At 40.9% G+C, this 144,179-nt stretch overlaps 3 protein-coding genes across 4 annotated transcripts in view; 1 reads left to right on the forward strand and 2 right to left on the reverse strand.

The window, feature by feature from the left end:
- Positions 1-1,152: 1,152 nt before the first annotated feature.
- Positions 1,153-16,818, reverse strand: map3k19 (mitogen-activated protein kinase kinase kinase 19; the record flags this gene model as incomplete). Its single annotated transcript, XM_084544542.1, has 16 exons — positions 1,153-1,294; positions 1,722-1,930; positions 2,042-2,294; positions 2,417-2,655; positions 2,869-2,973; positions 3,421-5,667; positions 5,902-6,067; positions 6,866-6,988; positions 7,603-7,691; positions 8,916-9,059; positions 10,038-10,219; positions 11,937-12,052; positions 12,168-12,322; positions 12,880-13,074; positions 13,803-14,026; positions 16,641-16,818. 16 exons carry the CDS (start codon positions 16,816-16,818, stop codon positions 1,165-1,167), a joined length of 4,755 nt encoding a protein of 1,584 aa, XP_084400668.1. The 3' UTR covers positions 1,153-1,164.
- A 1,785-nt stretch (positions 16,819-18,603) lies between these two features.
- ramp1 (receptor activity modifying protein 1) lies at positions 18,604-77,338 on the forward strand (the record flags this gene model as incomplete). Of its 2 annotated transcripts, XM_084544499.1 has the most annotated exons (3): positions 18,604-18,661; positions 55,914-56,049; positions 77,083-77,338. In XM_084544499.1, the coding sequence occupies 3 exons, from the start codon at positions 18,604-18,606 to the stop codon at positions 77,336-77,338; spliced, it is 450 nt and encodes a 149-aa protein (XP_084400625.1). The 2 variants fall into 2 exon arrangements, with proteins under 2 accessions (XP_084400625.1, XP_084400624.1); XM_084544498.1 differs by lacking the exon at positions 18,604-18,661 and having other exon boundaries at positions 55,566-56,049.
- Positions 77,339-96,714: 19,376 nt separating this feature from the next.
- The window catches only part of ube2f (ubiquitin-conjugating enzyme E2F (putative)), a 49,937-nt gene continuing 2,472 nt past the window's right edge, over positions 96,715-144,179 (reverse strand). The window contains exons 2-10 of the mRNA XM_084544363.1: positions 143,670-143,857; positions 138,961-138,990; positions 136,256-136,321; positions 128,533-128,600; positions 124,251-124,321; positions 123,911-123,968; positions 114,598-114,630; positions 113,081-113,143; positions 96,715-99,940 (exon numbers count right to left, since the gene is read on the reverse strand). Of these exons, the coding sequence (XP_084400489.1) occupies positions 99,890-99,940; positions 113,081-113,143; positions 114,598-114,630; positions 123,911-123,968; positions 124,251-124,321; positions 128,533-128,600; positions 136,256-136,321; positions 138,961-138,990; positions 143,670-143,784 (555 nt within the window). The 5' untranslated portion in view covers positions 143,785-143,857 and the 3' untranslated portion in view covers positions 96,715-99,889. The remainder of the gene's footprint in view (positions 99,941-113,080; positions 113,144-114,597; positions 114,631-123,910; positions 123,969-124,250; positions 124,322-128,532; positions 128,601-136,255; positions 136,322-138,960; positions 138,991-143,669; positions 143,858-144,179) is intronic.

The following is a 144,179-nucleotide window of genomic DNA, read 5'->3' on the forward strand; positions in this document are numbered from 1 at the left end:
AAGGTCCTTTGTTGGTTTGGGAACTTAGTACAACAAAGTACATTTATCTTGAGATGATGAGTCTCCCCCCCCTGAGCAGTATGATGGCTGCATGATATACTCTTAAATAGTATTGTACAGATACATATGCCACCTCCAAGCTTGTTGGTAATTTCCCCCAAGGATGAACCAGACTTGTGGAGGTCCAGATCTTTTATTCTGAGGTCTTGGCTGATTTCTTTTGATTTTTCTTTGATGTCAAACAAAGAGGCGTAGAGTCTTGAGGTATCCTTACCAACAGGTACAGTTTCAGTTGATTCAAACTATGTCAGTTAGCGTATCAGAAGCTCCTAAGGCCATGACATTATTTCGGGAATTGTTCAAACTGTTAAAGGCACAGTCAGTTGAGTGTATGCAAACCTCCGACGTGCTGGAGTTTTCATTTTTTTAGTGAAATTACCCTGAAAAAATTCAGATGTTTCAACTCACTTGCCAAAACTATAGTTTTTTAAAATGAAATATGTGGAGTGGTTTAAAATCAGTTTTAATGGCGTAACTCTTAAGTTTATGTAAACTAAGGTCTTGACTCCCAGAGTTAAGGTACTTTGTCCAGTACTGATTTGTAGAGTTGCATAAGAGGATACATGGCTGCAGTAGCCAGTATTTATCACAGGCCGCTTGTGCTTAAAAGTGCTGTTTTAAATGATGATTCCTTGTGAATCCGGTAAAATGCTATGAAGAAGGTAGTATCTCGCATTCACTGAAAAATTTCTGTTATGGAAATTGGCATGTAATATTCTGCAGAATCGATGACATTCAAAATAGGCCACACAGCAAAGAAACCTTGTGTTACACTGGTAAATTTAAAATGAACATATTAAGAAAATTGGCACATTCATAAGATTGGTATAAGACAACTCTGTTATAAAAATCTTGTCTATTCACATTTTATAGGTGCTATTATTGTACCAAGAGATATGTATGAAAGTGCATCCCAAGTATTTTCATTAAGCCTTAAGAGCTTAAAAATGCTTAGCTGCTTTATCCTTCATAAAGACCAGAATACATGCCCAGTCCCCCATCCTTACAAACATTGACACTGCTGCTGCATGTAAGTGGGTGGAAAACATGGAACCTTAGATAAACACTTGGTGTGTTGAGTCCTCAATATATATCTTAAGCCCCCTAACCACACGGTCCCTCAGGGTGACCACAGCAATGCTTTCTCTGTTTTTCCCAAGAGCTGTCGGTTTCATTTTTAGGGATGAAGGAATGCTTCAGCAGCTGGTCAGCCGATGGCCGTAGTCTCTGGTCACTGGAGTTGAGAGGAAATGAATAAACATTAAGTAACATGCCTATAAACAGAATATAACAGAATTGTATTGATAGCTTAGTAATGGTTTCGCATTAATCATTTACTAATCAAGTTTCCGGAATGACTGTCCTCGTGCCCTCCAGAATCCGTGCTTCAGAACTGAAGTTGTCAAGTCTGAACTTCTAAGTTTGCGTATATGATACTGATAAATGCCGTGATTATCCCTGCTCGGAGCATGCCATGATACACTGCCATGTTTCTACAGTAGTCCAATCAAACCAGTCACTGATCCTTGATACTTGACATAGTAAAATCAGTGGATAACCCACAGAATTAGATAATGAATAAAGGTGTATGTGAACGGCATTTGTCATACACTGCAAAGGAGAAGATGTTTTCACTAGCAATTGATCACTACAGGTCTCACCTTGTCAAGCAGATTTTTACAAACTCCTTGGCATTATCCGAGAACCCTTCCGGTAAAGAGGGCATCAACCCTCTCTGAGCTCCAATGTAGAATAAGGCTGCCATCTTGTCCATGTGTGCCAGTGGTGGTTTCCCTGTGGCCATTTCAAACACTGTGCAACCCACGCTCCATATATCTGACTTTCTGCCATATCCTGTCTCATTGATTACCTTAACAATGAGAAAGGTGGACAATCAGTTGAGAAAGACAGAAAAGACAATTTAAGGTCAGTGAAATAGTTAACAAATACAAACTTAAAAAAAAATAAGAGACAGTCTAACCTCTGGTGCCATCCAGTAAGGAGTGCCATGGACTGATTTGAGGATGTCTCCACTGTTGGAAGCTGTGTGGTTAAAGCAACTGAGGCGCCGTGCACAGCCAAAGTCTATGAGCTTGATAACACCAGTTGGCATCAGCATGACATTATTTCCTTTCAAGTCCCGATGGATCACCCTGTTCAGGTGAAGATAGGCCACCCCTTCAAGGATCTGATGAGTATATAAAGATAGGACTCGTTCTGGCAGTGGTCCAAATCTGAGGGGAGAGCAAATTGTATTAAAGGCACCTGTAAATAAACTTCTGGTCATAAATAAGGCAAGCACTGTTTCAACAGAAAAGTCAAGGTCAGCAGTCAGATGATTTTGAATCAACCTTACCTGTGAAGGATGCTAGCAATGGATCCTCCTGGGATATATTCCATGAAGATGGAAACCACATTCTGACAAAGCAAGGTCCCCAGAAAGCCTACAATGTTAACGTGTCTCAGGGTTTTGAGCAACTCCACCTCCCCTTGCAGACGAGTGTATTCTTTCTTTGCAGTGTCGGGGTCAGAGGAATCTAGGTTCACCTGCTTCACGGCTATCAGCTGGCCCTGACTAGTCAGGCCACAGTATACCTGGTAGGAAGGCAGTACTAGTTAAGGTTGGTCGACATCTAGACCTGCTGTTGTGAATATTTAGGTATTTGTGAAAGGTTGATTTGCAATGCATGACTGTATGAGAAACTTTTCATGGTATGATAAAGGTAAGTGACAAGATCTTCAAAGTCTAATATCTGCTTTAGTGCATTTACAGTGCTTTACTTTGCTCTAAAAAAACTGCATGCTTACTGTGCCATAGGCGCCCCTGCCAAGTACTTCACCCTTGGTCCATGTGATGGTGTCATCTACAATCAATCCACATCCAAGCAGAGCACCATTGTCTATTGAAGCAAACTGCAATAAAATATATTAAGTAAGAGATAGGAGAGTAACTGAGACCAATTAGAGTCGCCATGCATAGGGAACTGAATTATCAGCTGAAAATCCATCAGGAATTTATGTCATATGAGTATTTTAAACACATTTGGATACAGCAATCTTTTGATTGAAAAAGTGATTTGATGCCATTCATAAACGCTTCAAAAGGCTTTATACAATCTTTTCCCACATGCAATAAGACCTGGAAACAGTTTGATGAGTATAATTAGTTGAGTCCCCCTTAAATAAAGCCCAGATACAGAGATGGTAGGTGTCTTTGTATATGGGGCTAAAATAAAATACATATTTAAGATGAGAAAAAGGAAGCCTTAAAAGGCAGACTCTCTGTAATAGTAGTAGTTAGTGTTAATACATGACAGTATTTTATGATAATGACATTGTTTTTTTTCTCACTAAACTTACCTTAGGAAATGTATTTTGTCCAGATACAGGTTGACCATCTTGCCTGTTGGACTCGTTATCGCTCTGTTCATGGTTTTCTGGCAGTGGGCCTATGGATACATCCCTCTCATCCAACGTGATTAGCTCCTCTGCCAGACATTGGAGCAAGTCATCCGTAAGTGGCCCATCCCCCGCCTCATCCAGAAACTTCTGGTAAACTGGTGACATAGTGGTGTGGCTATTGCTGCTAGAAGATGCCCATGTGTTGACATTCGACTGTTGCAACGCAGCATCTAGAATTGGCCCCTTAGAGTTTTCCGTAGATGAATTTACTGTTGTTTCCTGCATATTCATTTGCATGTGGCTACAATCTCCAGCATGACTGGACGTTGTTGGTGTAGTCAGAGTTTTGTCATCCGATTTCAACGTCTCAGACTCATATCTAGAGAGAGCCTCGTCTATGGTAGATAACATATGACCTTCACCCTTTTCTTCTATACTATCATGACAAATGTTAGCATCCTTAGCAGGAACTACATCAGCCTCTTGTTTTGCAATATTCTCAGTTTTGTAGATGCTCTTCTTTGACATTGGTGTGAGGTGTGACTTCATCCTGGGCTGAACAGATTTTGCTTTGCTTTTAGCGGAAACTACCACACTGTCCCCAGGGCTTCTCCTCAACTTGCTTGGTGTTGGTTTCAATGGCCGCTGCTTGACTTTGTGGTTTTGTTGTGTCTTCCTAGATGGTGCACACTGCACTTGTCTCTCTGTAAGTTTCTCGCAAGAGCTGGACACCCGGAGGTTTTCATAGACAGGACCAGCAAACATCTCATAGATGGCAGGTCCTTGATCCCCACTCTCTATCTGCTGAAACATGTCTTTGTAGCTAATGAGGTCCACAGCAGATTTAGACCTTGGGGTTTTCCCCAGTCCACATGGTTTCTTCAACTGTTGGGCACTTTTCAGCTCCCTCCCTGATGTGTGCTGTTGAGTTCTGTTGTCAGGATTGTCTTTTTTGCTCTGTGCATAATCAGTAACTTTCTTTCTTGGCGATGGGGTGCTGGTGTTACGGTGAGTGCTTTTAACAGACTTAATCTTAGATTTTACTTTAGATGCTGTGCCCTCTCTACTGACCTTTAGCTCAGGGCCTTTCCTGGTTTTATCTTTAACTTGTGTGCAAAGTGAGGAGTACTTCAGATTGCTTTTGGACTTATTTCTTTGATCTTTTTGTGCTAGCATGTAGAAGGATTGATTAGTTTGATAATTTGCTGTCAGTCCACATTTGGTCTTTTTCTCTTTGTTCTGGGCAGGCTTTATGGCTTTAAACATCTGCTCGCCTCTCTTGGGATCCACATCGACCAGATTAAGGTGCACATCTGCTGTAACAGACTGAGTTTTCTCCAAAGCAGTGCTGGTGTCTAACTTTGCATCTGCTGCACTAGTAACAGCTGGTATGTCAACCTTGGATTCTTCATCACATTCCTTTATTGTTAGTTTCATGTTTGTGTAAATCCAGTCAGAGCGTGTGGTAGCATCACCTTGGTCATTCACAATGAATGTAATTCCACAACTAATCTCAGTCTGTGGTTGTGTAGTGCAGCCCACATCATTCTGTTCCTCCGTAGACTCTGATGTGATAGGTACATTCTTCACAGTGTCTCCTTTTTGTGCATAGTTACATACTACTGAGAGCCCGTTGTCAGCAGACTGTTTAGTATATTTTATATTGGTTACTTTATGTTGGAAGTTCGTAGAGTTTTCTGTGCTGTGATGATCATTTGTATGCCTGAGAATTACTTCTTCCAGGTTATGTGCTGATCTGTGGATCAGTGCAACATGACTGATCCTCGACTGGACTTTTAAATCCAGCCCTGTCGCAGTAACCAGATCAGCCTCAGCAGAGCTCACAACCTCTGAATGCTGCAACAGCCTGTCCCTGAACAACTTCAGATTACTGTCCTCATAAACTCTCTCATGTATGTCTCTGTCATCCTCATCCTCAAGCTCCAGGTCAATGGAGCTGTGGCTGCTGCTGCTGTTTGACCCACTCTCCTCACTGCCAGCCTTAGTGGTAGGAGGGCCATTGCGTGGGCTGCCCCAGAATGGGCTGTCTCGCCTCAGCTGTGTCCTGGAGCAAAGAGGGCTCCTGCTGATGGGTTTCAGGGGAACACGTTGCCTTAGTCCTGGCAGAGCTGTGCTGTCCCTGGGTCGGCATTCCAAGGGTGCCAAGAGCTTGGGTGTTCGGGTATGCAGAGATGGCAAGAGACCCTGTGTAAACCAGAGAGGTCAGTGGTTATGACCACCCAACAGCGAAGTAGATACTATTAGGGGCAGAACAAAAAGTGAATGTACATAAATATAAGCCAAATAAGTGAAACTTACATTTTGTTCATTCACAGAATTTTGAGATCCCAGTCCTTCAAGCAAGGAGAAATTTTACAGTTAACATGTATCATCAGCAACATTACAATATTTAATTATTTTGTCACTGTAAGGGTATTACAGATACATACGGGTTTGGATGTGTGCCCTGGCCTGCATCATAGTGTTTGAGCCCAGTTGTGGTTCCATGATGCTCGGTGCTGATTGGCTGAGCTGGCTGACCTCTGCAATAGACAGCAGGCTGTGGGCCGGAGAAGATGCAACAACCACACTTCTTGTTCTCGGTCTGCTGGGGACACATCAGATCAGAGATTTTTACTTCACCATAGCAAAAACAAATTGCAAACAAATTGCATATAATGTAGCAATTATTTTAAATTATTGGGTTTGGATTAATATAATTATTTTTCACATTTAACAGGAGTGGGGCTAGGAGCAATTTAGAAAAGGGTCTTGTATCATGTTGTTATGTATTATTTGTATTTTAATCTTGTCTGAGGTCCACATTCACTCAGAAATCTGTATTTTCATTTTATCTGTTTTCATTTTATCTGTTTTCATGAGGCCAATCACAGTCTTCCGGAGGGGGTGGGTGTGCTAGAGCCTATCCCAGCTCTCATTCGGTGAGAGGCGAGGTATACCCTGGACAGGTCTCCAGCCTATTGCAGGGCAGAGAGACAGACTACGGCCAATTTAGAATCACCAATTAACCTAAAGAGCATGTCTTTGGACAGTGGGAGGAAGCCGGAGTCCCCGGAGGGAACCCACACAGACACAGGGAGAACAACAGCCCCAACTTTCTGATGTATTCAAACCCAGGACCTCTTGCTGTGAGGCACAGTGCCACTCCTCCTTGCTAATTATCCAAAACATTTATCACGGCCTTAGTAAGTTTTGCATTTATGTCTTTATGTCTTTGCATATTATTATATAATGTGGGTGTGGACCTGAGGGGGTCCCATGCTTGGCACCAAAGATGAATTCAATAGTGACAGCTCCTATAGACATACAACTATACTAACAGAATTTGGGGTTACAATATTATTGTAAAACACTTATGTAATGAGTCAAGCGGTGTAAATACCTGTCTGAGGGGGGTGCTGGCTGGCAGGGGGTCCTGGTACTCAGCAGGCCAGATGATGATGCAGGATCAACGTGGTTCCAGTGTCTGCCCTTGTTGCTCAAACTGGGCAGAGACAAACCTCTGCTGAGGATAAGAGGGGAAAACACAGAAAGAGTCTGACTGGTTAATCTTGACTGTGGAGGCAGAAGAGAGTACATGTATGGAGTTAGTTGGGAATCAACTGAGCCCACACGGAAAGAACCTATATAAACATATAGGTTTTAATGTAGGTTTTGAATATATGTGACATACATAAAATTGGCCGTTTTCATATATACGCATATATGCTATATATATGCCGCATATATGTTATCATATATGCGGCATATATGCACAGATAAACTGCATATATATAGCATATATGCGTATATATGAAAACAGCCAATTTTATGTATGTCACATACATTCAAAACCTATATTAAAACCTATATGTTTATATAGGTTCTTTCCGTGTGGGAAGAAATTCTCATTAAGAATACAAATCAACAAAAGTACAAATGTCTTTGAGTTTATTTCTTTGTGCTAAGCCTCACATCTCTTCCTATTTCTGGAAGCTGGTGCTATGAAATTAGAGACTAGCTGAAAGACCTTTATTCTCCTTGGAGAGCTTGGACTTGATTCAGCGGTGAGAGCTGCTCATAACAGACAATGGCCTGATTCACAGGGGCCCCCTCTCCCCCCGTCTCTGTGTTTCTAACCTGTTTGTGTAGAACAGGTTGTCCTCTGGACATGGTGACAGGTGCCTGCGTACAGGTCTGTCCATGTAACCGGATAGGACACTGTTCCTCTGTTGTGTAAAAGTAAGAGGCGTTTGTTGACCAGCACAGGAGGAGTGTATTGCGTATACAAGAGGCGGTGTGTTGGTGGGGGGGTTGGAGTGTTAACTGTATGCACATAAGATGTTTGTGTGTAAGCATCTGCTTGTAGTTACGTATGAACAGATGTGTCCACAGGAGTCAGCCCTGTCAGTACTATCAGCTCAGTACCATCGCCTTGTAAATTACTTTCTTTTCTATACAGCTCACACACGTAAAAAAAAAAAAAGGCCGCATTTGAGAAATTTTGAGTTTTGTGTGTGTGTGTAAATAGATTGTGGGATTTCACCATACACACCTGCTTCCCCTCCCTGCGTCCTGGTAGGCTTGCCTGATGTCTCTCAGTGTTTCCATGGCGTTTTGGAAACAGGGGGAGATCCCCTTATCTGCTCCAGACACACACAAGCACACACAGTTACACCCACCATTCCTGTAGGTCCACTGTATTCTCGCAGTCTTCATCAGAAACTCAGTTACATACTACATTTCAAAAGGGTTAAAGACCAGCCTTAAAGGGGTCTCTGATTATAGCACCGTTTCTGTTTCAAAGCCACATCATAACACTACAATAAGTTTTTTGGTCAGTAAAACTACAATTTTTTAGACCACACCTACCTTTTTCCCACATAAACAACGACATTTGTACACGTCAATACTCATTATGAAGAAAACATCCGTCATTACCTGTTTCTAAGCCTGTTGGTCCCCTCGGCTCCCGTGCTGAGACCACTTCACAGGGTTCATAATCTCTCCACTCATCATTAAAACCCTAATAATCACACTTTTATTCTAATTTTGCCCTCAGTATTTTCTACCTATTATTCTACCTCATCGTTCTCTCTCGTTCTCTGCATCCCTGTCTGTAAACCAAGCTGCTGTGGCTGAGGTAAAAGACGTTTCAGGCAGGTTTCTCAGCTGAGAGGTTGTATTGTGTGTGAGACCCCTCCCATGCAGTCACGCCTCCTTCAACCCACCCCCCCTCTCCCACTTTGAAGGTGATTTGATCTCATGGCCTATTTGGGATGCTGACCATTATGCTCCTTTGTTAATGTAAGGCTTTGCACTGTTTGGAGAAGGTAGCTGGCACCTAAGGCACATTTAGCATCACCACACAGGGAGGCACTTTATTGCTGATTAATGTTTGTTGAGTTTTAACTCTTTTAAAACAAGGACACAACATTTTGTTTTATTCCTACCTTAGAAGTACTACATTTTATTTTCTCAGAGCCCACCAGGTCCACACCACTAAAACCCCTGAAGCCACACAAAGAGCCCTTACCTCGGCTGAGATCTTTATGACGGTCAGATAGAGGAGAACGCCCCTGAGACTCTGGCACTTCCTGGACAGAACAAAGAGGTGAGCAATTCATTGATTACATCTTTCTAAGGGATGCTGGCAGAAGCTCTGCAAGATGGAAGCACCACAAATAATATATATATATGTTTACATTTTCAACTGGGAATATAGAATGCTCCTAATCTTTATATATATATATATTTAATTTCTTGTGATTCTTCTCATTTATTCTGTATGCAAAGCAAGCAGAGTTTATAAGACAACCAAAACATGCTAACAAACCACAACTGTCTTTGGTAATGTCAACTGCGACTGTGGTGTTTTTAAATGTTGCTTTTAAATAGCTGTCCTGGTGGTATCAAAAATCAAACTACAGCATGTAGAGGTGAGCTGGTGTAATACTAAAATGCTTGCACTGCTGTTTGGGCTGTTAGGAAAGACCCCAAATAATTTCTGATCAACTTCAGATTGACATTTTACAAAAGTGTCCTGGTGGTATTATGACTGGGCTCGGCTCTAGTTTTTAGTTCTTGTAAATGTACAGCAGACAGACTCACATCACAACGGAGTGCGTCAGGGGAACTCTAGGATACATACACTACAGGTTTTCCTCATAAACCACCTGCTCTTCAGCTCCAGCTAACCAGCTGCCTGCTTGTCTGCTCCCTCTAAGAGGACGTCCACAGCACTGTAGTATGGCGGCTCAGGGTCAGCTACACAAAGCAGCCAACCTCCGCACACACTCCAAGCACACAGGCGCACACAGAGAGCCTATTACTGGTCCACATATTTGTCTTCTGGTTGACCACTCCTTGCCAGTTGGCCCGTGTGTTTGTTAAATGTGGCTACTTGAGACCAACAGGCTGCACTCACACACATATGCTTAAATGCAACATTGCCAGTTACATGGTGGATATTTACAGTGTAGATTATGGGTGAAATTACTGAATACTTAGATAAATCAATTAGTTACTGTGTTTATTCTTTAAATGCCAAACCAGAGATACTATTTTTCACTTACCCCAGTGTGGCTGTAGAGTAGAAAGTGGTGTTGATCGGTCGGTGTCTGCGTCGGGGAGGCTGCTGTTGAATTATTAGAATAAAGGCTCTCGATGTCCAACTCTGTGTCTGAATCTCCAAAGTCTGAGTCCAAATCCTTGCATGAGTGTTTCTCCAGGGCCAGGGGTGACACAGGGACAGCAACTACACAGAATCAGAGGACAATTTAAGCCTTTCTGGCTGCTGCTGATACCTAAAGGAGCAAAAACAAAACAGTTTTCTGCCAGCAGAACAACAACGAATACACGTTCGGGTCCGCACCCCTTCTCCCAGTGCTGTTTACACAAGGTGGGGGATTAGAAGCAGTAAAAAAAAAAAAAAAGAGTCAGAAAATAACTTCCTGTGTTTTTTCTTCTCTATTTAGCCATCCCCTCTGTGCCACCTTGTTTCTGAATCGCCATCCTTAACACTGACTCTGACCCAGAGACATATGAAGGTTCTTAGCAGAGTGGTCCCTCACACATACACAAACAAGCCTTTCTTATAGCTCCCCACGTAAGGGCGGGCTTTGAGTACAACTCCAGCGGTTTTACACTGAAAAACAGGATTATGAAAGAACTTGGTATGCCATTTGTGTGTGTGTTTGTGAGAAAGACAAAGAAATAAAGCATTTGTGCTCACACACCACCATGAATAGGAGGATCTATTTACATTTTGTACATATATGTACGCGTATATGCTGCGAGGGCATTGTTCACAATCACAGTTGTTCATTTATTTGTGCAGCATTATACACAATAATAAATTAACAGTACAATTAAAAAAATGCCAAGGTTGTTACTTAGGGTTTTTTCAGGCCATGAGTTGTTTGTGACTGTATGGAAGAAATGGGAAGAGAAAAGATAGTAGCCAACCATTTTATAGAGCATAGCTTGTCGCCAGAATCCCTTTCATCTCACAAAAACTGTAAATAACTGAATAAAGTAATCAGATTATGATTATTGTGAAAGAAACATAACTCGATAATCCTACTTTCACAAAGCAAATCACATGAACTGCTGCATTTAGGGAATTTTCTCACAGCTTTAAAGCGGCATTAAAAGATAAATCTTTGGTCACTTTGGGGCAGCTAAAAAAAAGCTCTTAACACAACACTGACATTTTATCACCTTATTAGACAGACGCCTTCTCACACAGACTTTCCTTTCAACACCTCTGGTTTCAACTGTTACTGGTTTCCGCAGACCCTTGAGGGAAATAGCAGCTGAATTTTCCACTGTGTTCAAAAGGCTAGAGCTTTGTCTGCCATTTGGAAAAGAGAAAATTTATATTTAATTAATTTGAGCATTACTGATGAAACGCTTGCTGCTTCTAAAACTGAAACAGCTGAGAGGGGTCAGATTGAACTGTAGTCAAGGGATAAAGATGACTAGTAGCCTAATGTCTACAGAAAAACGTACAAGTCTCTGGGTCTGTTATCTATTTCCAATGGGAGTTATCAACAGGAGCATAGCAAAATGCCTGCGGATGCAATTGGATGGGCCCACAACGAATCTCAGCAATCAAACAATTTGATGTAGTGCTGCTAAGCAGCTGGTGTAGTATTAAAATGCTTGCACTGCTGCTTACGCTGTTAGGAAAGACCCAAACCATCTCTGATCAACTTCAGATTGACATTTTACAAAAGTGTCTCCAAGGTCCTCCTCTTTACAGTCATATCAAACCTGCTCCTCATTAGATAAGGTCAGTATTAAGGTTACTATTGTCCCTACACTGGCCAGGAGTTAATCTGTTTGAACGAGAGGCCAATACACACCTAAATTGCCTAAACCACATAAACCAAACAATTGTATGTCTACCAAGTCATGCTCATTGACACAATTGTCTTCTCTCCATATGAGGTTTGCATGTGTGTGTATACCTGTATGACTTAAAGCCTCAATCAGCATGTGAATGATCTCCTCCATCAGAGAGCTGTTGAGATTAGCAGCGTAGTGGAGAGCAGAACAGCCATTGGCATCTCGTGTCCGCAGATCACTGATTGAGATCAAATTTTAGACATTAAAAAAGGTTTTCACATTGCACATAAATCAAACTTTTTAAGAACCCTAAGTTCCTTTGTGTCTAAGCTGAATTTCAAGTGCTTTCTTACGCAGAGGATTCCAGCAGCTCCTTGATCACCTCCACAGGTCTGTGTTCCCATGGCAGTCGTGCCGCCATCCCCTCGAACAGGTCGATGTCCCTGACAGCTAGCATCAAAGCCGTCTCTCCGTTGGTGTTTGGGACATTCACATCCACCCCGTCTATCTGAGATTGGATGTTGCTAATTACACCAATCAGGCATAACATTATGACCACCTTCCTCATATTGTGTAGGTCTCCCTTGTGCCTCCAAAACAGTTGTGACTCATCAGAGAATGGACATGGGCCTTCATGGGCCATTTTTGCTATTCAGAGTCCACTCCTCATCCCATCCAGATCTCCAGCATTCTCTTCTTCTCATCAGATCTCACACCCTCTAGAGCCGGTGGGGTTTCCTATACTAGACGTTGCCTTCACCTACCCCCATCAAATATCATGATGCCATGATTGGTTTTATAAAACTGTCTTCTTGTGTTTTTTCAAATCCATTTTTGCTTCAGCTATGTAACATCATCCTGCTTCTAGCATCATCTGGAGGCATTAGAGAAAGTACATTGCTAATAAATTATGATAATGATTAATATCAACACTCATCACTCATAAACACAACGCCTCACGTGTTTTGTAATGGGAAAACTTTGTTGTTGCTCTTATTGTGCTGCCTGTTCCCATCTGGGATATCCTCTAACACTCAGGTGGGAGTGTGTATGAGGGAAACTTACCAGCAAGTGCTGCAAGGAGTGCATGTCTCCCTGCCAGGCAGCCTGCAGCAGCCGCGTCTGGGGGGGCAGATGAGGCCGTGACATCCACCTCACCATTTTTCCCTGGAGCTCAGGTGAGCTTACATGGAGGGCTGTCTGCTTTCTGCAGTTACACAAGGTCAGATCAGCCTCGGTCCTCAGCAGCTGCTGCACCACCTGGAGAGAACACCAGTCAATAAACCATAAAGGAAGTTAAGCAGACATTAACAAGGGAGTGAAGTGTGATTTGAGAAGTGAAACTAATTATCTTTATCAATAAACTGAAGCTGTCTGGATGCGGAAATGACTGTTACTGCTCACTTTATGTTTTTAGACATTTTCTTGAACTTGTTTTTGTGTCAGTGCATTTTTGAAAACACACACAAAAAAAAAAAAACGGTTCCAATTTTAACTCATCTCCTTTCAAAGGGGGAGTGTCTCTCCCGTGATATTGCGAAGTTGTGTTTGTTTTGAACATGGCTCCCCGGGAGGATGCAGAAGAGTTAACTAAAGAGCAAGATCTAGGTCACATGGACCTCCCATGCACGTAAACACATGTCATTGTTATTGAGTGGAAAAATACACGCAAATGTTTTGATCCTCCAGTCCTCATTTCAGACTGTTGGGTAAGGGTAACCCTGACCACCCTAGCCACCATACAACAGACAGACAACGGAGCACCTTTTTTCCAGAAGGCTCAGACATCTTTGTTGTCTCAAAGAACGCTACAGGAAATCTTTCCTGCTTCGAGCCATCAGTCTGTACAACTCCTCATCTGTGTGTGTCTATCTCATGGCAAACACCTAACAATGTACTGATGCTGGTTCAGCTTTGGAAATGGAGCAGGATTACAACAGACTATCCACATAGCAAATTCTGTATCTCACACACACACAGTAACTTGCCTCAGTCGCGCCTTTACGACAGGCGCTGATTAAGGGAGTGCATCCTCCTTCCTCCTCATCCTCAGTGTTGGAGACTTCCACCTCCTCATGTCTCTCCACCTCTGGTCTGAAGCTCATTACCAAAGCCATCTCTTCATTTTCTTCCTCCATCTCTCTTTTCTGCTTCTCATTGTTGTCCTGTCTCCTCTTGATCCCTTCCATATCTCCCAGCCTCCCGGTCCGACCTGTGTGAACAGAAGCCGATAAGCAGTGTAGGGTCCGAGCTGTGAGTTTGAGTCTGACCAGGTCGGTGCCAAAATGAATGAGAAAGGAAAAAGAATTCAAACACAGCTTCAGTTACTCGGTAAGTGTTTTGTGCCCTGTGTCATCGGCAGTCTGTGTGTTTGTGTGATTATTCCTGTGATGCTAGCCCTGTGATGTAAGTCTCAAGTGACATACCTGCTCCCTGCAGAAACAAGCTCAGAGGAATGGATGATAGGAAATATTGCCTCACATTATTAGTGCTGCATTGTCAACATGATATAGGAGTACGTCAGTATGCATTAAATGAGCCCACCAGTGATGGCGCACATATGCAGGAACTCATTATGAGCCCCCATGTAAGCCCTTAATAGAATATGAACATTTAATTAATAGTTTATTACACACTATAATGTGACTTTATGCAGCTTTTAGGACAAGTTTAGGTGTTGGCTAATGTGCAGTAGTTATCAACATTACAAATGTATGTATATGTGAGGCCTGTAAGCTCAAATTATTCTTTAAAGTCTGATTTAATGTTTGACAAAATATCAAGAAATGGCTGAATTTCTATTATATATACATGTTAAAAGCAATATAAATTAAAAATGCATTACAAAGGTGACATAAGGATGATGTACGTAAATTTATATCAGCTATCAGGAGCCCTATAAAAGTCCAGCAATCACAAATGACAACAAAACCATGATATAAACTGTTCTTTACTTACTCTTGTCTCATTAGTTTCGACTCGTTCTAACTAATCCGGCCGTGTGTCTTGTCCAGCCTTTCTGTGGACGTCTGACAAGCAAACCTTTGATCCTTTTCAGCAGACTCTCTACTCTAGTGTTTCCTCTCTGCTTTTTTTGTCCTTCATGCCTCCAGCCGTACGTTTACATTTGGTTGCCTTGGAGACGGTCAGAGAGACAGGCAGGAAAGCTGTGGTTTTAAAATGCCAGCAGGCCGTTTGTTGCCTGACGCAACCAAACAAAGTGAGACCCGGTCTATCAGCGCTTTTTAATGCCATGAGGTCTAATGTGGAGTGATCCTGTTGCAGCTTGTATTGAGAAGTGCTGCCCACTTTGTTTTTATGGTGGGAGGTGTCACAGCCGGGTGTAGCGCTACTGCTGGTTTACTGGAAATATGTGTATGAGCACCATACTGTACAAGCAGTCACTGAATTTATTAATGAAATGCAATTGAACCTTCAGGGGGGCTGGAACATCAGACCAACCTCAGAGCTTTGTTTAATACTAATGCAGTATATTTCAGTAATATTCATACTACATTCCAGACAACCTCTTTTTGGACAGGTTTAAACTGCACACTAGGTCGTTCAATAAAAACCCTGTTGAACTTGGCAACACTGATCAAAGCTCAGCAGTCGGGTGTGATCTGTTTTGTTGACAATCACACCCAACTGTGAGGTGATCTAACACTACACCGCTGCTCCACAGCTGTGTGAATGTGTCTAAATTGAACAGTTATTCAAGAGTTAGGTGGTGGACGTAGAATAGTTTCTGCAGAAAGTTGGTGGAGCCTTTTTAAACACATGGATTCTCTGCTTAAGAAATGACCTTGTTTCATTCTCCTGCTCTGTCTATATTTTTATTTTCTTCAGTCTGATAACATGCACGTGTACAAAGCAGTCTAGAAACCGTGTTTCTCCTATTTATGGCAAAGCAATCAGTGTTCTTTAAGGTCTATTTCTCCATGGTACCTAAATGTTCTGATAGAGACTAGGAAGCATCCAGTCACCTTCTCTCAGGTTGTAATTCTGAAACCAAATAGATGGTTGGATAGGAATGGTGATGTGAATAGTGAAAGTTAGCCTATTTTGACAGTGAAGTACAAGTAAATTATGAAAATGCTTACACTTAATGAACTATGCTTTTAGATAAGATTTTATGAACAACTTGAAATTTCTTAGGAAGAAAAGGTGCAATTTCAGCACATTGCTGCCATCTACTGTTTATTTCTGGGCCTCAGTGTTGCGTTATGTCTGCAACTTTTACTAAAACAGTGCGACCCCTAGTGGCAAAGTTAAGAATAGCAGATAGTTTTATTTGAATAACTGCAGTTCACGCCTTCAATGTGATTTTTGTGCTTTGAAAAATCATTCCGCAGGCTAGACTGAGCCCTCCAACCAGCTGGTTTTGGACCGCTAGCCGTATGTTTGACACCCCTGATCTAGAATAGCTTGCATTCGCTGAATAGAATTTGATTCTGTCACATCTGTGAGCCCTTGTGTGATGACTTTATTTGATCACATTGTTTTTGCTTTTTTAGTCCTAGTTCGCTGCATTGAATTGATGATTGAATATGTAGAAGAGATCTTTTTGAACCCCCCTTTTTCAAACATCCTCAACACTAACACTATGATCAGTCCATTTCTGTGACATCTGCCTCTGTTTCATTTTGCATTGCGTTTTGTGCTGTGGTGTCTTTATTTCTGGGTCTTTTGAAATGTTTTAGTTGCACAAACCAATCTCACTTTTGTTTTTCTTCTCTCCTTTTTTTTAATTGACGTATTTTACCTTAATCATTCCATTCTGTTGCCTCCTTTGTGAAGCCTTATTTGAGGAACTCTCTTCTTACCGCTGAAGGACCTGATTTGTGAGGCCTGTTGCGAAGTGAGAGGGTTGCTCTTTTTCCTCAGGTCCTGACCCTCCGTCAGTGGGAGAATGATGTGACAGGCCGGTTTTCCGTTCCACCGTCTCACTTTCTGGGCTTTTGCCATCTGTAGGCGTCTCCTGCACTTCTGATACTGTGCCATTATAAAGCCACTCAATGGTGTCTGCCAGAGAATGAAACACCTTTGTGGACGAGTCACCTTTAGACATTTTGAATGTGCATTTGACACTGGGCTCAAAGTAAAACTGCAAAGAGAGACGCTGTTTATACACTGCAAAGGACATAAAACGTTGTACATTTTCAGATTCATTAGGGCAAAAAGACTTTAAAGTATTTTAAAAGGGCACAACGCAGAGTATGTTTTTTTTATCACAGTGGGAAAACAATATCAGACATTAAATTGCGTGCTTGCTCTTACTGGTGTTTCACCATTTTTTAATCATAACTTGAATTTTGGTGCCTTGTACATTCATGAGACATGGGCAGTGCAGATCCAAATATAAGATGCTGGTTTGCTGCAGTGTAATGTAGTGAAAAAATACTTCTGATGTGTTACCTTGTCATGACAACCACAGTGCTCTGTGAATAGCAATGTGCTGCACAGGAGGTACTTTGTTTGTTGGTTACTTCTGCTACAGCTAAACCCAGCTTGCATCATGACACACTGTCAGTTGTACATTACACTTCTGTGTGTTTTCTTTTGCATCAGCACTGTGTATGGTTGCAGCTGTGAGGGAAATGCAGTTCTAATGTGCACTGTTAGTGTGTATGTTGAATGTCCAAAAGTTTAAGTCTAATTCAAAACATATTTACAGAGAAATGTGCGCCATGGTTAAAAAAATACAAAATCAGATTTTATCTCATCAGTAAACAACACAAAACATTTTTTTACTAGCCTTTTGGGCTGTTAAGTGCTCATATAAACAGCTGATTCGTGTAGAGTTTCCCTGTAACGCCCCAGATGACTTCTAGATGGCGATGTCGGACAACTGTGAGCCTTTGAGTCTGAACCAGCGCACAATTCCACCCACTGTATCCCCACTGCACCTGTCCTCAGCCGCGCTTCTCCTTCTCTATCCATCACGTATGGTCCATATATAGGTGTATGTGCTTCACCCTCAGTGTCATGTAGAATGAGTTTCTCAAAGGTTCTCTGTGATGCTACATTAAAGTATGTCGTCGAATGTCTCTTTAACGGAGACTTTATTGGTTTGTATTCTAATTTGTGTGGTCCTCCAAAAGTTTTGTTTGGACTATACATGATAACTTTTCTTAACTTGTTTGTGTGTAATTGCCTGGCTATTTAAAGTTTCTGTTTGCCATGCTTTGGACGCGCCAGTGCACTCAATCAGCCAATGGAAGCGTACCGTGCACAGTCCAGCGCCTCCCCCCTCTCTCAGATCACCCTCGCAACCCCTCCCTGCGCTGTCATATGTTTGGGTCAGTCCTCTGTCCCCGTCCCTAAGAATCAGTCGTGTCCCCGGGAGAAGCAGTGAACCCTCACACAGTCTCTCTCCATCCGTCCCAGCTGGTGCGTCCCGTTGCGCACAGCGCAGTTTCCAACACCGATTGCCAACAACCCTATTGCGCCTTCTGGATTTCTCCAAACCTCAAAACTGGTTCTTGGGAAGATAGCTCCAACTTTAGAACTCAGTATGTTTCGCGTCTGGAAGACATACGATCGGTGACAGGAATACACGGGGGAGTTGAAGTGTAGCAGGAACAAGGACGAGGCTTGGCTCTCCTCCGAGCAGTTTGCGCAAGGTGATACAGTGGAGGCTGTTTGCACGCACGGCCGCATTACATGGATTTCTTCACCAGCAGTCGCGTATGATGTTACCTCTTACTCTTTGAGTTCTTATTAGTTTACATTTCCTTCACTTCCCTGCTGAAACTTCAGTCAGTGGATCCTTTTGAGAGCGACAGGATGGGCTCGCAGACCGGCTCAGCTCTGCAGAAACAGACGCTCCTGTGGTTCATTCTAGGTGAGTTTCACACGCTGTGGCTGCGGTCATGTGTGTAAAAGGGGCTATGAGGCTATGCTATGACTTCAGTGTGGAACATATTGGAGAAAAAAAGTTTAAAAGGTTGACGAAATAGATGCTTCTTGGAAATCAGAGTGAAAGAAATGTTGTTGTTTTTTTCTGTTTGTATGAGCGTTATGGCTCTCTCTGCCTCAGAACCAAAGAGAAGAAGAATCCTTTATTACTCCTGTTTTTTTATTTTATTATTATATTTTATCCGAAGTGTGCGATTTTTTATTTTTTTTTGCAGCTGTGAAGTTTAATGAGAAGTTTGCTGTTCAAACAAAACCATTTCCTAGAATTCCTGTATCGCTTTAGTAAATACCCGCCATGTGGGTTTATTATGCTGTGATAGTTATTAAGGGACTAGTAAAGTTACCTACCACCCTGTGTGCTGTGTAAACACGATCATCTTTGTTTAAAGAACAGCAAAGCACCTCAGTTAGGATGTGTGTGTGTGTGTTTTTTTTCGGGGCTGGATGTGCAGCCCGTTGTGAAAGGACATTTTGGCACATTTTCACTTTCTTTTATTAAATATCTCTGAATGTATTCAGTGATATCCATATATCCATATATTTCCTTATCTGATATTTGGTTTGCTTTTAATACTCCTGTTTTGGAATGTAAAGATAAACCACTTTGTTAATTGATGAACAGTTCTGAACTGATGGTTCTCATAAAAGCATAAAAAGCAACCCTACACCTAGTTTATTCAAATGATCTTTGGTTTGCATGCTACCTCATGCTGACCTGGCAAAAAAGAAAATGAGCTCAGACAGGAGCTGAGTCTCTCCTCTTTGCTTGTGCAGTAGACTTTTAAGGCTATGCTGAAAATGTACAGAGCCAAAAGAAATATAAAATGCAAAGATTATAATCTTTTTTTGGGGGGGAAAGGACAGAAGTGAACCTTATAATGCTTTTTTGTCCCCCCAGGGGAAAAAAATAATTAAATAAAATGTTGATTTTACTGATCTGACATTCAGCTCCAAGTTAACCAGGTCCTGCTGTATTTCCTTGTATATGTCATTTGGATACTAGTCTCCTGTAGGTTCTCACAATGGTGAGCCTGTGATTTCTGAAAATTTTTACATATACATTATTAGTAGAAAAAATGACAAAGGAAAATACAGAATAACTGTCCTTCAATGCTTCTGCTGCATTCCACCCATCCATTCTTACAGAGACCAGAGAGCACACGTTGGGCACCAGGCAGCTATATGTGCCATGGCTGAGGAGGTACTTTACTAAAGGTAACTCAGCCAGAGATAGAGTTGGATTTAAACCACAAACATCACTGTCTCAGATTGGTCTTCCTAACAACTAGCTCATCCAAAACCTTCAACCACAAAGGGACTCGAACCCTCAGTCTTCTGATTAGGCCACGTGGTCACATTTAAGTGTAGTACCCAGCAGTTAACTCACAACGACGGTTCCTAATTGCAGGGTAAAATGCTTTTTTAAAACAATTCTGTATTGTAGATTCATCGGTGCATATATCAGTGGTCTATTTAAAAGCATATATTAGATATATCTGAACTATATAGCTGACCCCATCTGCCAACCCCACACTATGCTGTTAGAATCGTGAAGACTCAAAAATGTCCTCAATCTCAACCACTGTCCTCTGCTTTACTTGTTTTATAGTTATTGCAAACTTTCCAATATTATAATAAAAAAAAAAGAAAGATAAAGAACATCTACGTAGCTGAAGTATGTGCCAGTCATACGTCATACACACTGCGGTATACACACACAACCAAGGTAAGCTTCCTCTGCTCTTTGCCCTTTGTTTCTCGCTACAAAAGCTCCATGTAGGTGTTCTGCATTTGCAAAGAAAGAAATTTATGACTCATCACAGTAGCACCGGGTTGCCTCATTACTGTTTCACCACATTCCCATCTAAAGCAGAAGTTTCTCCGAAAAGTCACTTCTTCAAAAGATTTTTACTTTCTAATTATACCTATTCAGGGTGCTCATTCGTCTGTCCAGAATAGTTTTTCTCCCCTCTTAGTCTTACAGGCATTTTAAAAGATTGATAGCATAATAACTGACACAAATGAAAATAATCCCTGCCAATAAAATGATCAGAATCATTTGTCCAGTGATGACAGAAGCAATTTTCCACTCTGTGTTTTCTTTGTCCAAAGAATATAGAGTGTTAAAGAGAAAAGGAGTCACTCCTAATAGAAATGAAGTGAGTGGCACAGAGAGAGGCTTTAGTCTTCTTTCTCCAACGTGGTCATCTTTCATCTGATGTCTCAGTATTCAGTTTGAATTCATTTGAAATATTGCACTCAAGAAACAAGTCGGTCGATGGTACTAAAAAGGGAAATAGTTTGTAGCATGACACAGGGGAAAACGTCTGGTAACGACCAGAATGATTGAATATTCTGTAAGCAATCTAAACGCTTGACACAGTTTAGGCCAACAGACGTATGAGGCTCAGATTGGACCAAGGGTGGATGTTTGTTTGGTCCCTACAAAGAAAGAGCAGGTGGGCTGATTTAATAGGTCTGGGTCCTGGGTAATCAATTCCTCTTCCATAATGAAAACAAGTATTATAGAAGAAAAGCCTACTTTAATTAATTTTTGGTCAGGTAGCTTTAATGAGAATCAACCAAGCTCTCAGAAACCCAGCTGAATAAAGGACACTTTTAAGTCTTAGTACTCACATGCCTCGTGTGCATCTATAATTACTGGACACTACAATCATGTCAAATACCGGCCATGAAATGATCCCTGGCCGAAGCTAATTAGAGACATCAGCCAAATCAGTGTTATTCCAGGCAGTCATTTGTAAGTGTACTGGTGTTATCACGACCAGGCAGCGAACCTATGTTAATGAGAAAGGTTGTCTAGCTAAACTCTAATTTTATTTTATTATTTTTTTTGTGCTAAAACGTTAGTAATTTTTAAAAACACATGCTTACTTTGACTAACTCAAACTGCCATAAATGGACATGGGCCTTCTGAGGGTGTTCTGTGGTGTCTGGCCACAGTGGGGGCCTTTGGGTCCTATGGTTTGAGAGCAGGGGCCTCTGTGGATCATCCCACAGATACTTGATCAGTTTGGGATCTAGTGGAGGTTTTGACCTTCAGAACCTTGTGCTGTTCTTCATGTTGTTTTAGTTATTCCTAAACCGTCAAGGCGGTCTAGGTGGGTGCTACATGTCTAAGTAACATTCACATGAATGCCAGGTCCAAAAGTTTCCCAGCAGAACATTGAACTGTCACAAGACGGTCAAAGTTATTTACTTCTCCTGTCAGGGGGTTTAATGTTGTGGCTGATCAGTGTATTTCACCACCTGGTTTCTAACTTTGTCTACCTGATCTTCAATCCTTGGTTTTCACTACAAAGACTGATTGAAGTGTTAAGACAGGACCACAAGTTAAAAGACACCAAGAAGCTCTGTGGTTAAGAGATAGTTCATATCTAACATGCCTTGAGTGTTGTATTCAGATGGACTAGAAAAAAAATCTAAATCTGTCCTTTTACTTGTGCGCATTTCCAATTATTATTTCATCATTGCAAAGACACAGCAGGCAAGATATAGACTTCCTGCTGATGAATTGTTACATGTTTTTGGTCCCCACTAGCTATTGAGGGATTTATCTGTCTCCTTAGTTGCTAAATGATTGACATTATTTCACCAGCTAGTGTTTAACTTTGTTTGTAGGTACAGAGTTTTTTTTGTTTTTTTTCCCTCTAAAAGGCCTTTATGAACTGTTTGGTAATGAAAGTGGTGAGACTGGACCAAAACGAAAAGGTGCAGGCCAGAAAACCAAAATAATGAAAAGACACCAAAAAGCTCTGCCAGGCTGAGAGCAACAGTAGGATAAAGTGACAATTCACTTTTCATTTACCTATGAACTTACATGACTAATGTCATGTCATCAGTTGTTAAAATAAAATAACCAATCAGCGCACCTTAAAAAATAATTTTGCCCTCCATCGTTTTTGAGAAAGGATTCAGAAAGGATAGGAGTATAGTGACAAAAAATATCTTCAACATACCTACACTATGAAAGGTGCGTATATTAAATGGTCTAGAAAAATAATCAAAATCTGTCTTTTTACTTTTGTGTATTTCCCATGTTTTTTTTTTCAGCACTGGCAAGAGGCAGCAGATGAGATACAGACTTCCTGGTGATGAATTGCTACATATTTCTTGTGCAGATAAGCACCTGGAAAAGTTTGATTGTTACTTTTCCAGTGAGATGTTGTAGTTGGTTGGCTGACAACCTGCAGCAGGAGGCATGGATCTTCTTTGAGGCAACAATGTGAGCACAACATTGCTGCGGATCCATTTTTTTTTTTTTTTATCAGGAGTCTGTGATGTTTGCCACCAGAGATGATAATTTAAAGTTCACAGCTAAGCTCGGCTATCTGGGGAACGCGGAAGCATAAAGCACGGGGCTCCTGCTGTCTCCGTTCTGCTTGGACAGAGTATGTATTTCTGGTGTGAAGGGCTCTTTGGGACGTTTTTAAGAAGCTTCATAAATCAGTAGGGAGAAAGAGAGGCGGGAGACAACCAGAGCTGGAGTTGCCCTAACAAGACAGAAAGAGATAAATGAGGTAGGTGGGGCTGGATAGGGGAAGTTTTAATAGTGCTGATATATAACTGTGTTTTGTATGTGCTACGTGTGTTTGTGTGTATCCTGTGCAACGGACCTGCCCTCTGGACTTTCGGCTAATTTGGTAGATGGTGAACGAGGCATAAAAGGGAAAAAGCTAACAGACGAAGCAATGCCCCTGTTTGCTGGAGCTGTTATTCATACTCTTATCTAATATTAACATGTAACATTAGATCATTTTCCCTGTACTCTTCCTGTCCTGAGTGATCCTCTTCACCTTCTCTTCCTCCTCTCCTTCTGAGCCTTCCCAGAGTAACAACACTGTTTTATACTGGAGGTGAGATTTTTCCACATAAGCAAAGCCCACTAAAGGAAATTCAAACAATGTCCCAAGGTCCTGTTTATGCACTGCACTGAGTGTTTTCAGCATTCAGCATTTCTGCCTGTGGTACAGTTAGCCGCAGCAAAAGCCGTTTACTGCACTACAATCAATATGTGCTAACCAGTGGAAGAATCCTTTCAAACTTTGCTTTAAAGAGCCCATTTCATACTCATTAGACAGCATTAGTGAGCTCAAAGGTCCAGCTATAATTGGTGAACAGTAGTAAGAGGGGAGAGGGGACTCTAAGGAGTGCTGCGTATCTGACATCACCCTACTAGCACAGACTATGATCGGCTCTTCCTAATTAGTTGTAGATCACTGGTTCTCCTGGAGGCCAGAACCTCTCTTGTCACAAGTGCTTTCTTAATGAACAAACACCCATTTTGTGCATGTGCTCATATTCCACTCAGCTCAATTACTGTAGCCCTCCTCTCAAACAAAGTGAGTGGATGGTGAAGGATAACCCCGGAGACATTCAGTGATGACAGTGCCAACACTTCTCTCAGTGGCTATATTTGCAGGGACAGGATTTCTTCAGTCCAACTGAGGTCCTTCTGATTAGACATTCCAACTTAACTGTTCACATGTACACTAAATAAAACTATCTGACAAAATATACCCCAATCAGGCATAACATTATGACCAACTTCCTAATATTGCGTAGGCCTCCCTTGTGCCTCATCAGAGAATGGACATGGGCCTTCTGAGGGTGTCCTGTGGTGTCTGGCAACAGAATGTTGTTAGTGGGGGCCTTTGGGTCCTATGGGTTGAGGGGAGGGGCCTCTGTGGATCATCCCACAGGTACTTAATCAGTTTGGGATCTAGTGAATTTGGAGGCCAGGTCAACACCTTGTGCTGTTTTTCAGGCTAATCAGTCAGATTAGAACTTTAGTCATTAGTGGATTAGAAGAAGTCTTGCCAACGCCAAATTCACATAGAGAAGATGATGGCCCAGACGGATGGAGACAGACACATGATTTCAGCACTGCTGCTCTGCATCAAGTCAGACATTGTTCATTGTACTCCCATGATTCTGTCCATTTTGGACACATGGCCTGCTGTTTACACCATGCGGGCCAATCAAAACAATATATTTATTCCCACCAGAGAGAACAATTGGATCAACCTTTTACATGATTATTCAGCGCTAATAATTATCTGTTTAAGGGACACCACACTTCTCAGTCTGATTGAATTTTCCTTCCGATCACGTTACTCTGTCCCAGTTGAGGTGGTTTTGTGGGCTATTATTCAGATTTGAACGACAATCATGCTTGCAAACATTGCCAATGAGTATTCCCCTAAATTATTAAAACAGGGCAAAGATTGTTTTAAAGTAAAGTTTATATGAAGCAACTAAAAAACACATAGTTAAGAAAAGATTACTACCATGATTCAAGGGGCACCTGATTAAGTGGCTATAGCTAGCTTATTAGCAAATATTGACCTATTTAAACATCTAGCAGACATGGAGCTATGTTAGCATTCAATTAATGTCAAATGTCACTCTAGGATTACACTCTAATTCCCATTTTACTCACTCTACATAACAGTTTATTGTTTAAACTTTTGAAAACACCTGACACAAGTTAAGTTTCAAGTTTAATTACAAGTTCAATTGTTTATTAAATTATATGTGCTCTCGTACAAATGGCAGGAAAGCAGAGATGGAAAATGAGTCTCTCTGACCACACGACCACATGTGGTCGGATACCTCAACAACAACACAGCTACACTAGCTCACCAACCAAAACCCACTCCACCGAGACAGAAAGGCATATCCTTTAACCAGGTGTACACCGAAGCACAGATTATGAGGAATTATGTTCCTATAGGCCACCACACTAGAACCTTACTTGGTCAAACTTTGATATAAAGACAGAAAATGTTTGTGTTCCACATAATACTGCAAATAAAATGTGAATGCGTGCGTTTTATTAGGATTTTCTTTTTGGTTACAGAGAGAAAACAGCACAGTACATAGCACATAAATGAATTATGTTAAGCTCATATGGAATTTCCGTATTTTTCTAAAAATAATAACGTAAGGACAAAGGTGTGTGTTTCTTATTGTTAAAAGATGAGGAAGCTTTTAACCCAAATTTAAATCAATTTTTTTGTTGCTACTGATGAACTGTTTCAGCAGTGATATACATTTATTCCTGGGACTGACTATCTGCTAATAGCGTCATGCCTTGTGTCTCTGGGTGTTTCTAAATGCTGGATTTGCATATGTTTTTTTTCTCCAAGGAAAATTATTATAAGCTTGTTTCATGGTTACTGGAGTGTGAGTGTGTTAGAAGTAGAGGACAGGTACACATGTATGTGTGTGTGTCTGTGTGTGTGTCGCCATTTTTTACTCCAGTATATTTAGACCACGAACATAACTCATCTTCCTCCTCAAAATCCAAGACATCAGTCGTCCCGCTGAGGAACAGGGAGCTGATTTTACAGCCCATTTATCTGGGCCGCTGCTCTCATATATTACATTTAACCTTACATAACAGCGACATAGTGAGCCTGTCACAGTTGTTCACTCAACCAGTGCATCAGGCTGGAATCTTCTTTTATAGGTTTTCTTTCTTCTTGTGGCATTTCTACTTCATGTGATAGCATGTCACATTGGTCCAAGCCTGCAACATCAGGAGCTTGAGACAGGCAGCCATGTAAAGCTACCAATAAGCCTGAAAGGGGTTTCTGCTACATGGTAGCATGTTGCTAGTGGTGACCTGAGGATGGAGTGGCTCAGCCATGGGGACATACTGTACATGTAGTCAGGAGCTGTCTCCTACAGGCACAGTCTTGTGCTTGTGACCGCTAAGCTGATCAGCTTCTGGGCTACAGCACAGTTCATGAGAGTCTATACTCAAATCTTACTCTGGACCTAACACACAGGTCATACAGCCATGGTAGTGTGATCGCTGAAGGAATGGAAGTATCAGCCCGTTGGTCGATCCACAATTACTGAATGCATTGCGCTGAAGATATTCTTGATCACATGAGGATGAATCTGACTGATGTCTTCTTCTGTAGGGTCCCAATGAGATTCACATTCTTGATTTATTGTGAAATGTACCAGCAGAACTTGGAAATGGAATTTGACATTCAAGATGAAACAGAATAACTTTGTTGATCCCTTTCATTTCCACTGGTAGAGCTTATTTTTTTTAAAATATACCTATAAAAATAAGTCTTAGCTTCACGTTGTCTTCAGTGCTAATAAGCAAGTGATAGGATGCTTAATTAAGGTGGTGAGGATGACGAACTGTTTCAGCATGTCAGCATTGTCATTACGATCGTGTTTGTGCACTGATGTTGGTGGAGCTGCAAACGTGGGTTCAGAATCTTAGTCATATCAACGTACGCCACATTTATTTTAAAACTAATGTCAGTTGGAAGCGGTTGGAACCGGTGTTGTCATCCTTTTTACAGAGACTGAAAATAAAAGAATTCCTACATTTTTTGATTTCAAATCAAACATTTGAATACAGATGTGCATTAAAGTAATCTAAAATTCCACACTTATTAGTCATTAGTGGATTAATTTATTGTTTTGTGAAATAAATATACTATACCTACAGCAGTATACTGTTTGTTGGATACACTGTATATGGTATTAAGAGTATGCATTTTCTTCTAAAGGTTTGATCGCACATGATTGCTGAAAAGGGCATGTCCAGCCGACCTCGTCCAGGCAAAGGACATAGGACAACATATGTTCTTCCCACAGATCGTTTGAGGTCAGGGATATGAACTAGTGACCTTTAATTCTTCTGTTCCTGTTTGCAACTGCAGCATCAGATCTCCCTGACTCAGTATGTGCTTCAGAGAAGACTATGGATTAGATTTCGAAGTCCTATGTATCCATGGAGCTCCTCTTTCATAAGTCACGTTCTAAAATGCTGGAAATAGGATTTTCTGAAAAGATTTCAAATTAAAAAGCTCTACTATTACACTCCGTCATTCCATTGTTTGTGATGTGCCAATTTACTGGAGGGGATTTAGTCTCAAATTGAGCAAGGTGGTGCAGAAAATCCCAATTTAGACAAAATAAAAGGAGCTGTTTTTGCAGAATGACATATGAACCAGGATAGTAATTGCAGCTAATCTGGTAGCCAGGCCATGAAAACGAAAACACAAACATCTATCAAGAAGTAAAAATATTCTTATTCCACTATCTGGGTGCCACTGTGGATCATTCGGTTCTGACGTACTTTGTATCATATAACCGAGAACACCAATAAACTAGTGGAATAAGAAGTCAAATCTGGTGGGTTTAAATTTCCCAGTGTCAGTTTTCAAGTCAAGACAGATCTGAGCACTAGGTTTAATAGCACACCTTCTGGTAACGTGAAAGGAGTTTAATCTCCACTCTGTAGCTGCTGGTAAATCTAGACAAATAGCCCGCCGCTCCTCAGCGACCACCTGATTTAACGGCTCATGACCGCCCTGCTTCATGCATCATTTTGGGTTCCGGTAACCTTCAGAGGCTACACATCATTTTAAGTGTTGTCCTCATATATGGAAATTAAGGGATTAATAAAAGCACTCGTGCTCCCTTTCCACCTCTCCCTGTCAACTTGCTCTAACTAAATCATTGCCACTTCCACATCCCCCCAATCCACCCATCCACCCCCAGCAAGTTCTATTACTTTCTTTCCTGCTCTTTCTCATATTCCTAAATATTAATACAAACACGAATACATTCTTTGTGTAGTCTTGGTTCATGCCACATGTGTGATTCATTTACACTTATACTGATTTCATACAGTATATCCACCTTGTCCAGATTAGTGCAAAATTCTCACCTTTAAATGTAAGTAATGTAATAAAAAGCAAAAAATAACTAAACTAAGCTAAATAACTAACTTTCATCAATCATGGCACAGTCACTCAAAGCACCAACACCCTTGAAAAAACATAACGTTAAGCTTTAATACAACATGAGTTATGAAAATGTCAGTCTCTGTACACACTGTAAGCATTGTCATTTCTGATGAAAAAGTGAGCGCTTCAGCATGGAGCTCTATAGAGACAGTCTCAAGTGACCATTCGAGGAACTGCAGTTTTTGGCACACCTGCTTTGGCTCTCAGCCTCAAAGGTAGCTGCTTGGAAACAGATGAATAAAGCCTTTCATGTTTGGAGACAATACACACCATCAGCATTTTCATTAGGATTTGATAACTTGATCAAAGACATGCACAATGATATGGAGTAGATCCGCATAATTTAATTATCGCTTAATGTAATTTTGTACTTCTGGGGAAAACGATCTTAAGTATATTAGGGGCGACTGCGTTGGAATCAATCACGAGGAAGTGATTGCACAAACACACCAACGACTGTCAAAATGTATGTGCGACTCCAACAAGTGGGGAAAAAAATAACAAATACGAAGCTGTGTGCACTGTGTGAAACAATGGATGAAAGGGCCTCCACATTTGTCTGTTTTATAGCTTGTCGTGACTGGTGCGTGCGCCTATGTATCGCAGTGTGTGTGTGTGTTTGTTTATGCTTCTGTGGTTCATACGAGTGTGCGCTTGTGAAGCAGTAACCCAGTTTTCACTGTTACGCCTCAGCAGCTAATGAGCAGCGTTCAGGCATTGCCAGTTAATGAAGTGTGTGTGCATGTGTACCGCTGAGTGTATGCACATGTAAACGGTGCGTGTGTTTGTTTGTGTGTGTGCGCCCTGTCCGTGGTGCGATAGACATTAGCAATTAAACAGGCGCCATGGACATTTTTCCGCACCTTTATAGTGTAAGCTGCACGCTATCCATCTCGCTACACACACTGTCGAGGACACAGACACACACGTGTTTGATGGCCGCTTGCAGGCAAGGCTGACACACACAAAAAAAGCATGCCTGTAGAAGTTAAATTTGGGAGTCATATAAAAACGATCCCCCGTACAGTTGTCATGAATTAGCTGAAGAGATCAAAAGTTGTTGTAGCAGGCTGTAAACGTGTTTATTTCAGCTACAATTTCGAGCATTTTAACATGGAAGTCTGTGGGGATTTACTTGCTTTAAGAGGCAGCCTCGAGTGGCCATTTGTGGAACTGCATTTTTTTGGCACCTACGCATTGGCTGCAGTTTTCAGCGTGAGATGTTTCTGCTGCCTGCACACATCCCCAGATGCTGTATTTAAGAATTGTGTGTCATAAATTAATTATATAGATGCAGTATAGTGCATAACTACATAGAAATTCAATGGCGTTTTACAAATAGGTGAGCTACACTATCAGCTTCCACTTCCAGGCTTCTAATGAAAACAAGAAAACAATATTAAAAAAAAAAAAAAAAACGAGTCTCCTCTTTGTTTACCATTCGTCAGTTGGCCACTATTTGAAACCTCTTAAAAACAGGAAATGCTTATGTTATGATGCATTTCCCAGTACATCCCACATTGTATGCTGACTGAAACTATATTACCATATGCCAAGGGGTGGACACTTTAAATCAAGTGCATTACTGTGCAATATAAGTTCATGAATCATTAAGCATGTGGAATCCCACTTGGACCTGCCAGTATTACTGGATCTCTCCTCTCATTAAACTATAAACATTTGGACCCACAGGAAACCTGTGTAAGTTGTTCCTATAAAAGTTTAACCAGATCATAAAGTATCCTAAACTACTGCATTTTTCAAATGCATCCAGTGCCAGCATTTGTGAGCCAACATCCTGATACACTCATAAACTGTTACATGGAGCCACATAAATATATTCATAAACGTGCAACTGAAGGGCTAAGTGGAAACACACATTGCATGGTAAATGTCTCATCAAACGAGCAGCTTTACGGTATATGGCACAGTTAGGAGTCTTTCCCAGCTGTCTTTGGGTGAGAGGCGGGGTACACCCTGGACGGGTCTCCAGTCTATCGCAGGGCTAACACAGAGAGACAGACAACCATTCACACTCACATGCACACCTACGGCCAATTGCTGTAAGGCGTCAGTGTTAAACACCACGCCACTCAGACTACCAAACCCTCACAGTAGTGGCAAACATTCAAATATATTTTTGGGAGCACGTTAGAAAAGGATCTTTAATGGTGATTGAAGTAAAACAAATCAGTTTCAATATACAGTGCAAGGGCATCTGACAGCTGTTCGATGACAGACTTGAAAAATGTTGAATGCATCCTCAACTCAAAGCCAGGGATGTAGGGAGTAAACTTTTTTTGCTTCTTGTTCATTTCTGTTTTGTAGTGAATGCATGAAAGATGACATTTTTCCTTATTTTAAATAAATATTACTACAGAGTATCACAGATTCTTCTTCAAGCAGGTATTTTCCTCGCTGTCTGAATGAAGTTGACGCTTTAATTCTATGGATATTTATTCCTCCTTTCACTGTTTGTTTTATGATCGCAGCAGCTCGGGTTATAAAAATATTTATTTCCTACTTCTTTTGTTTTGGCAGCACTATCATAATCAGCATGTGAAGAATAAGGTAATGACTGTTTTCAACCTGATGAACAACTGTATCCTGAGATAAGAACAACCTAGCAATTACAGCTGATAGTGTTATGGATGTCCTTTCATTCTTTAGTATCTGGCATTTAAAAAAAAATATAAAAAATGACATTCATGTTTTCAAGTATTGCTTACGCAATTATAGGCACAAAAACATCCTCCATCACCTCCCACATTGAGTCATGTTTCCTGTCAATCGGAAAAGCCCTTCCACCGCGGCCAAACGGGATCATCCATATTTATACCTTGCTCTGTTCAAGTATACCTTGCTCCTAAAAACATAATCAACCGTTTTGCAAGCTTGTAATCGGAAGCCTGTCATCCCCTTACGAACAAATTACAGGTGCAATCCGAACATCTGATGGAAATTTTCAAGTCGACCTTTGCAGGTGGGTGGGAAAAGTTGATAGGAAGGAAATATTGATGGGAAGGAAGAGAAATATTAAGATGCTGAATCCCTGAGTGTCGGGTGGAGAAACAAAGACAGACTAAGAATAGGAAAACATCAGCTTTAGAGTTTCACACTGAGAGAGACATGTGGGAGCAGAACAGAGTTACTATAAGTTATACAGTACAGTATACATGGCAGCACCTTACTTCAGCTATCATGCATTATGCAGATGAGCCTCTACTAGCATACAGCATCATGTTTGTAGTGTAATTACCCTTGTGTTACTTCTTTTTTCATGCTCTATGCTAACAGAAATGTCCATTCAAATTACATCTGAATAACTGAATAATCTGTATTCTCTCTGTTTCCGTGTCATATTGTATACGTAGAAGCATATAGCTTCTGAAGCACATCAGTGTCTTATCCGAGCACAAATTAGACATTCCTTTTGCCAGGCAGACTGCTCTATAGTACTTTTTTTTTTTTGGCTTAAAGTCTAGTCATACATAATAAGGAAAAGAATGATATTTCAGCTGCTGTTGACAATGACTGCCCTTCAGCGGCTCAGAAGTGCTTCTGGCAGAATAGCTGGAGTGGCTTAGTGTCTCCTCTCTGATGAGATTACAGAAACGAGAGAGGAAAAACGAGAACTTGGCTGTGACTTTTCTTTTACTTTACATATTGTGCTTTCACTCGGGAGTTCACAGATTTGACTAAGACCCAATATCTTCACGGTATTAAAAGATAACTCCGTAGACGTGACTTTGATTTCAGCCGTGTGACGCAACCGTTGGCCAAATTGAGATGCGTCCAAATGGATGGAAGGTGTCGTGTGGTGGAAACGTGTGCTCAAAGTAAAAGTTGTTGCCCGAAATCAATTAAAGTAAAATTACTGACATAAAAAGGTACTCATGTAATCATATGATAGATAGTACACACCGCGTGAACACACCAGTACCTTAATGTGTGTTCAAGAGAACAATAGACGTGGTTCAATAGACAAACACTTTGCAGCCTATTCATTATTATTAGAATTAACCAGAAAGAAAAAAAACACAATGACAAATGTTCCTGAGTTTATATGCAAAACTAACTGCTTACAACTGCATTCATTCTTAATGCATAATAACATGTATAATCACCTCAGAATAGAGGGATTATACGATTATACACGTTTAGAGAATAGAGGGATTACAGACTCTACAGAATAGAGGGAGCATGTCCTTGTCCATGGAGTCCACCATAATCCACTACCATGTTTCTACAGTAGCCCACATTGGACTAACCAAACTTTGGTTCTAAAAACATCTTTTCCTTTTACCTGGTAGCCACTGTAGAATCGCTTGGAAAGAGGTACTTCAGTCTGTACACATTGGACCTTGTCTAATGTAAAGTATAACCAGCCTCTCTACGCAGACTTCTAAATCTCGTCACAAACACCGAAGGAGGTGCAGTTTCCTCACCTTCTCCCCCACCTCCCGCCCATGACAGCGAGAGGGTCCACAGAGAGCAGGCCCTCATGTACCTGGGGTATGTTTGATTTGGGTCTTTTAATGTGAATATCGGGTGGTGCATTAAACCAGCATTTAATGAAGGTGGGCCATTCACTCAGCAAACATCCGTAAGGTATACATTTAGAACATCACGTCTTTTGCTAAACGTGAGCTGAAAGCTTATGAGGGTATTTTCTTTCGGTCTCGAAGCACTTCCCTGCAGCAGCCACTGGCACACTAGCAGTAGGTCTATCATCATGTGTCATGTCATCTATTACATGTTTAGTGTACTACTGGAAGGCAGGAAAGTAGAATACTTCAGTTAAAGTTCAGAATTTAACAGCTCTGTCACTGTAATAAGCGCGATTTCACATTCAGTGATGTTTGAATGCGAATTTAAGGTCAAATATGTAGCTTAATTAAAGGTTACATAACAAACAGAGAGGGACAGAGAAAAACAGAGACTGAAACTGAGGCCCCTCAGCAGGAGTGTGACCCTACATAATGCCTTCCCTCTCCTTTGTCTCTCCGGTGTTGAACCAGATACTTGGACTAAACAACAAAAGGCAGAGGATTTATGCCTCCATTTGGTTTGAGGGCAGAACAGGAGGACAGAAAATTCCAAGGAGAGTCCTTTTGTTCCCCTCACGCTTCAGCATAATCTACAACTGGACATTTTACAGCCTCTGTCACGACTGGGCAGTTACACAGCCGTAAACTCAACGGTCTGTTATTGAATCTGGATAAAAAGGTAATTTTGAAAACATAAACTAAAAGGAAAGACAAATTTGTGTACAGTTTCACTGATTTCTGATGCTGATTGAACTACAGTGACTAATATTTCACCCTTCTTTTTTTTTTAATTATTTGAGAAAATAATTCAAGTATTAGTCACAGAGAAACCGAGGGAAAAAAGGACTCACACACAGAGGAGGCACTATGATTTCACTCATACTTTTGGCCACTTAATAAGTGCTCCACTGCAGCACTGAAGTGGATGAGTGGTTCGGTTTTGGCAGCTGCAGGCGATGCTGACATCGGGCGACACAGCCATCAGTGCCCCAAACCCGCTCCCACCCAAAAAAATTCTAATCATTCCATGAACTGGCAGTTTTCCATCAGCAGGTTGAGTCCCCTAATCCCAAAACTACTGCTCTGCACTTAAGAGTGTACCCAAAAGCATTCTGCATTACCCCAGTGGATGAAAACAGACAGGAATATGCTCCATGTCTTTGGGCTTGTTTAGGACTTATTTCTCCTGTGGTTGTGGCCGGTTTTGTACTTTGAATTAAAACTCCTCTCCTGGCTTTGGTTAAACCCATTTTTCCAGACTTTGATAGATTACACAATAGAAAATTATAATACTGGAGTAACTCATATGTGTTTGTTGTCCATGTTCAGAAAGCAGAAACAGATAATCCTTGTTCCCAAGTGCCAGTTCCAACAAATTAGTTTTGTAACCATTAAAAGGAAAGTTTTAGAAGATGAGAGAAAGAATTACTGGCTACAAATGGGGTCGTGTTGATTGTGTTCACAAGTGAGAAGAGTCAATATGAACAGTGCCCTCTTGTGCTATTCACAACCTCATAAAAGGACATTTTTGAAGAGGTCAGTGTTCACAAGTTATGACATGTTTGCTGATGTTTGAAGTAATAGCAGAGGTTGATGGTAAATTAATATATTGCATTTCAGTTGTGTTTAGTTTCTTCTGAGGAAAATGTTGATCCTTTCATTTCTTTGTATTTTCTACATTGAGTTCTTTACTGGCTTGGTAGGTTAATACAGCATTCAGACCTTGCATTAACATCTGTCCTAGGCAATCTGATCACAAGTGACTGGCTTTAAGTACCTGTGTTCACACCTGGCATTAAAATGTTTCTCCACATGTGTCCCCAGCCAGCACTTGAGACCCAATGTCAGTTTCGTGCTCTGTGTGGATACAAACACAGACATCATTTGTGCCCCATATAATATTGTTTACAGCTGATGTCTCTCATGAATGGCTATCACTGTATCACCAAATGACTGTTTGTTGTGTGTGTGTGTGCCATCACTGGGGAAATATTTTGGAGTTGTGAAGAAGTGTCGAAGAAAAATGTGAGGTACCGCGTGGGGCCAGTTGTTGCCTGTACCTCTTTACTTCAACGCGTAATCTAGGTTTTTGGAGTCTACTGGTATCTAGAATATCTTCAGAGTCAAAAAGAATCACTGGAGAAGTCAAAGTTTGATGCAGGCAGAGTTTATTCTAAAAAAAATACAAACTTGAGTCTGATTCTGGGTGCCATGCGAGTTCAGACGGTGTCACGCGTTTGTTTTTATAGTGTGTGGTGCTTCATTAACATGTGGGACTGGACACAGCCCTTTACCAAAAAACAAGGTACTTTTGCTCTGTAAATAACCTGTACCAGGTTCGCTCTTTCTGCTGACAACAACTGTGTCTAGACATAGACCCTAATCCCATCAACAGTACACTGTCATCCATCACTTGTCACAATTATCTTTGCTCATGATCTCATGTACATTTTTAAAAAAGATTAACAATTCTGATTGGCTCTGTGTGCTGCTCTTTTATATCAATTAGATGCCAGATGGCTGTGTCCAGTTCCCTATGACGTGATTGTATGTTCATTCATTCATTCATCTTCTGTAACCGCTTGTCCTGTGAAGGGTCGCGGGGGTGTTGGAGCCTATCCCAGCAGTCATGGGGCAAGACCCGGGGTACACCCCGGACAGGTCGCCAGCCTATCACAGGGCTAACGCAGAGAGACACACTGACATGCACACCTATGGCCAATTTAGAATCACCAATGAACCTAATGAGCATATCTTTGGACAGTGGGAGGAAGCCACACAGGCACAGGTAGACATGCAAACTCCACACAGAAAGGCTGCACTTGAATTAGATCACTTTCACTTACTCGTGCTATACTGGCAGCTGGATTCAAACCCGGAACCTTCTTGCTGTGAGGCATCAGTGCTAAGCACCACAACACTGTGCCGCCCGATTGTATGTTCAAACCATAATAATAAGATAATAAGTGCCTCTTGTCGTCGGTCGGCCACATCTCCCACAATGCTTAGCGCGTGTGACATATGCTGCACTCGAATTAGATAACTTTCACTTACTCCTGCTATACTGTCAGCTGTTTTTATCTTGGTCTAATTCGTCAACTTAGCATAACCTTCTGTTGACAACAGAACTGTATGTCTCGTATGAGTTTGACAATAACCTGTAACTTGGCAGCCTCACACTGCTTTATCTAGCATATTCATCTGTTGACTGAAGCATCACCACGGACAATTTAGAATCCCAATTACCCTAACGTGCATGTCTTTTGACCGTGGGAGAAAGCCGGAGCACCCAATCAGGCACTGGGAGAACATCCAGACTCTACACAGAAAAGCCCAACTGGCTAGCAGATTTTAATCAGTGTTGGGCACGTTACTTTTAAAAAGTTATTAGTTATAGTTATTAGTTACTTCTCCCGAAAAGTAACTGAGTTAGTAACTGAATTACTCCACTATAAAAGTAACTAGGTACCAGGGAAAGTAAAAATATATGTTTAAATATGTCTAAGAATTAGAATTTTTTTCTGAGCGTAAGGTACGCTTCACGTCACTTCTTGCCTTTTACCTCAATGAGGTTAAGGTAGTGCCTATATATAGACACTGATATATAGATATATAGACGCTACTTTAACCTGTAATGTCAATGGAATTAATGAGCTGGGCAGTTTATACAGAAATTTACGGTAAATTCCCACATAGCAGTGACGTTTGGCCCAGATTTGGCTTGAAGCTGGCACAGGTGGCATTCAGTCAGCACTGGCGTAACCGAACATGGCCCAGACGTGGCAAAGATGGCACTGTCTTGACTCTGGCAGACAAGATGTGGGCCACTTGTTGAGTGTAGTATTCGGCCCATAGCAAATTAGAACTCTGGGCCACACAATGTGAGGCTGGACTCATTCCACCCTTAAAGTTAAGTTTTCGATATTTTGGAGTGAGTTGATGTTTAACATCACAGATTTGATAAAATAAATAATATATATCTATCTATATCTATATATCTATATATATCTATATATGTATAGTCAGATGTCAATCAAAATCATCTATCACTCCCTATGATAGCGTTCTTGTCGAAACAGTTGTGCAATGTTGATGTGTTATGTGTTATGTTTTATGCTGCTTAATTGAAATCAAGGGCAACAAGCACGTTTCACTAACTCTGGAAACTCCTAAAAAACTTGGATCTCATGATCCCATAGTGTCACGCATTCCGCTGAGGTCATGACCTCATAATGCTGTGCCCAGTTCAGATAACTTTGGCTGGTTTAAAATGAACCTCTAAAATCAAAAATGTAGTGTTGTCACAGATCACATATATATACATTTATCCACTGACTAATGCAAACATACATGTGACATCTGGACGTTGGTGTTGCCATTGGCCACTCGTGATGATGTCATCACGACATCATCACATTACCAGTAGGAGTTTTTAAATAGGAGTCATTTCTAACACTCACTAATAGTTTGGAGGTTGGCCTGGAAGGTCCAACCTCCTCCGCTGACTCTGGCCTGTCAAACCCAACAGCCAGATGATCAGCCCACTGCAGCTGCAGGTGGAGGTCTCAGCCTCCTCAAGCCACCAAGCTAATGCTAATGGTGTAGCCCTCAGCCAATCCAGTGGAAGGCCATTAGTGGCCCTTATAGTATTGTTATACTATAATAATAGGCAGGTTCTTGTGCCTGCCTGGGTTTTCTCTGGGTGCTTGGGTGGATTTTGGTCTCTTAATGTTAGTCCTGTGATAGACGTCGTGGGAAACATGACCTCCATAATATCACCTCCTCCTGAGGCCTATATGGCATTGTTATACTATAATAATAAGCAGGTTCTTGTGCCTGCCTGGGTTTTCTCTGGGCGCTCTGGCACCCTCCCACTGTCCAAAAACATGCACATCAGGTTCATTGGTGGTAGGTGTGCATATGTGAATGGATTATGGTCTCTTAATGTTAGTCCTGTGATAGACCTGTCAAGGGAAACCTCATGATGTCACATTCTGCTGAGGTCATGGCTCTGATTAGTCGTTCAACCAATCAGAGCCATTTTATTGTAAACAAATACTACTCCATGGCACACCAATGAGTTGCTCTTACACTGTCTATCACCACATAAACAAACAATTTGATTGGCTCAGCAGATCTTTGCCCGAGCATAATCACTTCCCAATGGAGAGACTGCAGACCAAATTTCCCATAAGTTGGTCTAACTTCCAGACTAGAATGTCATACTATAAATTTCCCAAATAACAAGATAACTGACTCTAATGTGAATAATTATTCAAACTTTTTGTGTTCAGACATATATAAAACCCCTGACCAGATTATAAACATTTTATTTAAAGCACCATGAACATCTACAAACTATGAGTGTTTACAGTAAGCTCGACAAAATTATAAAACTAGTCCATTACATCACTGCAGATTCGGTGTTGCCCAAGCACTCGTCATGTTGCCATTTAAAAATGAACTGCAGAACCAAACATATACCCAGCTCCTACTACTCCCATGATGTACTGCACCCAGTTTGTACTATATGCTTCCATTGTACTATATAATTAATTAATTAATTAATAATAAATACATTAATTAATTTATTCCCAGGCCATCTCCTGCTCTTTGACCAATGAGCTGACAGCGGGAATCCTGCTCATCTCATTGGTCGACAAGAAGAATGTTCTGCTTTCTATTGTTTTATATTTATTTATACAGTTTTAAGTTAAGCAGGACAGGTTTCTATTTAAGAAAGATACTTATTTTATTTTATTTTGAAAATGTTCCATGTTTTCCATGTGTTCATATCACTCACAATATGCATCTAATTCAATTGAGTTTCAAGTCAAACAATTAAAAAATCGTTTCACACACACAAATAAGGGTTAAAAAAATTCACCATGCCGTGAAGGTTGAAGGCAGCCGGGTCGGCCGGCCCTGCCAATGAGGTGTCCCGTAAGGGGAGTATTTTTCAGGGAGTTGGCAACCCTACTGACTGACAGCGCAACACTTCATAACGCACCACATTTAATTGTCGGTAACGGCGTTGTAAGGATGGAAATATTAAATAGTTAGATTACTCGTACTGAAAAAAAATATTAGTTAGTAACACCATTTATTTTAACGCCGTCATTCCCATCACTGGTTTTAGTAGAGTCTATGGTTTTAACCCCAAAACCTTTGTGTTATGGGGTCACAGATTTTGTCAATCAGAATGTCAAGTTTTATTACTCAAGGATTAACTGCAGTGCCTGTAGGTCCTTAGGTTAATGTATGAAGCCCTGGCTGCTTGTGAGATTGTCATTAGATTACTGCAGTGTCAAGGTAAATGCTCAGCCATGGAGCTGACTATTAATTTCACTTATAATATGTCTAGTCTATTAAAAGTACGTAACAAGTCAGTATGGTGATTTTTACTGGAGGCCCACAAACACAGATTTAGCACATCACCAGGTGTAATCATGCATGCTATGTGTCATGCAGGTTTTTATCAGTATGGAAAAGTCAACTAAAGCAGATGTCAGCAAGCCCACATCTTTCCACGGCATGATCGTTGTTATGTAACCACGGTTAGGAGTGCAATGGTCCAAAGAGAAATTTAGAACACAAGTATTGGTATTTATGGGGTTCTCACATGTACATCAAAATCGGGGTTGTTAGTTTTTATTCAAAATCTGAACCACCATTTAAACACGAAACAAAAGCGTAGGATTCTAAAAGGCTATCCCTTGTTCTCTAGTAGAGAACAGCAGCAGACTAATGTAACTCTGAATAGGTTCATCAGTCTTCGTCGTCAGTCCAAGTTGGCAACAAATTTCAGTGACATAGTGTATAGATATAGTGTAGCGTGTACACGTGTGCCGAGCAAGAAGCTCATTTCTTTTCCCCGCTTCTCTCTCTAAATTATCTTGACAGAGCTATAGGCTTTCTCTCCACCTCAGTGGCTTCACAAGCCCTCCGCTCACCTCTAATCAAACCTGCTCTGACACTCACTCCATGTGGGGACGAGTGTTTCACTGCCTGTGTGCATGCACCTGCTCATCACAGATTAGTGTGTGTGTGTGGGAGGGTGTGTGCGTGTGTGTATTGGTGTGTAATCATGCAGTACATGCTCTTTCACCTCTCGCTCAAGTCGTCTTAATGTGTTTTGTAATTGCCCTCATCCACCACAGATCCTCGGCCCTTTGTGGCTGTTTGTCTCTTTGTGTTTCCTTTTGCTTCTTTTTCTCTAAGAGCTTCTCTCAATCACTCCATTATACATCCACACACAAGCCCGCACACGCCCTATAAATTCACATGGGCACCTAACCCATAAGCTGTTCTTCAGTCTATAACTCAAGATGTTTTTCAAGCACATCTCAGGAAGCGTTACTGCTCACTCAAATCGAGTGGCACACGATTCCTCTTGAGGCTCAGCGCGCTGATCGACATTCGTGATTCTGATTCTCGCTCTCAGGCCTTGTTCATTGTGTATAAATCTGTCCTTGCGAATCTATTTACATCTCATCAAAGTGTAACTCATTCACTGAAAAAACTGCAACCCGTATTTTTGCGCATAAACAACAATTGCTGGACTGCATAAGCATTTAAATAAATAGAAACAGAGATAGTACTATTAAATCCGGTAGTCACACGCTTCATAAAGTGAGTGAGTCCTATTTATACTGAATTTGACTCACAGAACTAATATTCTTTATTTGTGGAATGAAGAAAGCACAGTTCTTACCCTGTGTTGAGCTTTTTTTTTTTTTTTTGGACACTGTAAAACTGATCATTACTGGACTGTTAATGTAACTGTTAATTAGTTTCACTGTTAGAACCTTTAGACATTATCAAAGTCATTATTATTATTATTATTATTATTATTAACACTATATGCTTTTTTCCATGATACTTCCCAGCATGCATTGCATTCAGGTTTAATTTACAAGGCAATCCTTACTTTTTTCTCATGAGGTCAGGTTTCTGCATGCTTTCTTTTCCAATTAATTATTTTTTTTGTAACTCTATAAAACTGTTTGGATTGTTGAATATAGATTTTTTTTTAAGTTATACATTTACAATTATTCATTTATTTTGCAGCGCTACTGTGTACAACTGCATAATTTCAGCTGTCTGAGCTAAATGCACTGCGTAAACGGGTTAAAATGCTTAGATTCAACCTAGCAAATGGTGCAAAGGGAGAAGAGTATGCCTTTACTCATTTGAGAGTTATCTGCCGTCTGCTCTTTGCAGATAACACGCTACAGTAGTGTTGCTATTCTTCCTTTTGTTTTGGGTCTTTTTATCTACATTAATTGTATGCTGTGAACAAAGAGACCCAAGCCAAGCAGACCTTTATCTATGCTGAACGCCCTGCTCGCTGTAATAATTAGTCGATGATTGATAGAAACTACAGCTTGACAGAGACAAACGTGGCAGGCACACAACTAAATATTCAGACACATGACACGTTGAAATGCAGCACCGTGGGCACAATTTGACAAAGGTGTGTCTGTTTGCACTGTATAATAAAGGTGAGTTTTGGCAGAGAGAAGACAATTAAGGAGAATGATGGACGGGATCTCAGAGCCGAGTGTGAGTGTTTCAGTCTGCTTGACGTTTTCAAAGGGAGGGAGTGGACATTGAGCCCCAGCAGTGTGCTTATAATGACCCTGTATATAAAAAAAAAGGTCAGGAAACGGGCTTTTTGAAGTGGAGAGGCAGTGTTAAGAAATTCTGTCTAAAGGGAGAGGAAGCAGCTTTCTGGCTATTTTCACACACCTCATGAGATTTGTGACAGCCATGCACACATCCTCCACTCAAAACTAATAACAAACCATTTTAAGAGTGCAGGGGAGGCTGGAGTTAGACTTAAGGCAAATCGTGGACTATGGTCCCAGAGCACAACACTGGCAGATTCAGAATCTCTCTAGACCCCATTTACATATGGACGGAGTTTATACCTCTGCGGGACATACACAGCATAACCTATACATGTAGCCTATGCCCATTTGTACTTGTGCGCTCGTCAGTCTGGCTTGTTGTGTAAAAACACCCAAATAGTTGTCTGTGCTGTGACTTTTCACCGAGTCATACAATACAAACAATTCGAAAATTGCAGAGATGGAGAAGCAGCTGGAAATACTAATGCGCAAACACGCTACTACCTAGCGGACCAATCACAGCTCTTGTGGTCTGCATCACCACAACGTGTATTTACATTTCTGAGGAGGTGGTCGTCAGGCTACAGTGTTAGTGTCTGCGTAAGGTCTGGGCTGACGCTATGGCGCTATGGTGTCAAATTGATGCAGAAGCATAAAGCGCCTTACTCCTCCCAGGTATAATTACATCACTAAGCATTCTTTGGAAGCTGCATTTACAAGGGTTGTCTTGATATTTATAAATTGTTATTAACCAGCTAGATATACCATTCTAATCTAAGGCAACTAATCTAAAATCAGTTTACAATGATTTTCATTGTAAAATGCCAAATTGAAAAATGGGAAAGTTATAAATTTGAGAGAGCAATGTAAGGCTGTGATTAGTATAGGAAACTCCGTCCCTGGGCGGTGATGAGAGGAGGATAAGGCTGGTGCTTAGGTTGAGATGAGGAGTAGATTTGGAGGATCGTTGCAGCAGTTTCGAGCTAAAATGACCTCTGACAGCAGCTGAGGAGAAGCATATTTAAATTTTACAGTGGAGACATTATTGCTTGTGTGAGATCGTGGCAAAATCTGAAAGGTTAAACTGGAAACCCACAGTCAGCGGATTAGAGAAGAGTCAGCGAGAGAGAGATGTGAATGAGTAAGGAATAGTGTTCCTGATTTATCTTAAACTGAGCTTCATTTCCTCTGTCATTACTGTCATTTACCTTACAGCTTCCAGTGCAGTGCCACTGCTCTTGAGACTGAAGTAGTGGCCAGCCAGACTTGCATGTAGCCCAGGGAAACTTGGACAGATGCATTCAGATTTGCATTCTCATTGATTTATGAGACATGTTGGTATAAATATAAAAAATGTTTATTAGATCAAATCTTTTATCCTGCTATGAGAAACAACTGGAAGTAAAGCTAGGGCCAGTCATCTGCTTCATCCGCATCTACTGCAAGGGCAACAAAAAAAGGATTAATATGTTCAGCTCTTCAATCGTTTGTAGTTCAGACGAGCAGAATCCAAAACAAAAAAGCAAGTTGAAACAAAGGCAGTTTCTTGAAGACGATCAACCAAGTAGTTTCTTCAGTACCAGAAGACTTGGGGATTTGAGGTTTTTAAAGGAACATCTGTGAAACTCACACGACTGGGGTCTGTTGATGACCAGATGCCTTCCCCAATGAATGGCACCCATTATCAGCCAGAGAGTCCATTCTTAAGGTGAGTACAGAGGGTTTTCCATAGATAGTTTCCTTTTCTCCTCTTTCAAACCATCTGTCTTCTCCAGCTAAAGTGTGAACATTGTTGTCCTAAAAGGGGTGTCCCTTGTCCTTCAAGTGTAGGTGCACTGCTTAAACCTGAGCTGACAAGCTGACGAGCTGGCTCTCCTGCGTTGAGCCTTATATTGGTTGTCTTGTGTCCTAAATGTACAAGTCTGCACTGAATTCCTCACTGCACTGAACTGTGAAAACTGCGTTGCTCTGCTTGTGCCTGGGTGTAAGGAGGAAAAACAACCTGTCCTCACCAACCTACACTCTACTTGAAGTGATTTTTGTAGCCAGTGTGTCTAATTTTAGCCTGCTTGGAAGAAAGCCCCCCATCATATTTTTTAGACATGTCCCCCTCACAGGCCACTTCTTCCTATCTGCACAATATGTTACAATATGATGTGATAATGAACCATCTCTGTGATGTATATGGTTTCACTGGAGGGCAGCTGCGTTAAAGTGCATGAAAAGTTGGGCCAGTTTCAGCCATCCCCGGTAGAGCTCTCTTTGTCATACCGTTGAAGTATAGGGACGTCCCACTCTATAGAGAGATAAATCAGTTACACTGCAGCAGTCTTTCTATCTCTTGCTTTCTCCGTGGTTCCAGTCTTTAATAAATACCAAATCAATTACAAATTCAATTAAAGTGGTTTTACATGGGGTAGCTAACAATCCATAGAGCCTAATCCCTGTGACAAAAATCTAATTTACTTCCACAGATCATGTTGTTATGAGAGAAGCCATGCAGTCATTTGTCATTAATTATACCATGTTGTCTGGCCTAATGCTGGGCATTTCATGTGGTTAGATAAATCTCTGGGCCTATTATTTCTGGTGAGGACGAATAATAAATAAAAATAAATCTGGTTTCTTCAGCCCATTTTAAAACAGTGATGCAGAGCTCTCAGCCCACAGACTGAAAGCACTTCATTGTTTTAGTGCCTCTCATACCATCAACTAATCTCTCTCTCTCTCTCTAACCCCCCCCCCCCCACACACACAGATAGATAGATAGATAGATAGATAGATAGATAGATAGATAGATAGATAGATTTTCTTCAGGCATGGGTGATGATAATCATGCCATTTTTGTGCTTATTTTTGTCCATTCCTTTGCACTGGTTTTCCTCTGTGCGTGTCACTATCTTATCTTTTAAGAACACTTGCAAACATGGACAACATTAAATGATTCTGGCAGCGCATCATCATAGTAGCACTGTTTTGCATCCCACCAGGAAATTAAGTCCAGAGACTTGTCAGCTTTCAGCAAAAACTGTTTATGCGTAATGATGTGATGTGTGATACTGACAAAAAGCAACAGACCAAACTTCAGCTGCAGTATTAGTGGTCTGTCTCAACACATTAAAGTAAAAATTCCATTCCTATTTGATTAATTGTGGAGACGTACAGCTAGCTCAGCTGGAAAGACAACGAAATATGCCTACATACTCCTCTGAAGCTCACTTGTGAAAACATTAATGTTTGCTTTTTATGTACACACTGAAGTGTGAAAGCTAACATACCCTAACATTCAATTATTACCAGGGATGTACATATTGGCTTTTGTTCAGATTAAACTAAGCTGACTAGGTTCTCCACATTTACCATGCAAACTTTCCTCATATAAATTAAATTTATACCTCTCTATTTATACTGCAGAGTAGCGACTGTTATTGGTCCAAATTGCATTTCCTAGTCCACTTCTCCAAGAAGCTGAACCGGCACCAAAACCCTCCTCCTGACTCATTCCGTTCCATTTTCATATTTTCTTACACAACATAATTTGCAACATCTACTCTCTTTCCTGCGTTGCAGTAAATTCAGTAAGAATCTATTAGATCCAACTGCAAGCAATGCATTCGCCGTTGTTTGAAGTAATGAAGCAGCTCAGCACAGTGCCGTTGAAATCCCACTGCCGACCAGTGTTTTGGCAGCGCAAAACAGAACAACGTGGACACATCAGTGCACATGCAGAGACGTTTACAGCACATTTCCACAAGCTGCAGCGTATGGTCTGCGTAGATTTGACACTTTCTGCATGTAAGCGTAAAATATTAAGCACTTAAAATGTTTTAGTGTTCCTTAAGTATGAATTTTTAATTCCATGAGAATCCATAGACACCGGTGCAAAAAACAGAACCGCTGAAACAATCCATGTGCACCTCCTTTACATGTAGTTTAAAAAAAGGTTTTCCAGTTAGCTTACATTTAATACCACGGTTTATCTCAGCCTGTCTTTTAATACAGTAATCTGTTTAGAATCTGTATCTGTAGAAACTGGTGATTCCTCGGTAGTCCTGTCTCATTTCTTCCGTTTAATGCGCGCCTTGACACCGTAGCTTGAGATAGAACGAGGACCATATTCCAAGAGACAGTTTGTTTGACAGTAGCTGTTGGCTGCATAGTTTAGACAAGATAATAAAAATGTTTGTATTTTCTACCACCACCTCTGTGAGGAGTTGAGTTTTAGGGGAAGCAGGCTGGGGGAATTTGAGAATGATATATTCTACCAAGGAGCTCAACTGTTTCTTTGAATTTGTTCCCTCTCTCTTCAGAACTGTTGGCAACAGTCTGCCGGAGCGCATTCACTAGTTTTAAATACGTATCAGCAGTACACTTTGTGACTTTAAAAAAAAAAAAAAAAAACTTCTTTTGACTAGGTTTTATTTTAGCATTTTGCAGCACATCTTTATAGGCAGTTATGGTGTCTTTGGGATTTCCTCATTTTGCCCTTTTTACTCTGATAAAACTGATCTGAAAACAGCTAACGGGAAGCTGGTGTCAGACTGAGTGAATAGAGAATAGAGATGAAAAAACATTTCAGCCTCATTAAACCTTTATTAAAAACCCCAATTTAAAAGCTCTCTACGAAAAGCTGTTATTGTCTGATGTGACTATCGAAAACACTTTTAACCGCACCCAGGTGAGACACACATTTTTTTTTTAAAAGCTTTATTCTCGATGTTTGTGCTCACGTACATGTGCTCTGATGTTGAGCCCAACCAGATAACCCCAGGCTGTATTCAAATTCAATGGCTTATTTTGTGCTGCTGCTTTCAAGAGGCATACTTCAGGCTTTAATAATAACACTAAGAGTACCTGGAGAGGAGAGAGGGGCTTGTTAAGCTTCATGGTCCCCTCAAGTCACTGTCATGGATGGACGACCAAGGTGTGTGCGTTCGTGTGTGCGTGTGTGTTCTTTTAAAGCTATCCTTCTGAGGACCAGTTTGAATTTGACACAGAGTGAGGACACTTGTGCAAAATGAGGACATTTTGGCCAGTCCTCACTTCTTTACAAGTCTGTTTTAGGGTAAAGGTTCCAATTAGGTTATGGTTAGGATTAGGCACGTAGTTGAGATTGTTAGGGGTAAGGGGCTAGGGTATGCATTATGTCAATTAACGTCCTGACAAAGATAGCCATACAAAGATAGCATGTGTGTGTGTGTGTGTGTGTTGTGAGGACATAAACTGCACATGTTCAGATATCTTTAAAGGAACTCATTCTTCTGTCATTCTCCATTTCTCTTTAATTATATGAAACATTGCCTAGGGAAATTCACCCCCTGGGTTTGCAGCTGTCTGATTAGGAGTACAGACGGCAGAGGTGTAGGAAAGCATTGATTTGCGTGCATGTGAGTGTGAGTGGCAGGGCTAGATGGGAAACTGTTATTCGAGGTAATGATGGCAGCTGATGCACTGCCAGTGGCGTTCCCCTCTGCTAATTCAGTGTGCGCACTGCCTTCTACTGCGAGAGTGACTCACTTTCATGCAAGCCATTTGTATCCAACTGTGATAAACAGCCAGGTTTCATACATATCAGCAGTTCACCTGGTTTGTTCTCATTCGCTTGGTCTCAGATAGCACTTGGTAATCAAAATGAAGTGGCAGGTAAAATTACTGACCTCGGAGCGTGTAAACAACAGCTTTCCGGGGGTTGGTATTTTGAATTGGACAGCAGAGGGAAAAATGATTTTACATTTCAGTTAGGGTTAGGGTTAGATGAGGGTTACTTTCAGTGCCCTACAATTTATGTAAGAGGGGAAAGGTACAGCACGTTATCAGGAAACTGGTTAATTAATGAAAATCATTTAAATGCTTGCAATATGCTGTTCTTGTGCAGTTAACTGAGCAGCTTTGTTTTGTCCTGTTTTAGATTTCAGCCATGGAAAGAGCAACTTCAGCTGGACTCTAAGCATAGATCATGATAATGCTTAGAGGATTTTCATGATCATTATTCAAAGTTAAAAGAAACAAGCAAAGTGTTAGACTTGAGCATTATCATTCTTCTCATCTGATTTTTCTAAATGTCCAATAATTACTTACATGTTATGCTCTGGTATTCAAATGTCTGAGACTACTATTAAAGATGCTTAGCAAATTTAATACAAGTGCTTTCATTAATAATGATAATGTCAGCTCAACAGTCTCTTTATTCTCTGAACATGTAAAGTACATGGATTTCAGAATATCTGAGGGTGTACTCACACAAAAGGCGAGCCATACTGCCAGTACTCTGAAGTCAAGCCTAGTGTTTGGTCTTCTGTCCTTGCTATTCCTGCTGTCGTAGTACATGACAGCGTGTACTAGCCTCACTTCAGTGGTGTTGAGGTGACTGTGAAGGAAAGTCCATCACAATCAACTCTCCTTGTTTTTATTGGACTTCAACCAGTTCTTCAAAACTTGGAGGTGTGTTAGGGCTCATTATTATACTGTGGTATAAAACCAGAGGCTTCAAAAGCAAGGGCTACAAATGCTCATCTTTGGCCCGACTTTGATAAACTGCCAAACGCCGGCTTGGTGTGTCACGACCTTCATATACTGAACACCTTTATGTTCTCAATCTTGGATTCAGTAGATAAAACTTATTTTTCCATTATCCGCTGTAAAATGCTGGTGTGTCTCCCTTACTCAAAGATTGTCCTTCAGTTTTGTCTCCTGTTGAGTGCTTTGAAGACGTTACCCATCCTCCGAGACTCTACCAACGCCCCTTCTTTTGTACTTTTGCTAATTGAAGTCTTGTTTACTACATTTCCTGTATGTGATGAAGCAGCTTTTCTGTCTCTCACTGAACAATGTATTGATCTTTTGACAGCCGAGCCACTACTGGTCTGCCCAGTCGTGCTTTGGAGACAACTGATTCACTTTGTCTCCAAAGAGTGTCATGCACTGGTCCCTCAGGAACCTTCGGTATAGTCATGATGTGACACTGACAAAGTCCTTCTTTACTTATAGATACTTAGTTCTGATGCCATGTTTTCCAGTATCACTATGCTTCCAAGCAGTCGTCAGAAGAAAACTTGCTGCAAGTGGACTTACATAAACAAGCTTCTGATGAGTTGTTCAAACCCATCCAAGTGTTATGAATAGTGACTCAAAAACATACAAGTGAATCAAATCTGACATCTAGGAATCAACAAAGTTGCAATGTGTAGTGGATAAACAGCAGTCCAACTACACATTTTGAATGAATGAATGATGAAATGTTTGTTCAGGGTCACCCATGGTTGACTTTTCTGCACTATGTTCTCAGTACCTTGAGGCAACAGTCAAAAACCTTGGCACTCTCATCAAGCATGTTGTCAAATGTTTCTCTGTATGTCCATGTCCATGTTCTCTTCAGTTAGCTTCCACAGCAGGAAGTGTGCAGGTCATTTACCAACAAGTGGAAAAGAAAAACATTATCTGTGCAGAAATGCACAATCATTCTGGGGGAACCTGCCACAAGTGAGGAATACACATTTTCCACATACTGTACTTCCAAAGGAACATTACATTCTGCTGATGTGTTCAGCTCTAGTTATGATAAGGGTGATAATGGGCAACTGAGAAATAAGCCAGAGACAAGACAGAGTATATCTTAAAGAACAAACAAACGAAGAACTAAAGAACAAAACTAGATGAGTGATCTAATTTCCTTTGTCTCTTATATGGAAAGTTTGCTTGTCTCTCTTTTACAACAGCAACTGTATTAGTTATGCTCTCATTGAAATCAGCCAAGGCTGAGAGAATGGCCAGTGCAGTCAGACGTTTTCTGTCGTGTCTCAGACATGTCTTGATCATTAGCTAACTGGATGCCCTAGTGATCTAGTAAAAACAGGTGGCATATGATGAAAGCACATTAGTGTAGGCCTTCAGAGAGCCGTTTGAACAGAACTGTCTCAATATGGGAATCTATGAAGACCTTCAGGACAGTTTGTAACTGAACTAAAATCGCCCAAAGAGGATGGGCCAAGAGTAATACGTAGAACATGGCTTGATGCTGATTGGACAATATCCATAGGCATGAAAACAAAATATCTACAACCGTGACAGCCACTGTCAACTAACACTGTGATTGAATGTGGTAAAAACTTTCGCGTTTTAACAGTGCATTTCCCGCCCGCCACATGGAAGACACTGCCCATGCCTGGCTGGTTGCCATGGACATACATAGTGTGGGAGCCTACCAACATTTAGCATCAGGCCACAATCTTTGTCTAACTTAGCAATGGAACTGACAAATAACTCATTTGCATTTTTCCTAGAAGGCATGAGGAATAGGTTATACACTATTAGCAAACACTGACATGACAGACCTTAAATGTGATGTGAATGTTCAAGAGATGGTAGAGTAAATTTAGTTTTTTTTTAATGCAGATATATATATTTTTCTTTCTTCATATTGCTACTGTTTGTCACAGTAATTAGGATTCAAATTCTAGTAACATTTAATTTCAGGCAAGCAGCACTGTTCAGCTTGTCAATTCTGATTTGCTGTGGTTTAAAGTTATTTTATTTTTCGTCTCACTGCTGAAGCTGCCAGTGGTTGACCACGTTTGATGGTGATGTTTTTCAAATCATAAAAAAAAGGATAAAAAAGGGGAACATGCTCTGATTTTCTGGTGGACCAAGTGGAAAGACGAAGTAGCGGAGTTAAATCATCCGTAGTGCCTGGAACACTCTCTGAGCGTGAACATCAAATAGATGAAGTTTTGAACAGGAAGGGCTGAAATGTGTGGGTTTTTAAAATATGCATAAAACCTGTGTAACTTTACAGAATCTAAATTGAGCTGTCAGATTGGTGGGAAGAGAAACAGATCCCGCTTTTTCTCTGCTCCACTGCTGCCCTGTGAACTGAGATGATTCATGACTAAAATGTGTTTAAAAGTCAAGGAAGTGGGTGTTTTGATGTTAGACTGGGTGATAGGGTAGCAGTAGTCAAATATAATCCTGATCAAAGGCTAAAGATGAAGGTTCCCCTCTCTGTGATTCATCAGTGAAAAAAAGGACAACAGTGAAGAGAGACAGTAGAGTAGTATGCCGGTTCGTTTGTGAGCATTAGATCTGGGTGCCTAATTAGTCTTAGCCGTTGACGGGATACATCTTTCGGCTCTCTTTCCTGTGTGTCACTTTCTTTCTGGAGGGGATTTTTTGGGCATCATTTCAGGAGATGTTTCGTCCATGACTCAGCTGTCTGCACTAAGTGGATCTTTCTCACAGCTGCTCTACCTGCTGTACGGTGAGATCATTATCAATGAGACAGTTTAGTCCGACACCAAAACATGTGCTGCTGTAGTTTAGTTTATTATGAGTAATTATATCTTGTTTTTGTAGCTATGGCCATAATTTCTATCTATCAGTCTTGATAACTGTTTAGATGAGGTCGTAAACAGTTAAGACAGATAATTCAAAGGTAAAACAACAATTCTGAGAAACTGAGCTGCACAAGAAAAACTCACAGCTTGGTCAAAGTTGAACTACTATAGATCTGACTGAAAAGTAAGTGCAACATAAGATGCACGTTGTTAAAATGGGATTCCAGGAAGTTTTCCACAATTGAAGGTGCATGGTGTACACCAGGTACCCGTATTGGGCACCCCTGGTGTACACAAACTGTAAGAAAGTGACTGGCCTGGGTGGCTGATAACTCAGCTTATAGCTCACATGAGGCATCTATTGGCAAATCTAATTCAGGGTGTCTTATTTAAAGCTTCTTCAACCTACAGATGGAATCTTTCTGTTTCCTCTGGAGGCCGCTTAGCAAACCACATCACCTTGGCTTCTCTTTTATTCTGTGTCTTAATCAATTCTTGATGAAAGATGGAAGATGCTGTAAGCTGAAATTTTCCAGACACAATGCATATATGGCAAGTCTTGCAACAACTCCATCTAAATTTGTTCATGTAATGACATGCATCCTGAACTGATGTACAAGCTATAGCATGTGAATCTATTTGACTTTCATTTAGGTCGTCGACTGTTGGAATGGGAGAATAAGTTTAGCAGGTTTGTCAACTACACAATTCACAGGATTGAGAGGAGATTGGAAATATTGCAGGACTGATCAAGAGAATCAGGAGGAGGAGAAAATGTTCCAACTTTGTAACTCTCTAGTCTCAGTGTACTTTCTTCTAGCCATAAGGGAACAAACTGTCTGCTGCAGAGGCCACAGCTGATATTTTTCAGAATGCCCCCAATCTGCCTGATCAAGGCATCAAGCAGTATACTAAAATTTGCATTTTTTTTTTCTCTGGAGCTTGCTTCCTGAGCTCGCGCCTCCTGCTGTGTGTATTCATCTGGTATTCTGCCAAGGCAACATGTTATAAATTTATGAGAAAAACAACTTCTGACTAAGCAAAATGCCACAATAGAGGTAAACAGTTTTGTTTATGCATTTTCCACTGCTGTTGGGTTCTGCTCTTTGTGGCTTCTGTTCAGGTTGGTTATTAAATTAACTGTAAATATGTACATACGACAGTGGAAGTTAAGTCATATTCACACTACACTGTGTTTCAGGAAGGTCACACTTGTTAACACACTGTTCTGGAAGTTACAGCATCACATCTACCTGAAAAAACAAACAAACAAACTTCTACTTTATTAAATTCTTTTTCATCATTAGCATTTAGTGATTGAGAGTTGGGGCTGAATAAGAAAAAGAGAAAAAAAAACCACATTGAGTTGAAACATGCTGTGAAGTGTATGCATGATCTATATATAAAATCATTCCCTTTGGTGTGGAATCCATCATGTACTCATTTTTCTGCCAGTATTTGCTTGTACAATATACATAGTGTGTAGTACTACAACAAATTAGTTTAGATTTCCCATCTAAACTAATTTGCTTTAATTCTATATTTAGCTAAGCAAAAATTAAGCATTTCAATTAGCTGAATCCCAATTCCGATTTTAGTAATGCTATCCAGTCCTGCACTCATGTACTCATACTTGTGCAACAACCCAGATACAGCCATTATGTACTGTGCTTATACTCATAGAATCTGGGGTTACAATATGTAACCAATACAAGGTACGCTGCAGCAGTAGGTGGGAGTTATGCACCTTCAAGATGGTTAGCAAGCCATCAACAAATTCTAAATAAAAAGGCAGTCAACACAGCTGGCTGTTAATGTTGCTGTTGCTGTTGCAGTAGCAGCCAGACATGCCGTAGTTTAGTTTAATACTTCGTTAAAACATTTCAAATTCAGCCAAATCCTGGCTGAAATATGTTCAGCTGCAGCTTGAACAGCATACAAAAAGACTTCTGGATGCCCGTAGCATGTAGAAGGTTCCTGCCATCTCTCACCAAGCAGAAGCAGTCTCAGTGAATATTTTGGTCTGAATATGAGCTACTTACCGAAAACCCCTTGACACTTCTGAAAAAGGCATCTGTTCTGGCTCCGTTTGAGTAGTTAGCAGGAAAAGTGAGCTCCCGTGACCAAACAATGAAGAACACCTTAGCTGCAGCTGTGAAAAGATGCTTCACTGACACTGTAAAACAACGAGACATCCCTAATCCCTAATTGATATGCTTTTTGAATATGCAAATAAAACCTTTAAGAAAAGCTACATACACACTAATAACAATCTGCCCATACTGCTCCCCTGAAATACCTGGAAATAGTCACACCTTGCCACCTTGCACATTCTTTTTAAGCAGAAGTCACATGATAAAGTGTAGAAATTAAACTGCAGCTGCATGTATACAACAAGGTCAATGACACCTGCAATGTGGTGTCTCTTTGAATTAGCCAGTGGTGGTTAAGGCTAATGTTTTTGTTTTCTTGTGCAAAAGGGTAATGGGATAAGGATGTGACAAATAAAGAAAAACCAAATCAGGAGCCGAACATGGGTTTTCGTGTCATTGTTTTCAAAGGTTTGGTGTTTTGCCTGTCCAAGCATGAGTTTGCAAAACCAAAACAGGGCAGCACGTGCACACGTGACACTTAAGCAAAACAAGTAGAAGCATATGTATTTATTTGCTATATTCGGTCTCATACACATTTTATTACACAGTTAGGAAAAACACAATCACTCATGGAGTATAAAGAGCCCATCATGAAGCAAGCTGCTGGGTGGGATAGAGAGCAGTGCATTCTGGGAGATTCCACCTAGAGATAGCAGGAACGTCAATGTACGAATGAAAAGTACGTTCTCATAGAGAGATGGTATTTAAATGGACAATCTGACACAGATCACATTTTTGAATTTACAACAGCTTCCTTACCTGCTGATGAAATCTCTCAACTCAACAGGGACCCCCCCCCCCAAAAAAAAGGGCTCTTGGACAGTTCAGAAGCAGAGATCACCCCCGTCTAACAGGAAATTACAACAGTGTGTAGAAACGCATAACACAGCAGTGAAGAGTGAGTTTCCTTCATAAAAACATTTCTGAATTCTGAAAATCATGTTCAGCTATTGGACATGTTTAATGACTCCAACACATAAAGCGGTGCAAGTCTACTTCCAGTCTCTACTTCTACCATGAGGAGGGAGGAGAGGGCCGTGAAGCGCAACACATACAACATATCCACACTGAGTCATTTACAGTTAAAAGGTGGCATTATTTTTAGCTGCGGCTCCAAATCAATATATGATTGCAGGAGGAAATGGGAAAATGGTCCGTCAATCTAAGCCCTTCCTCCAGATATATCTGCGTCACTGTGAGTGTCTGGAACATAGAATTGATTTGATATATACGTGTTTAAGCAACAAGACAAAAATAAACTTTTCATCACAGGCTGTTTGGGATATTTCACTCTGACCTTTTATCGTGTTACAGGAAGAATGGGATAGGTAATGTGTATGTTCATGCGACCAACAGATAAATGTGCAGTTTCCACACAGACAGAAACCACAGATAGCGTGTGTTTTAGTTTGAAGACAGCCTAATGGAAACCTTTTGGTCATGATGCTGCTGCCCTCCCAGATCTTGCCCTGGCAGCAAGGCCTTTAACTAAATAACTGATAAGGTAACTGTTACATTGAAACTACACTGTTTAAGAACAGGCAACACTGCTTCTCATCTAGTTTGACATTTGGTTTATCCGTAAGAAGCATATCAAATATGGCCATTTTCCAATATGTGATCTGTGAATTTGTTGTCGCGGGTGAGCAATTTTCCATCAAACCAAACTTGTTTAAAGTCTGTGATACAGTGTTACTGTGTTCCACTATTATTTTGTTCTGTGCACAATATCTTGATCGTAGTACACCGACTGCCATCAACATTGTGTAATACATTTCGGCCTTCAGGCTTTGTGGCAAATCAACGTGCGTACAACCGAGCCATCATTAGCAGGGTTCAGCTAGCCCACTCATGTGGAATGGATTTCTTATGTGAATATAAAGAGTTGGACTCAGGGCACTGCAGACACTAGGGATATCTCAGTCTGGATTTAAACAGAGAAAGTGAAAATGTTGTAGAAAGTGATTTTGTTTCTCTCTCTCTTGTGTATAGGTGGCATCAGAGAAAATGGATTTGAAGAGTGGTAGCTATCCCTGGGTTAGCCACAGAAACCCTTAGAATATGAACACTGTTACAGTACAGTATATACAGAAGAATGAAAACATAAACACACATATTCTTTCTGGACTAAAAAGCATAAATTCAACACAGTCGATCTGATACAGCCAATGTTTTTACCACACACCAAACATTTGACTTCCACTTCTGGTTAGCTGTCAACCTAGCTGTTCTTCTCTTTATGTTAAGCTTATGGGCTACTTCTTCAAACGTCATGCTTTGCTCATACATATGAAAATAGTTTCTCTTCAACAGTTGGAAAGCAGCATATTCTCTGAAATGTCAGATTGTTACATTGGTTTTAATGCATTACACGCGTATGTCCAGCAAGAATTTTCTGGAAATGTTCCTGTTCAGTGTCAGGCCTGACACTGTGTCAGCAGATGGTTTTCCGTGTCATGTTCAACAGATGGGGAGATGGCTCAATTTGCAGTGATCCATAAGAAGATGGTCAACATTTATGGTCACATTTATTCCAAAGTGCTTTCCTTTGCTGTGACCCTGCCATGGCCACGAGCCACTGCTTTATATTTTTTTTACACAGAAAAAGTTTTTAGACTTGCTCTGAGTTATGCATTATGCTGTGATCTGACTATGCATCCTCTCCTTTCTCTTTCCTTTTCTTTGCTCCTTCCTCTATCGGCAGCTTCACAGTATGTGTCGGCGCTGAGGTGCGGACCCGACTACGAATACGCAATCGAGGAGTTCTGCCTTGCAAAATTCAGACTGGACATGCAAGAGCTGGATCAGAGACTCTGGTGTAGCTGGGAGGACACAGTCGAGTGAGTGGGATAAACACACACACGCGTAAAGACAAAAAGAGATACAGATTAAAACAGATTTGCATTCACAAAAATACAAACAACACATAATGAGCCTCAGATATGAAATTTGCATAAGGCGCTGAAAAGCACTTTCATCCTCTCTGTTAGTTTTATTGCCGTAAGATCATTAAACTGGAATCCTAAAAGCTTATTGTTCAAAGACCTCCACACACAACAAATATTGTTTTTATTTATTACCCCATTTTTCTGTTTGACTCTGTCAAGGCAGCAATAAGAGGTCTTTGTAATTGTCCAAGTTTTGAGTCCCCTTCCAACTGCTGATTAGATGCTGACTGAGAGACAACAGAGAAAGCGAGTGAGTGGAGAAAATGGAGGCGGGGGGATATAAAGGTTATATACACAGTCAGTCAGAACAAAAGCTGTAAGCCTTAGGCATAAACAGAGATCTTTTGTACATGTAGAAATATTATCTTTGCACTCACTGTTAAAGAAGTCCAGTTTTCCAAAATTACTCTTACAATTACATTCATTTACTGGAATCAGTTACAGTTAAATAACCATGTAGATATGAACCCCAATTTGACTGGAACTTTAAAAGCCTTTGTATTTTTTTTTTTTTTTTTTTGCATTTCATTTCATTGAATATATTTTTTCCTTTGTATTTGGCCACTGAAAGCTTGACCTGAATGTCCTAGTTTTACGAGCAGAATCGTCTTTGCTCTTACGAAAAGTGCCAGCTGTCGCTTTTGGACCTCTTTTGTAGCTTTGGCACTGAGCCAACTTTGAGCTGCAAGGTTAATTTAGGTGAAGGAGCAGTGTTTCTCACACAAGGCCTTCAACTAGTATGTTACTGTTTAAAACTAACAAAACTAAAAATGAACAATCTCTTATAATCTAAAGTGGGTACAAACATACTGAACAGACTTTGCCTATTGTGATTTTATAAATAATGAATTATAGGAGTACCACACAGCTCAGTTTTAGAGCCTCTGTTCATTGTGTATGTCCTTCATTTCCACTACATATGAAGTTGGATCCTCTTACATAAAGCCTATAATAGTGCCACTGCCCCACCATGTTTCTACAGTAGCCCAAACAGAGGGTCTTTGACTCGCCTTTTACATTTTTAGCAGCCACCATAGGTTCTCCTAAAAAGGGAGAGGGAGGAGGTTTTCAGTTTGTTGCAATCTGTATCCGCACTGCCACCTGATAATACTCAATGTTGTTTTTATACTTTCCTTATTTCAGAATGCTAATAGAAAGCTGAAGTCCCGCCCCTCTACTTCCGGGTCATTGGACCTATCTTTCGAAAAAAATATGAACGGCAGTCTATGGAGAGATCATAATTATTTTTTGGTCCCGTTCGAATTGTGGCATGAATTTCACATATGATGTGTGTGAATTTAAAAGATAATTTTTCACGTCAAGAGATAAATTATTTGACGTAAATAAGCTGAACAACATTAGGTTTTGTATGAGATCGCTTAGTGAACTACATCTCTCGTCTCAAACAATGTACGTAACTAGAGAACTATGGCTGTCTCCTTGTTGAGCTTTACCGTCTTCTTCCAGGACGAAGGCAGAAGCATCAAACGAGGTGAAAATCATTATAAATCGGGTCATGTCGAGAGCTGTAGTTACACGAAGGGAGTTTTGGTCGGTTCTGTACGCGCCAGCATGCGGGACTTGTAGTTCGTTTAATTACGTATTTTCCATAGCGTTTTACTTAACTATCTTGCGACAAACTGTGACATTCTTGACATGTAAAATCATTTTTTATTCTGAAAAACAACATATGTATAATCCAAGGCACAAGTCGATCGGGACCAGAAAATAATTTATCTTTTGCCATAGACTGCCGTTCATATTTTTTCGAAAGATAGGTCCCATGGCCCGGAAGTATAAAGGCAGGGACTTCGGCTCTCTATACAGAGTAATTGCTGAGATCTGACATCTTGGAAATTTTTTTTTTAATTATTTTGTAAGATCTCTGCCATTATGTTGAAATCAATATAACAGCATTTGTTACGAATTACAAATAATTGTATTTTAATTTTCAGATACATGTACAAGACACATGACATTTGAAGTAGATTTTATGCTCTTCAGTTTTATTTGTGATTTAAGAGTCACTGCACTTCATAGTGTTGACCAGTAGTTAAACTGATGTGAAGTGTTTCCTCTTATTGGTATTTTATGTTTCTTAGCACAGAAATTAAAAGTTACTTCCGCAGGTGTTGCTTTAATCACAGACTTTGGTTTCTGGTTTCTGGACAGCAATTATATCTGCAAACTGTGTAACATAGAGGCATGATTATCTGACTGATGCCAAAGTGGCGCAAAGGTTAGCATTGTTACCTCACAGCAAAAAGTACCGCGTGGCTTCCTCCGGGTGCTTTGGCTTCCTCCCACAGTCCAAAGAAATGCATGTTATGTTGTTATGTACTGGTGGTTCTAAGTTAGATGTAGATGGAGTGTATATATGTGTTTTTCCCCTGCACCTCGCCCAGTGCTACCTTGGATAGGCTCCAGCACCCCATGACCCTCTTCGGGATGAATACTTGTAGATAATGGATGGATGGATTATCTGTTTATTTCCAGAGGCTTTCCTCAAACTGCCTCAAAGGAAACAGAAAAAACAAGACAACAGCAGAAAAGAGACTAGCAAATGAAGAATTGAAATGTCAAAACTGCTTCAGCAGAGTGAAAAAGGTCAAGTATCAGGACAGTTGCTCTCCCTTCGAGGGTGTGCCGTATTTTGGCCTAGACGCCTCCGGAGATTTCTAATTCAGTTCAAATGACATTTGGTGTGTGTGTGTGTGTGTGTGTGGTGTGTGTGTGTGTACGTACACAGCACCATCCTACCTCTTAGTGTCTCTTAGCTGTCAAAGGGAGGGCAGCTTCCTCAACTCTCCTGTCTCTCCTCTGTCCTCAGCTGTCACTTCTCACTATCAGCCTGAGTTTAGAACACTTAACATTGTCTCTTACAGTCGCTTCAGTATGCATTATTAAATACTTGTCGGTATTTTCCTCAGAATATACCTACTTCTATTATACTTCCTTCCACAAGCTTTCACACAGAAAAAAGTGCCAAACTGGCTTTTTGCCTTATTTCTACATTAAAGCATGAATTGAATTCATGAACTGAATTAAATACATTTCATATCTCGGATTTTCTTTTCTTTTCTTTCACTCACTTTTGTTCTACTTTTTCATTCCCTGGTCCACAATCCTTTCTGCTGCATATTTCAGTGGTATTTAATTATACTTTTAGTCATCTCCTTGTGCCCCATGCTGTTACATGGTGCTGCTATGACATCCCCTAGTGTCTCATTGATGCTAATGCTAAGATATTGCATGCTCCCTTTCAGTTAAGTGACATCTCTATTGCTTTTTTTCTCCCCTAGTCCCTTGGGCAGTTATTGTTATTACGTGTCACGGCACTATTTGTACTCCTGTCAACAGGTTGCAGTGTACCCATCAAATCCCAGGATGGAATGAGAAAATGGCGAGGAGATGATTTGTACAGGTCACCATTACTTATCAATTCAGGGCTGTGTCAGGCTGTAAACTGGAGAAGATTTAAAGCCGATGAGGGAATCAGGAACACTCTAAATGACCCAATGAATGAATGAATCGGTCTAGCATACAGGTAACACTGCTAAGTGCAGAGATATCTGTTATTAGGTATTATTAGTTATCTGTAAGCCATGACAGTGCAGCATTAAGTCGGCAGGAAGCAGAAAAACCAGAAAATGTTTTACCAGCCTTCACAAGAATGGACTAGATATTTGAAGTATGTGAAACCTGTCAGTGATGTGACCTTTTCTTTACAGCAGAAATGATTGAAGTGTTCGGATAAAGCTTCTGTCCTTCAGCTGATTACACGCCGTTTATAACCTTCTACGTCCGTTCCATTACCTGCGTCCTCGTACTTGACATCTTGAAAAGTCTTACAAATTTTATCTGCGAACTTAAGTATCATGCAAATGCTGAATGAATGTTTAATGTCATGGGTTTTTTTTTCTCTCTACCACCCATCTGTCTTTGGTTAGTTGGCTAATCGTGCCACATCATTACGTTAATGTGCTCAGCGTGGTGGTAGCTCAGCGAAGCTCCAAACACACAACTTCTCTTTTTCCTCCAACTGTGCAAGCACTCATTTGGGAACAATTAACAGACTTTTGTAAACTAGCTCGAGTTGTCTAATCCCTCACAGTGAACATCAGAGTGTGTGTTCATTTTTGTCCGTGTTGCATTAACGTTCACGTGGTACTGCAGTTTGAATGCTGATTGATTTGCAAAGTCTACTCTGGATTTGCACACACACACTTGCGCTGACAAAATGAATTGTACGGGCAAGAGTTAAGAGTCTGCTCATGTCTTTTTTTATCCAAGGTAATGTATGGAAGCCAGAGGAAAACTGTATTCACACATGTGAGACATGAAAGGAAGCATGATTTGCAATTTGCATGATTTGATTTGCTGAAAGGATGCATGAACGTAACTGATGATGTGATTAGTAAACATGTTGATTAGCTTGGAATATGCTGATGGTCTTGATGTTCATGCTCATCGCCAGTTATGCCAGTTTTCGTTGTCATTCCTGCTGTAACAAGCCTTTATTTCAAAGTAAGTTCTTTTAATTGAGACTTCATAAAATGAGCGCAGTTTAAACATGAAATGGCTTACCGCAGCAGCACAACTGCTACGCAGGAGCATCTTGAGAAAATATCCTGGGGCTTTTCAACCTCAAAACAGCAGCGTAAACATTTGGACTAAGTTTTGTCTGATTGTTGGTTGGTGGGCAGTGTGTGGGAGTTTGTTGTTTTTCAGACAAGAACTCAACAAAGGCTCTCTAGAGGAGATGCTAATGGCTAGTGTAGCAGCGCTTTTGGAAGCAGTTTGTTTTTGTGTACATTGACCTATAATTCTAAATGATGTTGATTTCTATTAATGTTGCAGTCTAAGTGGGTGTAAGCAACTTTTTTTTGCAGATAAATAATACAGCTGCGTTCCCAGTTACATTTGGCATGATTAGTGGTTTGAAAGTGTTTCTTCATTTATATATTTTCCTGTTAAAATATGTCGTTTGTGAAATTAATGGTTGAAATATTAATGGTGGAAGCTATGTTTATCGCAGTATTTAGTGGTAAGTTAACCAATCACATTATGAGTACTGAAAGTAGAATTACATATAACCCTTGTTAGCTCTCATGTGAAGTAGTAAAATCTGAAAAGTGCTCCTTAAAGGTGTGGAAAAATACAATCTGTATTTCACTCCACCTTTGGGGAGATCACAGCGCGGCTTACCATAACAAACAACTGCACATGCAATATGCACCACTGACATTCACGAGGTCAAATGTCAGCATACGCGCAATGCATGCTAATTGATGTTTAAATGTTAACTGCAGGATGTTTAGCTCAGTGAGTCAATATAGCATGCACTGTCACGCGCCCACTTACTCACAGCAACACTGCATAGGGAGGTGACACTGCAGCAGAAACGGCAGTCACCACACCATGACTGAAAAGGTTTTAGAAAACCTGTGAAGCCACTTAGGCAACAAAAGCCACAAAAGTGAACACTGGAAAAAAGAAAAGCAGGCAACCTTCGTTCCTAATGGAGAAAAGAATGAACTGTAACAAGCAGAAACTCAGATTAGGAAAAGCATTAATACATTTTTAATGTTCTCACAACTGTTCCTTCTCAAGTGGCTGGGACGCGGTCAGTCCGTTGACACAGTGATCTTTTATTGAGACTAATGACATTGTTCGGATCCGTTCCACTGTGAAAAACTTGGGGTTCACTAATAAACCTGCTGCTTTGAGAATTTTGTAAATTAATCATTTCGGTCTACTAGCACTCAGGTATGTACAGGACACTTAGCAGATGGAAAATATGACAAGTCAAATACAGATGGGAGACAGATGGAAGGACGTAGACGCCCAGCTGGAGACAGAAATGATAACATGTCACCATCTCAGCTCAATCTGAACATTTTCCAACATGTTGCTGGCTCTCATTTGAAATTTTAAGCTCCCAGGGTCTGCATTTTAAACAGCTGCCTGACATTTTGTTGTGTTGCTCATGTAAACATAAGGGCGCATACAATGTGATAAATGTTTCATTATGAATACAAATGTACTATTTGGCAATCCGGCCCCAGTTCTTCACTGTCATGTTCATGCTAATACCACATGATCAATGTCCCACAGCACAAACCATTTATATCAGATTAGTCAAAATGAGCCATTACGCAAAACAAACTGAGGTGGGATAAGGAAGCAGCTATAAATCTACACGGACTGTTTGCCCTGATGCCCGACAACAGCCCTGACACAAATGTCCAACAGTATGGGCAACCTCTTCTTTGCAGTCTTTGCCATAAATCTTTATTTCCTTCCCTTTATTTCAGCCGTCCATCTCTCACTTTAATTTTTTATTTTTTTTTGCTTTTGACATTCAGCGGTGAAAGCGCCTACTAAAGATTTCATAGCTCTTGGTGCCCTGAAGCCCACATGAGGTCACAGACTCCTTAATAATACACATGACACTGAGGTTACTGCCTACGCGGGGACGATTTGCAGGTATTCAGTCTGCACCTGGAAAGATGATGGACTGTAATCGAGAGAGAATAGAACCATGGTGTGGATATGTCACAATAAAGGAGCCATTAGTGCTATATGGGCTATCATAAGTAGAATTTATTGATGTGCTTAGAGTAATTGAATGATGTTAAATTGATGTTAAAGTAAAGATAGATGTCATTTACAGTACTTATATCTATGAACGAAGTGCTCTCCTCTACAGCCATCCCAACACAAAAGACTGACTGCCAAACAAAGACTGTATTTTAATCCAATGACCGCGGTGGTGATTATAAAATAGAATAATTTAAGCGCATCCGTTAATCCTCATAAGCAGAACATCAAATGAATGTAAACACCGAGCCGAACGGATTAGCTGTTCCTTTTTTACAGTCCAGAAATCACATCAGAGTACGGTGGAGCAACTATTTTGGAGGTGAACTGTAAATGCTCCCTTATCCTAAAAGCCTCTGAATGGACAGGCGGGTAAACATGTCTGATTGACAGCTAAAGCAGGAGGGGTTAATGAGACACAACCCAAGGACAGAAAGCATTTATTTGTTTACTTGCTAAATCATATACTTTTGTTCATTTTGTGTAATTTATTTTATCTGTACAGAGACAGGACCATGTTGGTAATCCTGCAGCCTGTGGCTTAGAAATGAAATATTCATTATTTCTTAATCTGCCATCAGCGGGTTGTTCTATGTCGGCTGGACCAACTTTGTGCACGCTAACATGTGGAAGACAGTCTTTGATATCAGCCTTGTTTTTTGCTCTTTTAATCCATCTGCAATAATGATATAATTTCTGTGCGCTGTCATGTCCTCCAGCTAACATTAGCGAATGCCTCTCTAGCCCTAGGCTGTGTTAAGTGAAGTGTGACGAAGGTAATGTTTGACTTTTAGGGAGCCCAGAGCACTCTTGTACTTCACTGCTAACAACGCAGACCACAATTATCTATCTTTAACTTCAGTGCTGTTGCTGTATGTCTTCAACCTAAACAGACGCTTGCTATCATGGTAATGCTTGCTTTAAGCTTTAAAGCCCTTTGACATCAGTATCAGTGTTTAAGCGTATTTGTATGATAGGTCTTGCACATTGTTGTCAGCAACTGACACAAAAATGTCAGAAAGTTGTTTTGTGGGTATTTGTACTGGTATTTTAAAGCTTGCCATTTCCGGGAAATGGTATTTATGGCTCATGGTGCAATTGGGGGCGTATACTAATGTGTCCAATGAAAAGCTTTCTCAGATTTGTTGTGCCTCTCCCTGCCTGCTTTGGCTAAGTTATCAGCCATATATGAGTGGTGCCTGCTCAAAGCCATTGGAGTCAACCAATCTGAGCAGACTGAGCTTTTCTGGAGAGGTGTGTCCCTCCCTCTTTATTAAACAGGAAGTGACTATACAGAATCAAATACCTCTCCCATATCTGGTTCATGGGAAATTAAAACTTATCATAGCGCATTAAAACAAAACCATGTGGGAACTTATAAAAGAAATACACATTTGGCCCCACGTAAACAATAAAATTTACCACTCATAATATTCAGGACTTTTGCTGTTGGAAGCTTATATTAGCACGTATTGGATAGATATTGCAGTGTATTATTTTTTTTGTAAGATTTTTCTTCTTTTTTTGGGATGTTTTGTTTTGTTTTCTTCATTAAAACACTGTGTCCCTCAAACTACATGCAAGGAGAAAGAAAAAGCCACAAGAGCGAAAATTCCTTTTTATATTCTGAAAATAGTGAAGAAAATCACTTTTGTGCAATAAGATATAACTAGCAACACTTGCAAGGCTGTAACTGTGCATTAAAAAACATAAAGTGAAACATTTTTAATTAAGAACGCTGTCTATGGGCCACTACTAGAAAGAAACCATGATGCTCATAGTAAATGTATTAAAGTCCCGCTAACTTAACTATCTCAGGAAAACAAATCCTTTAAATGATTAAGCTGAGACATTTTGAGATGTAAGAAGTTAAATGTTAAAAAGCGGAGCAACATTAATATGAAATTAATAATAATAAAAAAAACTGCCCATATTTTCCCAAAACTTCAACATCAACAACTTGAGGTAATCTGCAGCTTATCAATATGTATGGGGCCTATTAAACACTGTTTTGTTTTAGTCTATCCATCTGCCCACCTCAGCAGCTCAGGAGCCTCTAGGCTGTATCTGTTCAACCATCCGCTCTGCCTGTTGGCTTAGTATGCTAATTGTGGCACATTATTATATTACTATGCTCAGCGTGGCACCTCAGCACTTATACAGCTTCTCCAGCATTAAGCATAGTTCACAAACACTCAAGCTTTCTTTAATGTTTTCGTTTGCTGTGAAAACACAACAGTCAGTGTCAAAATCTACACGGAGAGAACATTTAAAGGAGTTCCAAAATAGCCATTGTAGGTGCTTCAGTGTTAATCCCTGTAGGTACATGCCTCTGAAAGTCTTTATTACAAGACATTTTTACAGTATGACACAATGTCATATGCTTGTTTAGTATACTGTGTAAAACGGTAAAATATTTGTACACACTGACTCATTCAAGATTTTCTTTAAAACTCTACTGTGTAGAACAATAGCAAAGACAGAAATGTCAGAAACTATTAAATTAGATTTATGGAGTTACGTGGTATGTTGAAAAAAGTGTAACGAAGGAAAAATCATGCTTTAAATCTGTGATTCTTTAGAATCTTGATGACAGTGGTGTTCTCTAAACAGTTTCGAAACAGTTCTTTTGGCTGCTTTTCCTTCAGTCTCCAGTCCAACTCAGTCCAGACCATCTCATTTGGGTTTAGTTCAAGTGACTGTGGAGGTCTCTTGGTCAAAAAGCCCATATGGTCTGATTTTCCTGTGTGAAAACAAATGATGGTTTCACCAAGCTCGTACAGATGGAACAGTGTGTTGTTGTTGTGGTAGCCGTATTGCTTAATTCATGCCTTGAACTGTAACTAAATTTCCAATACTGTCATATCCAAAACACCCCCAATGCTCATTCATCTTCATGTTTTACATTGGGAAACATTCATGAGTTGATCTCCTTTCTTTCCTTCTCTCTCTTCTTCTAACAAAGATGCAGAAACGTCTCCTTGTCAGAAGAAATTACAGATCTTGTTTCACAGTCAAAGCAGTTCAAATTCTTATTACTCTCTTTCTCTTTCTCTCCCTGTAGTGGCTTCTTTGCACGAAGGCCTGAATCACAGTCCAAACAGTTAATGATGACATGTATCTGCTGCTCGGATTCTCGGAAACATTGATGTGAACTCTGATCTGAGGATCTTACTTGTCAATGTCGGATGTGGGAACTCTAACAAACTTCTCCTCTGATTCTTGGTCCTGTTTCCCTGATTTGGGACTCGTGGGAGGCTGCTTCATCACAGCGAGTAGTCTGACTAAAGTTTGCGTCTTAAAGTAATGATAGACTGTCATTTCTCTGGAAAAAGTTGTTTCCAATAGTCTGTAAAACTGTTATCAAAGCAAGCAATGAAGAATCTAGCTTGTGGAACATTTTTTTGGTTGTAGGCTTGTTTGTTTTCTATACTTTGGTATTTCATATTTTTTCAGCTTTGTTCTTCAGTGTACAAAATAATAATAATAAAAAAATACAAGAGTGTTTCCAACTTGCAGCGGAATGAAGAATACAGAAAACAGTAGAATAGCTTGCTCAGTGAATCCAAATACCGTTTGGGTTGAATGTTTTTCATTAACACAAATGTTCTCCCTTTGCCCTTGTTTCAGTTTTGTTTAAAAATACCTCAGTTTCTTGGTTTTACAAGAGCTCTTGTGCCTGTGCGATTGTTAGAGGGTAGTTTTGGCGGTCAGTCATGCATGCCTGTCATGCCTGTATGTAATAATTTAAAAACCCTTTTGTGGGTGAGCTAACATCAGGTTACATGGAAACTCAGGCCAGATAAATCCTGTGAGCTCAGCAGTGTGGAAAGCTCGCTGAAATTCCCTCTCTGTGGATCTTTGTGTGATTTAACGGCTGATTACTTGGTGATTAGAAGTGGATCGGCGTATGTTTTTACAACTCTAACGGCTGGATAACATCCAGAATTGCCTAGACTGCTGCGCTGCTGCAGCCGTTATGCAATGCATCTTAAATAGCATTAGGACAAGACTTTGAATACTTGCCTCAGTTTGAGGGGTTTTTCATTTGTAAGTTTGTAGCTGCTCAGAAAACTTCAATTATAATGTGTCTGGATTTAAATCACTTACTATATATACATTCATTATTTCTTTTTCCCCTTTTCTTTTCTCTGATGTCTTCATAATCTTCCTCTCTTACTCTAAGCTAATATACTGGCATTTGTGCACAGCACAGTCTTTGAGAATCCTTCAAATTTAATTTCGATCTTCATATATATACTGGATCCCTGAGAGGAACAAACAACAAACGGTGTTGCTCTGCTTTAATTGAGCCATCTCCTTGTACGGTGCCTTCACATCAATACTGCAAACATTCACTTTGACGACAACTCGCTGGTCCCACTGGGTTTCAGCCGAAGTGGGAAAAGACTTCAGGATGAGTCTGAGCAGGAATATTTTTCTGCATTTATTATGCTGCACTGTTGGCTCTCATCTTTCTCTGCGCCGTTGTATTAGCATTAGCCAATCGTGTGTCTTTCAGCCACAAACAGCAATATACAAACACAAATTCTTTGCAGTGTAAATATATCTACATACATTTCCTATGAAAATGTACCAAGTTTGTCATATACGTTATAATAAGGACTACAAGGATTTCAGCTATGAATTTTTGTTACATTCATTGTAGTCACCTGTTTTTATTACTTTTGTGAGTTTAGCTTCACTGAAACAACCATCACATTGCAATGGCATGTTTGGGACGTTTTACCACTCATAATGTACTATAATGTACACATTTATGTAACAATATTCCACTAAAAAGATTCAACAACAACACAATTTCAATGGGAGAACCATACACAGCTCAATTAAATAGACTCTTGTTTCTTGATTTTGACGTTTACTGCGTAGAAAGACGTAGGGATTCTTGTCTAAGCAGCCTGTTATGAACCATAGTTACTAACCTTCGTTGTGCCTATGGTCACAGTAGTTACGACAGGCGTGGAGAGGTGAGGTGACGTAGTTAAAGAGCTACGACGTCCTCATAGGGAGGTGGTGGGGGTAGATGGATGGACTGACAAACCAGAGGCAAAAACTATCTGCACAGTTTTACATGCCTACATATTGTATCGTTTACATATTCAGCAGCTAGGGACAAGCAACTTGTGTGGTCTTTCAAGCTGGAAGTATTGTCAGTAAGAGTTTAAATGTTGAGAAGTTAAACGTGTAAAAAAAATTGATGTTTTAAACTAATTTCCTTTGTTTTAAAAGTCAATCATTTTTTTTTCCCAAACAAAATTATTTTTTTTAGACATTATTGTTACTCATAGCAACACAATATTTTTACACATGAATAATTAACTATTTCTTGTTTATTATAAATGGGGGACTTTTAAACACGATTAATTGCTTAGGGTCGATTTTCTAAATATTTCTAAAAGCTCCAACTTTCTCTTAATTTCCAGATTTAAATGGAAATATTTTGTGGTTCTGCCTGGTATACTCACATTATCTTTCAGACAAATGTTTTAGCCAGAGCAAAGATGGACTGTTTTGCAGTGTTAAACTGGAAATCACCCACTGACTTCATATGCACGCATGCATCACTGTTTCCGACAAGTTTCATATTTGCGGCTTGGCATTTGTCAAGTTTCCGTCTGTTTTGAACAGCGGCAACAGCAGGTCAGCATTTGTAAATGCTTGACTTAATAGAGTGAAATTGCCCTGCTGTAGCATCTGCGTTAGTTTATGAGTGCAAGTCTCGCAGTGATATGTCAGTGTGGAGAGAACAAACATTTACACGCCCATACAAACATCTCAACTCTTCTGCTCGCACACAGACGCATAAACAGTCACATAGGCAAATTTATACATGCACAGCACACTCAAACACAAATGCAATCACTCACACAGACAAGCGCACACTCCAGAAACAAACACCGAGGCCCATACTCCATCTGTTCACGATACTGACTGATCTGAAACTGATACAGTGGGTGAGAAAAAAGAATCACGTGACTGACTGCGTGTGTGAATGTGTATATGCATCCTTGCGTATGTATGCTTGTATTTGACGTGCCAAAACCAACACCAACACAATTTCAGCAAAAACAAACAAACCCACAGACCCACAATAAAAGAACCACGTTTCAAACTAAATGCACTGTTTTAGTACTTTTTCCTCTCATGTGGGAAGGAAAATAGCCTGGCTCTGGCTTGTGTGAATTTTTTTAAACCATTTACAATCATCTCGAATGGAGCTACAGTGTGCCTGCAAAATAGCTTTGAGGCTGGTAACTTGTTTCAGTGGAGCTTTGCACATGTTGGGCCAGCAGTCATTAAAATAAAACTCCACAAAAACAATATAAATGCGATTTAATACAAGTTTTACTGATGACAAAAAAGGGCTTGATGCCCAAGAGGTGAAGCCAGTCTGTACATTAAGCCTGAATTTGTAAGATGGACATGGCTCCTGCAGAAATGTATTAAACTGATATCACTGGGTCATGTGAGATGGAACAAATTGGTACCTAAGTTATTGTTGCTTAATATCAATCAATACCAGAAACACAAACAACTGTGCTGCGGCTGTGAAGAAGAAAAACCTTAATATAAAATAATGATTAGGGCATTAGGGCATCAGTCCCATACCAGAGTCACACCAAGCCGAAGGTCTGCAGTTTTCCAGTGTACGGCCATTGATCAGCATCTAGTTTTTCTGGCGTGTCCCATACTGTTGGCTCTAGTCATGCCCCTGTCCCCAGCTTTTCAGAACATGTTCAATTGGCGGCAGAACGAGTTTGTAGCTCTTACTAGCTTCCTAGCTAATAGACGCTCTTCCAGGTTCCCAGGAGAGTTATTTCCTTTCAAGTAGGCCCAGAACATACAGTTTAGACCAGCGGGCTGTTGGCCATAGTCTGTGGTGTGTTTAAGTGCAAATTTTTTGCCCAGATGCACGTGATGTGAGTCAGCCTTAGTTGTAGATATTTGATCTCAGTTTAGTGTTTAGTAAAGTGGTAAATAAACTCTTGGCATTTTAGTAGAATCAGTATAGAGCAAGCATTATTTCATTTGTCTGACACATTGGTGACTGTTTAGTAAAGATTTATTTTTTTTGTCAAGAGATGAATATAATGAGCATTTCATTCGAAATCAGTGATGTTTCATTCAAACACCAACTGGAATACATGGTTTTCATCACATTCTAGTAGAACCGGTGTAAAATGAGTGTTGTTTCATTAGTTTGACACACTGGTGACTGTTTCATCATGAGAAGCACATTATGAGCTTCAGCGATGATGGTCATGAAAGAATGTCCCAGAACGTTGCAGATCTTTGCAAGCATTCGCCAAAATAGCAAAGCCTTGTTGCACAACCCAAACCTGCCATTTCCAGCATGTAGGTTTCTAGCACAGAGGTCCTCCTTGGTGGAATTTTGAAAAGAATGCCACATAAAGTCCGCACCCAGTGGCAAGTTTTATCCCAATTGTGTACGTCCGGTGAGTCACGCTGGAAAGAAAATGACACACATGCAGAGGGAAAGGGATGCAGGCGGTTAGCAGCATAACGAAGTAGAGAGGAAAATGGAGCATGTTGTCTGATGTGCTCGGTGGTGACAGTTTGCCCCGTTTTTTTGGATTTCTTTGATTCCACAGAGAGGAATCTCTCCTTTACTCTCTGAGGTGATCTCTGCAAGCAGCCACTGCAGAGACCTTCTTTCTGGGTGACAGCCCCAAATACTTTCAAGAGTTTTCCGCAGTTTATATAATAAAAAATATAATATTAGTTCATTATATGACGGAGGAGAATAATAGTGACACCAGGTCAGGTGTAGAAAATGAGAACTGGAAAATCAGTACAGATATGAATCTGGGTGTGAAATTATAATAATCTTTAATCTCCCTTAGCCTCTATTTTCAGCTGCAGTTCTTTAATGCCTCCTGACCCAGTTATTCCCCAAGGGCTCTCTCTTGTCTTATCTCGTTTCCCTTGGTCCTAATGAATAAAAGTGTAATGGCTGTATCACTGCTGATCAGAAGTGTTCACAGAATTGCCACAGAATGCTGCTTTTGTTAGATCTCCAAGAAACACAATGGGAGTTTCAGTGTCTTTGCTGGCTATCCCTGTGCTGTAATAGATGATAGACAGTGACTGAACACGGACAATTAAAAACTTTGTGCTGACCCGAAATCTGGATTTCATGTTTGTTTTTGCATCCTGTTTAGAAGTTGCTCACTCCACTGATCAAGGATGGCACGGATCTTTTTTTTTTGGCTCTGACAAGATGCTGAAACTCAATTTCCCTCGGGGGAGAAGGATGGAACCTGACATAGATATCATGGGAGAAAAGGGGGAAGCTGGGCCTTATCTGGATTATATTTGGCGAGGTCAGAGCTTGGCATGTTGTTCATAATATTATTTCTAGTTAGTTTTCACATGACAGGGAATGTATTTTTGTCTTCAAATGCTATTGGTAGATAATTATTATTATTATATCACAGAACTCACTATGCAATGTTTTAATACTGAGACTGAATTCCACAGTGAATAAGTATGTTGCTGCTGCTCTTCTGTCCACTACATAAATCCCGTCCAAACAGTTTGATTGACCAGATAGATCTTTGCCAGAGCATAATCAGTACCCAACGGAGCGACTCCAGATAAACCTTGAATAAATACTGTAGGTCAGAACTTGGATGTTAATTTATCCATTGAAGTTGTGACCTTAGCAGTCACTGTGACATTGTCCTAGAGACATTGTCCTTGTGCTTCCAAAACAGTTGTGACTCATCAGAGAATGGACATGGGCCCTCTGAGGCTGTCCTGTGGTGCCTGGGAACAGAATGTTGTAACATTATGACCACTGACAGGAGAAGATATAACATTGACCATCTTGTGACAATACAATGTTCTGCTGGGAAACGTTTGGACCTGGCATTCATGTGGATGTTACTTAGACATGTAGCACCCACCTAGACCAGACCAAGCACCCCCACCCCATAGCAATGACACTCCTTGATGGCAGCAGCCATCCCCAGCTGATCAAGTATCTGTGGGATGATCCACAGACGCCCCTCCCCTCAACCCATAGGACCCAAGGGCCCCCACTAACAACATTCTATTGCACCACCACAGGACACCCTCAGAAGGCCCATGTCCATTCTCTGAGTCATAACTGTAATGGAGGCACAAGAGAGACCTACACAATATCCGGAAGGTGGTCATAATGTTATGCCTGATCGGTGTAATATGACTCAGAGGTCTTGAGGAGGGCTGTGCTAATGCAAAACAACACGGACTACTTTTTTTCCCCTGCTTTTTCAGACAGAAAATATCCAACAGGGAATAGACGTGTCACACTGCATGTGAAAGGTCTTTGTAGAAAGCATCACTGCTTCACTTTATTTCGAGGTTGTGTGGGGCTGAGAGGAGGCTTGGTCAATAATGGAGCAAATGTACAAGAACGTCTGCATCTGTCAATGAATTTCCAGATGACAACATGACTTCCATGGTAGAGGTAATGATGTTTGCTGTTCTAGTTGCTGTGGATAACTCAGCAGTATGCCGCATATAATATTCCATCTGTATGTCACGCTTCATTATATTTTTGTTTGTGCCCCATCCATCAGTTTTCATACCTGTCCACTTTACCTGCCTGGCTCTGTGAGTGTCAGTCAGCAGAATAAAGGAACAGCCATGAGTCAGTTCTTGTGTCACTGGAACTTTTTTCCCCAGCTTTAGTTTTATTTATTCATTATCCAGGTCTTATTTATTCACACCGTGCTCTTCAGTCAACAGATCAAATCACTTAAAAACCTTGTGTTTCATCCTTCTGAATCACTGGGCTCTTGCCCTTTAAATGTGGGATGTTTTTTTTAACACAGCAAGCTGCAAATTCTACATGATGACAAACCTTTTATATGCTTGCATGTGCCATACAGTAAGTGCAAGCCGTGAAACTATTTCACTTTCAATCTTTTATGAGAAAATCATCTCGTACAACCTCTCTGGGACTTCAACTTGATCTAATAATTCACAGGACACTTGACATGAGAGCTGACACAAAGTCACACACAGCCGTGACCATGCTTAAGTTTGATCTCAAGCTAAACAACTCCCCAACACCTGATTAAACTGGAATATATTCAACCACATTGAGATTCATTAGTGTTCCTCTTAAACTGATGTGATGTCCGTACCTGGCCGTACTTGAATCACTTTTTCCTGTTACGACACCCAAGATCCAGCAAAGTTATGTGACTATTATGCTGAGACACTGGCATCTATCTGGCCTGCTTCATGCCGTTGCCTGCTGTTAGCATTGCTGAGAAAACAGAGACCTATACTGGAACGCAATGAAGCACTAGCATTAGCCCAGGTGTAGCACATGGTAACATATATATATATTTTTTTTTAAAACAGCTCCTTTGAAGGATTCTGTTTGTGGCAGGCTATGGTGCATGTGGTCAAAAGATCGCAAAGAACTTTAGCTTCTTTATAAACTGAATGAGCTGCTTTCACTTCCAAATTTAGTTTCTTATTCTGCCCTTTTACTATGGCGTAGGCATATTTACATCTTATGTTATTATTTGGTCCGTGAACAAAACCAAATATGACCAATTTTCTTTTGGATCCACCTCTCCACTTTTGATGTGGAGAATGCTTTAACCTTTAAACAGACAGAAGAGCAGAATATGATTACCATGGAATTTAAAGGGGATTTTAAATAGGAGCCCGAGCCTGAAACTCCGCCGCTGTTTATAATAGCAAGTACTGCACGAAGCTGTCCGAAATCTTGTCTAAATAAGACAGTCCATCTCCGTAAACCTTTTCCCCTCTAAGCCCGGGGGTCTAAATTTAAATGGCAAAATGCATTTGAAGAAGCAGACCGGTTGCGGGTGTTTGGCTTCCTGCTGTAAACTTAATACTTTGTTAAGCCCAGTGCTGTAATCAAAAGGCACCGGTGTCAAAGATGTTGCTAAAACAGGAGTCAAGGGCTGTCTCTGCCCTCCGCACTGAACATGAAGTGTATCTAAACGGCTGTACCTCCATAAAGGGTCACTTGAATCGACATTGTTACCACTCCTCGATTGCTTTTTTAATGATTTCCAATAGGAGGCCATTGGTCTCCATCAGTGTGCCGGATGAAACCTGATTCATTCCAACTTTGGAGAAACAGCAGACAAACGAAAATCATCAACAGGCCCAGTGTTCATGGCTTATAGCTATCACTTCATATCTGAAAGCATAATTCTCCAACCTGCATATGATACCAGTTACATTCAGTCATTGTAGCTAATTCACCAGTAATAGAACGATTGTAGTCACTGACAATTTTAGGCATCTGTGCTCTAATTTATTCCTATAACAGTAACTTTATGAACTCTATTTATCCACCAAACCTCCCTACAATGAATATTTTGAATCACCAATCATTCTTTTTTATTCATTATCAATCTCTCTTGTAACAAGCACCAGCTGTATCTTGTACTTTTGTTTGCATCATGTTTAAATGCTACATTTATGCATACATTTAGGATCTCCACCTCCTGGCCGGCCTTAGTGCTTGCTCTGAGGGTATTCAGGCTTGTGTATTGTTATTGACGCTGTATAAATTCAATTCAATTCAATTAAGAAGGGTAATGTTACTGCTCATGGCAGTCAAAGCTAAGGTGGAGATCACCTCTGGAGAGGGGGAAATGCTAAGAAGAAAAGGAATAAAATGGATGGAGGGAGGGAAAAAATAAAAAAGTAGAGCTACAATCTTAATACATTAGACAAGCTGGTTTCCCTGTCTTATCACCACTGGCCAGTTCTGCCTTTCCTCTCATATTAATTGGAAAACACATTACAGGTAATCAATGCATGCCACAAAAAAACACATGCCTTCTGCCTCCTATCACTTGCCTTATTGTGTAGGGCTGAATATTACAGGTTACAGCTGCTGTATACAGTGTAATAGTTCGTATAGCAGCTAAGTGGCCTTCACAGTCTGATTCACTCAATAGTGAAATAGAAATGATATAAAGAAATACATTAAGCTGTTCAGTAAATTCAGTAAATTCAGTAAAACACGAACACACACAAGAAGGTCCACAGAGCTGGGTTTCATTTAATCCTAACCTCAGCTACATGAGGTAAACTGGTGACCAGCCGCATCTCTTAGCGTACGCTGGACTCTGCTGTGCCTTCTTTGAGTCGGTGACTCATAAACATTGCCTAAAACCTCAGTGCTCATTAGACTGGCAGCGGGATCATTTTTTTTTTACTTTTTTTTTTTTTTTTTCTTTTTTCTTTTTTATCTGCCAGGACTGATTTGTAAAACTTCAAGGAAACGGCAGAGGAAAGAGGGACACACCCAGACGGAGTGAAGATGCCACCTGAAGCAGCACACAGTGCTCCGTAGCGCTGGTGGCATGCCAAGTAGCCCTGAGCTGTTTACAGCTAGAAAAACCCTCCACAAAGAAAGACCGTATGGTTCATCCTCAAACTGTGTTAGATATTAAACATACGAAACCTGAGCTGTACAGATTAGAGAGCGCCAGCAGAAAAGATTTAGACACAACCAAAACAATGCAATGAATGCAGTGAGAATGACCCAGCCGGCTCAGCAGTTCTCCCCGGGTTTATGGAGCATGTTAGCGTCTTTTTTTTTTTTCTTTCATCTTTCACGGTCTGCAGGTTTATTCTTTCAGTCTTTCAGTGTGAGGTCTCATTAACCAAATTTCCAGCAGCAGCAGACAGCTGTTTGCAGCAAAATCATTAGATAAGTTTTCTGCGCACTACGCAGCAAGTCACAGTAAGCAGCCTGCTGATGAACCCAGTGGAAGCAATGTAGCTCCTAAACATATTTTCTTCAGGATCTGGCCTGAAACATTGCATCAGATGTGGTTTTATTAGGCGTTAATGCGTGGTTCACAGTGGTGTCTGCCAGTTTGTTTTGGAGTTTTGCTTGCCTCTAGTGGCCATAGATTTTCAGTGCCACTTTAAGAGAGATTTGCAGAGCTCATTTAAATACATATTTCTATTTGGTCGATTACCATCTACGCACAGTTTTTGAAGCGATCGCTACAGGATGAAAGATAATAAGAAAAATAAGTCAGCCTATTAGTCAATTCGCAAGCAACTCATGGTGCTACTGTCAAGTGCATTTGCGAACTTGATACCAATAAAATCTGCCAGCGTCACTTGTCATTCAGCCAGTAAAACTAACAGCTAGATGGCTGGAAACCAGGGTCCTACTTTTGTCTATCCGTCTGAAGCCCAGATTTAAATGGAACACATGAGCTTGTGATTAATACATGGCAAGTTATGTACACAAAATACTTGGCGTTCAAGTTGTAACATCGGCTGGAAGTTGTAAAAATACTGCTGACAGGTCACTGTTGGCATCTAGAAGCCATAAGGCTAACAGGTTGGCAAGCTAACAAGCAGGTGAGGTAATATGAGAAAAAAAAAAACGTAATAAAACATGAAGCTATTGGTAATATCAGCATTTTCCTCAGACATACTAAGTTGCCATATGTCCACCGATGGCCTTTGTCAAGCTGAAATCACGTCACAACTCCTGAAATCTAAGCTGTGACAAAATTTCCATTATCTATTATCTAAATACTACAAAAGAGGATGTTCCTATGGATTCGTCACACACACATGGAAATGACAACTCCATTTAAATGCATTCTGATTTCGGGTGGTCAATCTGGTACTGCTGTTATGGTTGTCAGCTGTATTTGTGGCATGTAACAATGTGTGACAACAGTTACTGAGGACTTATGTGCGGTTTATACATCCGTGTAAATTCGACGCTGTAGCGACAGCCCAGACCCAACGCAGAGCCTATGTAGACCCTAATGCTGTAGCCTGACGTGAACCTCCCCACAAATGTACCAACGAGTAAGAGCTGTGATTGGTCCGCTTGGTAGTAGCGTGTTTCTGTTTTAGTATTTCCGGCTGCTTCTCCATCTCTGCAATATTCCAATCGATTGTTTTGGATTAATAAAGATGGACCACATCGAGAAAAGGTTAACTGAGGAGGTTCGGAGAGACAAACATTTGTATGACTTGACTTTGGCGAAATTTTGGCGAAGATTTCAGTCGCCATTGTTGACAGTGAAGCAGGAAGTAGAAACAAAAATTAACCCGACTGGCAAAAAAGACACAGTGGTTTTTTTGACAGAGCGAGCCAGACTGACGAGAGCACAAATATAAATGGCTCGCACTGGCGTAGACTTACGTAGACTTGCGTAGGTTACGCCGTCTATGTCCCGCAGAGGCATAAACCGTGCTTAAGACTGTATTTTTATTTACTATATGACACTTTTCTTTTGTGTCACTCAGACTCTACAGCGAGCTGACAAACTGCACATGCCTGCTGGCGCAGAAGATGGACTGCTTCTGGCCCAACCGGCTTGTGGACGAGTTTTTCATCCGAGTCCACAGGCACTACTTCCACGACTGCTCGCTGACTGGAAGGCTCCTCAAGGACCCTCCGAACCGCATCCTGGGTCCCTTCATCGCCGTGCCCATCCTGGTCACCCTCCTCATGACAGCGCTGGTGGTGTGGAGGAGCAAGCGCAGCGAGGGGATTGTGTAGTAAAACGTAAAAAGACTCGAGACTTTTTGTCCCTAAGGCTACATCATTCTCCCCCTCAGCGAACCAAAGGATATCTTTTTCTGTGTGTTAATATTTGGGGAAAGAGTTTCAATAAGAACATAATCAGTACATGATGGACTAGGATGAGGAGATGAATGGGACTTAAAAACCAGACCCTTCTGCAGTGATACTTCAGTGCTTCTATTCATACATGGACTGAAAGCATCTCTTTGGTTTACAGAGCACAGAAATTATGAAACGCTTACATGAACCTGATCTGTACCAGAAAAGTGACTGGTTAAAAATACACTGTAAATATAAAAATATACTTCATTGGGAGAAACGGCTCGCAAAGAAATGTTGGTGTGATGATAATGTTATCATACGTACAATAATTAATCCGCCGTTTTTGGAGAATGGAAAAATAATGTTACCCTCTACAGCAGACAGCTTGACAGGACTGCACTGCAGTGTTTAAAGGACAAAGACAGGACAGATACTCAGACCTCTGTTAGGTAACCCAGGGATATGAATTTTATGTGTGCATACATACAGTTAACTGTAAATATACAAAGTATGTACAACACTGTAATGTCTTTGTGACACACTCAAGACAACCAATCATGGTATGCTAAATTAATTTTTGAAAGATCTGTTTTATAATTGACTTATACATCACGCAGTCATGCACACATCAAGCTACGGAATACTACAACATCTTGACCTGTATGTCAGACTTGTACCTCCCTCTCTCTCCTGAATGGGAAATGAAAATGTACATTCATCCAGCTGTAAAAATATGCAGGACATGACGTGCAGGGCTGAAGATTGGCAGGCAGTTCAGTGCAGGCGAGGGACAGCACAACAAAACAAAGGACGGTCGCTTTGCATGGTTTGAGGCCCCAATTTGGTGAAGCTGTGCGTGATCTTGTGTTCTGCACATTCCCTCCTGTATCACAGAGGAAATTCAAGTACTGAGGAAAATTCACAGTGGAAAAAAAATCACAGTTCAGACAGAGAGAACATAAAGCAATCGGTTAAGTTAACCAACGCGCATCCCTGCCAAAAGTTGCCATAGCCCTAATGCGCAGTTTGTGTATCATGAACTGTAGGTTTCAATTGATTTATGGTGTCCCAGTGTGGTAGAGTGCGCCACGTGAACCACTTCCTCACTGACATTTTTGAATGCACTTTTTCCTCCATAGATTCATTGACCTGTTACCCGCCTGTCAGCAGAACACGCTTTAAAACACACCCACACTAGCCCTACACCGTCTTACTTTGTACCTTGTGCCAAAAGCTGTTAGAAAACAGAGGGGCGATGTTTGAAATGAAACGTCGAATTTTCTGTTGGAATGACTTCTAATGATTGATATTTTAAATCAATGATCATGGAGAAACGTTTAATAAAATGTGTGTTTGGTGTGTCTGTTAGATTCTGAAATTGGCATTTATGCTTCTCATGAAACGGTAATGGTGCAAACGGCTTTTGGATGTGTTGGACATTAATTGTGATTAATATATGCACGGCTCAGTGCTGAGTCATAACGAGTGTGCTTGGTTTAAGACCCTGCACCATTTACTGAGGGAAAAAAATGTAATAGAGGATCAACTGTATATTCTAAAGTGTAAACAAAACAAAGATGTTTATATGGGACAAATTAACATTTATCATTGCTATGAACATGTGGAAGTGGAATGACCTCACATAATTCCCATCGTAACGCCACCCACCTTCAACCGGAGCAGAGGTCCGATCAGAGCGAATGATTGAAAACACTTGTGTAGGTGTGCGGCTCACCTGCTGTTTGCGGCTGGTAATTGATTTGACATTTATTCTAATGTGATACTCGTCATTCATTCTGCAGCTCATCTGTTTGCTGTTGCCAAGAACCGAGAACAAAAGCCCTTATCTGCCATATTAACTGGCATCTGCACCATCATTTTTCACTAAGTACCCTAATGCTGTGCAACTTGGCGATCAGCCAAATTCTCTTCTCTGTAGCGGCATCCTTCCATTTAGTGTTAAAATGAGTCAAAGGTGTGGGTTTCTAGATTTGGTGCTAACGTGATAATTGCTAAACCAACGGTGCCCACTTACATTAACCCAGTACTGCAAGGACAGTATATCTGCAAAAAAAATGCCGTTGAGCCATCAGGATATGTTATTATTTGCCAAAGTCCTCTGTGGTGTTATTTATTTATAGGCTACTTGTGCACAAATTGTACAGAACTCGCCAGATTCTGCCTGTGCCGCACCTCCCCCCACCACAAGGGGTGCTCACAGGCCAGGGCCTTTGACCTGCAACAGAGGTTTCATTCAGAGAAAAAGTCATTCCTGGCTGAAAACTTGACAAACTGACAGGTAAGCACATTGACAAACTGTCTGCATTCAGGGTGAGCCTGAACCTGGACCATCTTTACCGACTACGGCCATTGCTGACCACTTAAGACTGGAGTGTCAGGGCAATACTTTCATTAGGGAAGAAACTCAGGATCAAAACAGAATCCTCCAATCACAGGTAGGTAGCTGGTCATCAACGGACCCTAGTCATGTGATTTTCAGGTGAGCAACACCCACATGTTACTATTTAAATCCCAACCAATGCCCCACCTGTCTTTTAGGACTAAAGACGCTACTTGGATGAGGGTGAAAGGTCAAGTCCAGTTGCTCTTGTTTCAGCTTTGCTTTTTGGATATACCATGACCGGAGAGCACTCACAGATGTATGAAAAGAAATGCATCTGTCTTCCATTTGTGAATGTCCTGGTGAACTGTCAAGGTCGGTGAGTGAGGAAGCTCAACTCCTCAAGTTTGCAAATTAAAGTGAGCTAAAGTTATATTATTATCTGCAGGCATACATGTTCAAATTCAACGACAGTCAGGAAAAATATTGGTAAGGTAACACTGGTTGGGGGCATTTAACGGACATGGTGGGCATCTTATTACTTATACTGTCATGCTTGTCAGCCTTATGCACCGCTTGGTTTCATTGATTTTTAGTGACTGGGCTGCGACCAACTACCAGTGCACAACGGTACTAGCCACCTAACAACGAGATCGGACACAAAAGCTGACGCTGGAGTCAGAGGTGTGCCGTTATCAGTTCATTTCTCTTCTCTTATCTGCACTAAATCACAGAATCCCAACCTCTGTCTAAGACCTGCTGACCGTTCCTAACCTCATGAGGCTACATTTATACATTATGGTGTAGCAAACTGAATAACATAAATGCCACATATGCACTAGCACTACAACTGCACCCATGCTAAACAAGAAACACTGCTTGGCTTGTCCCATTTAACACATAATGTTTTGCATCATGTTTTTGAGGTGGACTAAAGTGGACTTCTTATTAGTTATATTTAGCTATAACTCCTCCTAAGGTTACCTACAGATGTAAATGTAAGTAAGATCGGTCCTCAAGACAGATCGGTGATATGTCCAAGGTGTTCACACCATGTCTACCTGGCAGAGGCACCATCCTCTCAGCAATCCTATACACAGGAATATGTGGTAATGTATCTCCAAACTAACATAAATTATATTCTCACCAGTCGATGTAGTTTTTTTTTAGCCAATAAAGGCCGAAATCTCAGTTTTCTTGTTTTAACAAATAACATAATGTATTGTGAGAAAAGCGTTAATTTGCATTGATGGGATATGTCGATTTTCTGAAAAAATACTGAATATTATGTATATGTATTATAAAGAATATGATATGTATATTGCAGACACAAGAAAGGTTCCCTTGACTGTCAGAACATGAGAAATACCTTTTTATAGCATGAAAAGAAAAAAAAAATAAACCAAATATTTATTCTACCACAGCAGTAGTAATATGCTTCTGTATTTACCATCCTTATAATTTATTTCTTAGTCAATCTCTACATCACTTCCTGGCTTTGAGGGCACAAACAGGATTCAGTCGACATTTCTGGATTATCACACCTTCTCATTAGCATTAATGACAATGGTGAGTGACATACAAAAGATTTAATGCTAAAAACAATAAAACACAAATGCATTTCAGACCGTCAAGGACGTGCTGCCAGACATAACCCTCACTGCCCACTCTAGCTGACCTTATTAAAGAGTAAATCTCCTCGGTGAATAATTCATGGCGGAGAAACACAACCTGAGGAGATTCAGGTGCAGAATCCACATGTGACTGCAGCTACTGTGTCAGTAACAAAGATGCACTATGCTGTTAATTATTATAGAATAACCAAGGACTAGGCGTGGGTTGAGGTCAGACTCAGACTGGCAAAAATGTCCTCGCTAGACGTAATCAACAGAGCTGGACGCACTGCTCTCACAGCTAAGCTAACTAATGTTAACCTTCAATGTGATGCTAGTGGAAGTCAGTTTATCCAGATGTCTCTCCCTTTCACTTATCACTGTGTTGATTGCTTTTTACTCTGACCTTTGAATTGAGCGCCACTGTCGCACTTAACAACTTTGAAGAGGCACAACACAACCTGTAACAGGATTTGAGCCGTACCAGGTGGGGGCCCCTTGGAGAGGTCTTCTACTGTCATTGAAAACTTAGCACATTGTCACTGCTAGAGTTTAAAGCCCTGACCACCTGCCTTGGCTATTGACAAGCTGGGCCTCTGAGCATTGCCATACAGGATGAGTTCACTAGTTTGTTATGAGTGTTTGTCTTTTAAGCTCCAGAAATCCCATTATTAGTAAAAAAAAATAATGTTTGTGCACACTAAATTAAACTAGAATTTGCATCGTGTCAGTTCTATGACTTGATTAACCTGTAATTTTAGTTAGCATGGATATAATCACTATATTGACATTTTGGCAGGAGTACAGGACTGGTACCAACTTTGACACAAAATGAAGCAACAATCATCTGAAGTCAGAAAAGTCAGTGAGCTTTGTTTTCTTGCGTCACAGAGACTGTGATGTTTGGCCACCAAAGAGCCATTTTTAAGGAAGACCCCTCCGGGAGCCTTTTCTGCTATACTATGCTCTTAAGAACGGGACGGATGGATGGATGCACTTAATTCGGGAGCCCAAAAGACGTCCCCAAAATCCTAATGCCTCCATCTCGGCTGTTGCCAGAGCAGAAGCACATAAACTATAAATCCACTTTAAAATGGCATAAATGACACACTTCAGTGGAAACAGTATGCAAGTAAATGAGAAAAGTTTAGAAAACTGAGCTTAAATGAGAGATTTCATTGATTCATTTTATACCACAATATTAAACTTTTCGAAGCGACTTCATCAATTCTTTCGCATTTCTTATCATCTGAAAAGGAGAATGATAATTGATGAAGTATGGTAATTCTGCACACTGCTAAATATGAATTCTCGTCAGTCACTTCCTTGTGTGCTGCAGAGGGACCGGAGGGAGCTTTCAGTCGGAATAGAAATCACTTCTCTTCACTATAAAGTATTCATTTGCATTCAAAGAACAAGAGAAGTGTGACTATGTTTGTGTTACCATTCTTTAAAATGCACAAAAAGTCGACCCACTTTACCACACAAAGTTAGTCGCTCTGACACTTAACTGCTAATCCTGATTGTGCCATTATTCCCTGTATTCCCATAATGCCGTCAGATTTCTAGGGTGAGAACTAAGAATGAAGTCTTAATGAAGACCACTACACTCAAGTGAAGATTTACAGATTTTTTACAACTTGAGCTTCCGCCTCAAAACCTCACAAACCACCTCTCAGCACAACCTAAAACGACAAAAACAGACTGGGTGTAAATGACAAAATGCACAGAGAATAACATCTCATTATAGTTACATTAGTGTTTCTACTTTATGCTAAATCTTATGATTTAATGTTTCAAGCTTTGTTCCCCTGAGCTTGAAGCTGACTTTGAAAGAAACTGTGTGAAGATTAGATGGAACAAACTGTAAGGAGCGAAGACACCCACCCACATGTTTGCGTGGTACAGAAGGTTCTCTCCCAAGCAATTTCTCTACAGACGAACACTCAGACCTAGCCAAGCGACAGATAACATCCTGAAAACACCCACCTGTAGTATGTGGTTGTAATTGTTTTGTACTATCGATCTGTAACCTCCTCCAATGCATGAAAGCAGGATTGTTTATATCAAGACGGAGAAAGTAAGCAGAGGCTCTACGTCGAAGAGGCAGACGGCTTTCAAGACATGAAAGTAGTCCGAAGAGTGGGAAGAATAACTTTTACTTTCTCCTTTTATAGTTAAAAAGAAGAAAGTTCATTGGGACGTCATTGTCCCAAAGTTCAGCAGGTGGATATTAAATAGTTGTACGTGTAACAGGCATGACACAGCCATAGTAGTTGATGTAGGCAGCTTTTCAGCTGAGTCAAAGCGTTGAGTCAGCGGCGGAGTGCTTTGGTGAGACGGGTCACTCTGCTTGACACAACAACGACAAAATTTTAAGTTTGATCTGATTATTCAAATACAAAAATATTTTCTAAATGACATGATCACCTAGAATGAATACACTACAGAAATGATTAATCAGCAGGATTTATGAATACAAACTTTTGCCACCTGCTGATATGAAGAGTTATTTCCTTTCATGCAAGTACAGAACATGTATGTGCCAGCTGGCAGTTTGCTGTAGTCTTTGTGGTGTGTTCAAGTACAGCTGTTTGGTCTATATTAGGGGTGTCAAACATATGGCCCCTGGGTCAAAGTGGCCCACCAGAGAGTCCACTCTGGCCCGCGGCATGAATTTGCAAAGAGTGAAAAGACATCGACTTCAATTTTTTAATAAAATTGGCACCTATTCCTAATTTGTCCACTAGAGGTCGCTTTTTAAGTAAGAGTTGTGGACATAACACATAACGAAACATTCATTCATTCATCTTCTGTAACCGCTTATTCTTGTTAAGGGTCGCGGGGTCTGCTGGAGCCTATCCCAGCTGTCATCGGGCGAGAGGCGGGGTACACCCTGGACAGGTCGCCAGTCCATCGCAGGGCTAACACAGAGATACAGACAACCATTCACACTCACAAGCACACTTACGTCCATTTTAGAATCACCAATGAACCTAATGAGACGGTGGGAGGGAAGCCGGAGTACCCGGAGAGAACCCATGCAGACACAGGAAGAACATGCAAACTCCACACAGAATTCGAACCCGGGACCTTCTCGCTGTGAGGCATCAGTGATAACCACCTTGCCACTGTGCCGCCCCATAACGAAACAGCAGATGGAAAAACGTATTTATTTTTTTCTTAAGAAATTGTGTACATTCATAAAATGTTCCGTAAAAGGATAGTTTATCAAATGTAATCTTTTTCATTATGTGCTTCTTTTGCACTAAAACAAAAGGAAGATCTGGAGCTGTCATTATTTACAGGTTATGCAATTATGTTTTACTTGTACGGCCCCTTTGAGATCAAATTGGGCCCCCGAACTAAAATGAATTTGACACCCTTGGTCTAGATACAGACATTGTGAGGCGACGTTGCTGTTTGCCTTCGTTACCAGTAGGCCTTTGATGCCTGCTTGGTGTGGGCCTTTGGGGCCTATGGGCAAGGTAGGAACAGCAGACTGTTCAATGAATGTCTTATGTGGCAAGGCGGTTAAATTCGTACGTGTTTCGTGAGATCGCAAGATCATGGATCAACCCATCATGTCACAAGGCAAAGCTAAAAGGACCCAGAAGCAGAACATGGATACAGAGGTTAATTGATATTTATTTAAGTCTTGGCAGGTAATGATGATGAGGTGGACTGTTGGCAGTTCTTGGTTGTGGCAGGCAGGCTAAGGTGTAGGCAGGTAGGTAGCAGGCTGAATTGGCTGGCCATGATTGACTGGCCATGATTGACTGGCCATAACTGACTGGCCATGATTGACTGGCCATGATTGACTGGCCATAATTGTCTGGCCATGACCTGGTGGAGTGGTACTAAGCTGGGCTGGAGATCTGGCAATAGAGCCAGGGAGTAACAGCAGCAGAACACTGAAGTTACCACAGGTAACAAAACAATCAAGTGTGAATTTCAAGGACAAAAATTGGATTCTTTGTCAGCTGGGGTCAGTGAGATACCATACAGGTAGACACATGGTATGATAGGAGGATAGACTCCAGGTATGCAGGCCGAGGGCAGAGGAGGAGATGACTGAATCGCCTCGGCCATGACTCACACTCAGTGGCAAAACATGGCCGTGAGACATGAGGGTGGGAAAAGGAACATCAAGCACAAGTGCATTGCATGAAGCCTAGCACGTGGCTGATTTGTTTTCAGCCCCTAACCGACAGATGGGTTATGGATCAACCGACTTTTTGAAAGTAGCTGTGCTTTTCCAGATTTCTCTGTCACAGTTGGTTCTGTGTCACAGATCATCTGGCATGTCAGGTTAGTGAACACTGGACATAAACTGCTCATCTAGTCAACAATAGAATTTATTAGTAATCTACAATTTAACTGACTCAGTAGTCCATTAAAAACATAATTTCAACTGAAGATGCTGATACAAGGAACATGAGTACAGCAGGAGGATGTTGGTAGGAGACAGCTGGGACTACTGGGACTTTAGAACTGTTAGGTGGGGAATACCATTTCATTTGAATGTCCCCTCATGTTGACAACCGACAACGTAATCTCATTCACAGATGTCTGCTGCTGAAGCTAAAGCGTGCCATTTTCAATGCTAACAATTCAGCTTTTCCTGTTCCCATGTGACTCTGGTGTATTTCTGTCTTGTTCGCGATCTCCCAGTGGAACCTGAAGCAACATTTCAATCTGTCACCAGGCAGCCTGGGAGATGGGAGTCGAACAGGCGCTGCTCGAAAATAGTAAAATAACTGAGTGTTCTTGTGACTCAATTAAAAACATCACTACGGTTTCAAATCTATTGGTGACTGAGCTTGACAATCATGTGGAAAAAATAAACTAGCAGATGCATGTACTGTGAATCATGCAGTGGCAATATGTCCTGCCATTACATTAAGCGGTCTCATCAGACCAGTGTCCAGTTCCGGACTCCGAAGTCCTTCATTAGGCTGACCCTGGAGACAGAAAGGGGATGTAGAGGAGAGAGGTGGAGGAACGGAAACGAAGGAGGAGGGTCAGATGTATTTCGAGCAGGAGAAACTACACGGACAAAAAAAGCGTAACCACTTATTTAATGCATTTACTGCACAGTTTGCAGAGCAGGAGAAATGAAAAGTGTGAAGCGATTCAATTCCGCCGTGACATCCACTCACCTGGCACTTTATCAGGAACACCTGCGCACCTAGTTATTCATGCAGTTATCCAGTCATTGCATAAAATCATGCAGATACAGGTCAGGGGCTTCAGTTAATGTTCACATCAAACATTGGAATTGGAGAAATGGGGATCTCTGTGACATTAACCGTGGCATCACAGGCGGGTGTGTTCGAGCACTTCCGAACCTACCGCTCTCCTGGGATTTTGACGCACGGCAGTCCCTGGAGTTTACTGGGAATGATGGGAATAATAATAATGATAAACCAACATTCAATGAGCAGCAGGTTTGCAGAGGGGAATGGTTTACAGATACTCAACAATGCCAGACACAGCAGATTGATTCCACTCCTACCTAATAAGGGCATCAATACATATATGGACACAGAACATGGACAGCTGAGGAAAAAAAAAAAAGATGTACCCCATGTTGATTTCTGCATGAAGAGTCAGTCATCACAGATCAACGGACCGCCTCGTATAAACAGTCCAGACTGGTGGTGGTGTAATGGTGTGAGGAGCGTTTTCTTGGTACACTGTGGGCTTCTTAATACCAATCAGTCATGGTGTAAAACCCACAGCCTCTTTTAGAATTGTTGCTGAATGTAATTTAATATCTTCTATTGGGGTGCTTGTACTTCCAGCAGGATAACGCCCCGTGTCACAAAGGAAAACAAATGTGAAACACTGAGGGGCCGTCCACACGGAAACGCTTTTTGGTCTAAACGCAGATGTTTTTGCATTGTTTTGGCCGATCGTCCACACGAATCCTGTAAACGCATAGCCCTAAAACGCACTTTTCTGAAACCGGGTCACAGGGTGGAAAAATTCGCAAACGCACCTCTTGCGTTTTTGTGTGGACGGCGAAAACGGAGAAGTGCGTTTCGATGACGTCATCGCCACACCCCTCGAGCAGCCTTCCACCTCTTATATCCCGCGAGACGTCTCATAACAACATCAACAACAATGGCGGACTACATGCTCGTGTTCCTGCTGGAGAAGATATTGAGCCTATTAGGGTTACTAGGGCAAAATATCATTTCTCCTTGAGTTTGGTTTCTTCTAAAGCCGATTTGTAAACAGCGCTCAAGCTTTATGCGCATGCTCCACCTCTTCCTCTCCGTTTTTGGTGAATTTCTGAAACTGAAACTGCGCCACCTATAGGCCTGGAATATGAAGTAGCGTTTTCAGTCGTGTTGAAACGGATCTGTGTGGACGCAGATATTCTTGAAACGATGCCAGGGAAAACAGAGAGGGAAAAGATCGTTTTCATACGTGTGGACGAGGCCTGAGTTGAAAGTAGTATGGTGGCATGGGCATCCCCAAACAGAAACAAAAATAATCCAGTATATATCTGCAGAGAATTTGTGTTGCAGTCACATCAACATCTATCAGAATCTAAAAATCATGAGTCCTGTGGAGGTGTCCACATCATGCAGAGAGAGGCTGTTACATTGAGCCGAGTCGACGTCGACTAGTCGATGACGTCACACATAAAAAAACACATGAACAAACGCGCTCTACAGTCACAGCAATAATGTCAACTAATAGAACAAATCAGAACTACACAAGCTTATCAATACAGTGCGCTGCGTATATGTTTAACCTTTATAAATCGGCACCGTCAATAGCGTTTAATAGTACTTCACAGCATGTTGTAAGATAATATAATGTAGCCGGGATAAAAAATAAATAAAAATAAATGCAGTATATCTCCGAAGCCTTTTCCGTGTATAGCAGCTAAAAGTCTAATAACTTTAGACAATGAAATTCTCCATCAAATTGTTGGAGTGCAGCCTCCTTACCGCAGCAGATGTTGTTGATTGACTGCCGTTGAGAGGATTTGGACTGTTCCTCTGCTAGCGTTAACTGATGCCTTTTCATATGAGTGTGCATTGCAGTAGTACTGTACATTCGTAGCTTGCTGCAATGACCCACTGGCCTCCTCACCTGTCTTCTCGGAAGCGCCCGTGTTATTGTCACGCGATCGGCGACTCGGCGACTTCCTGCTTAAAGCGTCATGGCACAGCAGTAAAGTCCACTAGTCGACTATTCGGTACAATCTCTACTATTAGCACAATGCAAATACAAATTAGTTTGTACACCACCTTCATTTTCTTAGCCGGGATGGTAATGTGTCCACTTATTTCCGCAGCTCTACATGAACAGCCGCATTTGCAGGAACCTACTGAGACTACTTTGCCTTTTGAAACTAATTAGCAAATTGTGCTTGAACACTGCTTATGACTGCAAGGTCACTGGAGTGGGATGGAGCTGAGAGCAAAATCTTTGTAGAAATATTTGTGTCTCTCTTAGATTTTGCATAACTGTGAAGTGGTGAGACATGTTTCCCTGTCAGAAATCTGAGTTCATCCATGAAACACTGAAACAGAGAAGCAAAAGAAAGAAAAAGGTCCACAAGGAGAGACATTGTTTTACAGTTTATGCATAAAGTAAATACACTGTTGTTAGGGCATGTTCTCTTATATAGATAGATAGATAGATAGATAGATAGATTTTTATTTGTCACATGCAAAGTTATACATAGTACAATGTACAGTGAAATGTGTTGTTGTACCTGCAGCCTGTAGTAAAAAAAATAAAAAATAAAAAGAAAGAAATATAGTACTACAGTAAACAGTAGTATGCACACAAGGTAAGCAATATAAGTGTAATGTACACCAATAGAGAATTAAATATAAGAATAAAAAATAAAAAAAATAAAAAATAAAAATAAAATAATAATATAGACTGAATAAAAATAAAAATATAAACTGGTAAACTTGGGGGGGGGGGTTGTATATGTACATCAATTTACAGTGTTAGCAGCTTCATGAATAAAGTGCAGTGATATTTAAGTCCAGTTAAGGCTCAGAGTTGAGCAGGCGGATGGCATGGGGATAGAAACTCTTCTTCAGCCTCTCAGTCTTTGTCCTCAGGCATCGGAAACGCCGGCCTGATGGCAGTAGAGAGAAGAGAGAGTGTCCGGGGTGACTGGGCTGTTTCAGGATCTTTGTGGCCCTTAACCTGCAACGCTTGGTGTAAATGTCCTGCAGGTTGGGGAGGGGAGTTCTGATGGTCCGCTCCGCTGAACGGACCACCCTCTTGAGGGCCAGGAAGTCCTGCCTGGTACAGTTTCCCATCCAGGTGGTGATGCTCCCACACAAGATGCTCTCGATGGTGCAGGTGTAAAAGTTTCTGAGCACCTTGAGAGGGAGCTTGAAGTCTCTGAGGCGTCTGAGGAGGTAGAGACGCTGTCTGGCCTTCCTCACGATGGTGTTCAGATGGTGGGTCCATGACAGGTCCTGTGAGATGGTCACTCCCAGGTATCTGAAAGTGTCCACTCTTTCCACCTCAGAGCCACAGATAGTGAGTGGATGGAAGTCCCTCTGCTGTTTCCTGCTGAAGTCCACTATCAGTTCCTTTGTTTTGCTGACGTTCAGCAGGAGGTGGTTCTCCCGGCACCAGTCCTCCAGGTGGGACACCTCCCTCCTGTAGGCTGTCTCGTCGTTGTGGGAGATTAGTCCTACAACAGCGGTGTCGTCAGCAAACTTAATGATGATGTTGGAATCTGAAGTGGCCTCGCAGTCGTGTGTGTACAGCGAGTACAGCAAAGGGCTGAGCACACAGCCCTGGGGGGATCCAGTGTTGAGAGTCAGGGGGGCTGAAGTGTGGTGATATCAAACCTGGCTGAGCCCAGTACTGTTGAAATGTAAAATCCTGACCTTTATCTAATAGAAATGTTGTGGAAGGACCTGAAGCAAGCAATTCATGTGAGGAAACCCACCAACATCTTAGAACTGAAGTGGTTCTGCACTGAGGAATGGGCTTATGATTCTCCAAACCACTGTAGATGACAGAGCAGCAGTTACCGGAAATGTTTAGCTGCTGTTAGTGCTGCACAAGAGGATCACATGAGCTACTGAAAAAAAAGGGTTCACATACTTTTGCAACTCACAGATATGATATTTCTCGAATTTTTTTTTTTTTTACAAGTATATTATATAGGTATATTATTGTGTTTTTCAAGCATTTACATTCCTTACATTCACTTTTCCTGATATGAATTAATAGAGGTGTAAAAACACTGACTTGTATTTACTTTGTTAGAAGAAAATGAAATGCTTAAAAAGTCACACTGTGACTGTGTGTGTATGAGCATTTATCACACTATGTGAGATATGTAAAATGCTGCACAGGGTTCATAGAAGAGTATGTTAGAAAGCTGAAAAAGAAATGACTTCTTATGAGTGCTTTTGCATTTCCTACACATTCACATGTATTTAACTTTACGATATAATCATTTGACTGCACTTTGCGTTAGTGTGGAATGTTCCCTGCGTCTGAACTTGAGCTAGATCAGTTTTGTGATTTCCTAGCGTGATTCATCCGTGTCAGTTATCAGGACTCCGACCGTAAAGCCACAGTTAATAATGTGCTAAGTGCATGTTCATCTGATAGTAACGTTGCTCCGATTCACCAAGGCAGCAGAGACTGAGCTTAATTTAATTATGGGAATGTATTCATTTTTTCTTCCTCTGTTTAAGTTGGCATGACTAAAAGTATTACTGTTTGCAGTCTGCCAAGCTAATCTCACGGCACAATGAAATGCCTCCCACAGCTGGAACAAGTGTGTGGGCAGCTTTTGAAATGGAACAAAGGAAATAGAGAGGCACTTACTCTTAGACACAAACACTGCGAAGCTTAGGAACATGGAGACGTGTGAGCCTACTGTATATGCATCTGCACACTCAATGAACTCACCCGGACATGGACATAGTACATTTCTATTAGAGCAGCTGCACAACAGTATAGGCCACCCTGTGCTGTTAATAGTTTCAGAAACTGATAGCATGCAGTAATGCACAGCAAAAGGTTCACTCAAACACAAGAAGTAATATGGATAGAATTCATTTAAGCTTAATGCAGCTGAGATACACTGCTATGGGATTGGGGTGCCTGGTCTGGTCTAGGTGGGTGCTACATGTCTAAGTAACATCCACACAAATGCCGGGTCCAAAACTTTCCCAGCAGAACATTGCATTGTCACAAGATGGTCAGTAGTTTTAATGTTGTGTATGTGTATACACTGATTCTGATTCATCATGCATGTATACCAAAGCCACACATGAATCACTTTCAGCATTTGACATTATTGGACCCTTCTAAAACCAAGGCCTATCCTTAACCAGAAATATGTGACCAGAAATGTGTGCATGCTCGTTTATCTGACAAAGAAATCTGAGGGAGAGAAATACTGGAAAATAAAAACATGACGGTGCAGCTGTTCTAAATATCATTTGACCATGTGACTGATATTCAGGCCGGGATTGTAATTTTCCACACAGTCCAGCCAAGTCCCCCCCCCCACACACACACTCCAATTAACCTCCAGGACCTCAATCCCAAACACATCCTGAAGCTTCCGTCAGCCGCTTCAGCATATAACTCCAGTAGAGGGAAGCTGGCCTAAACCTTTGGCGTTTTTTGACCCGGCCTCGGTCGGCTGTGGGTGTGTAAACAGCGGAAGAAATGAGATGCGGCTTGGAAGCGGCTAGGATCATCCAGCGTGGCCGATGAGATGAAGTTTGCACAGAGCTGAGCGACGGCGGAGGAGACGGAGAAGGAGAAGGAGGGGGAGGAATAAGCAGCTGGCACAGAACGCCCACCAGGTCACTGCCACAAACGCACACGCAGACACACAAACTGACTGAGAGAAACGAGCACACACATACAACACGCACACATATTAATCAAGGAAGAAAGATGAGCCTTTGACATCTGATCTGTCTATCTTCAGGGCTGACAGACACCACTAATGATCGCTGATTTCCCATCCTTTCTGCCACTGATTTGCAGACAACACCTTATACATGCTGCAGATGGATAAGAGATAAACTACCAACTACCATTAAAATGAAAGACTGTGTTCTGTAGACGCCGCAGTGACAAGATATTAACGTGCTCTCTGTGTCGGCAGAAAGTGAGAGGGTGAGCTCAGGTAGATAATGATGCTCAGACTGTTCTTCAATTTGCGATGCACTTAATAGAAAGCTGTTTCTCTGAGGTAACCCCTCGCCCTATCCCACCCTCCAGCACGCACACACTCGCGCTGTCTGACTGCTACACTTGATTCCACCGCACATCTGCTTGTGGAATCACTGCATCTGTCGTCGTGCCGAAGAAAATGTGAAAAATGTGACACAGGAAGTTAATGGGTGTGTGTGTCGGAGGATATCGAAGTTTGACATTATCTCCTGTTTAGATGTACATAAGGACAGTTTCTACTTTTTATGCAGGATGTGAACCATTTAAATGATTCTCTGACACAACCCAGGATTTATGAGTTCCTCAGAGCTGGAATCAACAACTGCACTGTCACATTTAAAAGCAAATAGTAGAAGATATCTTAAAAAAACATGATGAGTGGTGCTACAGACTAATGGAACCACTGGTCATTTTATTCTGGCAGTATTTGCCATGCTTTACTTTTGATTTTCTAATGTTTTATTCAGCTTTATCTGAATAAGCAACTTTCTTTGTTAACTTTAATACTAAACCTATGTTGCAAAATTAATAACCGGTTATGTTGCTTCTTTTTTTTTTTATGTCCAAATCTCTTAATCTAAACCTCCCTCCAGACTGCAGGAGTTTTCGGTCAGTTTATCCCCTGATCCACCCCCACAATCCAAGGAGAAATCCAGTCCCGACCTTGCTGGGTGCCACCGTGCAGGCCAGATTATCTCATAATATGAGGGTTTAATATGTCAAACACACTTGTTATTTAGGATTTGAAGTTCTGGAGGATTACGTCAGCGTTTTCACAACAGAAATTGAGAGAAATTAGTTGACAGTGCTCTGAAGTAACAGCGCATCTTCTAGTCTTTGAGACTAATGCCAGCTAGCATGCTACTGCAGACAGATATTAGGAGTGACAGGTAAAATCTCACCTTCAGTTCTCCCTGAAGAACAGACACCTCCTATTGACTGAGTCGCCTCACCCGTTTTCTCACCAACACTCATTTAACCTTCTGTTATATGTTTTTTAAAGGTGTCACAAAATGACTCACCTTCAATTCTTCCCGATCTGGTACGATAATCTAAACAGTATACTGCTGTGTGTGCAAGGGATTAAAGAGAAAGGTGACTGTGAAGAGATGCAGTCTGATTTTAAAGTCAGGCAGGATTTTAAAAGTCCTGTGCTCCTGGGCACAGTTTAACAATGAAGATCTCCTACAGACATGTTCAAAGACATAGAAAATACTCTGCTTTGAGTAGTAATTTGCCTTATATGTTTTTTTTTTTTTCTCATACAAAATCGATCAGTTACTTGGTTATTTTGTGATGACATACACACTCACATTGCATGCATTTATATGCACAGCCCTTTCAAACTGATGTCCACCAAACACCCAAAAAATGGGAAAAAAAGAAAAAAATAGAAAAGCACCAGTAACTAAAATAACCAGAAGAGCATTTGTGAACTCGCCAAGTGTCTCTCCTGTCAGATAAGAACAGGAAACTGCAGACACAGTTGACAAGGGCTCACCAAGATTAGACAACAGAGGTTTGGAAAAATGTTGCCTGGTCCCGTGAGTCTTGATTTCTGCTGCGACATTCGGATGGCAGGGTCAAACTTTGGTGTAAACAACATTAAAGTATGGATCCATCCTGTCTTGTATCAACTGTTCAGGCTGCTGGTGGTGTTGTGATGGTGTAGGGGATATTTTCCTAGCACACTTTAGACACCTTAGTACCAACTGAGTATGGTTTAAATGCCACAGCGTACCTGAGTACTGTTGCTGACCATGTCCATCTCTTTATGACCTCAGTGTATCAATCTTCTGGTGGCCACTTCACTTTACTCAGATGTCCTCCACAGTCACCAGATCTCAGTTCAACAGAGCACCTTTGGGACATGGTGGATCAGGAGAGTCGCATCATGGAAGTGCCTGAAGACTGAAGACTGAAAGTCTTCCTGAAGACCAAACAGGTCCAACATGTTACTGGTAACTAATGAACTGGCCGATGAGTGTAATGATGAGTGTAATTTTGCCACATTAATTTGATTCTCCCATGAGATCTTATGACTCACAAGATGAGTCATAAAATGAGAAATGGAGTAGGCACGCAGACTCATCAGCCATAAAGACATTGGTGGTAATTTCACAAACTAAAAAACATTCTTCAACTCATGAAAATATGCAAATAGAAATAGAACATTCAGCTACTGTGAATCAGGTCTCCCACATATATTCTGTGTTCCCTCCATACCCTCCCCTTTTCTGCTTGAAAAACAGTATTTTTCATCTTTTACTAAACTCCAGTCCACAGAACGGTATAGTTTCAGTTCCACAGCTGCTAACATTAACAGCGTGTAGAGATTTAAATTCATGCCTTGACATTATGCGCTTTTACCGATCAAAAACGAGCTGGCCACAGCCAGTTGGTGTGATGAATGACCCATCCTATCAATTAATCTCTTCCTTAATGTGGCTGGCAGGTGTGCCATCCGCAGAAGGCGCAGCGGAACAATTTCTGCAGCCCCTCATTATTTCTTCACCTATTCACGAAGGTCATTCAAGAAAATAGAAAAGTGCGCTTATGGACGACTTCACTGAGATGTGTTCAGGCTCAGAAGGCACTGTAGGTGTGCCGGGAGCAGAAAATCCAGAAAACGTGAGAAATGTGATTTATAGCACTCAAGCAACCTTCTCATTACCCGGCTGAGGCTGTCAGCTGTCACCGCACACACAGGAGATCCACAAGGCAGCATAGCCACAGGGCAGGAGTACAGTATGATTGTGTTTCCTCCAAAACCATGTGTAATGATGGGCTCTGTGACTGACACATGTCAGCACGGTCTCCGTCGCTTTCTCAGCCAGGTTAAAAGCGTGAAAGGATGACAGTTGTGTGTTGGAGCCGCTATGTGGAGTGCGTGAGTGTGAGAACATAGCCTCCTCCTGCACCAAACTTCCCGGTTGGTAGAGAGCAGAGGAAGAAGAGCATTCAAGACAACTTTTACAACACATCCTTAATTCCAGGTCCACTGTTCTGGACTTCTAGTAATGGCATGGATCATTAAGCTAAATTGGCTGATGATAGTTACATTACCAGATGTAGCAGAACGCTATCCTTGTACCGCTTTGCACTTACTAATGAGTGCATAACCGGATCCCCCCACAGTACCTGGTGTTCTGGAGACAGTCGTTCAACCATCACGATTTTGTCCTTCTTGGATTTTGCTAAGATCCTTTGCCTTCCAGTTTTCTCCACCACATAAGCTTCAAGAATTGAAGTTGGACTTCCTGCCTAATTGTTCCCATTCCTTGGCCCGTACCACCATAATCAGTGTCATTCACTTTACCCGTCAGTTGCAGCGAATTAGTGTACATCAGAACAGTTCTTCCGCAAGGTACAAAGTACGCAAGAAAAAAAAACAAATTTAAAACTGGACATCTTAGTCCCTGTTGATTTCTTTTGAAGACCTGTTGCAGTACACATTGAAAGAGGATATCTGCTCTCACGCAAACTTGATTGAAAATGCATCCCCATTCAATGTGGATTTAGCTTTGAATGATCAAGATGTTCGATATTATCCTTCTGACAAATTTACTAGTTTATGTTTTACCAGCATTAGTTTTTCTTTTTTTAAATCCGTTTTTGTCAAAAATTTTTTTTTCCTTATTCCATATTTTAGTCTGTTCAATCCCGAGATCATGGATAACAGATTACTACACTTACATAGGGCGTAGAAGAAAAGAATGCGCCTTTTTATCTTGATGTCTTTCCAAATCCTTTATCGACCAGGGCTGACCTTTTGAATTATGGCGACTTTAACGGAACACTATGAAGCATTTATTAACTGTTTGTACATGTCAGAGAGAATACTGATTAGTGTGTGTCCCAGATGCTCCTAGTCTGCTGCAGCATTCAATAAAGCAATCCATACTGTCCACACACAGCTGATCCCCTTCATCTGTCATAATCCTCCAGGACACCTCTTGGGGACTGGGCTGGAAGTCAGACAAAACAAGCAATTTCAACACATCAGTTTGGTATACAGGAATTTAAACCATTTTCTAGACCACTAATCAGCAGATTAAAAAAAAAAATCATTACCATAGCAAAACATTTACTTGAGTTACTGTAAAGTGGCACACAAAGAAATGAACAAGACACAGCAGTTTGATTTATATTCTCTTTAATATATCTTAAAAAATGGATATACAATCTGAGAAAGAAAAGGTTGAGGATTTGAAGAAGAACGGGACGCTGATCTTCTCCCCTCTGGCCCAAAGATGGAGTTAAACCCAAGCAGAGACATTTCCAAAAACATCCTGGGAATAAAACACTGCTGCCTGCCAAACTAAAGGCCGTGACAACAAGGTCTGTGACAGGAAGCTAAAGTCTGAGTATTAGTAAGGCTAAGATTAAGTATCGTATCTCGGAGGCAAACACTACCGTGACAAACAACTGTCATGGCAATTACACAGGATGGCTTCATATCATAGGCTCGAGTAGACCACACTGAGAAACACTGAGGAACAACCCTTTGCTTTCAATAAACCTGTGTTATTTATTTGCCGTTCTCTCGAGTCCTTTATTTTGGCAGAGACCAGTGTCATCTGTGAACCTGTTTACCCTCGCTGAGAAAATAAAATTAATTGGAGCTGCTGACCCCGGGCCCAGAGTAAGAAAATGAAAGAGGGGAATCCAGAGCATGCTAACAAGTCACACCGTCTCCACATGTCATACTGTAACTGCTCACACACGCACTCGCGTACTCCACAAGCACAAAATGTCAATTTTTACACACATACTTGCGTATACTTCAAACAAAATGCCAATCTTCATCGAACACATTTCTACATCCTTAGTAAAATGCACCACCAGCAGATCACATAGACTTTTGCCTCATGCAGACGCGTGAACACAAAGCTGAACGGAGATGAGAGCTGTAACCATTTACACATACGATTCAAACTGGGCAGGGCCAGACCCATTCAGAGACATATGAACTCTGCGCAGTCGCTGGCCAACCCGAGGGACACAGTCTAGTGACTCTCTCACTGACACAAACACAAAATGAACAATCAGTGGCCCAAATCCACAGCGACAGAGGCTCATGCAGACATTTCCACAGATGTGATTAGCTCAGAGTTGCACAGCGCATCGCTTCATCTGATCCAGTCAGCTGAGCAGCGGCTGCATATTGGTGTGTTCACACTAGCGCTGATACAGCTACAATTCATTTTCAATGGAAGCCAGCAATGTGAAGCGCTAAAGTGACGCCTGACTCATGTCGCTATGCAGCGGCCGTGAATCAAAGCTGAGGTCGACTTCTTTCAGTGCTCCAATGACACAGTGCCGTGTCAGCCATTCACATGTTTGTATCAACTGTCAAGTTTCAAACAGATGATGGCAGTAACAACGTCAATAAGTGCTTGAGCAACACTTCAACAGCCACTTAACAATATCACGCTGACCTTGTTATGGCTTTTGTCGCTCATAGTGTGAACGCAGCATAAGTTAGCTAGTAAGCACTTTGGCTATAAGCTAGTCCACTTGAAACATGCTAAGTGCTTACCAAGTGAGCAATATCGTCTTGTTTTCAACCAAACCTGTCTAGCGTTCAACACGGGCAGCATCTCCAGTGTTATGCAAAGTTTTTTGACTGTGACCTGACCCAGCCTAGCCTACTGTGGCATAGCTTTCCACAGCTTGTATGGATGTCAAGAACAGTTAAAAGACAGTGTCTTCCACTTAATGAAAACCACTCTTCCATTTCCTAGCAAGCAAGCATGGTAGGGTTTTCCCTCAGTAGCCCGCTTGTAACAACAACAGCGTAGTTAGCTTGATGTCTGCATTTATGAACCTCTGCTATAGTCTTTTCCACACACACACTTAGGCAGTGAAATCACACAGTCCACACACAAAGAAAAAAAGACTAATGTTTTGTTAAAAAGACACACTCAACATCTTAGCTTGGGACCAGAAGCAGAATGAGTGGTAAAGTCTGGGGGTTGTAATATGTTGGTTGGCTCTGCACGTTGCACAATGACAATAAAATAAAACATGATAGTCGCATGAGGTCAAGATGTGCACGTCAGCTGGTCAGTCACTTGCAACAAGAGAGAAATGAAGATGGCCGCCTGGCAGCCCTCAAAGATAATAGTCCAGTGTCTAGGAGCCACAGCCATGAAATCGTTGAAGATGAACTTAATTCCATCTTGCACTTTGGTTGTGAAACGCTGGACTGGGTTCATCAGCTAGTTTCGTATTCAAAAATATTACTTGTCACAGCTTTCAATTTATGTTCACATGTTCAATCAGATGTTTTACACACCGTTTATTTGTTGTGGCCATCAAATTATAAGTCCAGGTTGTCGTTTTATTTTAAACCCAGTGTGCCTAAATGCAGAACCAACATACCAAGAACATGTCTGATTTCTTATTAATCGAATTGCACTGTGCTTATGAATATACCTCACCATCCTGGACAGAAAGAGGTACATGTGACCATGTGTGAAGTGAGAAGAATAGTAGTGCAGAGAGATTTGGCTGTGGTTTTAGTGGCAGTACTTGTCCCTGGAGAGTGAGAGTGAGAGAGTGTGTGTGTGTGTGTGTGTGTGTGCACATACACATACAAGGAGAATGACAACAGAAAAGGGGCCATGTGCTCATTCACATGCTGTCTAAAGGAGCTGCTGTGTTCACAACTCAAGTATGTATGAGTGCTGTGGCCGTGCGCATACATGTTTTCACTTTTTACGACAGGATGTGACACGCTGTTTGCGTGTATGTTTATGAACTCACATGCATTTTCTTGTAAGCGACACAAACATGGCAGGCACTGAAACATAGAGCTTATAGTAACAGATATTCTGTCTCTTGATTCTTCAAATTTGAAAACAGCTAAGTGTGATTTCTTCAGTGAAATCATCACGTCAAGTCCTCGCCACCCGTTGCCACGGTTTGCTTCCGACAGGCTCTTGGAACACCTCAGCGAGGCGGGTCATTCATCAATCTCAGCCACAATGGACAGACACTGTGGTCACTGTAACACTCACCCACTTGGGATACTTAAAGCATATTTTCCTTTGAATGCAAGTCCTTCCTTTAACTCGTTATTTTTTCTTTTTCTTTTATTTTTTTCATTCCTGCGATGTGAGGTTTATTGCAACTGGGTGAACGGAGGGTGGGAGAGGCATAGGCAGGGCTGTGGCGTCAAGAGGAGGGGACTGGGAAGAGTCAAAGAGTCGGCTGCTGATTCACACATGTGGGGAAGCTGGCCAAGATAAGCAGAGGCAAGGTAGAGCAGTTTGGTTGGTTGGTGCAGGCTGTCGTAGGAAGCCAATGCTTCTATCATCTGGCATAGTGCTTGATGTAATCTTGAACCTTATTCCGAAAATCCTCCTGAGTGGAAAAGAGGGGAGGGGGGGGAGAGAGAGTAAAAGAGTTATTAATTAGCGCTGTTCATCAGGACCGTTGCCGATCCGGTGGATCAGAACACTACACTCTAATCATACCTGGGTGTTCACGAACTTTTTATAATCTGCCTCATTAAAAAGTTGAGGGTTATCCAGTGTAAAGACACATCAAGTCCATATTAATATTACTGTAACATTTCTAACCCATCTTTGGATGAAAATAATTACGCACAGAAACCTTGAACCTTCTATTTTTTGCAAAACTGAGTAGTCGTGCAACAAGGATAATTCTACGATCATGTCAGTTTCTGTTAGCGTAAAAAAGAAAATATCAGGCCCATTCAACGCTGGGTAGATGTCAAAAGTAAAGAGTGTTTGACCTGTTAATAAAGGAGCAGTGGAATTGATTGTGCTGCCTGTTATACTGGAAACACCAATTTCTACGCTCCAAATGATGCAGACGGGCAACTGGCACAACACAATTTATCAGAAGAGATTTTGGATGACAGCGGCTGGAGGCACGATAGCTCTGGGGTCAAAAAGGCTTGTAACAGATGAAAAAAATAGAAATAAAATGCCTGTTTGACACAGTGAGAGATAAAAGCGATTTTTAAACATGCAATCGTGGAGGCGCCTTTTGCATGACAGCGTTTGCTTATCTGTGCAACCTCCCCAACAGCTGGACCACTTCACATCTCGATTATGATGTTTGCTTGAGTTGACTCTTCTTAGCCATATCCCCCCTGGTTATGTGTGCCCTCCCCTCCCCTCCCCCTTTCCTGTTTTTCCTTCTTCTTGATCAAGCTCCTTCTAGCGATGCTTGGCTTCTTTTTATCACCGTCATCCATCCCATAAACTCCTCTCTGCTGCTCCCTTGACCCACACCTCCTAGCTACATCTGACCTGTGCGTGACCTCTAAACGGTTTCCTCTGTTAAAATAACGTTTCCATCAATTCGCTATCCATCTCTTTTTTTTCTACTACACCTTGGGACTCTATTGATTTGACTTGGTTTACTTGTGTCTACAACCTCTTTATATTTCACTCAAACTATTCTTTGAAACATCAGACAGAATATGTACAGCACATACACACACTATCAGGGATTTTGATCAAAGGCCGTAGGCTATTAATATAAGCTGCAGCAGCTTTCCTCTCCCACGAAGATGTTTCCTTTATTCAGTCTATTCAAGAAAAGTGCAAGGCCTGGCAAAACGGCATAGCTACACACATTATAAATCATAGAAACTGCTATAATTGGGGCCACTGGTCACATACTTTCACAGCACAGGAGACTATTTTTCTTTGAACTGAAATTAATGATGACGCAGACAGCAAAGGCACTGGCAAGCAGCTATAGCTGCCCCAAAGTACCTGTATTAATGTCAGACATTGTATTAGTTCCTGCTTCCATGCCAAGATTGCAAGCAGTTCTTATATTTTCTGAATGTGTGCAAGAAGTTTGGCTGTTTGACAGACCCCAACCACCCGGGTAACGCACGGTTTGTACCGCTTCCATCAGGAAAGTGGTACAGGAACATTAAAACACGCACCATGGGTCTCGGGGACAGCTTCTTCCCCAGAGCTGTGAAAGCAATCGCCCTCCTGTAGCAAGACACCCACATCCCATTCCCCTACAGAGCCCCCACACATGCACCCTCCCCCTTCCAGCCACACACACTCACCTTCTTACACACACACACACCCCCATGCTGACAATCAAACAGACCCCCAGTCCTCAGCAATATGACAATCACACACTCACAACATCTCATAGACTGGGACTTGCACTAAGCTGCACTTAATTTACATTTCTTCTTCTTTTTAAGGGTGTTTTATATTTTTCACAAGTGTTTTATTTAAATGTTATGTTATTTATATGTGTGCCGCTTAAGCCGGGAGTCTCTGCAAAAAGCTCGTTATGTTCTCATAATGACAATAAAGACTCTTGATTCTTAAATAGCAGTTTAAGCTGTCTTTGGTTATTACTGCTGAGAAACAACACACCACTAGAGAGATTCACATGGCCCTTACATTAACGTCATTTGAATAAACAACATTTTCACCACAAAGTCACTAAAGACAGATGAATTTACCCCATTTGTCATTTTTGTTTAATTCCCATATCTCAACTGGTTGTATTTTACTGGAAATACACTACAATGTTTAGCCAGATTAAATGATTGTTATGGCACATATACTCTGGAGAGATATTACTTTGTTTCTACGCTTTGCAAACTCCTTCCTCAGCGCACTACCTTTTCTTATCCCTCCTGCCTTGTCCTGTTTTATCCTTGCTATGCTACGGGCACGCAAAACCGACATCAAAGCACTACCAGCAACTTTGGCTGACACATCTCCTGTGACTAGGCCAAAAAAATACTTGAACACGGTGTGAAAGGATATAACTCTTGCAAAAAAAAAACTGGAAGAGCTATTATTAGCTGAGAAGCTAGGACCCGGTATATACAGTTAACGGCTGGGAAGAGCTACGAACCATCGAACAGAGCTGATCTCCTCAGAATCATGCTGATCAGTTGGTCTGCAGTTCATTCAGTCTAGATGATTATGCCGTTGGTGAGTATTTGAATGTTCAGATAAGACAGAGAAGAAGAGACTTCTGTTTGCCCTCGAACATTATTTTCTCGAGTGTTTGTATTCATTTTCATGTGCATCGATTCTCTAAGATGACCAGCCAATCAGAGAGATGTCTATCACCGAGTCATTCTGCCGCCAACTGCACATGCTGAAGCAGGAGACAGGGATCCGACTAGTGTCAATGGTGCGGAACACATCCTAAAAACTGGACATGGGGTGTTACGGCCCTTACTCTTATATACATATCCATCACCATAGGGGTCTAGGCAATTACATGCCACCATTTCCCAGAGTTCTGCTGCAGACGCATGAAATTCCACATACAAGGTCCCTGCACGGACACCAGCGCACTGATTTATGGCAGCAGTCGTCAGTTAGTCACGCAAGCATTGCTGGGGTTTCTGTGTGGTCACTAGGGTATGAGCGAGAAATGGAGAACGTGAGAAAAAGCATGAGGGAAAGGACAAGAGAGCGAGAGACAGAATGTGTAGAAAAAGAGGCATGGTGTGTGTGTGTATGAAAGAGGGAAAGACGGACGTAAACGTGACGTTTCCAGAGACAGAACTCCAGCGGTGAGGACAGCAGTTTGAGTATCTGTCCACAGAGGGTTGATAGATCAGCCCCTCTTGCTGCTGAGGGATCGCTCCCTCTGGACCCTATTTTAATGCTCCAAGAGCACTAATGATTGCTGTGTGGTTTGGGCATTACAGTGCAAAGATACGTGCGAAATGGGGAAATGGGATGGAGGGAGGTGATAAAACATGATCCACTTAGCAATTCACACTGATGGCTACTAAGACACTGGCTTAACAAACCAAGAGAAAACTCCTTCACAAATTTGCTCCATGAAGTAGTCCCGTGAGGGAAAATAAACAAATAAATAAATAAATCGGTACAGTGTATAATCCAACATTTCTTTCTAACTAGTGGAGGTTGAGCAGAGCGCAGTATTAATCAAACGAAAACACTAGTGAGTCTGGCAGACGTGTGGGCTGGTCATAAATAACGCAGCTCTGCATGGCTTCACTCTCAGACCGTACTGCGCAGACTCTGGCTCCAAACTCGCAAGATGGCGGCGCCCGTATCCCTGGCGTCAACTAGCGTCAGTTTGGCCAATGCAAGGAAGTGGGGATGCATTGTCCATATTTACAGTTGAAACCAGATATTTACATACACTGTGTTAAAAGACACATAAACCTTTTTTCCTCACTGTCTGAAGTTAAATCAGACTAAACCTCTCCTGTTTCAGGTCAGTTAGGATTACTAAAATTATTTCTATTTGCTAAATGCCACAATAATGAGAGAGAGAATTTCTTAGAGAATTTTTTATTACTTTCTTCAAAGTCAGAAGTTTACATACATATTTGGTAGCATTGCCTTTAAACTCTATGACTTGGGTCAAACGTTTTGGGTATCCTTCCACAAGCTTCTCGGAATAGTCTGCTGGAATTCTGGTCCGTTCCTCCTGACAGAACTTGTGTAACTGAGTCAGGGTTGTAGGCCGCCTCGCTCGCACACGGCTTTTCTGATCTGTGCACAAATTGCCTATGGGATTGAGATCGGGGCTTTGTGATGGCCACTTCAAAACATTGATTTTGTTGTCCTTAAGCCACTTTGTAACTACTTTGGCAGTATGCTTAGGGTCATTGTCCATTTGGAAGACCTATTTGCGCCCAAGCTTTAACTTCATGGCTGATGTCTTGAGATGTTGCTTCAGTATTTCCACATAATGTTCTTTCCTCATGATGCCCTCTATTTTATGAAGTGCACCAGTTCCTCCTGCGGCAAAACAGCCCCACAACATGATGCTACCACCCCCATACTTCACAGTTGGGATGGTGTTCTCAGGCTTACAAGCTTCCCCCTTTTTCCTCCAAATGTAACCATGGTCATTATGGCCAAACAGTTTCATCAGATCACAGGACATGTCTCCAGAAATTAAGGTCGTCGTCCCTGTGTGTATTTGCAAACTGTAATCTGGCTTTTTTATGTTGCTTTTGGAGTAATGGCTTCTTCCTCGCTGAGTGGCCTTTCAGCCCATGTCAGTACAGGACTCGTTTCACTGTGGAGAATGACACTCTCTTACCAGCTTCAGCCATCATCTTGACAAGGTCTTTAGCTTTTGGTTTGGGGTTGATTCGCACGTTTCGGACCACAACACGTTCGTCTGTGGGACCTAGAACCCGTCTCCTTCCTGAGCAGTATGATGGCTAGAAATTCCCATGGTGTCTATACTTGCGTATAATTGTTTGAACAGATGAACGTGGCACCTTCAAGCATCTGGAAATTGGACCCAAGGATGAACCAGTCTTGTGGCGCACCACAATTCTCTTCCTGATATCTTGGCTGATTTCTTTTGATTTTCCTATGATGTCAAACAAGGAAGCAGTGTGTTTGAGGTGTAGCCTTAAAATACATCCACAGGTGTGCCTCCGATTAACTCAAATGTTGTCTGTTAACCTATCGGAAGCTTCCAAACCCATGACATCATCATCAGGGCTTTCCTTCATTGTTTAAAGACATAGTAATCTTTGTGCATGTAAACTTCTGACTTTGAAGAAAGTAATAAAAAATTCTCTAAGAAATTCTCTCTCTCATTATTGTGGCATTTAGCAAATAGAAATAATTTTGGTAATCCTAACTGACCTAAAACAGGAGAGGTTTAGTCTGATTTAAATTCAGACAGTGAGGAAAAAAATGTTATGTGTCTTTTAACACAGTGTATGTAAACATCTGGTTTCAACTGTATATACAGTGTATTGCAAGCCCCAGCATGCCTTTGGGGGCAAAAAAGAAAAAACACAATAAACAGAAACTAATATTCACAGTATGCCATTTGGTGGGCTTCTTCTCCCCTTAAGAAATTAAGGTTTGTGGGGTGCACTTACATCAGAGAGGCAGCTTTAGAGGGCAGCACAACACCATCAGAACACCCAGAATATAGCTAGAAACTATGTTTAAGACAGCCCCAATTATGATGTCCGGCTCAGATTATAGTCTTCAGTCAAACACATTTCTCAGTGGTTGAAATAAGAAAAGAAAATGTCTTTAACAGACATGAGTGTAACAGCCCTGCTGATGTCGTATCACACAAATTTACAAGACTAATTTACATACTTCTTTTTACTTTGTTCAGTTTCTTTCTTGTATCAGAAAACTGGTTGAGACTGCAAATTACTTCGCCGTATATTAGATTGAGGGGCGGCTGTGGCTCAGTAGGTAGAGCGGGTTGTCCACGAACCAGAGGGTTAGCGGTTCGATCTCCGGAATGTGCCACATGCCGAAGTGTCCTTGAGCAAGACACTGAACCCCCAGTTGCTCCCAGTGCGTGGCACTGGTGTGTGAATGTGTGTGTGCTTGTGTGAGCGAATGGGTAGATGTGTCTATGACTGTAAAGCGCTTTGAGTACCAATAGGTAGAAAAGCGCTATATAAAAGCAAGGCCATTTACCATTTACCATTGAATACTCCAAGCAAATATGTCTGTGAAGGTCATGGTAATCGAATTGACTGTACATACTAGGGTAATCCAAAAAAAAAGTTAAAAAAAAAAAAAAAGGCAATTGAGAACTAATGAAGCTACTTGGATGAGTGGTGAAACGTTTTCTCTACAAGTCCAGTTGCCTTTTTTAAATGCTTTTTTGGACTCCAAGTAAACTTTTCAGTCAATTAAAAAACTTTGCTTGTCTTCAGCTTACTTTTCTTGGCTCTGTTTCACCCACAGAAGTTAATTAACTCTCCACTCCTCCAACGATCTGCACAGGTACTCAGAATATATACCACGGTCAGAGAGAGGGGTATGCAAATTAAGCCCTGTGGGTACCAGCGGTTGCTTTAAAATCTGCTAAAAGTTGGAAACTAAGCAATGGGAAGCCTTGGGATGCATTAGGTAAACAGAGTGCAAAGGGGAAAATGAAGGGGAGAGCAGAGATGTGAACAGGGAAAAAAGGGAAAGGGATAGCAAGAGAGATGTCAAGGGATGCAGAGGTGTGTTCACACCAGGTGCTTTCACGCTTGGGCGGATTGGAGAGGTTTTTTTTTATAGTTCTGTATGTTTAGTAAAAGTGCCAAAGCCCTGTCACATCTGGGTAAGATCCACCGAAGCAGCTCTACCTCAAAATGGTATGAGCATCATCTAAGTCAACTCCAGTGTGATGTATTGGGGTTAGCAGCAAATGTCTTTCTTCTCATTACATACAGTGCTCATCATAAAAAAACTAAAAACTTTATTAGCAATCATAATTGAGCTTGCAAACTTCCTGTTTATCTCACCACTTCAAATAGACTATTTTTAATGTAGCTGTCAAATTAAATTTGTCATCCGTCTACTAAGTCAGCAACTCTGTCTGCAACTATTGGCCTGGTGCTTTTACTTTCACAAAACTGAGACAGGCAGCAGTGGAGAGCAGACCTGTCAGACAGCCCGCTCTACACCCCTCTTTACCTGCTGATATTGTCATTCACTGCCTAGCTGCCACAACAGGCATTTGACACTAAACTGACAGAATGGGTAAATTCCATAATGAGGTGACTGGAGCCACATCCGAATGTATTTGTAGAAGAGGCTCTGGAAGTGGGCTTGTTAATGAGCACCAATTAATTACTGTAAATAAACCTGCCCCAGCATGTACCAGAAATCCCTGAATGATGCAGAGCACACTCAGTCAGTTACACTCAGGGCCCGTCCACACGTACGAAAACGATCTTTTCCCTCTCCGTTTTCGATCATCGTTTCAAGAAATATCCGCGTCCACACAGGTCCGTTTCAGCACGACCGAAAACGCTACTTCCTATTCCAGGCCTATAGGTGGCGCTGTTTCGGTTTCAGAAATTCACCAAAAATGGAGAGGAAGATGCAGAGCATGCGCATAAAGCTTGAGCGCTGTTTACAAATCGCCTTTTTTGCTCAGCGTGGTGGCACAGGAGCATGATATTTTGCCCTAGTAACCCTAATAGGCTCAATATCGTCTCCAGCATGAAAACTAGCATGTAGTCCGCCATTGTTGTTGATGTTGTTACGAGACGTCTCGCGGGATGTGGAAGGCTGCTCGGGAGTGTGGCGATGATGTCATCGTTTTCCCCGTATTCGCCGTCCACATGAAAACGCAAGAGCCGCGTTTTCGAATTTCTCCACCCTGGGACCCGTTTTCAGAAAAGTGCGTTTTAGGGCAATGCGTTTACAGGATACGTGTGGACGAAAGGCCAAAACGATGAAAAACCTATGCGTTTCGGCGTTTTTGCGTTTCCGTGTGGACGGGCCCTCAGTCTCCCCAGTTAGATGCTGTGCATGGCCTCTAAACCCAAGGACACTTTACCTGATGTGTGCACAGGCGACACAAAGTCAGTGGACTGTTAAAATGTAAAGAATATTGCTGGATAAATAAAGGGCAACTGTGAGGCAATGAGTGGTGGACTTTCCACAAAAGAAATATAACAATAAACATATCTCTCTTGCAGCTAAAATGTATTGCTTTTCAGTTGCGGTTTTGGAGCTGGGTCGGAAGCTAGCTTTAGAATTTCATAAAGACACAGACTGTCCAGTTTGTGAGAAATAATCTTGACTCGGGCAACTATTATATTGTTCAAAAGCAAAAATGAATTACCTGAATTAATCTGATATATGGCCCAGCCCTACCTATTGTCCATGCAGTAGAACACTGATTTATATTGCATCACTGTGAACACATGTACCATTATAACAAGCTAGACTGTATGGTAAGACATACTATTCCATACGTCTTACAAAAGCATCTCTTTAAAACCTGAGCAGATGACAAAATTGAAGACTACAAAGTGGTGTAGTGTTCTATCTAAAATCTAAAAATTAGAATCTAAAACTACTCATTATTAGCGAACATTGTTATTTCTGTTAGACATTCAGCCCCAGGACCAAGATCCTTGATATCACAGCCTTCTTGAGCTCTCTAATGAGACCCTGCAGGGTCACAGTGATCACTGTCCATGGGCAGAAAGCTGGGGAATTGAAGCCCAGTCAGGACACAGTAAATGATGTGTGCTAGTGTTGTTGTGCCTGTATGCTTGACATGACTGGATATTGATTGAAGAGGCTAAGCCACTTGAGATACCTAAGGAATCAGCAGAGTGAGCAGAGTGATCTTTCTCTCACCGATCAATCCAATCAGTGGAAATGTGGAATTTAGTATGCAAAAGGAGACCATGATATGCATGAACTCTGGCGCTTAACTCATCCCAAAGCCTCCAAGGTGTCACTCTCTCACTCTTTGGGCTTCGGAGCAGGACAGATGGTCAATAACACATTACAGTATGTCGCACAAAGTGTGTCTGTACCACACACACTGACTGGAACTAATCTGTATTTTGTATAAATTGAGGTATATTCTGCTTGCAGTTTAACTTTTAGACATTTTGTGGACATTTGACTAATGGCACATGTTCATACTACTACATGGTGTGTGACTGGTAAGACCATATGTACTTTGGTTTGGTTGTCTCCGCTGTTGGTAAAACTAAATATCTCTTGAAATACAATACAATCTATATCCATGCTATTGTAATTATTTGATCAATTTTCAGATTTTTGGAACAATTAAAGCGTATTTTTTTCACCTTACTGACACACTGTATATTTGGTCAGTTACAGAAAGTAACCAATTTATTTGGTACACTTGTACTAATCTACAAAAAGGTCTCTGAATTTATCAGATTATATATTTGCAGTATTTATGTTAGGGGTGAAGTTCCATTTATTTCCTCCTCACTGCAGTGTTTACTCCTCTACGTATTTATGAAACATTCTAGTGCACAACACCCAAGACTCCACAAATCCCATCGAACTTCAGTCTACATGGCTCACATTCTTAATAGTAATGGTGGACTGTGGTTTTGAAAAAATAAGGTTGTGGCCTCATAAAACATTTTGGCTTCGTGCTTGATAGTTTGACAAGTAAAATTACGCAGGAACAAACGACTACAGATTTGGCCATGGCATCAAGTACTCCACCGAGCCTTCAGCTGAAGGCTGACCTCCCTAGTGAAGAGAACCGTGTCCAAGTTACATACTAATTTGCAGTTTATAATGCTTTGGCAGTTCGCATACAAGAAATGTCTGTATACTTTACTCTAGGACGGTAGAGATGCAATATGTGTAGTCCAAGGTGCAAACTGCGATTGCTGAACGCCAAATTGGGGGAAAAAAAACAACAAAACAAAACAGAAAAAACAAGCCTCTACCCATCATTATTGAAAATGTTTAAGGGAAACACAAAAAACATACGCTGGACGCCAAAATCAAATTCTTCCTGCTGCACAAACCAGATCCCAGGAAAGGATAGCATTCAGTTGATCTCAGTGCTATTCAGATATTTTAATTATAAAAAGTGTCTGCTGAGGACTTAAAATGTCAGAGGCCCTATGCATTTCAAAGCTCAGTATTAATCAGTTTTCTTCATAAGGCGTCAAACTAAAATCTACCGCGGGATTAACACAGACATAGAACGCGTTCCGCACCAATCTCTGGAAAGACTCCAGAGTACTTGGTTTTCAACCTGACAGTCTGCAGTCAGCCACTCTATACTTCCTTGATTCACAATAAAGAGCATATTATGAGATTCACGGTTGCTAGAAAATGGACATGGCAGTTAAAGTTTAAATATGGGATAAAAATGATTGACATGAACACACATTATCTCATTTAATGTAATTCCTAAATAGATTACTAGTGCCCATGAAAAATGTGCTATTGAAGCTTTCTCTCAAAACACCTCAATACTGCGCATCCTTGGGTCCTGACCAATATACTGTACCTGGCATAACATTGCTGCGTCAGCTAGAGAGCGAGAGCAGAACTCAGAGAAGTGATAGTACTTTGGGCCTAATGCCGGTGGAAGTAAGTAAAGGGATTAAACACAGCAGACAGTTGGGAGATTAGACTGAGCTGTTCAAAACACATATACGTATGGCAGCAATACACCTGCCAGGCAGCCAGAAACGTAGCCCTTTGGATAACAGAAAACATTTAGCCTAAATATGCCGACCACTCATCTAAACGACTTCATAGTTAACGTTGCACTTCCTTCTGTCGCCAGCAACACAACCACCAAGGGTGAAGTAGATTGGGTGAATGGCTATTGAGAAAAGTACAGACAGACACAGAAATCATTCCTTTATAGGTAGATAAAAGCAACACATTCAAAAACCGACCCACAACTAACAACAGTACAATACCACAATCACCAACTTACTATACAAATGTCCTGCCCATACGCACTCACACTACACTGCCCATGAGGATGCATCCTTTTAGCCACTTTAACCAGCTAATGTATTCAGAGAGCAGCCACAGGAGAAGCTCCACTTCAAAAGCCTCGACACACACACACTCGTCCACGTACACAACCACACTACTGTGCTGACACACACACTCCCACACCTCTATCCGCTCGCTGCTGAAGTTGATTACAGCAGGCTGTAACTCAGTGGGAGTGGGTCATGGTCGGATGACTTTGTGTTTTCAGTTGTTATGACTCTGGAGAACCTCAATAGAATGGTAAAGTAGCACTGAAACAAAATGGAACTATATCTATATAGCACCCGAGGATGTTCGTCTTTATCAAATGATCAACTTTGAAAACACAGAAATATATTAATTTAAACAATAGAAACAATAAACTGGTGAACAATTCCACCTCGCCTATCAAATCAATCTGTTATTACAATGTCTGTTTTATCAGTCACCTTTCTTTTAGCTGCATCTTTTCCTCCCCTGCATTTCAAAAAGTCTCAGTCTTGTCTAAAATTGCCAAACAATAAAACTATGCGATGGAGGTAGAGAACAGTAATGAAATGGAATCAAAGGCAGCCCCCAAACTACAATTAAACCTCATCCTCGCACTACCTCCTCTCTGCTATCCAGTGTGACTAATTTATTTGACGGGACTATCAGCAACAAGCCCGCGCTACGCTGGGATCTTATAGCTGACCTGTGAGCGAGACGCGCTTTTCCTCTTTCTCTGACTGTGTGGCGATCAGATGTTGCCACGCCACAGACAATGAAAGGGTACTGAAATGCAGATCTTACAGACACAGAAGAATATGAGAACAATGGAAGATGAGACGGGAGAGGTAACTCTGTACTAACAGTAATTGGGCAGAGGAGTAAACAATATGCTGTTTTTCTCATGTTTGCAGACCAGGTGTATCAAAGGAAAGACATTGGTAATAATGTTGGGCCACATGTATGGATTAGAAAAGCACAGACCAATGAACCGCAACGAAGTGACACATCAGTACATCAAACACCTCCCTTCGCTTACTGGTAGTCTTGGCAACAAAACACACTCCCTGGAGCATTTTCCACATATTTAGTGGTTTCATGACAAATACAAGAAGTTAATGATAAGAGTGCATGCAGGAGCAATGCCAATAAATGCACTCAATGACAACACGTTGAAGACGAGATCCCCCCATTGCATGTCTGTGTATATACAGTATGTAATATGTTCCAGTGCTTTAATGCAAACAATTAATTTAATTCTACTATTATAATATTAGCCTTAGCATTAATCTGGGTTTGTGAAAGAAAAAGCAGACTTCTTGTTGTCCTCTTCACGGAGGGCTCCTAGAAGACACTAAAGCAGCAATCATTTCTTACACACTCTCAAACACACACACACACACACACACACAAACACTTGCATACCTAATGGGGCCATGAGGCAACCATTACCACACACTGTTGGGAACACTCCAATGAAACATTTCAAAGGGTACACACAAAGTGCAAAAGGTCAGTAATGTACTTTAAAATGCTTTTAGCTTGCCTCAACTAAGGCTCAGTATGATTTCCACGGTGAGCCTGCAGAGTTGGATGCCTATCCAGGGAAGGAATTAATAAACTCGAAACACTCAAACATCCATTAACATTTCTGACATTGCCTGACGTACCAACAGGGAACTGGCCGGACGAGAGATGGGACCTTTTAGTAAATCCTAGATAAAATACAATTGAACTTATGGTCCCAACTCTTCTACACACACAACCTAAATGCTATCAGGGAAAAGAAAACTGTAGGAATGGAGATCTATTTGAGGGGGCTGATTTGATTTAGAGTCAAAAATTAGAGTTTGCTAAGCACTAAATGATTTTTTAAAAAAATGCCATCCATACAGCTCTAGAGTAGAGCCTCACAGCTATAGTCTGCACAGAGAGGCTGTTATTTGTTCTTTGTTGTCAGCACTATACCAGATTAAAGCACTCTCAATGTATTACATAAATCCACCTACAAAAGTAAAGAAAGATGCAGCAGAAAATTGTGGTTTCTGTAGCAGCTATAGGTCTTGCCGAAATCCATTTTCCATCCAGTATATCAACGGAAGCAAAGGTGTGAATATGATGCGGCGGACTATAAGCTCAGCTGAGACACTATGGGGATGACTCACAAGTGAATCATCTGCATGTCAATGACTAGAGTCACTGTTTGCTCTGAATCTATATTTGATGCTAAAACAGAGTTAAAGATCAGGTTAGAACTGCCCTGAATGTACCTCACCTTGTCTCGCAGATGATGTTCTGCTGCGTCGATGTTCAGCGGATCATCAAAGTTCAACAGGTCCTACAGAAGAGACAGAGAGGGGACACGTGAAAAAAACAACAGTACATAAAGAGTAAAGCCAGAAACACAATGTCAAAAAACATCAAGAATTGGCCCTTTGTCACTCTATGTTTTCAAATGTTTATTCATTTTTTCACTTTCATAACTATCTACTGATCAAATGATCATTAAAACAAAAAGCTGCTTTGGGAAATCCACTTCAACCCTGCTCGCTGTCTACAATGTCACCCTGGACTCTGCAATCACAACAAACAAACCAGCATAATTACACTCTTGCCTTAGAGATGCTAAGCACAACAAGTGAGGCAAGAGAGATGAAAAGGAGGATGACTGGATGGTTGTTTCCCTAGTAAGCGGTAAAATTTAGGGCATGTACATTACCACCGCCACTGTTATCATATACATAATGCTGACCTCTAAAGAACATTTGAATAACTTTTTAAAGTGTATTTTTTGTCTCTCTGTAATTCTGCGTGTAGTTTAACATACTTGCATTCATATTCACAGAGTTCATCTCGTTTTATCCTTGCTTCATTTTAATATACACCAATCAGGCATAGCATTATGACCACATTCCTAACACTGTGTAGGTCTCCCTTGTGCCTCCAAAACAGTTATGACTCACAAGAGAAAATGATGCAAGTGGCCCATGTCTGTTTTTGTGTGTCCCCCTGTGTCAGGCTGCATCCTGCTGGGGATGGCTGCTGCCATCAAGGAGTGTCATTGCTATAGGGTGGGGGTCCCTGGTCTGGTCTAGGTGGGTGGAACATGTCGAAATAACATCCACATGAATGCCAGGTCCAAAAGTTTCCCAGAAGAACACTGAATTGTCACAAGATGGTCAATATTATTTACTTCTCCTGTCAGTGGTCATAATGTTATGTGTGATCAGTGTAGCTCTCCATAGTTAACTATGTCAATATTTTTTCTCCAATCAAAAATCCTAAATCTGATTACTTTTTCTTCATTTCCTGAAGAATTTGTAATGAATTACTGCTTAGCTGTCCCTACAAGGCCGGGCTCTTGGAGTCACCCAGAGTCGGCTGGCGAGGCATCTGAACATTGCAAGGGTGTAATCTAATTTTTGTGTCTTTATTTCCCTATTACCTCAGCATGTTCCACATGATAGGGATGATAATTTCCCTAAATCAGAAATTATGGCCTTATTACAGCTGTAAAAGGGGATCGACAATGACGTTGTTTAATTTGATCGGAGCATCATTGGCGTAACCAATATACAGTTAGCAGCTTGAGTAGTGTAAATTTATTTGCTCACAATGTGAAGCACTGCTTCGCTTCGGATAAGGAGGGAGCTCTTTGGTTGGATTTGTCTTACTTAAATGACAGACTTTAGGAAAAACAATGTGTGTGTGTGTGTGTGTGTGTGTGTGTGTGTGTGTGTGTGTGTGTGTGTGTGTGTGTTTGTCAATTAAGCTAACATCAGCGAAACTTACAGTAAACAAGGAGTTCAATCCCCAGACCACGTCCTAGAAGAAACCAGATGCAAAAATATTAATGATCAAATATTCACTGTAAAAACAGCCTGCTATACTGGAGGACCGTTCCTGCCATAAATAAACAAATGAGTCAAAAATAAGTGAAAGCACAAAAAATAACATTAAAAACAAATTCAATACTTAATTCATTTATATATTAATTATACTTATATACACTGCCTGAACAAAAAAAAGTTGCCACCAAAAAAAAAAGGTCACACACAATATATAATATTTTGTTGGACCACCTACACATTCACTGTGGCATTAGTTTTGATAAGCTTCTGCAGTGTCACCAGGTTTATTTCCATCCAGTGTTACATTCATTTTTCACCAAGATCTTGTATTGATGATGGGAGAGTCTGACCACTGCGCAAAGCCTTCTCCAGCACATCCCAAAGATTCTCAATGGGGTTAAGGTCTGGAATCTGTGGTGGCCAATCCATGTATGAAAATGATGTCTCATGCTCCCTGAACTACTCTTTCACAATCTGAGCCCCATGAATCCTGGCATTGTCATCTTGGAATATGCCCATGCCATCAGGGAAGAAAAACTCCATTGATGGAATAACCTGGTCATTCAGTATATTCAGGTAGTCAGCTGACCTCATTCTTTGGGCACATAATGTTGCTGAACCTAGACCTGAGCAACTGCAGCAACCCCAGATCATAGCACTGCCCCCACAGGCTTGTACAGTAGACACTAGACATGATGGGTGCATCACTTCATCTGACTCTCTAGCAAACTGAAGTCTTTTTTTCCAGTTAGCCTCACTGATTAGTGGTTTTCTTAAGGCTACAGAGCTGTTCAGTCCCAATCCCTTGAGTTTCCTTTCCATTGTACGTGCAGAAATGCTCTTACTTTCATTATTAAACATACATTACATACATATCCAGGTGGCAACTATTTTTTTGACCAGGCAGTGTATATGTACGTATATGTATATATTAGGGCTGTGTCATTGGTGGCATGTGAAATATATTCAATGCTGATTATCTATGGTCACATCCACAACAATAGCAGAACTAGGAACATCATTTATTGCCAAAGGAAGGGATGACAGTGCTTAAGGAGTACCCGCAAAATCACAAAAGGTCAAAGGCAAGCTATATTGTTGGCTTCTTTCTTTAATATTCCTAATATTGTGTAGGTCTCTCTTGTGCGTCCAAAACAGTTGTGACTCATTCTCTGATGAGTCACAACTGTGTCCTGTGGTGTCTGGCAACAGAATGTTGTTAGTGGGGGCCTTTAGGTCCTATGGGTTGAGGGGAGGGGCCTCTGTGGATCATCCCACAGATACTTGATCAGTTTGGGATCTAGTGAATTTGGAGGCCAGGTCAACACCTTGTGCTGTTCTTCATGTTTTATTTTAGTTGTTCCTAAAGCGTTTTCGTGTGTGTGTCTGTGTCAGGCTGCATCCTGCTGGGGATGGCTGCTGCCATCAAGGAGTGTCATTGCTATGGGGTGGGGGTGCCTGGTCTGGTCTAGGTGGGTGCTACATGTCTCATCCACATGAATGCCAGGTCCAAAAGCAGCAGCAAAGCGATACCATACATGTAAGCTCAAATCCTTGTTGAAATTTATAAATCTCCTGTCACCGTGAGCACTTTAATGAACACAGTAACATTTGGCTTTACAGGAGGTCTGACTATAGTAGATATAGGCTGTGTATGGAACAACAATAAAGGCTGAATTGTGATGAATGTGCCTTTTATCACTGAGGCTTAGGACTTTCATTATCCCCCACTCTCTAGTCACAGGAACAGTCCAGTGAGATCCAATTAACAACAGCAGTGACATGGAGGCAAAATATAACGAGTACTAGAATAAATCATGAAAGACCAAACAGACTAAAAACACAAGCTTTCTTTCACAGGGAGCTACTGCAAACAACTGTCAGCTGGTCGACTGATTGACAATTTCAAATGAATGCTTTCCGGGTTTCCATTCGATTATCTTTCATTCCACGCGCATATATTTATTTAATTTACATAATTAGATGAAGCTTTGAACCTTGAACATTTTGAAACAAAAAACAAGAATGAAGTTTCTGAATGTTCGTTTTTGGTAGTGTGTGATAAAAGCCAAAATAATCTTGCAAAATTCCAGTTTAAGGAAGAAAAATATATCGCTTTGTGTCAGTCTACTACACACTGACACATACGGACAACAAGTACACAATAATCACATTGCGGCATGGTACTGTACATGCAAATATGTACCATTAAAAAAGCCTACAATTATTTGATTGCTAGTGAGATCAAATCAAACTATAGCGAGGTACAGTTATATTTACACCAACAAATGCTGCAGTCAGACATTTGTCTACGCAGAAAGTAGAGCTTCGGATTTGCAGTGAAAAAAATAAAAAAAGATTCTACATCTACATTATGTTGACAAACCATAGACAGCACAAACACGGACTGCAATAAAAATTATAGGCGATACCGAAGGGAGGACAACTATCTAGAACTGGCCGTGACCTATTTTTATAGAAAATAACTGCAAAACAAGAAAGAGAAGAGGGAGTGCTATGTTTACTCCCTTGAACAAACTAAAGAGACATAGCTTCATTAAACACCACATGCATCAGTCGTGCACAAAAAGCAATCCGCAAGGCTGAGAAGTTGAACACACGGCATTTAGTTTAAAAGTCAGTCCGTGGTTTCCTTGTCCACTGCGCTGACTTTGAAAGTGGGCAGCGGATGCACACACTGTTCCATATATACGAGGGTACGCAGTGATCTGCTACATAGACACATGTATTGCACCTCACATTCATCACGGGAAAAACACACAGAGCTTGGTGTGGATGTTTCCGAGAGGCTTGCTGTGGCAGGATCTTTGGCTGGCTACACATCAGGTTGTAGCAAAGTGCCACGGATGAGGTGTGACCAGCACTATGGAATGTGCTGCAGCTTGAATGTGCTGCCTCCTGGTTTAACAGCATCAGTTTGTACTTGTACTGTGTTGAGGCAAATACAGAGCGTGGATGCTCTACGCAGATTTCAGCTGAGGTGTCCGGAGTCCAGATGACAAATTTTACACACAGACGTGAAAAAACATCAATTGGGCTTTATGGTTCAACCACATTTAACATATATAACTGCAACATCCTCCGTTTAAAAGTGTTTAATAGGTACATTTAATATCAGGTCTTAACCTAATTGCAGGTTCTTGCACATGCTAAACAAATAAAACGGACTAACAACTAACCATGAGTGCATGCATAGATACTGTCATGACAGATTAGATCAACTACATATGACAATTGTCTTTACCTAGCGTAAGTTGACCCTAAAAGGCAACTTGATCAAATCAGTTCAATTCAGTAGTAGACATAATATGAAACAAAAAACACACCAGAATATAGAGCCTCTAACAAAAATACATAACGAAAAAAGGATGAATCAAGATTGAACAACATAATAATCGTGCAGAAAAAAGCAAAACTAAAGTAGCGGGGTGAACATGAGCATATTTTTGTACAATACACACTGTATAAGTAATTACAGTAAAAGTATTTCACGCAGCAACGTGTGGGTTCAAGTAGAGAAGAGTGGTGACCAGCGAACACGGACGGCATCACCCACTCAACACAACCCCCTCCGATTTGCAGCTTTTGCACTTTCTTCTTTTTCTCACATATTTTTGAACACTCCCAGCGACACTCTCTGACGCACATGGACCTAAGATCAACCACTCTCACGCACACAGTATGACCGCATCCACACCTACCTTCAAGTAAACAAACACGGGCTGTATTTTAAGATGAATCAGGGGCAATAACCGGCGTCAACCGACCGCCAGACAAAGGCCAGAGATAGAAATAGGTAGCCACACAAAAGCACAACGGCAAAACCATAACCAGCTGAACTCCATACAGCTTCACTAAAGCTAACTTTGTATGTGGCCCACAGCTAGATGGCTGCATCTCGCTGCAGACAAGGTAAAAATGTAACCCAGAATGACACAGAGAATGAATGAACTCAAGTTAACTTGATTTGAATGGATTTCAGATTAAATGCCATGTAAATCCAAAGTGGAGAATACTTTTCATAGGCAGTGTAGCCAGACAGTCTCACTTTTGTAAACCTCACCCCACTGGCTGTGCAAGTTCACATATATCTCAGCTTTCTCGGTGATCAGATAAAGTGTCTTTAATTAATTTAGATGTACAGTGAAACGTTGCACAGAGGCATTTATGCCAGTGAACAGGAAAGCTGAAATACCACAGAATGCGTTTTGCAGCTTGTTACTGCTATAACAAAAGAAACGGAAATACGCGCAGTCATTAGTGATGCACCGATGTAAAAATTCTGGCCGATACCGATAACCGATGTTAATATTGCTGTTATGGCCGATACCGATATTTACCGATGTCGATATATATATATGAAACACATTTTTATGATAATCAAAATCATTTATCATCAATAAATCATTTTTTTCTTTTACTTTTGCATTTTATTTTCAGAAATGACTGATACTGTATTCTGATAACATTGAAAAATATTTAAGGTACAGTAGTAGGCCTAAAAAATGGCCAAAGCCACTTAGCAAAATAAAATGACTGATACTGTTTTCTGTAAACATTGCAAAATCTTTAGTTGAGCAGAGATGTCGTCTGTTTGGTCATTTTTCAAAGTCTTTGAAGAGGATCCTATGCTGTATGTAATGACTCCTCGCTATGCTGTATGTAATGACTGTGAAGGCCGGGTGATGCGAGGGGGAGCTCGTGTCAAATCGTTCAACACAACCAATTTGATCACCCACTTAAAAAACAAGCATCCCGAAGCCTACAAAGAATATGAAAAACTAGCTAATGCTAAGCAGCGGAAGAAAGCTACTGCTATCAGAGCTAGTGAGCGGAGCGCGAGCGAGCGAGGGGCGGAGCGGATGGAATTTTGGTGGAGCGCGGAGCGCTTGTTAATTTAGAGGCCGGAGCGGGCGCTCTGTTCCGCTCCGATACCGCTCACACCACCAGCCTGACGCGTGCCCAAATCCACCCAGAATTAATTTCTTCCTAATAAAACCAAAACCGTTCATTTTCAAAAAAATTGCCATGGCAAGATGGAGTTCGTGAAATATTTTAGAAAGGAAACTGATAGGGTTATTTCTCCCTCTTTTAAATTGGAGCGAGCGTGGAGCGATTTCGCTGCAGCGGGGGAGGACTTTTAGGTGGAGCGGGGAGCGAAATTGAGCGGAGCGGCCTGACGTGAATTTGAGCGGAGGAGCGGCCGACTGAACAGCCACCTGAGCCAGGAGCAGGACATTCGCACCGCTCAGCTCCGCTCACTAGCTCTGCACACACATCAAATACACAGGAATAATTATCGGCCTGTTCACATCGGCTCTATTTTTACACCTGACCGATACCGATGTGTAAAAAAATGACCATATCGGCCGATATTATATCGGCGGCCGATATATCGTGCATCACTAGCAGTCATACTTTGTGCAAAGGTGCTTTCCTTGAAACACCTTCTAATAATCAAGAGCAAGTAAAAGAAGCATTCAAAACTACAAGAATACAAAACCAAGCCAGGAGTACAATAAAGATGTGGGGGTTTGAGTGCAAGGCACCGGGTGACAGTAATATCTCATCGTGATTCACAACAGAGAACATTTATTCATCTTCTGTAACCGCTTGTCCTGTGAAGGGTCGCGGGGGGGTGCTGGAGCCTATCCCAGCCGTCATCAGGCGAGGGGCGGGGTACACCCTGGACAAGTCGGCAGTCTATCACAGGGCTAACACAGAGAGATCGACCTAACGAGCCTGTCTTTGGACAGTGGGAGGACACACGGACACAGGGAGATCATGCAAACTCCACACAGAAAGGCCCAGTCGGCCCATGGATTCGAACCCGGGACCTTCTTGCTGTGAGGCATCAGTGCTAACCACCACGCCACTGTGCCGCCAACAGAGAAACACAGGCTGTTTTGGGTTCAGATCAGATGACATTCATTTGTCCCGACTATTCTGGTGAACATTCTACTGGAGAGGCGATGTTCACGGATCGGAGCGAGAGAGAGATAAACATGCAGGCAGAAGACAGACGCGTGAAATGAAAGTAAAATATTGATTACATGAGATCCGACTTTAGCAGTGGGGACTATTTCACGCAGAGACACAGTCAACCGTTTAATTAAAACGGGAGCAGGTAAAATTAATACACGCCTGCGAGTGCATGTCTGGTAATGTATACCGCCTCTGATCCCACTCCAAATCACACAACAAAAAATGATTATAACCCCAGCTTGGTAATGGATTTTCAGCAGCTGATGACACAGCATCTGTGTCACACACCACCAAAGCTATTAAAAGTATGTGTATCCATTACATACATTTTTTATTTTATCCAAGTTATAAGCCTTAAGTGTTAAATTCTTAATTTGAAAGCTCATTTCAACGAGGACTAAACACTGAGGCATTCTCACCACCGTCCTTTATGGAGCGTGTCTCTTTACCAGATACCAGATATTGCAATATTTCTATATTACAGAGTATTGGAACAAGAAGGAGCAGCTGCAGTGAGATGTTAGATCAAGAGCTGCAAGCAACAGGCTGCAAACATCCAAATTCATGCACATATAGAATTCATGTTATCCTGTTAGTATCAAGTATAAACAGTATGCTTCATGCACTGTATACAGCTATCTGTTTCTGCTCGTCTCTCTGCAACACCTTTAACCTGTCAAGCAGAAAGGGTCCCTTCATATGAGCTAGATTCTGCACAAAGTTTTACCCTGTTAAAGGAGAGTTGTTCCCCGCCATTGTCACCTTTGTGCTTGCTCTAGTTTCCGGCTCTGGGTTCCGTAAAGTGCTTTGATACAATTTTGTTTGTTACGGATGCTATATAAATAAAACTGAATTGAATTAGATGTATCTGTATCTGTATCTGTTATGTGTCTGCAAGCCACTGCTGTTTTGTGTCAGTTTTTACTCTCCATTTTGGACATTCCATTTCTCCATCCCCACATAGGTCAACACGGCCATGACGACTTGCTGGTGGAACTCCGCTCTAACATTTGTGTGAACAAATTTTGTCTCTTCAAATATATCTTCCGATTGCAGCTATCACATTGGAATCAATTATTTTTCTGGAGAATGGAGTTACTTTAAACCAGATGTGAGCAAGCCATGATCCAGTTACTCATCATAGTAGTAATCTCACTGTTGTGGAAAACAAAGACTTTGTTTGTGCAGGATTATCTGTGCTCAACTCAACAGATTCTCTTAATTAATGTTAAATAATTAATAATGAATAAACCTCTAAGTTTTTACTTCATGCACACAAGCCAATTTGATTTTCATGTTTGTATCTAGCCCTGCGATAGACTGGCGACCTGTCCAGGGTGTACCCCGCCTCTCGCCCAATGACAGCTGGGATAGGCTCCAGCAGACCCTGTGACCCTTAACAGGAATAAGCGGTTACAGAAGATGAATGTTTGCATCTATTGCTGTATTATTTTATGCATGTCAATATAAGGAGTGGAGTAAATATATTTTTTCTTGTGGCTGAGTGGATTCAAAAAAATGTGCTGAATGGTAAAACGTGATAATTAAAATTTCCGTTGCATCATTCCAGTGTCTGAAAATGCCTGATTGGGAGCAGACTGGATCTGACCAAGGGTATAGTGCAATCAGAGATAAATCTTAGCTTACATGAAATTAAAGTGATAAGCCACAACTATTTATTTTGGAACATTTTCCCTGCAGAAACTTCAATTTCTTCTTGGTGTATTTTATGATTGACAGCATAGATAGCATAACACAATGTGTCCAATCATATGGAGGAACTAAACTTGGCGACACTGCAATAAAACAAAATAATGTGGAATATTTATTCATTCTATGCATGAAAGAGAGTCTTCCTGTGGGGGCAGATAAAGAAGTATACTAGTGTATAAAAATAAGGCAAAGAGAGAAAGCTAGCCTGGATTGGTACATATGCACAGAACATCAACAAAAAATAAGAAAGGAACTCTTAAGGATAAGACGTATCCTGACAACTGGCACTAAGAGAAGAAAGAACGGCCAGTGTTTCAAACGCATACATTTGCACATTTTCATAATTACATTCAATAACATTGAGAGGGATGTTTATATAGTGTTGGATCCAAGCAGAGAAGCACAATCTTTATTTAACATGGAAGGCAGAGCTTCACTCGACGACCACATCAGGTTTCACACCATAGTTTCTATCAAACATAATTTTAGTCAAATCCTGAATGGAAGTAACAGAGGGCGTCCTTGCTTTAAACTTCAGGAACTGTTTCTAAACAGCTTGCAAAAAGTGCTCAATTGTGTGAAGGGTAAAGCATAAAAAGACTCTTTTATATGCAGCTCAAAAGCTTTTGATTGTGAAGTTTACCTTAGACATTTCTGTGTCCTGAGAGAATGCAGCAGCCTTAATCTGTAGTTCCTACATGCCCATTTGTTTCAGTTTAAGAAATTGGTAAAAAATGTGTGGGAATAAAAAATGCGTCTTGTCAAAGGGTATCACTCTTGCGTCTTTTGTGTTCTAGATTATCTGACACACCAAGCTTTTTGGTAAATATAATTATGGATATACCAAATTGCTGGTCACATTGTCCTGCCAAAAATTGCTCAAGTGGCCACTTGAGGCAGACTCCAAAAGCAAGCCAATCTTCTTCACAGACTTCCATGTTTAAATGCTCAGCTTTTAAGCAGAAATAAACACACTGAAATCTAAACAAACAAAAAACTTAAACTGTTTAATTCTCCATAATTTCCCCATTCATGACAACAGATTACAACTTACACATTTTAACCACATCAAGGTTTAAAGTTATGCACTTTCACAGGTCACGTGCAGTTGGCTAGGTATCAGCTGCCCACCCCAGCACCACTCACACTCCAACTTTTTGCCTTTTTCTGAATTAGGCAAGAGCTTCAGGAGCATTAAAATAACTCTTCAGAGATCCTGCCAATGGCACCACGAAAAGTTTGCCACAGTACACAGTCAATATGTCCTGCACTGTCAGGCAACCCCACACAAACTGGACTGGGTGGAGCTGGTCTACAACCCAGGCACAAAGGTGATCACACACCCCACGCTCCGCACAGATGTTAAATCTTCTAGTCTGTCTTCATTTAGGACTTTAGAATTAGTTTTTTGGTCACATGTACAGTGAAGGTTTTTTTTAATAATCCTCTTGTCCGCAATTAGAATTCAAACTCTTAAAGAAAGTAACAGTCACTGAAAAATAGCACATTGTATTGAACAGATGCAATTAATTTACCTTTAATGTTCTGGTGGGGGCCCAGCCTGTGCCATCAATAGAGTGTTCACGCAATAAGCTGCAGATGAACAAAATACACAGTTAAAGTCATTCACAGTCATTTTCTGCAGCAGCTTATTGTGGTAAGTTGTGCTGTAAACCTCTTACTGGCGTGACCGTTACGCATTTCCAGAAGTGTTGCCAAAGATTTTAAACTCGATAACTAAAACAAAACGTTTTGGATGGCGGGGCTTTTCTAACAGCTTCTCAGCAAAAGAAACAAGAATGTAAATGGGCAACATGAGACGGAGGGAGGAATAAGATAAATAATTAAAGAGGACTCAAGTGTAGACAGCATTACCTCAAACAGATCTCTCCATTCTCTGTGATATTAGGATGCCATATTCTGGTCAGACATCGTACTTTAGGAGGCTGTAGAAAAAAGTGGAGAATTTTAATTCAAACCAGTCACGATGATCAGCATTTAGCACGGAGGCAATTTCCATATATTTAAAGTAATCACAGAGGGTGCAAATTGATTTTTTAATTTTTCTTTGAAAGTAATTTCATATCATTTTAAAATAACAATAACAATAATAATAATAATAAACTTTTTTATCTCCATTGCTTCCAAAATGGCATTTGTAGATAATTTGTCTTGAATTATTGAATATGCATTTCATTCATCACTTTTTACTGAACAGTGACACAAGTGACACAAGTGACACACACAAATAGGCAAATGGCAAAAAAAGCTAGGCACACAGCATTTACCTTTGTGTTAATATTGTTAAAATGTAATGTGTACAATTGTCTCTTTTTCTTCAGCCAACAGCAGACAAATAGAGGAACCCTCACAACTCAAGCCAGTGTCCACAGATGGTCTATTCACCGTTGTTAGTCAACACGGATGCTTCTGTGCCTTCTGTGTTTGCATATGTCCCAGTGTGTCTGGGGCTTTTAACTTGCAGAGCAATACTAACATTAACCGAGCACACTGCGATAGACAAATGATTCCAATTTTTTTTATTTAGCATTTTGTAAATCTGAGTGGGTTTTTGTAAATGGGTGTAAGAGGTTGAAAGAAAAAAGTGGCTGTCATTATTCTTGGTTAGAAGAATCCACATAGTTATTATAATTTTAGAGTAGCCTAACTTTTAAATTATATAACTGTGTAATTTGTTTGCTTCAGTTGAATTCAGAGCTGTGAAAGAAGAATAGCAAGGAGCAAGTAAGTAACAAAGAGAGACCTCCGGAATATCAAGGTAGAAAGGTTTCTATTGACTGCCACACGCCAATACCTCTTTACTGCAATTTATTATTCCCTATTGTTCGTACTCCACACCACACCGTCACTTCAGCTTCACTTCAATACCGGCTCGGAGAACCAGAGAAATTAATTATACCTTCATCCAATGAAGAACTCTGAGGCAGAGAGGTTATTCAGTATTGTCTTTCATATGATGCAAAGTACCCACTGATCCAGGCCTACAAACCCGACTGTGCAGTAGGTAGCTGGAGATAACCATTATATAAGAAAATACAACTTGTCAAAGTAAGAATGTGTTAAGGAGACCTGCCTCATTCGCACGTCTGCTGTCTGTATAAGTTATAAGTTTCCACCCAGGCCTAATTTTAAGAACTTCTCCCTTCATATTGAATTAGATATGTAATATGTTTCGGCCTATCTATGAGTCTCCATGATGCTCTTTGGACCCCAGTTTGAAAGGGACCAAGAGCCACTACATTTGATGTTTACAAATGTCTGATAAGCAACCTCCTTGATTTCATTGATTGTTCACTGAAACAAATGTTTTACTTTTCTTTTACTTCTGTCTGTATTGGTATGAGTCTGAATCAGATGCATCAGTCATTTGATGAATCAATATGACTTACAGTGTCTTGACTGCAGTGTCTGTCCCAGAAGCCAACATCAATTGAAAGTGGTGAGGGAATTGCAGAAAGTGATGTTCTGTTTAAATGTCAGTATAGTGCTGCAAAATGCTCCTGCACACCAGGTAATGACAAACAGTGAAATGGAGTTGACAATAATCAGAATGTGGAGCACGTCTGTGAAATGAAGGCTGTTTGCCTGCATCCTTGGAAATGGCTGGAAAATTAAAACGTTTCCCGTCCCAGAACAACTTGATAATAATGGTGGCATGACATGTTTTTAGAGGACGATTTATAGCAAAAACAAAACAAAGAATCAAATTTAACCCCATCACTCACTCTCTGTGTTACGAGGTTGGGTCTTGAACTGGTTTTGATTACATATTGAGTCACTACTTGACAGTATTCATTCAGTTACCAATTTTAACTTAAGGATCATTTCACTTCTGGGCCCAGAGAAAGGTTAACATTCATGTCAGTTCATGTCAGTTCAGATTAGGTTATTTATTTAGTTAAAAAAGACATGACTGTTAGCCTGACAATGAGGTGAACTCGCCTCCTTTGTTCCCCCAACAGCTGACATTTTGAGATGTAAGGTCAATCTGATTAACTGCTGAGGGAAATAATTTGCCTTGACTTTGTTAAATATGTGGTTTCTTCTCACACAGATTACCGTGAGTGAATTTTCATCAACCACAACATTAAAACCACCTGCCTAATATTGTTTAGTTCTCCCTTGTGCCTGCCACAAAGTTCAGGTGCATCAGGTTATGGACACAGGCCTTCTGAGGGTGTCTTGTCGTGTCCAGCAACAGGACGTTGGCAGGGGAGTCTTTGGGTCCTATTTGTTGAGGGGAGGGGATGCTGTATATCAGGCTTGTTACAGAGCATCCCAAAGATACTTCAGTTTGGGGTATGTGGAGTTTGGAAGCCGAATCAACAGCTTGGACTATTTTTCTTGTTTTTTGAGCTGTTCTTAGGCAGTTCTCGTGTGTGTGGCGAACGTCGCATTGTCATTCTGGGGATGTTTGCTACCATTAGGGAGTGTCGCTGCCATGGGGTGGGGGTGCCTGGTCACCAATAATGTTCAGTGGGTGGTATGTGTACAATTAACATCTACATGAATACCAGGACTCAGCAGAAGACTGAACCACAACAAGATTATTAATGTTATTCCCTACACCTGTCACTGATTTTAATGTTATGGCTGATCAGTGTATATTATTATGATATATAGAATGTTATTTAGAATGCAAAATCATTTAGCCTCAGATCACTCCCATCAAAGATGGCATGAACAGACAGACAGCATTACCACTGTCTCTATGGGGTAGAGCAGAAATACTGAAAATGAATGTTCTACTAAGATTGGTGCATATTATTTCATATATCCTCTTAGATTTCCAAAAAAACTGACTCAGACTTCAAAACCCTTTTTATTAATGTCTTTTTGAACAACAAAAGCCCAGAGTGGCTCTCAAGGACTTAAATTTACGCAGATCCAAAGGGAACTGGGAGTCACAGATGTTTTTCAGTATTACCTTTCATACAATGCAAAAGTACCCACTGACCTAGGCCTACAAAACAGACCTTCCAGTGGGCAGATGGAAATGGCTCGAGAAAACCATCAGAAAATAAGAAGTAATCTTTGGCAATACTGTAATACTGTCCAAAGACACCACCTAGACTGGAAAACCATAGTCAAGTTTTCATGCTGTGAAGCAGCTGCACAGGAGGTTTAAACATGGAGGGGCTTTCCCTTCCATCCTGTCCCATCTGGTGTAACCCTGTCCTCTCAGCAGGAGGATGCACTTTAAATTACAAAATTTGGCTTGGCACTACAACAGTTGGACACGTTTCAAGCAGAAAACTCCTTTTATTGCAGCAACTTGCTAATCAGTTTGGCCTTCTGGCTTCCCCCTCTTAAAATATGTACAAATATATTATAAATATCATGTATATTATAAATAGGAAAGGCAAAGAGGGAGTTGTACCGAGTCACAGGGTCAACTTTTGAAGTAGGCCACCGAGCAATAAGTTTGCTGTTAAATATTTATAATTTTGTGTTTAACTCTGCCCCTAATGTAGCTGCCCTTAATATACAGTATCCCTGAGTGTATCTCTGGGGAATGCAATGTCTGAGCCCTTACACATGAGTGGAAATGTTCAACTGTTTAGACACAGGTTTTGGTTAGAGGCAATTGCCCTGATGTCACATTTTTCCTAGTGTGTCACCCGATATGCCTACGGGGCCAAAAGCAGATAAAAATGTTGGAATTACTGTTGGTCGGCTCTGGACATTAAGTTGCTTATCTGCAAAAACACTAATTCTATTAAACGGAGAGGAGCATAGTTCAGCCTGAATCTCACAGGATTTATACCTGGAGGAATACCTGGGATTAACTTTATTACAGGAGATAGACTGGGAAAGAACTTTTCGCAAACTTCACCACAGTGCCTGACCAAATCAACATCATTTGACCTGGCTTCGATAATCAATCAACATTTCATGACTGAATTTTAGTCTATCATTTAATGGCAGGTATCATGAAACTGTTAGAGAAGCTAACCTTAAGTAGAAGAAATGGTGAATGTGTGTCTTTACGTGTGAAGTAAAATACAAAACAGATAGGTAACAATGGATAGATTTACAATAGATTCACAAAGAAAACACACTGCCATGGTGAGATAGAGCCTGTGTAGCAAGTGTGATTACAAGACCATACAAAAGAGACATTTGGACTACTCACCACCATGTTATAGGCTTCGGGTACATCTATTTCAAACTGAAACCTTCCACTTTGGTAGTAACCCTCATCTGGGGGAAGACAGGGAGAGAAAAGACAGAGGATTTTCAATAACGTATACACAAAGACAATATGTATTTTAAGACAAACGTCTATTAAAAAATCCCAGTGAAGGAAATCACAGATGATCAGGGTTTAGACATGTGTCAACAACACTTGGTTCTTCTGAACAGAAAGCTAATCACAGGAAGAGCTTGGTAAACAAAAAATGTCCTTGAAGACATCATATTCAACACAAAGACCACAATCAACCTGACAGTATTTGCACAAAACATTCTAAGATTTGAGCATAATTATGTACGACTGGGGGGAAGAAAATAAATTTTCAGTTCAAGGTGACAAAGAAACGTGCTAGAATTTGTACTTGTACTTGCCCAGTGCAATGTACTGTACTGTACTGATGGATGATGTGAGACATGTTGAACAATGTCCCCTCACCACCTTCAGTGTAGCCACTCCTGTAGTACCAATTCAGTGGTCCCATTGAAATTATGGCCTGGAATTAACATGGGTCCTGGGGGATCCAATCCCAACAATATGTTGTTTCAGAACCATGAACAGCGCTGTTTGTTGTGTATGCGCATGGCAACATGACAGAAATGGGAAATTACGTAGTTGTGAATCCCTTTCAATCCCCAAAACACACACGTTAAATTATGTATTTATCAATTTCAGGCCTGACATAAGATATTTAAGACACCTGCACAAAACTCAGATTAAAAGTCAAACCCTTCAAGCATCCATACACACAGTAATGCCTCTGCTGTGCTGTCGGTGAAGATTCCTAATCATCCAGATCACTTTGATGAGCAGTGAAAATGAAATATCCCCAGTACTAAAAGGTAAACAGATACACCAGTCACTGTTGAGAAATACGGTAATTTATGGTGAACAGATCTGAGACAAAATTAATCAATTTATGACAGGGATATTTTGCACATACAATCTCACAATGGCCAATTACTGTACACAGAGAGACACAAAGACACAAGTACAAATACCCTACTTCCTGAGAGGCTATGTACACACATAAAAGCCAAAACCGTGTACGTATAGATTACAAATTAAATATTCAATGCAAGTGGCAATGAAATGTTTTGGTCCAGCCCTCCAGGCACACGGATACACAGTCCATCTTTCTCCTGAACGTAGCCTTTAAAGCCAATTAAAGGCTTGTTCAGGATGTAGGGTGTGTTTAAAAAGAACCTTAATTAGCTGGATGACATTTACATTTCTGCTGTCATCTTATGAGGTCACGTGGTTTGAAAAGTATGGGCATACAGTGTCTACAACCTCATCAGGGAGCAGAGGAAGGAGAGGTTGGAGAAGAGATTTAGACTCAGACTGAGAGAAACGAAATGCCTACTGAGCTTGTTAGAGCTTAAGGAGGTGGACTCGCACTCCTGACAACTTCTGACTGAACATAAGGAAGAAGAGACTGAGAGGAAGGGAAAGCACTTGAAAGCTGGCCACGTATGGATCCATGTGCATGAACATGTATAAGTTCTTTATTGACTGGGCAGTCAATTTCCATAAGGTTTGCATCTTGTGCTTCACCATACCTTGCCCAGCTGTCGTAGATGTAAATGTGAGATATTGCACACTACAGACACAAACACTTTCTTTGCTTGCGCGCTGACAGAAACCTACAGTAAATTTCAGATTGAGGCATTTACATGTACAACACAGGAAGTCTTTTTTTATATACCTATCAATAAAATAACTAACTCAAAAAGGGTACTAAGGTAGGCACATTTGTCACACTCACTGAGCAATTTGAGATAAGGACTTTGCAAAAGGGCTATCAAGACCTAACCGGATTCCATTCAGTGTAACAAAGACACAGTTACAGTTTAATTAGACTGCACAAACAGACTCTCCTGCATTATACATGGGAAGAGACCCAGTTAGAGAAACAATGTATGGGATGGAGAGGTACAGTTTGAATCCATGTTGAGGAAAAAACAGGAGTAAATAAAGTAAAAGCTGCCGCATCAAAACCAAAGAGTGACTGGCTACACGAGGGGAAAGAGAGAAAGATAATGGAGAGAAGACAACAAATTGAAAGAGGGAGAGAAAGGGAGACAACAAAGAGCGTCTACTGTCTAACAGCGGCAGTCGGAGGGCCTAAATAATTCACAAGTGTCTTCGGTACACTGGAACAATTAGGCTTTACTGTCACACAACACTGGGCTTGCACACACACACACACACACAAACAACTTAACTGGGTAAATAAACTAATTTGTTTCACGATGCTCAAATTACAGAGACATCAGTTGTTTAGTCGGTTGGCGGAGCACAAACCACAAAATATGTTCAAAATAATAGGAATATTACACAAGATTGCTTATAGAGAGTTACCAAATGATTTGCGTAATTAATTTAAACAGTATATTGCTCATGCAGATGTACTTTGTTGACAGTTCCCACGTTCATAGCAGCTTAGTATATAAATAGAAACTACAAAGCACGCATCTTCGCCTCAGAATTTTGTGATTAGTCTGCTGTGTTTTTCACACCAAGTTAAAAACGCACCCCATGCTGGGATCAGCGATTTTGACTCCCTGATTGCGGTGCAGGAAGATTACGGCGGTGAAAAAAAGATTAACTATCCTAAACAGATTCATTTGCGTAATTGCAATTTCCCCCTTAGGATGTCTGAAGTGAAGCGGAGTGATGCGTACAGGGGATGATTGGTGTTGACAGATAATTATTGTTTCTGACAGAGCTGGGAAAGACACATCCACAACTGCGACCCCAATAATAATAAAAAAAAAAAAAAAGGAGACAGGTGGTGTAAAAGCTAAAAAGCAAGTTTCACAGAGCTGAAAAGGTGGTAAGTTTTCCATTTCATCTTGTGGCTACAGCACTTAAGACACTGAAAGGGGTTGGAGTTACATAAAATATAATAATAATGCTGATATAGTGTATGAACATTGAGTATTACCATATTATTAAATGTGGCAGTATTTGAGGCTGTTTGAAAATAACATTTTAGGACTTACAGTAAAGTGGCACATAAGCTGTTAAATCATAGCTCAGCTCACAATACAATAGTATCACAATTCAGCTAACATTTTGCAATATGAAAATACATTACTTAGTATCCTAGCTGCAAGTATGGTACACTGTGTTCCTAGCCTGGAAGCTAGACCAGATTCCCTGACCACATTTTTTTTTTTTTTGTGGCAGAAAGGTGGTCACTCCTTTGTGAACTGATTAATCTCTGACAAAGACCTGCCGGACCAATCAAATCGTTTGGGTGGGCTTTGTGCGATGATGGACAGAAAAGTAACAGCAAAATAGTCTGATTGGTTGAAACACGGCTACCCCAGGATACTGTGCACCGATAAAGCTATACTGTGTGTCAAGTCGGCATTGCTTGAAACTGTGCAACTTCCGATGACTGTGTAGTCTCTGTTGCCCTTTTTTTTTTTTTGATTCCTAAATGCTTCTCACCATAGTTAGCTTGAACATTTTTAGCAGTTCTTTTAAAACGGGCACAAGCAGACACCAATACTTGCAAAACTTCATCAATGGTCTGTCAATGGTTGTTGACAGACACTCGTCATGCTCATGCAAGTTTCTGATGGGTAACACCGTCAGACCCTCCTATTTAAACCTTAACTCACCACCGGTCTTTTAGAACTGAAGAAGCAATATGAAACTCTACAAGTCCAATTCCTTTGTTTCACCGTTTTTTGAGTGAAGTAAAAGGTCTTTGTATGTAAAAAATAAACTTTAACAATAAAGGGTGACTGTGTGTATAATATTAAAAAATATATATTTAAACCCTTTTCTAAAACGACACCGTGAACTATTGGACATTCATAAATTCAGCAACCCAAAAGAGGTTTGCTCATACTGCATATTCACTGTGCAGCTTTCTCCAGCAATGTGCCCAACAATACACTCATTAATGGCAGGCAAATTAAGCAGGAAAAGTACACTTATGAAAGACAAAGACAAGGTCATTTGTCCTTCCGCCGTCTTTGATCATTGCATTTATAACAAAGTGTGAGAATGTGCTCGGCCCAGAGTGTTGCTGGTGTCCCCATTCCTCAGAGACACAGGGGTCTAAGGCTACAAGGTTAGCACAGAGCTGTTGCATGGGAAAAGAAAGAGATAAATTCAGCAAAAGTAACTTCAGAAATGACAGATTTGAACACAAAACACCACTTAAACAACACTTAATATTACACATTGCGGATATGCAGTTTATCAAAATGAAGAAGCACCGACCACCGGCCTTGCTTCAAATAGATTTGAACAAATAGTCTGAAGTTTTCCCCGTGTGTACTGTACCACATGTACACACATGTAAAGATGTGTGACCAGAACACCATTGTCAATTTGTTATTTATTACGTTTCATATTACTGTTGTACAAGTCTAAGTAAAGCCACTGACTGGACTGAACAGATTTAGCACTACAGTCATTAGGCACAATTATCTCTTATTCTCACAATTGCAATTTACTGGCAATGTATATTTGTCTATTCTTGACACATAATGTGAGACAGTGTGTTCAGTATCTAGACTTTCTGAACAAACAGCTCTCAATCAAACCTTCAAATTAGGGTATCGCTTAGGTATAGCATGGGAATGTGTGTGCCTCCACCGAGAAACATAAAACAGGAACAAAAGAAAACACAAAACGACAAAAAGAAAAAGGAAGTAAGCACTTACACAAGCCTTGAGCTATAAATTCTCAACATACCCAGTCAAGATGATTTCACCTTGCACTAGTTTGGGTATAAAAGATATTAGACAGCCTGCATCCTCAGGGAAGTTCCCTTTGCATTTTTCACTGTCCTGCATCACCACAATTAGCTTCCATGTAGGGCAATTTAAAATGTCAAACTAATACCTAATATACTGCAATTCTCAAAACAAAACAAAACAAAACAGAGAAAATAAAAAGAAAACTTTTTAAGTGGCATCTTGCGCAGAGACACACAGCTTGACGGCACATTCTTATTTACTCCCACTACACTGTTCATGTTATTTGTGCTGTTGGTGATATGCTTATCAGTATGACTCCTATATATAACAGTACATGATGCATTAATCAGGCATAACATTATGACCACCTTCCTAATATTGTGTAGGTCTCCCTTGTGCCCCCAAAACAGTTGTGACTCATCAGAAAATGGACATGGACCTTCTGAGGGTGTCCTGTGGTGTCTGGCAACAGAATGTTGGTAGTGGGGGCCTTTGGGTCCTATGGGTCATGATATTTACTTCACCCGTTAGTGGTTTTAATGTTGTGGCTGATCGGTGTATAGTATTTGGATATGACACAGTATTTTGACAGAGCATCTTAGAGTAGCATTGTGTCATATATGTGTGACACCAAATGTAATGCTGGACAGAGAAGTGGAGAGGAGGAGGAGCACGAGGTGAGCAAAGAGAGGAGGATTAAATAAGGGACAGAAGCAGAAATGGCGAAAGGAAAAAGAGAGCATGTGACAGGTGTGTGCTGGCATGGGAGTGTGTCAGGAGGGACAGACGCTCTGAATAATTGAGCAAGTCTTTCTCTGAGAACCGAATCTCCTTATCAACTCCTCTTAAAAGAACATGACACCGGACCTTTTCTCTAATTGCTGATCTTTGCTTTTCTCTGCAGATATTGCTTACCAAGGCGTTTGTGAACGGTTCGGGTTTGTTCAAGCGTGTAAGAGACGGATAAATCACAAAGACGCACACAGGCGTATCAGAGCTGAGAACAGAGCTTAAAAACTCAAATAACAGTTATCATTCAAAATCATATTAGTTCACAGACACTGACCGAGGTTTATGAAACCTGTTAAATAAGCAACCAGACAAAAGACAAAGCAGTGCTGAATTTTTTTTTCCAAAGGAGTCACTGTCACACATGTATGACAATGTAGTAGCTTGCAGCACTGTTACAGCTAAATTACTAAATTAAATGCTCTACCGGATCTACCTTAATGACCAGAGTAGCATTTAGTTTACTTAAAAGGAACAAAAATCTGATGTAGGAAGAAGTCAGTGCAAAAAAGCAAAAGGAAGTGGAGACATACCCAGGAGTACACTCCTGCTGAAGAGCTAGCCCTCTCTGATAATCCTGGCCAGAACTTAATGGGAACATACGGCTCAAGAAACCGACAGAGATAAGCATTTCACTCTGCTCAGAATGTATATCCCTCACATAGGTGCTCATCAAAGAAAGCCAGGGGGCTTAGGCTGCCTCTAAAGCTTCATGCCTAAGAGACAGTCTTACTACCCATGCACTGAGATCCATAGGCTCTTCTAGGAATGGTGAGGCAATTATACAGGAGACTTAATTTGTCCGTCCGTGGTGCTTTAATACGTGTTATCTATTGTATTAATCATGACCTGCTCAGGTTAGTTGTGCAGAATGTTGTGCATGCAAGTTACCATGGCAGTGTGCCCATGTAAGAAGCAAAATGTTGTTGTAGCCCCTGAAAACTAATGATTAAATGTGAAGTTGACAGCACAGGTCTCTGAAGTACAGTGCTCCTGAAGTATTTTTTTGTTTTGAGTCAACCATCTCCACCAGCTCTAGCCATCTTTCTCAGCTCAGCTGCCTGCCTGTATTAATAGTCTAGGAGTCTCAGTAGAACAGACACAAGACACAGACTTGCTTGAAAAATAAAGATGAACATTAAAATGATGTGTCTCTTGTAAGAATTACACACTTAACACAGGTAAAACCTTGACCTGCTGTACTGGCCATCCTAGTGAGTACACATGTTTCTCACTTGTGAGGGATTATGACGTGATCAGACATTTTCCATAATTTGGCCAACCTGTGTTTTTCCTTCTGTTTGACTTTACTGTGTCAGACAATGTCGCTACATTCCCAGATATCTGAAACGTCTCTAGTGAGTATAACCTAAAAAAATAACAGGAGTTAAAAGAGAAAGATGCAAATTTGGATTAGAATGAATATTCTCTACACGTTTCACTACACTACATTACCATTCTCTATGCTTGCCCCTCTTTCTATCTAGGACAATGCTTTAAATTAGTCTCAGTCTATGACTAGTGTTCTCCTTGTAATATATCTTCATACATAAGACGACGGCAGATATTTTCTAAATGAGGGCAATGAGAAGGTGACCCTGTAGACGGGGAGAAAAGTGTGTATATGACAGGTAGAAAGCAGGAAGTGAGAAGAGAGCCTCTGGGGACTGAGTGTTTGGTTTGTACCACATTTGACAGGTAGCCCACTTAGCATGGAACACTGCTGAGCAAGCAGGATGAACTTGGGGAGTAATGACAGTGCAATGGTGATGTAGGAATACAAAGACTCAACCGCCACGCAAAGGGGATGCTTAAGGATATACAGAAATCTGTAGTAAAAAAAAATTTATCCTGTTTCAACGCTAACAAAATCCATATTACAATTTGCTGCACTAAACCAGGGAATATGGGTGATCATCATATTTCCTACATTTTACATTTTAGCACCAAGTTTTAAACTGCATAAGTAGAATAACATTATATATTCATCACCAACAATGAAAAGAACCAAAACCGCTGCTGCAATAGTTGTAAACATTATTAAATTGCCAGGAAAGAAGCCAAAACAGTTTTAGGCGTGCTTAACTTTTCTATAAATCATGCAACAAAGAAGTTATTTAAGAGCAGGATAATCTTTCTGTTTCTCTTACCGGGAGACACTGCCAGCTGAAAATGATGCAGCTTATCCTCATCTGGGAAATTGGCTTTGCATGTACCTGCATACAGACAAATGTGCAGCAAGAGAGACAAAGACAGTTATTAGTTGTCGGAGTCAGGCGTTAGACAGAAACAGCTCTGTGAAAGTCTAATATTACATTTTATTACTTGTGGCCTCAAATCAATAAAATATTGTATTTCCATTAAACCATTCCTAATCCAGAGTATGTTCATGCTGTCTGCACTGACAGCAGTATTTATGCCTCGCCTTTAGGAGTCCCAGTGGCATATTTCCCCCTGGTGTTCAAGAAAGGGTACTGCACTTGTTTAAGCATGTTCATGTGCAACACGTTTTTAATCTCCACTCAATAAATAAGCCTTTCTGTTTCGCCGTATGAGAGCTGAGCTCTTGAATAAAGGATACATTTCAAATTCACTCATGAATCATTTATACTGAATGAAAAGTGAGTCATTAAATCTGAAATCTAAGACTCCTGGAGAATCCCATGCCCAAACATTCATTCATTCATTCATCTTCTATACCCGTTCAGTCCTGTTAAGGGTCACGGGGGACTGCTGGAGTCTATCCCAGCTGTCCCATGCCCAAACAGTTATTAAACATATCAAAATACTAGCAATAATAGCAATTTGTGGTCAAAATTGACAAATGAAATGTCAGGATGTGTGAATATACACAAACTGGATGATCACAGTTACAGAGGCCAGAGAGTATATGTGGTAATGTCTGGGGAACAAATTCCTGCCTCAGCCTTGTTTTGTTAGTCCAGTGGGGTTTAATGAAATAGCCGTGCTCTTGGATTGACAGTGTTATCGACTAACCTCCATACGTAGGGACTCCTAGCTTTCACATGGGCAAACAAGCTACACCTTGTAGAACATCATGGAGTTCTGTGTATAATTTGCCTTCAGTTTGCCTCTTATTTCCCTATCCATTGTTTGTTTAATGCCTTTTTTGACAGACAGACAGTGCTCTTCTGGTTTACTCTTCGTAGTTTTGTTTTCTTGTGACTGAATAGGCAAATAAAGAGTAAACACATCACTTCCTGTTGTGCACATTTGACCTGGTTCCTCTCTCTGTCTTAACAACATCCAGTCAAATAGTCCATAATAAACCAGCATATTATTGGGATATTGAAGCTATCAGACACTGAATCAGATATCTTTTTATTGTGCAAATAGCGACCTCCCGTTAAGTTTCATTCAATTTATTGCGTCTACATATCCCAGCTACAACGCTTGAAGTGAATAGAACCACTCTCAGAAAGAATACGCTGCGTAAATTTCTTGCTAACAAATAGCACCATGTCGCCAAAGAAAAGTTCAATATCATTTGTTACACCTCGTGTCCTGAAAGCCTGACAGCACCACCCCTCATTTACAGTATATACAGACAGAGATCCCATTCTCACCTTTTCCCCGGGGCTCTCATTCCTGTCTAGCTACAACGCTGATAATCCATCAAAAAAGCTACTTGTTCCCTGTAATGGAGCACAGGTCGAACAAACACAGCTGGATCGTTCACGCTCTCCTTCACCCAGTCGTTCAGCTCACTTCCAAAGAATGTTAGCCAGTGACCCCAGATGTTCGGTAACTCATGGGCTAGTGGCGAGAGAGGCAGATTTGGGACTGTAGGGTCACTGGTTCAAATCCCCTTACATGCATGGCTGAAGCACACCTAACCCTTGCTCCCTTGGTGCTGCCCAGGTGACTGCCCACTGTTTCAACTGTCCTCCTTGTAAGAATGAACGAGTTAGATGCAAAGAACTCAGTTCCCCCCTATGAGATCAAATAAGTGATTTGCGTTGAGTGTATCTTCTACAAGGCTCGTAGTTTGTTGTTTTCTTCCAACAAAACAAGAGTGCGTATTAAAACTGCTGACTTGTCATTTATTTTGAGGCGCGTTTTATCTTGGACGTGTCTGGCACGAGCATATTTCACAGAAAACTAATCAGCTCTGCAACGTTAGACGCACTGTTTACTTCTCTGGCTTTCACAGCCCTCAGCCGTGAGGGCATATTCATCAGACCCCAAACAAAAACAAAACGTGCTGAGCTCAGGCAAAGCAACGATAATGAACTTGTTCAGAGTTCATTAAGCAGATAACTGACGAATGAATATCTGATGTACTGTAGTGTATATACACACACTGTGGTGAGGGATGCTCAAATAAAACACTGAGGTACAGTCTGAACAAATACCTCTCAAGACCAGAGATCAAACAAGCATTAAACCCAGTCAGGCCCACAGCACATACAGTGGGTTTATTTTTAAAATGACAATACTCATTTTAAGTTTAATACAGCATCATTTACGTGGCAAGAGCTGGAAATTCAGTCCAAAAATGTTAATCTGAAGAATGTTATGCCTTGGAGAAATGGCTTAAAGAAGGATTTTTCTAATCCATTAAAACATCAGTCAGTAATTTAAACTAACCAGCCTGAAGTGAATTACAATATGAACATCATTATTATTTCATCAAAAATTAACTAAATAAATAAAAAACTGTTCTGACTGAATAGTTCCGTGTCACGGGTATTTAAGGACATGAAGCACATTTATGAGCTTGGTGTTCTTTTCCTGCTTCCTTTATTCAGGTGGACACTACAAGAATATATCGTTTGTGAATTATTCAGCTGTAGGGTTGAAAAAAGGCAGTGTGTGTGGAAGGCATACTTACTAGGGAGATTGGCTTCAAGTTCTGCAACTTCTGTTAAAAGAAAATAACAAGGATGAGCAAAGAGAGGAGCAGAACAGAGGGAAAAGTCTGAGGCACAGATATGCAAACAAACAGCAAAGTGTGAGATCCTTACACGCAGAGAGCTGACACTCCTACGGTTCTCTTTTTAAAATGAGACAATGTGACGGTGCCTGCTCTGTCAGGAAAGTTTCTCTGCTCAGAATCATAATGTCTAATGTGCAACTCATGAAAAATGAATTCAGCCCAATGTAGCAGAGAAAAATAGAATAACCGGCACGGCGCGTCAAAAGTAAAAAGATGTGATAGGACGGGGGAGGAAAAAGGAGAGAGGACCGAAGGAAGGAAACGGCAGGACAACATGTAAAGAGTAGAGGCTTGTTTTGCTGATGCTGCCTCTGGGAGAGGTCGCGCTGAATTTTTAAAAGCTCTCAGGTTCTGTTTTGTTTTCTCATCACTGACACACTTTTCTCTGCTAATTCGTGTCAGAGGATTTCACACCGTCCACGCCCAAAGAAAGAATGCGCGAGATCTCTAAAACAGTCTAAACAGTGTTGCTGTTCTGGTGTGGCTTGCTGTGAATTTTCTGTATTCTTTGAGATGCAAAGTCTCATAATTAGGTGCTCCAAGGATACTCATAGGAGTTTGTTCTTTTCACTTTCCCCCTGTGCACAGGATGAGCTACTTAACTGCTCCTTCAGAGATAAAAGGGAAATTATTTTATTATAACGAGTACTCCTCTCCATAATACACTTGCAAATGTCAAATCCCTATTCATATACTGAAAAGTTCTAAACATGTACAGTTAATCCAAGAGGTTTTCTGCTAGATTCCTCTGCTGGTTGTTCTGTCCCTGGTATACACTTTTATTTGACAGTCACTCCGTTACTTTCTTACATTTTGCTGCTTTACGTTTAAAGTCTTTTAAATGAGCGTTTACCTCGGAGATTTGATTTGTGAAAAAGCTTAGGATAACAATGAATCAGCCAGTCAAGCTTCCCTGGTGAGAGAAGTAAAGAAATGCAATAAAGAGCTCGTCAGGGAGCCGGGTTCTTTTTGCTTTAGAAACGATGGGCTGCATTTTAATCAGACGTCAGTCATCCTTAGTTTAAGTGAATGTGAAGGGCTGATCCCAAGCTAATTTAGCAGCTTCCTGCCTCAGAAATTGTCTTTGTGCATAATCTCATACTTACGTAATATTGTTGTGCAACCTACCATGACAATAGCGTGCATTATGTCTTGAAATTGTCACTGTTGTGAAGGGATGACAATGCAGATAAACAACAGGAGAATCTGCTCAGATGAACACTGCATGTATGATACAATCCTCTGAAAATGATTACATTAAATTATTATATGATATTATCTAAATCTAGAATGGTAGAAGTAGCACGGCAAAGCCAGACTTAGTTCTTATCAGAATATGAGTCCATTTGGATTTCTTGACTCTGCACGCAATTGGACAACCAGAGAAATTTTGTTGCCACAAATTCGACTACATGGCGCTCCTATCACGTGCTATGACTACATCGCTACTACTGTCCATCACCACATAAAGCCCGCCCAAACGGCAGGACTGACCTGAACGAATACGAATTACACAGAAGTTATATGGGTGAGTAAACGTCTGTATTTTATGCCAGAAATGAGGTCAAGGTTGTAAAAAACAGTAGTTCCCCTTTAAGAGTTGTCTGCTGTAAAACAACCATAGTAACTGGGTGATGGATATGTAAATGTATGGACTAAAGGAGAGAAAATGGGAAGAAACAGGTGGTTGCACAAGCACTGATAATTAGGAGTGAAGATGCAGATATCAGGAAGAAGCTTCTCAATGCAATGAGAGGAACCCATAAATAATAACCCAAAGAGAACAATGTAAATCACTGAAAGATACAGAACCATAAAGAAAGGAGGGCAGGAACAGGGACAACAAAAAAGAAGGAAGAGCCCCAAAATCCATGGGGGAAGATGAGCAATTCAGTTCATACAGATCTCCAAAACTTCTTGTGTGTCTTGTGTTAAAATAAACCAAGTTTAAAAGATCAGCATAGAAGGAAACACCTCTCTTGGCCCAGATTGCAAGCCCCCAACTTTTTAGTTGCCCACTGTCTGTAAACCTGGCCTACATGGTTATGCCTGATGTCCGACACTGCCGGCTGCAGAGAAAAAAGTTAAATAAAATACTTTACTTATAGATGTTTCACTTGACTTTCAGAAAATACACTCTCTTACTCTTAAGGTGAAGAAATAACAGATTCGGAGGGCACTGCCAGTGGATGCGTGTCTGGGTGAAAATGTCTGGTGTATGCAAACAGACTGAACAGATACAGTAACTCTAAAGGTTTATAGAGTTGATATAATATAAATCTTCATTTTCTTTTGGACAACATGTCATTTAGTCCAAATTTTCTGCAATTTGAATAGACATAATATTACCATAAGCTACGGAAGCCGAGAACGGCCATGCATTCATACATTTTATTTCCTCCGTTTTCCCGTGATAACGAGTTAATTTCCTCCGTTTTCCCGAGATAACGGGATAATTTTCTCGAGATCTCGTGATAACGAAACTTGTTTTCCCGAGATAACGACATAATTAATTCGTGATCTCGAGAAAACAAAACGATATTGTAGTAGGCTATATTAAATCATTGCAGGAAATATCATTCAGTGTAGCAATGTCAGAGGAGCAGGAGCATATTGATAACCGAGTCACATATCTTTTCAATCAAGGCCTGACACTTGCTATTACAGACACATTAGTGAGCGTAATCTAAGAAGCCTACTACAATATCGTTTTGTTTTCTCGAGATCACGAATTAATTATGTCGTTATCACAGGAAAACAAGTTTCGTTATCTCGAGATCTCGAGAAAATTATCCCGTTATCTCGGGAAAACGGAGGAAATTAACTCGTTATCACGGGAAAACGGAGGAAATAAAATGTATGAATGCATGGCCGTTCTCGGCTTCCGTAATAAGCCAACAGGTTGAGTTTTGCCCACTTTTTACTTGAGTAGGAAATGCTGTCAGTGGGTGATCTTGGACATATAACATTTAGTAACATTAGCCCATATTTAAAAATATTTGTTTCTCGGAATTAGGCCTCCTTTATTGAGTCAACAGTTCTGGAGTGTAGTCTGTTCTGCTCCTCCCAAGGAAAATAAATACATGATGACTGAAAACGAGCCCACAGCAACGAAGAAGGAGGAATATCCATCAAACAGTAGTATTACAAAAAAAGGTATTACAGCTATCACAGATTATAAAATGAAAATGAAAGTCTGAAAAGTGTTCCATCGAGAGACCAGAAACTACACAGAGATCTTAACAACTGATAAGCTACTTGGCATGGGAGGAAATAAATCTAAGCAAGAAAAACATGTCAAGACGCTCAGTGGATACAATGATAGCGTGTCTGACTTAAAAAAAATAAATAAAAAATGAGTTTGAGATTAACATACACCGATCATTGCAGCAGCCATCCCCAGCAGGATGCAGCCTGACACAGACACACACACAAAAATGGTTTAGGAACAACTCAAAAAACATGAAGAACAGGAAGGTGTTGACCCGGCCTCCAAATTCACTAGATCCCAAACTGATCAAGTATCTCTGGGATGATCCACAGAGGCCCCTCCCTTCAACCCATAGGACCCAAAGGCCCCCACTAACAACATTCTGTTTCCAGACACCACAGGACACCCTCAGAAGGCCCATGTCCATTCTCTGATGAGTCACAACTGTTTTGGAGGCACAAGAGAGACCTACACAATATTAGGAAGGTGGTCATAATGTTATGCATGATCACGTAGATAAAATGATTTAATCACAAAGACTAACTTCTTCTTGGACTAATGGTATCTCAGAGAAATTTTCCAAAATGCACATGCTTTTCCTGTTGGACATTTTACAAAACTGAAACATCTGACTGACCGTCTTCACTCCCATTTCGTCAGCGACTTCAAGTGTGTTTGACCGGCAAATTCTGCGCGTGCAATGAGGCCGTCTCCAAAGGAAAATGGCCAGCCTACATTACTTTCGTGTTTCTACCATACAGACAAAAAATAAACTCCACACGACTGAATAGTCCTAAACCCAATCAGAGCAATACATTACGTGATATGTGGTTCTTAACAAATGTCTTAATCATTACTAACTGTCAAATGACAACACCACTATTTCTGCCCATCACTGCATTAAGGCCGGCCAAACGCTTGACCTTCACAGGGCAAAATAAGTAAATTCTTCACCTCGTTCAAATAACCAGAAATAGGTTAATCAACATAAAGATATATTGCAATCATTTGTTTTTACATCTTGTAACCAATCACGACATTTTAGTGTGTAATAAGGCCCTCAACAGAGATTTAAGACAGATACGGCAAAGATAGCGAAGAAAGAGTGAAACGTAGTGGAACATTTTGTTATTTACATACAAAGACAGAACACATTAAAACTGTAACATTCAGAACATGAATCTTACTGGAAGCAGCTGCAATGTTTGACGGCAGGTTTATCTAAATGCTATCACTAATCTCCAAAAATACCTGCGGCCCCGCCAGTCTCAAGTTTATATTCAGAAGAGGAAACCGTTGCAACCTTGCTGGCACAGTCCTAGTTTGTTTTCCCCCTCTGATAAAAGAGTTATTTTAACTAAAGCAATGCAGAATGGACAAAGAGACCAGGTACCTTTGGTAAGGAGGCGGTCTCTGATGGAGACCCTGTGGGTGGAGTCTGAGGCTCCGGAGGCACGGCCCGTCTTCCCTCCATCATCCTTCTTCAACTTACTGGCCAACGTAAGCATGGCGACCCTGCTGCGATATGCCTCTGTCTGCCCCACGTAGCACTGCACTGAACTGCACTGCTGCTGCAAATGCCTGTCAATCACGCAGACAAAAACAAGAGCATTAATCAGTGTAAAATTTGATGAGTTAAAAAAAAAAAAAAAAGGATTATGAAATACAGGGCATCTGTCCACATACAGAGTATTCTACAGCATATGGTATATATTCTAAAATTCAGTGGACACATTTTCAAGAAGCTTATGTTTTTGTCTACAAATTAATGACATTCTCATTCTTCAAACATTCTCCTTGGATTACTCCCATAGTCTAACGACATGCAGACAAGGTGGAATGGCTGTGTGTGTAGGTGGTATATCCAGCCTCTCTCCTGTCCGGTGTGTGCTGACACTGCAAT

This window comes from Chelon labrosus (genome assembly GCF_963514085.1).
Source record: "Chelon labrosus genome assembly, chromosome: 5".
Taxonomy (NCBI): Eukaryota; Metazoa; Chordata; class Actinopteri; order Mugiliformes; family Mugilidae; genus Chelon; species Chelon labrosus.